General features: G+C 48.2%; 2 protein-coding genes across 2 annotated transcripts; one reads left to right on the top strand and one right to left on the bottom strand.

Moving 5' to 3' along the window:
- Window positions 1–1,510: 1,510 nt before the first annotated feature.
- Window positions 1,511–38,528, bottom strand: LOC138247100 (uncharacterized). The gene is made up of 9 exons (XM_069201844.1): window positions 38,488–38,528; window positions 12,716–13,008; window positions 9,682–9,979; window positions 7,101–7,393; window positions 6,666–6,963; window positions 4,955–5,247; window positions 4,520–4,817; window positions 1,947–2,239; window positions 1,511–1,809 (listed from the first exon to the last, which is right to left on the bottom strand). The coding sequence occupies exons 1-9, from the start codon at window positions 38,526–38,528 to the stop codon at window positions 1,511–1,513; spliced, it is 2,406 nt and encodes an 801-aa protein (XP_069057945.1).
- Window positions 38,529–47,110: 8,582 nt separating this feature from the next.
- ETHE1 (ETHE1 persulfide dioxygenase) lies at window positions 47,111–96,742 on the top strand. The gene is made up of 7 exons (XM_069201322.1): window positions 47,111–47,375; window positions 71,629–71,773; window positions 79,884–80,032; window positions 83,392–83,521; window positions 84,415–84,504; window positions 95,625–95,741; window positions 95,907–96,742. The coding sequence occupies exons 1-7, from the start codon at window positions 47,262–47,264 to the stop codon at window positions 95,951–95,953; spliced, it is 792 nt and encodes a 263-aa protein (XP_069057423.1). The 5' UTR covers window positions 47,111–47,261; the 3' UTR covers window positions 95,954–96,742.
- Window positions 96,743–121,896: the final 25,154 nt, after the last annotated feature.

Here is a 121,896-nt window from a genome sequence, read left to right as displayed (position 1 = left end):
AGCTGAGGGCGAATGGGGGCGGGAGGGGTGCGGGTCCGCAGGGACACAGCGGCAGGAAAGAACGGCTCAGAAGAGCTGAAAACGGGCGGAAAGGGAGCGCAAAGCAAGCAGAAAAAGGGCTAAAAAAGCACAGAAAAGCACAGAAATAGCACAGTTCAAAAAGGATACAAGCAGATACAGAAACACACTTACAGAACTTACGGACCCCACTAGACACCAGGGATGAGGCGCAGGCGGGTGCCTGTGGGTGATGGAGGGCCTCTAACTCGCGGCAGCAGCGAGGGCAGGGTGAAAGGCACTGGCACAGTCTGGTGGAGCTGCGCGGCGTGAGGGGCGAGCTCTGACCCTAAAAGAAGATCAGTGGTCACTCCGAGCACCGTGCAGCGGCCGCCCATTAAGAAGGGGAGGTGGGAGGGAGGAGCAGCTGGGAGATGGGAGCTGAAGGCGAATGGGGGCACGAGGGGTGCGGGGCCGCAGGGACGCAGCGGCAGGAAAGAACGGCTCAGAAGAGCCGAAAACGGGCGGAAAGGGGAGCACAAAGCAAAGCAAGCAGAAAAAGGGCTAACAAAGCACAGAAATGGCACAATTCAAAAAGGATACAAGCAGATACAAAAACACACATACAGAACTTACGGACCCCACTAGACACCAGGGATGAGGCGCAGGCGGGTGCCTGTGGGTGGTGGAGGGCCTCGAACTCGTGGCAGCAGCGAGGGCGGGTGGAAGGCACGGGCACAGTCTGGTGGAGCTGCGCGGCGTGAGGGGCGAGCTCTGACCTTAAAAGCAGGTCAGGGGTCACTCAGAGCACCGCGCAGTGGCCGCCATTGAGAAGGGGAGGTGGGAGGGAGGAGCAGCCGGGAGGCAAGAGCTGAGGGTGAATTGGGGCGCGAGGGGGACGGGGCTGCAGGGACGCAGCAGCAGGGAAGAACGGCTCAGAAGAGCTGAAAACGGGCGTAAAGGGGAGAGCAAAGCAAGCAGAAAAGGGCTAAAAAAGCACAGAAAAGCACAGAAATAGCACGATTCAAAAAGGATACAAGCAGATACAAAAACACACTTACAGAACTTACGGACCCCACTAGACACCAGAGATGAGGCGCAGGCGGGTGCCTGCGAGTGGTGGGAGGCCTCGAACTCGCGGCAGCAGCGAGGGCAGAGTGAAAGGCACTGGCACAGTCTGGTGGAGCTGCGTGGCGTGAGGGGCGAGCTCTGACCCTAAAAGCAGATCAGGGGTCACTCCGAGCACCGCGCTGCGGCCGCAATTAAGAAGGGGAGGTGGGAGGGAGGAGCAGCTGGGAGATGGGAGCTGAGGGCGAATGGGGGCGGGAGGGGTGCGGGTCCGCAGGGACGCAGCGGCACGCAGCGGCAGGAAAGAACGGCTCAGAAGAGCCGAAAACGGGTGGAAAGGGAGCGCAAAGCAAGCAGAAAAAGGGCTAAAAAAGCACAGAAATGGCACAATTCAAAAAGGATACAAGCAGATACAAAAACACTCTTACAGAACTTACGGACCCCACTAGACACCAGGGATGAGGCGCAGGCGGGTGCCTTCGGGTGGTGGAGGGCCTCGAACTCGCAGCAGCAGCGAGGGTGGGGTGGAAGGCACGGGCACAGTCTGGTGGAGCTGCGCGGCCTGAGGGGCGAGCTCTGACCTTAAAAGCAGGTCAGGGGTCACTCCGAGCACCGCGCACCAGCTGCCATTGAGAAGGGGAGGTGGAGGGGAGGAGCAGCCGGGAGGCAAGGGCTGAGGGCGAATGGGGGCACAAGGGGGGGCGGGGCTGCAGGGACGCAGCAGGAAAGAACGGCTCAGAAAAGCTGAAAATAGGCGTAAAGGGGAGAGCAAAGCAAAGCAAGCAGAAAAGGGCTAAAAAAGCACAGAAATAGCACAATTCAAAAAGGATACAAGCAGATACAAAAACACACTTACAGAACTTACAGACCACACTAGACACCAGGGATGAGGCGCAGGCGGGTGCCTGCGGGTGGTGGAGGGCCTCGAACTCGCGGCAGCAGCGAGGGCAGGGTGAAAGGCACTGGCACAGTCTGGTGGAGCTGCGTGGCGTGAAGGGCGAGCTCTGACCCTAAAACCAGATCAGGGGTCACTCCGAGCACCGCGCTGCGGCCACAATTAAGAAGGGGAGGTGGGAGGGAGGAGCAGCTGGGAGATGGGAGCTGAGGACGAATGGGGGCGGGAGGGGTGCGGTTCCGCAGGGACGCAGCGGCAGGAAAGAACGGCTCAGAAGAGCTGAAAACGGGCGGAAAGGGAGCGCAAAGCAAGCAGAAAAAGGGCTAAAAAAGCACAGAAAAGCACAGAAATGTCACAATTCAAAAAGGATACAAGCAGATACAGAAACACACTTACAGAACTTACGGACCCCACTAGACACCAGGGATGAGGCGCAGGCGGGTGCCTGTGGGTGATGCGGGGCCTCTAACTCGCAGCAGCAGCGAGGGCAGGGTGAAAGGCACTGGCACAGTCTGGTGGAGCTGCGCGGCGTGAGGGGCGAGCTCTGACCCTAAAAGAAGATCAGTGGTCACTCCAAGCACTGTGCAGCGGCCGCCCATTAAGAAGGGGAGGTGGGAGGGAGGAGCAGCTGGGAGATGGGAGCTGAAGGCGAATGGGGGCACGAGGGGTGCAGGGCCGCAGGGACGCAGCGGCAGGAAAGAACGGCTCAGAAGAGCCGAAAACGGTCGGAAAGGGGAGCGCAAAGCAAAGCAAGCAGAAAAAGGGCTAAAAAAGCACAGAAATGGCACAATTCAAAAAGGATACAAGCAGATACAAAAACACACATACAGAACTTATGGACCCCACTAGACACCAGGGATGAGGCGCACCCTGTGGGTGGTGGAGGGCCTCGAACTCGTGGCAGCAGTGAGGGCAGGTGGAAGGCACGGGCACAGTCTGGTAGAGCTGGGCGGCGTGAGGGGCGAGCTCTGACCTTAAAAGCAGGTCAGGGGTCACTCAGAGCACCGCTCAGCGGCCGCCATTGAGAAGGGGAGGTGGGAGGGAGGAGCAGCCGGGAGGCAAGAGCTGAGGGTGAATTGGGGCGCGAGGGGGACGGGGCTGCAGGGACGCAGCAGCAGGAAAGAACGGCTCAGAAGAGCTGAAAACGGGCGTAAAGGGGAGAGCAAAGCAAGCAGAAAAGGGCTAAAAAAGCACAGAAAAGCACAGAAATAGCACGATTCAAAAAGGATACAAGCAGATACAAAAACACACTTACAGAACTTACGGACCCCACTAGACACCAGAGATGAGGTGCAGGCGGGTGCCTGCGAGTGGTGGAGGGCCTCGAACTCGCGGCAGCAGCGAGGGCAGGGTAAAAGGCACTGGCACAGTCTGGTGGAGCTGCGTGGCGTGAGGGGCGAGCTCTGACCCTAAAAGCAGATCAGGGGTCACTCCGAGCACCGCGCTGCGGCCGCAATTAAGAAGGGGAGGTGGGAGGGAGGAGCAGCTGGGAGATGGGAGATGAGGGCGAATGGGGGCGGGAGGGGTGCAGGTCCGCAGGGACGCAGCGGCAGGAAAGAACGGCTCAGAAGAGCCGAAAACGGGCGGAAAGGGAGCGCAAAGCAAGCAGAAAAAGGGCTAAAAAAGCACAGAAAAGCACAGAAATGGCACAATTCAAAAAGGATACAAGCAGATACAAAAACACTCTTACAGAACTTACGGACCCCACTAGACACCAGGGATGAGGCGCACCCTGTGGGTGGTGGAGGGCCTCGAACTCGTGGCAGCAGCGAGGGCGGGTGGAAGGCATGGGCACAGTCTGGTGGAGCTGCGCGGCGTGAGGGGCGAGCTCTGACCTTAAAAGCAGGTCAGGGGTCACTCAGAGCACCGCGCAGCGGCGCCATTGAGAAGGGGAGGTGGGAGGGAGGAGCAGCCGGGAGGCAAGAGCTGAGGGTGAATTGGGGCGCGAGGGGGACGGGGCTGCAGGGACGCAGCAGCAGGAAAGAACGGCTCAGAAGAGCTGAAAACGGGCGTAAAGGGGAGAGCAAAGCAAGCAGAAAAGGGCTAAAAAAGCACAGAAAAGCACAGAAATAGCACGATTCAAAAAGGATACAAGCAGATACAAAAACACACTTACAGAACTTACGGACCCCACTAGACACCAGAGATGAGGCGCAGGCGGGTGCCTGCGAGTGGTGGAGGGCCTCGAACTCGCGGCAGCAGCGAGGGCAGGGTGAAAGGCACTGGCACAGTCTGGTGGAGCTGCGTGGCGTGAGGGGCGAGCTCTGACCCTAAAAGCAGATCAGGGGTCACTCCGAGCACCGCGCTGCGGCCGCAATTAAGAAGGGGAGGTGGGAGGGAGGAACAGCTGGGAGATGGGAGCTGAGGGCGAATGGGGGCGGGAGGGGTGCGGGTCCGCAGGGACGCAGCGGCAGGAAAGAACGGCTCAGAAGAGCCGAAAACGGGTGGAAAGGGAGCGCAAAGCAAGCAGAAAAAGGGCTAAAAAAGCACAGAAATGGCACAATTCAAAAAGGATACAAGCAGATACAAAAACACTCTTACAGAACTTACGGACCCCACTAGACACCAGGGATGAGGCGCAGGCGGGTGCCTTCGGGTGGTGGAGGGCCTCGAACTCGCAGCAGCAGCGAGGGTGGGGTGGAAGGCACGGGCACAGTCTGGTGGAGCTGCGCGGCCTGAGGGGCGAGCTCTGACCTTAAAAGCAGGTCAGGGGTCACTCCGAGCACCGCGCACCAGCTGCCATTGAGAAGGGGAGGTGGAGGGGAGGAGCAGCCGGGAGGCAAGGGCTGAGGGCGAATGGGGGCACAAGGGGGGGCGGGGCTGCAGGGACGCAGCAGGAAAGAACGGCTCAGAAGAGCTGAAAATAGGCGTAAAGGGGAGAGCAAAGCAAAGCAAGCAGAAAAGGGCTAAAAAAGCACAGAAATAGCACAATTCAAAAAGGATACAAGCAGATACAAAAACACACTTACAGAACTTACAGACCACACTAGACACCAGGGATGAGGCGCAGGCGGGTGCCTGCGGGTGGTGGAGGGCCTCGAACTCGCGGCAGCAGCGAGGGCAGGGTGAAAGGCACTGGCACAGTCTGGTGGAGCTGCGTGGCGTGAAGGGCGAGCTCTGACCCTAAAACCAGATCAGGGGTCACTCCGAGCACCGCGCTGCGGCCACAATTAAGAAGGGGAGGTGGGAGGGAGGAGCAGCTGGGAGATGGGAGCTGAGGACGAATGGGGGCGGGAGGGGTGCGGTTCCGCAGGGACGCAGCGGCAGGAAAGAACGGCTCAGAAGAGCTGAAAACGGGCGGAAAGGGAGCGCAAAGCAAGCAGAAAAAGGGTTAAAAAAGCACAGAAAAGCACAGAAATGTCACAATTCAAAAAGGATACAAGCAGATACAGAAACACACTTACAGAACTTACGGACCCCACTAGACACCAGGGATGAGGCGCAGGCGGGTGCCTGTGGGTGATGGAGGGCCTCTAACTCGCGGCAGCAGCGAGGGCAGGGTGGAAGGCACTGGCACAGTCTGGTGGAGCTGCGCGGCGTGAGGGGCGAGCTCTGACCCTAAAAGAAGATCAGTGGTCACTCCGAGCACTGTGCAGCGGCCGCCCATTAAGAAGGGGAGGTGGGAGGGAGGAGCAGCTGGGAGATGGGAGCTGAAGGCGAATGGGGGCACGAGGGGTGCGGGCCGCAGGGACGCAGCGGCAGGAAAGAACGGCTCAGAAGAGCCGAAAACGGGCGGAAAGGGGAGCGCAAAGCAAAGCAAGCAGAAAAAGGGCTAAAAAAGCACAGAAATGGCACAATTCAAAAAGGATACAAGCAGATACAAAAACACACATAAAGAACTTACGGACCCCACTAGACACCAGGGATGAGGCGCACCCTGTGGGTGGTGGAGGGCCTCGAACTCGTGGCAGCAGCGAGGGCGGGTGGAAGGCACGGGCACAGTCTGGTGGAGCTGCGCGGCGTGAGGGGCGAGCTCTGACCTTAAAAGCAGGTCAGGGGTCACTCAGAGCACCGCGCAGCGGCCGCCATTGAGAAGGGGAGGTGGGAGGGAGGAGCAGCCGGGAGGCAAGAGCTGAGGGTGAATTGGGGCGCGAGGGGGACGGGGCTGCAGGGACGCAGCAGCAGGAAAGAACGGCTCAGAAGAGCTGAAAACGGGCGTAAAGGGGAGAGCAAAGCAAGCAGAAAAGGGCTAAAAAAGCACAGAAAAGCACAGAAATAGCACGATTCAAAAAGGATACAAGCAGATACAAAAACACACTTCCAGAACTTACGGACCCCACTAGACACCAGAGATGAGGCGCAGGCGGGTGCCTGCGAGTGGTGGAGGGCCTCGAACTCGCGGCAGCAGCGAGGGCAGGGTGAAAGGCACTGGCACAGTCTGGTGGAGCTGCGTGGCGTGAGGGGCGAGCTCTGACCCTAAAAGCAGATCAGGGGTCACTCCGAGCACCGCGCTGCGGCCGCAATTAAGAAGGGGAGGTGGGAGGGAGGAACAGCTGGGAGATGGGAGCTGAGGGCGAATGGGAGCGGGAGGGGTGCGGGTCCGCAGGGACGCAGCGGCAGGAAAGAACGGCTCAGAAGAGCCGAAAACGGGTGGAAAGGGAGCGCAAAGCAAGCAGAAAAAGGGCTAAAAAAGCACAGAAATGGCACAATTCAAAAAGGATACAAGCAGATACAAAAACACTCTTACAGAACTTACGGACCCCACTAGACACCAGGGATGAGGCGCAGGCGGGTGCCTTCGGGTGGTGGAGGGCCTCGAACTCGCAGCAGCAGCGAGGGTGGGGTGGAAGGCACGGGCACAGTCTGGTGGAGCTGCGCGGCCTGAGGGGCGAGCTCTGACCTTAAAAGCAGGTCAGGGGTCACTCCGAGCACCGCGCACCAGCTGCCATTGAGAAGGGGAGGTGGAGGGGAGGAGCAGCCGGGAGGCAAGGGCTGAGGGCGAATGGGGGCACAAGGAGGGGCGGGGCTGCAGGGACGCAGCAGGAAAGAACGGCTCAGAAGAGCTGAAAATAGGCGTAAAGGGGAGAGCAAAGCAAAGCAAGCAGAAAAGGGCTAAAAAAGCACAGAAATAGCACAATTCAAAAAGGATACAAGCAGATACAAAAACACACTTACAGAACTTACAGACCACACTAGACACCAGGGATGAGGCGCAGGCGGGTGCCTGCGGGTGGTGGAGGGCCTCGAACTCGCGGCAGCAGCGAGGGCAGGGTGAAAGGCACTGGCACAGTCTGGTGGAGCTGCGTGGCGTGAAGGGCGAGCTCTGACCCTAAAAGCAGATCAGGGGTCACTCCGAGCACCGCGCTGCGGCCACAATTAAGAAGGGGAGGTGGGAGGGAGGAGCAGCTGGGAGATGGGAGCTGAGGGCGAATGGGGGCGGGAGGGGTGCGGTTCCGCAGGGACGCAGCGGCAGGAAAGAACGGCTCAGAAGAGCTGAAAACGGGCGGAAAGGGAGCGCAAAGCAAGCAGAAAAAGGGCTAAAAAAGCACAGAAAAGCACAGAAATGTCACAATTCAAAAAGGATACAAGCAGATACAGAAACACACTTACAGAACTTACGGACCCCACTAGACACCAGGGATGAGGCGCAGGTGGGTGCCTGTGGGTGATGGAGGGCCTCTAACTCGCGGCAGCAGCGAGGGCAGGGTGAAAGGCACTGGCACAGTCTGGTGGAGCTGCGCGGTGTGAGGGGCGAGCTCTGACCCTAAAAGAAGATCAGTGGTCACTCCGAGCACCGTGCAGCGGCCGCCCATTAAGAAGGGGAGGTGGGCGGGAGGAGCAGCTGGGAGATGGGAGCTGAAGGCGAATGGGGGCACGAGGGGTGCGGGGCCGCAGGGACGCAGCAGCAGGAAAGAACGGCTCAGAAGAGGCGAAAACGGGCGGAAAGGGGAGCGCAAAGCAAAGCAAGCAGAAAAAGGGAAAAAAAAGCACAGAAATGGCACAATTCAAAAAGGATACAAGCAGATACAAAAACACACATACAGAACTTACGGACCCCACTAGACACCAGGGATGAGGCGCAGGCGGGTGCTTGTGGGTGGTGGAGGGCCTCGAACTCGTGGCAGCAGCGAGGGCGGGTGGAAGGCACGGGCACAGTCTGGTGGAGCTGCGCGGCGTGAGGGGCGAGCTCTGACCTTAAAAGCAGGTCAGGGGTCACTCAGAGCACCGCGCAGCGGCCGCCATTGAGAAGGGGAGGTGGGAGGGAGGAGCAGCCAGGAGGCAAGAGCTGAGGGTGAATTGGGGCGCGAGGGGGACGGGGCTGCAGGGACGCAGCAGCAGGAAAGAACGGCTCAGAAGAGCTGAAAACGGGCGTAAAGGGGAGAGCAAAGCAAGCAGAAAAGGGCTAAAAAAGCACAGAAAAGCATAGAAATAGCACGATTCAAAAAGGATACAAGCAGATACAAAAACACACTTACAGAACTTACGGACCCCACTAGACACCAGAGATGAGGCGCAGGCGGGTGCCTGCGAGTGGTGGAGGGCCTCGAACTCGCGGCAGCAGCGAGGGCAGGGTGAAAGGCACTGGCACAGTCTGGTGGAGCTGCGTGGCGTGAGGGGCGAGCTCTGACCCTAAAAGCAGATCAGGGGTCACTCCGAGCACCGCGCTGCGGCCGCAATTAAGAAGGGGAGGTGGGAGGGAGGAGCAGCTGGGAGATGGGAGCTGAGGGTGAATGGGGGTGGGAGGGGTGGGGGTCCGCAGGGACGCAGCGGCAGGAAAGAACGGCTCAGAAGAGCCGAAAACGGGCGGAAAGGGAGCGCAAAGCAAGCAGAAAAAGGGCTAAAAAAGCACAGAAAAGCACAGAAATGGCACAATTCAAAAAGGATACAAGCAGATACAAAAACACTCTTACAGAACTTACGGACCCCACTAGACACCAGGGATGAGGTGCACCCTGTGGGTGGTGGAGGGCCTCGAACTCGTGGCAGCAGCGAGGGCGGGTGGAAGGCATGGGCACAGTCTGGTGGAGCTGCGCGGCGTGAGGGGCGAGCTCTGACCTTAAAAGCAGGTCAGGGGTCACTCAGAGCACCGCGCAGCGGCCGCCATTGAGAAGGGGAGGTGGGAGGGAGGAGCAGCCGGGAGGCAAGAGCTGAGGGTGAATTGGGGCGCGAGGGGGACGGGGCTGCAGGGACGCAGCAGCAGGAAAGAACGGCTCAGAAGAGCTGAAAACGGGCGTAAAGGGGAGAGCAAAGCAAGCAGAAAAGGGCTAAAAAAGCACAGAAAAGCACAGAAATAGCACGATTCAAAAAGGATACAAGCAGATACAAAAACACACTTACAGAACTTACGGACCCCACTAGACACCAGAGATGAGGCGCAGGCGGGTGCCTGCGAGTGGTGGAGGGCCTCGAACTCGCGGCAGCAGCGAGGGCAGGGTGAAAGGCACTGGCACAGTCTGGTGGAGCTGCGTGGCGTGAGGGGCGAGCTCTGACCCTAAAAGCAGATCAGGGGTCACTCCGAGCACCGCGCTGCGGCCGCAATTAAGAAGGGGAGGTGGGAGGGAGGAACAGCTGGGAGATGGGAGCTGAGGGCGAATGGGGGCGGGAGGGGTGCGGGTCCGCAGGGACGCAGCGGCAGGAAAGAACGGCTCAGAAGAGCCGAAAACGGGTGGAAAGGGAGCGCAAAGCAAGCAGAAAAAGGGCTAAAAAAGCACAGAAATGGCACAATTCAAAAAGGATACAAGCAGATACAAAAACACTCTTACAGAACTTACGGACCCCACTAGACACCAGGGATGAGGCGCAGGCGGGTGCCTTCGGGTGGTGGAGGGCCTCGAACTCGCAGCAGCAGCGAGGGTGGGGTGGAAGGCACGGGCACAGTCTGGTGGAGCTGCGCGGCCTGAGGGGCGAGCTCTGACCTTAAAAGCAGGTCAGGGGTCACTCCGAGCACCGCGCACCAGCTGCCATTGAGAAGGGGAGGTGGAGGGGAGGAGCAGCCGGGAGGCAAGGGCTGAGGGCGAATGGGGGCACAAGGGGGGGCGGGGCTGCAGGGACGCAGCAGGAAAGAACGGTTCAGAAGAGCTGAAAATAGGCGTAAAGGGGAGAGCAAAGCAAAGCAAGCAGAAAAGGGCTAAAAAAGCACAGAAATAGCACAATTCAAAAAGGATACAAGCAGATACAAAAACACACTTACAGAACTTACAGACCACACTAGACACCAGGGATGAGGCACAGGCGGGTGCCTGCGGGTGGTGGAGGGCCTCGAACTCGCAGCAGCAGCGAGGGCAGGGTGAAAGGCACTGGCACAGTCTGGTGGAGCTGCGTGGCGTGAGGGGCGAGCTCTGACCCTAAAAGCAGATCAGGGGTCACTCCGAGCACCGCGCTGCGGCCACAATTAAGAAGGGGAGGTGGGAGGGAGGAGCAGCTGGGAGATGGGAGCTGAGGGCGAATGGGGGCGGGAGGGGTGCGGGTCCGCAGGGACACAGCGGCAGGAAAGAACGGCTCAGAAGAGCTGAAAACGGGTGGAAAGGGAGCGCAAAGCAAGCAGAAAAAGGGCTAAAAAAGCACAGAAAAGCACAGAAATAGCACAGTTCAAAAAGGATACAAGCAGATACAGAAACACACTTACAGAACTTACGGACCCCACTAGACACCAGGGATGAGGCGCAGGCGGGTGCCTGTGGGTGATGGAGAGCCTCTAACTCGCGGCAGCAGCCAGGGCAGGGTGAAAGGCACTGGCACAGTCTGGTGGAGCTGCGCGGCGTGAGGGGCGAGCTCTGACCCTAAAAGAAGATCAGTGGTCACTCCGAGCACCGTGCAGCGGCCGCCCATTAAGAAGGGGAGGTGGGAGGGAGGAGCAGCTGGGAGATGGGAGCTGAAGGCGAATGGGGGCACGAGGGGTGCGGGGCCGCAGGGACGCAGCGGCAGGAAAGAACGGCTCAGAAGAGCCGAAAACGGGCAGAAAGGGGAGCGCAAAGCAAAGCAAGCAGAAAAAGGGCTAAAAAAGCACAGAAATGGCACAATTCAAAAAGGATACAAGCAGATACAAAAACACACATACAGAACTTACGGACCCCACTAGACACCAGGGATGAGGCGCAGGCGGGTGCCTGTGGGTGGTGGAGGGCCTCGAACTCGTGGCAGCAGCGAGGGCGGGTGGAAGGCACGGGCACAGTCTGGTGGAGCTGCGCGGCGTGAGGGGCGAGCTCTGACCTTAAAAGCAGGTCAGGGGTCACTCAGAGCACCGCGCAGCGGCCGCCATTGAGAAGGGGTGGTGGGAGGGAGGAGCAGCCGGGAGGCAAGAGCTGAGGGTGAATTGGGGCGCGAGGGGGACGGGGCTGCAGGGACGCAGCAGCAGGAAAGAACGGCTCAGAAGAGCTGAAAACGGGCATAAAGGGGAGAGCAAAGCAAGCAGAAAAGGGCTAAAAAAGCACAGAAAAGCACAGAAATAGCACGATTCAAAAAGGATACAAGCAGATACAAAAACACACTTACAGAACTTACGGACCCCACTAGACACCAGAGATGAGGCGCAGGCGGGTGCCTGCGAATGGTGGAGGGCCTCGAACTCGCGGCAGCAGCGAGGGCAGGGTGAAAGGCACTGGCACAGTCTGGTGGAGCTGCGTGGCGTGAGGGGCGAGCTCTGACCCTAAAAGCAGATCAGGGGTCACTCCGAGCACCGCGCTGCGGCCGCAATTAAGAAGGGGAGGTGGGAGGGAGGAGCAGCTGGGAGATGGGAGCTGAGGGCGAATGGGGGCGGGAGGGGTGCGGGTCCGCAGGGACGCAGCGGCAGGAAAGAACGGCTCAGAAGAGCCGAAAACGGGCAGAAAGGGAGCGCAAAGCAAGCAGAAAAAGGGCTAAAAAAGCACAGAAAAGCACAGAAATGGCACAATTCAAAAAGGATACAAGCAGATACAAAAACACACTTACAGAACTTACGGACCCCACTAGACACCAGGGATGAGGCGCAGGCGGGTGCCTTCGGGTGGTGGAGGGCCTCGAACTCGCAGCAGCAGCGAGGGCGGGGTGGAAGGCACGGGCACAGTCTGGTGGAGCTGCGCGGCCTGAGGGGCGAGCTCTGACCTTAAAAGCAGGTCAGGGGTCACTCCGAGCACCGCGCACCGGCTGCAATTGAGAAGGGGAGGTGGAGGGGAGGAGCAGCCGGGAGGCAAGGGCTGAGGGCAAATGCGGGCACAAGGGGGGGCGGGGCTGCAGGGACGCAGCAGGAAAGAACGGATCAGAAGAGCTGAAAATAGGCGGAAAGGGGAGAGCAAAGCAAAGCAAGCAGAAAAGGGCTAAAAAAGCACAGAAATAGCACAATTCAAAAAGGATACAAGCAGATACAAAAACACACTTACAGAACTTACAGACGACACTAGACACCAGGGATGAGGCGCAGGCGGGTGCCTGCGGGTGGTGGAGGGCCTCGAACTCGCGGCAGCAGCGAGGGCAGGGTGAAAGGCACTGGCACAGTCTGGTGGAGCTGCGCGGAGTGAGGGGCGAGCTCTGACCCTAAAAGCAGATCAGGGGTCACTCCGAGCACCGCGCAGCAGCCGCCATTAAGAAGGGGAGGTGGGAGGGAGGAGCAGCTGGGAGATGGGAGCTGGGGGCGAATGGGGGCGCGAGGGGTGCGGGCCGCAGGGATGCAGTGGCAGGAAAGAATGGCTCAGAAGAGCCGAAAACGGGCGGAAAGGGGAGCGCAAAGCAAGCAGAAAAAGGGCTAAAAAAGCACAGAAAGGCACAGAAATGGCACAATTCAAAAAGGATACAAGCAGATACAAAAACACACTTACAGAACTTACAGACCCCACTACACACCAGGGATGAGGCGCAGGCGGGTGCCTGCGGGTGGTGGAGGGCCTCGAACTCGCGGCAGCAGCGAGGGCGGGGTGGAAGGCACGGTCACAGTCTGGTGGAGCTGTGCGGCCTGAGGGGCGAGCTCTGACCTTAAAAGCAGGTCAGGGGTCACTCCGAGCACCGCGCAGCGGGCGCCATTGAGAAGGGGAGGTGGGGGGGGGGAGCAGCCGGGAGGCAAGAGCTGAGGGCGAATGGGGGTTCGAGGGGGGCGGGGCTGCAGGGACGCAGCGGCAGGAAAGAACGGCTCAGAAGAGCTGAAAACGGGCAGAAAGGGGAGAGCAAAGCAAAGCAAGCAGAAAAGGGCTAAAAAAGCACAGAAAAGAATAGAAATGGTACCATTCAAAAAGGATACAAGCAGATACAAAAACACACTTACGGACCCCACTAGACACCAGGGATGAGGCGCAGGCGGGTGCCTGTGGGTGGTGGAGGGCCTCGAACTCGCGGCAGCAGCGAGGGCAGGGTGAAAGGCACTGGCACAGTCTGCTGGGGCTGCGCGGCGTGAGGGGCGAGCTCTGACCCTCAAAGCAGATCAGGGGTCACTCAGCATCTACATGCCTGCAGTACAGAGAGCACTTCTGTCACTCCAGCATCCACATGCCCCAGTTCAGAGAGAATGCCTTTCACTCCAGCATCCACATGCCTCAGTACAGAGGGCACTTCTGTCACTTCAGCGTCCACATGCCTCCAGTACAGAGGGCACTTCTGTCACTCCAGCATCCACATGCCTCCAGTAGAGAGGGCACTTCTGTCACTCCAGCATCAACATGCCTCCAGTACAGAGAGCATTTCTGTCACTCCAGCGTCCACATCCCTCCAGTACAGAGGGCACTTCTGTCACTCCAGCATCCACATGCCTCCAGTACAGAGAGAATGTCTGTCACTCCAGCATCCACATGCCTCCAGTACAGAGAGCACTTCTGTCACTCCAGCGTCCACATGCCCCAGTGCAGAGAGAATGCCTGTCACTCCAGCATCCTCATGCCTCCAGTACAGGGAGCACTTCTGTCACTCCAGCATCCACATGCCTCCAGTACAGAGAGCACTTCTGTCACTCGAGCGTCCACATGCCCCAGTACAGAGGGCACTTCTGTCACTCCAGCATCCACATGCCTCCAGTACAAAGGGCACTTCTGTCACTCCAGCATCCACATGCCTACAATACAGAGAGCACTTCTGTCACTCCAGCATCCACATGCCCCAGTACAGAGAGAATGTCTGTTACTCCAGCATCCACATGCCTCCAGTACAGAGAGCACTTCTGTCACTCCAGCGTCCACATGCCCCAGAAAAAAGAGAATGCCTGTCACTCCAGCATCCACATGCCTGCAGCATAGAGAGCACTTCTGTCACTCCAGCGTCCACATGCCTCCAGTACAGAGAGCACTTCTGTCACTCCAGCATCCACATTCCCCCAGTAGAGAGAGCACTTCTGTCACTCCAGCATCCACATGCCTCCAGTACAGAGAGCACTTCTGTCACTCCAGCATCCACATGCACCCAGTACAGAGGGCACGTCTGTCACTCCAGCATCCACATACCCCAGTACAGAGGACACTTCTGTCACTCCAGCATCCATATGCCCCCAGTACAGAGAGCACTTCTATCACTCCAGCATCCACATGCCTCCAGTAGAGAGCACTTCTGTCACTCCAGCATCCACATGCCCCAGTACAGAGGACACTTCTGTCACTCCAGCATCCACATGCCTCCAGTACAGAGAGACCTTCTGTCACTCCAGAATCCACATGCCCCAGTACAGAGGGCACTTCTGTCACTCCAGCATCCACATGCCTCCAGTACAAAGGGCACTTCTGTCACTCCAGCATCCACATGCCTACAGTACAGAGAGCACTTCTGTCACTCCAGCATCCACATGCCCCAGTACAGAGAGAATGTCTGTCACTCCAGCATCCACATGCCTCCAGTACAGAGAGCACTTCTGTCACTCCAGCGTCCACATGCCCCAGAACAAAGAGAATGCCTGTCACTCCAGCATCCACATGCCTCCAGCATAGAGAGCACTTCTGTCACTCCAGCGTCCACATGCCTCCAGTACAGAGAGCACTTCTGTCACTCCAGCATCCACATGCACCCAGTACAGAGGGCACGTCTGTCACTCCAGCATCCACATACCCCAGTACAGAGGACACTTCTGTCACTCCAGCATCCATATGCCCCCAGTACAGAGAGCACTTCTATCACTCCAGCATCCACATGCCTCCAGTAGAGAGCACTTCTGTCACTCCAGCATCCACATGCCCCAGTACAGAGGACACTTCTGTCACTCCAGCATCCACATGCCTCCAGTACAGAGAGACCTTCTGTCACTCCAGAATCCACATGCCTCCAGTACAGAGGGCACTTCTGTCACTCCAGCATCCACATGCCCCAGTACAGAGGACACTTCTGTCACTCCAGCGTCCACATGCCTCCAGTACAGAGAGACCTTCTGTCACTCCAGAATCCACATGCCTCCAGTACAGAGGGCACTTCTGTCACTCCAGCGTCCACATCCCTCCAGTACAGAGGGCACTTCTGTCACTCCAGCGTCCACATGCCCCATTACAGAGAGCACTTCTGTCACTCCAGAATCCACATGTCCCAGTACAGAGGACACTTCTGTCACTCCAGCATCCACATGTCCGAGTACAGAGGACACTTCTGTCACTCCAGCATTCACATGTCCCAGTACAGAGAGCACTTCTGTCACTCCAGCATCCACATGTCCCAGTACAGAGGACACTTCTGTCACTCCTGCATCTGTACACTTCTGTCACTCCAGCATCCACATGTCCCAGTACAGAAGACACTTTTGTCACTCCAGCATCCACATGCCTCCAGTAAAGAGAACACTTCTGTCACTCCAGCATCCACATGCCTCCAGTACAGAGGGAACCTCTGTCACTCCAGTACCCACATGCCTCCAGTACAGAGGGCACTTCTGTCACTCCTGAATCCACATGCCTCCAGTACAGAGGGCACTTCTGTCCCTCCAGCGTCCACATGCCCCAGTACAGATGACACTTCTGTCACCCCAGGATCCCCAAGCCCCAGTACAGAGGGCACTTCTGTCACTCCAGCGTGATCTTCTTCCAAAATTAAATCAATATTATCACAACAGTAGCCACATAGCCTCAGTATATAATGCAGCGCTGCCTTGGGAAGCTTCCCAATTCCACCCACCAGCCCAGGAAGACCATTCTCCTCAACAAACCCCTGAATATGCTACATACTGCCCATCGCTAGTTTCTTCTCTGAGCGGTGTCTGTCTTCCTGCCTCTGTACTTTCTACAGTGAAAACACAGCTGGAAAGCAATGGCAGGGCGAGGGCCAAGTGGGTTCATGAAATGACCACAGTAGGCCAGAGGGATGGTGGGGACATGCAGCTAAGATGACATATCTTCAGTGTGTACCTGAATACCAGGCGGGAAGACACAGGTCTATGGCGATGAGGCTGTAGCCCGAGACCCTGGGTCTGTAAGAATACTTGCCTTTTCATCTTTTCATGCCTCTTTTTTCAGGGTTCCAGACTGTCAATGCGCTAAATCCTAGTAGCACTGCCTGCTCATCATGGTTGTCTTCTCATCCAGATATCACGAGTGTTTGTTTCTGAAGATCAGGAGGCCTCATTGCTGGTGCAGGTAGTCTTGGAGGGGGTGCTGGAACAGGTGAAAGAAGCGGAGACCGGCGCGAAGAGGCTGAAAGGCACAGGGCTTGGGTGGCTGGGCCTGCATCTCGGCACTGCCTATTCCTGGAGACGTGGGCCATAGTGGGGAATTTATGTAACAAGAGCCCCAGACAGAAAAAGGGGGAGCCAAAGTATTGGGGTGCAGGGATACAGTTGAGGCTATGGAGTGAGGCCTTGTCCCCTGCTTGGATTTGTTGTTGGTTTGTCCTTCGTCTCTTCCAACTAATCCCAGACCAGGGAGACCTGGCTAACCTTGAAGAGGTGTGTTTACAACCTCCTGTACCTGCTGACCTACCTTGTTTCCAGAGAATGTTCTTCTCTGTAGCTTGCCAGAGGAAACCTTCACCTGTGCTAACCTGCTAGTAGGTAATTACAAGGTACCCTAAAGGTTCACTGTTTATTTTCTGTGACTGACAGAGAGCCAGTGAAGTTCCCCAGAGTCGAGAGTGTTGTGGTCAAATATCCTGAAGCCTTTGATTTGACAAGCTGCAGCTTGTAGTATCCCCTTCTGGATATATTTAGTGCAATTCAGGGGCTGTCGAGCTCGGTTTAGTCTCTTCCCAGGTGGGAGAGAACCGTGCTTGGGCTGTTGATACGAAGTTGCTTTTGAGTACAAAAGGTGTCACTTTTCAGGAGGGAGAGCAGGCACCTGGGTACCTTTCTTGGCATTGTGTTCTTTCAATGTCAGAGATGAATCCAGGTGATATTGAAATGCTGCCAGCACCCAGCTGCTGAGCCCATAACTAGGGTGAAACTGGTCCTTGGTTGCTTGTGTTCCGGTTCAAGGAGGGCCTGGCTTAGCAGTTGGGGCTGGACTGTTCCCACTGGAGCAGGTTCAAGACTGACTTGCCTATAGCTGGGTCTAAACTGAGGTGACATGGTGTATAAAATAACGATGGACTCGTACGCGGCACAAGTACCAGTAGCTGAGATTGATTCAAGCATTACACCTATCACTTTCTATATACTTAAGTATGTCGCCCTAAGTGGGACAGGCATGCCCAGATGTGGGTCCTGTGTACACTGTGTCACTGGAACCAAACTATACCCAGCTGATGAGCACATAACAACCTAGTACTTGGTTTCTCATGTTCCTGTTCAGGGAGGGCCTGGCTTGTAAATTTGGGCTGGACTGTTTCCATTGGAGCAGGTTCAAGACTGATTTGCATATAGCTGGGTCCAAACTGAGGTTGTATGGTGTGCAAAATAATGATGGACTGGGATGCAGCCCGAGTAATTACCAGTGGTTGACATTGTTTCAAGCATTCCATCCATCACTTTTTGTATACTTTAGCTTCTGTGGTGAAGGCGCCAAGGTTTATGCTTGCTAGTCAGCCTTGATTCAAAGGTTGTTTTACATTATTAGAGTATAGGGGGAATTCTGTCCTGGTTGGGCTGAGCTCTAGGTGGTGCTTCAAATCCAGTCTCAATGAAGAATTTAAGACTCTGAGAGCCATCCAGTGAGATGATGCAGTTGTGCATTGGGGGCATATTGATGCCTATTCTTATTAAGGGCTCCCAGTGGTTCATTGTATTTGTTGAGGATGATTAGGGAGAGGTTACTTCTATGGAGAACTCTGTAAGGGTAGAGAGTTTCTGAGCTCTCAAACGTTCCCACCTGGATGAGTTAGTGGTGGTTGGTGACCATGTTCGCAAAACCTAATGCAGGGTGTTGATCAATGTTTGGTGGTTCTCTGTGTCAAAGGCAACCAATACCTGAAGCAAGAGCTTGAGGCCATCTTCATTTTGTCATTGATGAGGATTTAATTGGGAACGACTGGCAGGGCAGCAGTCTCAGTAATGCAGTGTGGTATGAAACCTAATTGGTTGACATGTTAGATGGTGTACTTGTTGGTCTCGTGCTCTCGTCAGATAGCAACTGCTTTCTTAAAGATTTTTACTATGAAAAGAAGGTGGGTGACAGATCAGTAGTTGGGGCTCATGGTCGTCTCGATCCTACCTAGACTTTTTCAGTAGGAGCAAAATCTGTTCTGTCTTGAGGTCATCTTGGTATTTGATTTGCTGAGGGAGGTGTTGACGACTTTGAGGAGGGCTTTGAGGGTATCCCCTCTACTGAACTGTGAGATGTACTGCATGCAGCTAGATGCATACAGCACACATGTGCACATACACATTAGAGGAAGCTTATGATTTCACAGATAGTTTGTTATGACGAGCTACATGGGACCCCATGCTGCTTTCTAGCAGGGATTATGCTTGCGGTCTTCCCCTCACCCCTGCTTGAGCTGAGTGAAGGGATGAAGCAGACTGTAGGAAAGTGTCTCTTTTGGCATGGTTAGCCTCTCACCTTTCGCCTGGAATTTGATGTGGTTTCAAAGTTGTTAGTGCCCCGGGTCACTGCTAATCAGGTTCCGTGGGCCAGATCTCTTTCCCCAAACTGTTGTGATGCATTGGCACAATTGGCAACACCTATAGCTGCCACTATAAGTCCCTAGTAAATGGTACTTAGGTACCAAGGGCATAGGGTATTAAGGGTAGGCCCCTGCGGGCAGCAGCACAGAGTGTGCCACCCTCAGGGACCATGCATCCAAGTGCACCCAGCACTGCCACTGCAGGCTGAGAGTCCTGATGCAATCCTAAAATGAAAAACTGACATGGCACACAACCTGTGTGACCTGTCCACTACACACTGCATGCAATGTAGGTAACTCACCACTCCGGCAAGCCTTTCAGCCCTAAGGCAGGGTGCACTATACTACTTGTGTGTACATGGATGCTTGCGCAATATGCCCCTGCTGTGACCTTGCCCAACCTGCGACATAGTAAGTCAACATAGCAGTCATTTTAAATCCATGTTCTGGACACTGGTCAGTACGAGTTTCATAGCTATATGATGGCCCCTCTGAACCCTGGGTTGTTTGATATCAAATAACTCAGAACAATAAATTCAATCTGGCACCAGTAGTGGATTTATTGCAAAATGTTCCCAGGGGCCACTTTAGAAGTGACCTGCAAAAGATAACTAGCCCTGGCATGGTTGCTGGACGGTCACAACCAGCCTGCCACCGCCAGACAAGATTCTGGAACCCTGGGGTGAGAGCCTTTGCTCTCTAGGTTCAGAAAACAAAGCTATTCCTGGGCAAAGGTGTTACACCTCCTTCCCCAGGAATGTGCACAGACCTGTCTGCAAGCGTCAAAGGGCTTGCAACCCTTGATACTCGACCCCCAGCTCTGCTGCTAGCAGCAGATGGTTGCCCCCATTGCAATCCCACACTTTTGGCGGGAGCAACAGTGGGAAGATGCACAAAGGACAGGAGGAGTGGCCAGCCCCAGGCTGCACTAAGCCTAAGGCGTTGCATGCAAGGTGACCCCCTTCATTTCATTTTCCTCCATATTGCATGGTAGAAAAATAGCCAATCAGGGATAGGGAAGTGACCTCTGCCCACAGGAAGTGGTCACATAGTGGGTGAAGCCACCCTAGGGTATATGACTCATTGGTCACTACTAGGAACCCTCCTAAACACCCACTAAATGCAGTATTTAGTGGGCACCACTAGACCTGCAGATCAGATTCCAAGGACCCAAGAAGACCAGCAACAAAGAAGACCCACGGCTCGGGAACTGCAATCCTGCTGCACAAAGAAAAAGGCGCCAAACCCTACCTGCTGCACCCAGGACTCGACAATCACCACTGAGGGGTTGCATGGACATCAGACGGACTCTACAAAACCCCAGAGGACTTTAACCCTTCTGATAATCGCCAAAGATCTCCCTCCAGAGTGAAGGCATCACTCCCTGCAACAAAGAAGCGAAGTCCAATTCACTGACCGGCGGCTGACCAAGAAACTGGACCGAGCAGCCAGACAAAGTTCCACCCCATGGACCCAGAGGACAAACCCTGCAAGTGTGCCACGTTCGGTGACACTGTGACCTCTTGTGGCTGAACAGTGCAATAGCCAGGGGTACTGGACCCCCAACGTCAGACACCCAGAAGAAAAGTCCACTCCAGACTCTCCAGGGATCAGAAGCAAGCTCCAGTCGAGTGACTACAGGACACATAAGAAGCACTCCCCAGAGAAGCCCTGCTGACCTGCAATCCACCCTCAAATTGACCTGCGTACTGGTTCCAAGGGCACCTTTGCACACAGCTCTCGGCTCACCTATCTGCTCTGCACCCGGTCTCCCTGGGCGCTGCACCGGAGAACCAGCTGTGCTCTAAGGGTCCTGCACCCCTTGCGACATCTACACTCCAAGGGGACCCACCAGACTCAGCTTGAAGTCCGCCTGTGCAGTGCTTTTCCAAGTGGTCCCCACAGTGGTCCTGCACCAGCTCCAAGAACTTTCAGCAGCTGCTCCTGCAGAAACCGGGAGTAGGCCAAACTTCTCCAGCTGGTCCACAGGACAGCTCGATAACCTCAACTTAAAAACGAAAGGAGACATTGGTAAATGTATGCTTGATTCTGAAAGTTTTCTCCCATTGATTCCTATGGTGCGTAATTACGCACAAAAAGACTATTTTTGCTAAACTTTGAAAAATCATAACTTAAAAAATACTTACCTGATTCTGATGATCTTGGTCTTCAAATTTTATAAAAATCTGAAGTATTTTTGTTAATTGGTCTTGAGTTTTTCCTTTACGGGTGTCCCCACTTTTATTGATACTGTGAGTACAACAAATGCTTAGCACTTCTCCAAGATTGGCCTAACTGCTCGACCAAGCTACCATAAAAATTAGAGCATTAGGTGGTCTAGTTTTTACCTCTGTAAACCAAGGGGAGGTTGCTTGGACTTTCTGCATAGTGCACATCATTTTTGTACACTATAGAGAGAGCCAGCCTCTTACACAGACCCCTTGGCAGGTGGTGGGCATGGTTGTGGGCTAAGAGTGACCACTGATCCCTTAAGGCTGCACTCAGGGAGGGGTTGACCATACATCCAGCCATAAAAGCAACTTTCAGTTCTCACAACATCTGGCGTGATTTTCAGTTCCTCCTAGTGTCAGGGGAAGACTGTAGTTAAGATACGTCTAAACTCCCATCTTCACAATCCTATTTTTCCAAGATGTCTAAGAATTATTTTGAACAAGATCAACATTTAATTCCATTGAAGGAGTAAAGAACCCTCACTAGTCATTAAAGTCTGAATGCTGCTGCGTTGATGTACACTGACGACCTGGAATGCATCACTCCACTATGCGCCACTCTCAGGCCAGCAATAGGCATCCTTCGCCACCTGTACCATGTCCTGAGACAGAGAGATCTCAGTGGGATGATTCTGATGGCCAACAAGTGGCACAATGAACAGCATAGCTACAAGCAACAGTTCTGTTCAACACCTCACTGTCCTTGGCATCTCCTACCAGGAGGGGCACTTAACTACACTGGCCAACAAGGCCTTTTATGCTGCTTATCATTCTTTGTTGTAGAGGAGTGGACATTACTTAGCAGCTGTTTTGATTTCTAAGGCCCACCGAGCTGTGTGCCAAGAATCAAACTATGGGAGAAGATGTCAAGCTTTCAAGGAAGAATTTTTATTTCTAGTACTTTTATTGTCATTTTTACAATTTACAAATATTTTGAAAAAACAAATGCATAGATTTCCACTGATGTAATTCTGTAACTTCTACCTAATGAGATGGAATTTGAAAATACTAACCCCTCCCCGGTTCACCATGTACCTAATTTTGTCATATGATTCCAGGGAATTTGTGTTCTTTCCTATTTGACCGTTGCATGTTTTTTTATCCTTCAGTCTAGGAGTTTAGAGTTTGCAGCCTTTGTAGGCATTATTAATCGATTTCCTCTTTCTACAGGTTGTTGGGTGATGGGTATATGTTGGGGATACTGGGTAGTGCATATTTTGGTTCTACCTGCAAGGAGTTACCTCAGATCCTCCTTACTAGTGCTCATATTAAATGGGAATTTTTAGATTTCTTCCAAACATTTGCAGTGTTACATCACACTCTACAGCCTACAGATGTGATAGGTAACAGGGCTAGGAGTTTGTAAGAGGTACATTCACATACAGAGCTTAGAAATTGTATTGTAGTGAAGTAGGAAGCACTATTTTACACATTTGTTATTATTCCTTTATCAGAGGTTTAAACTTGTTTAAATAATCTGATTTACTGAATTTAATACTGAAAGAAGATGCTTTTCCTAACTGTCTCAATTCTTTCATTAGGGTGGTTCATGAAGGTATCATGTCTGCTAAAGACACACTTTCATCATCTGAAAACAAATTCAACACATGGGTATCCTCCCGGAATTTCACCCAACTAAAATTGATGTTCACCATTATCCTCTGTGTCAGTAGTTCTAAAGAGATTGCAAAGAGGAGTGGCGACAGCGGTCATTTCTGTCTGGTTGCTCTGTAGACGTATCTTTGCTGATTATTTGCTTTTTTCAGGGATTTGCAGAAGGCAAATATAAATTTCACGTATTCCTTCGTGATTTAAGATGTGATCAACACCTTGACTGGTTGAATAGCAGCATGTATATAGCCAAAAACACCCCGCAGAGTCTCTTGCTGCAAATCCTAAACCTGCCTAACCCAACACATAGTTCTTCAGGTCTTTCCTGAAGCTTATGGTGTGAATGCAAGCTTACTTTCTTCTGAGAGGACATTCCACAGCTTTGTACCTTGAACAGAGGAAGATCAGCTTCCTTCCTTGTGTGATAAGGTTGAATCTCCGGAATATCAAGTTGTCCTCACTGTTGTTGAGAGATTATGAGCGAGCACCAATGGTTTTCACTCTTCTTAGCAATATAGCTGGCATTTAATTAAGTAGACTTCAGAAAAGAATGTAGAAAATCTTAAATGCCAGTGTGCTATGAGATAGGGAGCCAGTCCAGGACCCCACAGGTGGTAGAAGTGTAATCTTTCTTCTTCAGTCCACAGACGTCCCAAACTGCTGCATTTTGGACCTGCAGAATTCTAGGAGCCACTTAGGGAGGCCAGTATAGAGGACATTACAATAATCCAATTGGGCCTTTGTCAGTGCACCCTAATCAACTCTGTCAAATGCCTTTTAAGCATATAATTAAAGGAAGAGTGCTTGTTCGTTCCTTAGAGTTGCCTTCTCTAGACAATGTGTCATTTGCCTTACACTGGGAAAGATTTGCATATCCATTATGAATGAGGGAACAATCTCTATAGTACAGTGGCAAGTACGAGACTGATTAGTTTGGTGCCAATGTATTTGTTTTTATTGACCTGGGTGAAATGTACTTTCTTGGGACCCTGCTGGGATTTAAAAAAAGGGTGATTAAAACTTCTTCATTGAGCCTTTGACCCTGCCTGTTTGTTTGATGGTGTTCTGAGGGTTGGTGTGTGTGATATTTGGTTCCTAGGGGTCTCAGGGCTGTCAGATGTTACAGGTCTCCAACTGTAACTATTAGAGTGCTTTACTGCAGGAGACCTGGGGCCACAGTACCATTGGACCCCAAGCTGAATTGAGTGCTCAACTCTCAATGATAAAGACACAGAGAAGTCTCGAGGAGAGCTTACCAATATATGTGTGCTCTACAAATATAACACATGAAATAAAGAGAGATGTAGGTTCAGATACTCAGAATACAGTAGGACATAGCAATGTCCCTTATCACCTTATTTGCAGTCAACATTTTACTTTGTAAAAGAAAAAGTACATAAAACAATATTTAGTAGAGAAGAGGACCAGTCTGTAGCATTTTCCTGGCCAGAGATAAGACCATAAACACTATTAAAGCACTTCTGCATCAAGAATTGTAGAAAGATTTCATATGGTGTCCAATTTTCCTTAATAGAAGGCTTGAGATATGATATCCAGAAATCTCAATCTCAAGATAAACGTCAATTCATGTGGGCTTTTTTTGCTAGACCTCTAAGGGGATAGTATCACTGGTGGTGGAATTTTAATGGGCTTCAATGAATTTGCCAAGGATGCTCTGGACCTTAAAAACTGCCCACCACCCCTTACTCAAGGGTTGAAGAACCCACAAGAGCCTCGGCAAACAATAGCAGCATTTCCTGAAGGGGGTACAAGAGGGTATCTGCTGCTTACAGGAATGGGAGCAGTTAACTGGAGCCACACTAGCCACAGGGCTAGTCTGTTAATAATGGCAGCTTCTGTTGCCAGTACACCCAATACCTACTTCATGTGGCATGAAAGTTCAGCGCCCTGTATCTCAAGAATCACAGGTTGTGGAACTAAACTTCCAGTGTAAGGGGCCCCACAGGTACGGGGTCACCAACAATGGCTACCAATTGAGAAAGGGCAAATCTGAAGATAAAGGGGGTCATTCTGACCCTGGCGGTCGGTGACCGCCAGGGTCACCGACCACGGGAGCACCGCCAACAGGCTGGCGGTGCTCCGTCGAGCATTCTGACCGCGGCGGTTCAGCCGCGGTCAGAAACGGAAAGTCAGCGGTCTCCCGCCGACTTTCCGCTGCTCGGGAGAATCCTCCATGGCGGCGGAGCGCGCTCCGCTGCCATGGGGATTCTGACACCCCCTACCGCCATCCTGTTCCTGGCGGGTCTCCCGCCAGAAACAGGATGGCGGTAGGGGGTGCCGCGGGGCCTCCGTAAGAGGGCCCCACAAAGTATTTCAGTGTCTGCAAAGCAGACACTGAAATACGCGACGGGTGCAACTGCACCCGTCGCACCTTCCCACTACGCCGGCTCCATTCGGAGCCGGCGTCCTCGTGGGAAGGTAGATTTGCCCTGGGCTGGCGGGTGGCCTTTTGGCGGCCGCCCGCCAGCCCAGGGCAAATCTCAAAATACCCTCAGCGGTCTTGCGACCGCGGAGCGGTATTTTGTCGGGGCAAGACTGGCGGGCGGCCTCCGCCGCCCGCCAGTCTCAGAATCACCCCCAAAGTGCCTTCTGGGAAGAAACCAGTAGTTCAAATATATATGTCTGGAAATGCTTGTCGTACAAAGTTGTGATTAATGGTTCTGCACGCAGAGCAACCATAACTAGCTCAACCTTTGGAGGCATCTAGGATGGATAGTTGCATGGGTGTCAGGGCTGAAGCAAACTCACTCTCACCATTCTAATAGGGTGGTATCCATTGTTCCCTGCACAAAATCCGTTGTGTATCCCGATATTTCCTGTTGTTGTTGTATTAGTCCCACATAGGGCATGTCATCCGTATGCTATTTGGTCTGGTACATAAGAGGCGTACATAAGAAAAAGTATGAAAACTGTACTTTATGAGTTTCCCAGTGTCTGTTCATCTTCCACCTCCAATTCTTTCACTCTGGACTTTAACAATCTTTTACCTGCTTTGGCAGTGATAGTTTTTACAAACTTTCTTTCAATGTTTAGGTCCTTAAGGTGAAATTGCCTGCTGATATAATGTTCCCCTTAGCAACTTGTTCTATTTTATTCAGTAATGTCAAAATGACTTAATTAAATACTTTTTATCCCTTGACCTCACATTCATCTTGGAATCCCTTTATTCAGGACACCAAATGATACTTGGCTACCTCTTAGTTCTCAAGGTTCTGAGCTACCATTTAATCTAGGCAGCTGGTGTGTGTTTATGTTGCTGAGGCTGCTGTCTTCACACTTTATACTATCTTGTCTCAGCACTGCCATCAAGACCATCCAATTCAAGATAGAGACACTATGCAGGATTGTTGGAAACTGGATCTTTATATGAGATATCAAAATTAGATATATTGTGCAAATAGTCCAGTGGTTCCCTTTCCTGGGGTACAGGGGCTTGCCCTAGCGATCTCAAGCTCCTCTCCTAGGGGGTAGTGTGATTGAGCAGGCTTAGGCTTATCCGAGATGAGTGTTAGACATCTGCAAATACACACACAGTCAATAAATGAGACGCATGACTCAATAAGGAAATCCACACCAATACACAAAAATAACAAGTATCATTATACATGCTTAGGCACCAAAATCAATATCATCAGGTAAGTACATTTAGCAAGAAATATCTTTACAGTTTTAGAAAAATGACACAGTGCAATTTTTTATAAGATTTGATGTTATCCCATGGAGGAAAAGCAAATGTGACAAACAGGTACAGTACAGTGACGTACAGGACCAATCTCCTGGACTTAAGGTAAGTACTGGGCATGGGTCAGGACCACACCAGTAGGTCACACTGGGCAGCACTGGGGCAGCCTGGTGTAGAGGTGGACTACGGTGTTGGGTGCCCAATGTTAGTTAGTCAATGGGGATTGGTCCGGTTGAAAAGAGGCTGCAGGTTTGGACAGTGTCCAGTCGAGGAATCAAGTCTTGAGATGCTCGAGGACGTGGGGACACCTTAGGTCCTCTTCTCCACAGGTCAGGGGTGACATGTGCAGAGGTGTCCTGAGGCATCGAGTTGTCTCCACCGGGAGCACTCACAATTCAGGGGACCTGGCAGTGTCGGGGAGTCAACAGTGGGTAAGTCCAAGGTAGGCTCTATCTCTGTAGGGATGGGGAACTACTTTGGCACCACTGGCCCACTTAAACTCAGGCTAGGTGGCACAGGTGCAGTGGTGCTTTCTGGTGTTGGGTTTTTGCAGTCTGGAGTGCTCTATGGTCCCTTAGGGTGACTGCAAGATGCAGGGAAGCAGTTCTGCTGCTCCACAGGAGTTTCTGGGGCTTTTGGAGGCATAGCAGCTTGCAGGACGAGAGAACTTTGGTGCAAATCGGTGGAACAGCAGGCAGGCCGGCAGGCCTGGGGCCAAGTCAGGTCCTTCTTCTTCAGTCTGTGCTTTCGCGGCTCATGAGTGTCCTTTTTCTTCGTAGGTCAGTAGGAATCTGCTTTCCTGCTGCCAGGTGCTCCCCCAAATACTAAATTTAGCAGCGTTTAGGGGAGTGTAGGGTAGCAGCCAACGGGCTACTTACCCCTGGGGTCACTACACCCCATATATGAGCACTTCCTGTGGTAAGTGGGCATAATTCTGTTCCAGAGTTCCTAATTCTGTCAATACCAAGATAGCAGATTTCTAAATGTTGGGTCCACATCAGGCAGCTCATCTTTGGGGCTGGACTGACCTGAGGGGTGGACACACCTCACTGAATACTAAATTTCCCACCTGCACTGGTGCCAAAGGGGCCCTGGGGTAGAGGTGCGGGGAGGAGGTATCAGCATCTCCCCTTTGAGTGAGTCCAGATCTGCATACCAAAGGCAGCAGGCTTCTTTGAAGCCCCCTGCCTTGGAATCCAGACTTGCAGGTAATCCTGTTGGGTGGGGTGTGTAAACACCTCTCCCAGAGCAGGCTTTGTTTCTGACTGCCCGAGAGCAAAGGCTCATACCCTTTGGGGTCAGAAGCATGTCTGGTGGTGGCAGGCTGGCTAATACTAGTCAGTCCACACACTGGTAGTTTGTAGGTTTTCAGGGGGGCACCTCTAAGGTGCACTCTGGGTGCATGTTTTATTAAATCAATCACTGGCATCTGTGAGGGTTTATTAATATGAGATGTTTGAAACCAAACATCCCTATTTTCAGTGAAGCTATCATGTAGCTGGGGAACCCGTATTGATAAGTGTTCAGCACATGTACTTAAAACTATGTCTAAGAATTGACAGAGTCATAGCAGGAGCTCTTGCAGATATGCTCTCACGTGTAATATAATGCACCCTGCCTTAGGGCTACTAGGCCTGCTGTAGGGGTGACTTACACATACTGCACACAGTCTTGGGGAACAGGGCACACAGGCTGGGTGCCATGGTGTGTTTTCACTTTTAACTGCACCAAGACACGCAGCCTGCGATCGTAGTCTGCATGACCTAGGTGAGGGGTCCCTGAGGGTGGCACAATACATGCTTCAGCCCTTGGGGACCTCTTTGTTACCCTTGCCCTAAGTACCAGGAGTTCCATTTACTGTGGACTTACAGGGGGATCAAAGGTATTGCCAATTGGGGAACAATTGCACATTTTTAGAGAAAAAGATTTGGCACTGGGGACCCAGTTAGCAGGAACCCAGTTCACTTTCAGTCAAAATTGCATCAATTTCCAGGCAAAAAGTGGGTATGACCATGTCAAAAATAGGCACTTTCCTACAAGGATTATCCTATTGATTCCTCAAAATCACTTTCTCATTACACTGGATCTGATAGATGCATATTCCAATTGCCAAGTCTCATCAAAGGTTCTTGAAGGCTGCAATTCAGGATCAGCATTGGCAGTTCAAGGTCCTTCCTTTTGTCCTGAAATCGACTCTAAAGGTGTTCACAAAGGTGATGGCTTCAGTAGCGCCACATGCCCATTTAATGGGGGTTCCTGTCTTTCCATGCTTGGACAACAGGATGATCCATTCTGCGTTGAGATAAGCTTTTGGGCGATTTGGGAACAGATGAAGTTGACTTTAGCCTTACTGGGACTTCTTCTCAATTTCTCCAAATGCCACTTGATCCCAATTCAAGATCTAGTGTTTACAGGAACTTGATTCTGAACAGACCTTGCAAGAGTCCTTCTAACAGTGGAGAACATCAGTCACCTTCAGTATGTTCTGCTGTACTTGGTAACAAAGGGTCAAGCTCCAGCCAGTCTTTGGTTGGAAGTTCAAGGCCGCATGGTGGCATCCATGCATACATTCCAGTGGGCAAGATTGCACCTTCAAACTCTACTATGGCATCTCAACAGTCGCTGGTCTTCAACTTCAGATCTCCTCACCAAGTTGTGTCACATATGTCACATTATCCTAATGAGACTACTGGATTAGGGCGGCAGAATCACCTGTACTGCGGGGGACTGAGTCTGATCACGCACCATGTGACACCTATCGGCCTAATCCGGGTTTGTTCCAGCTAACTAGCAGTGCCTCATCTCCACCCAAGAGCAGGGATGATTAGGGCAACCGTGCGCATGATATAAATGACTCCTCAGGGGAATCATAGTCACTCAGATCTCACCCGTTTCTCTCAGGTACATTAGTCTCACATATGCAAAGACAATCAGAGGCAGAGTATAGTTCAATAAGGTTTTATTTAAATAACTGCATCTTAGATAATAAAGCATGAATTGCAATAACTAGGACGATGAAGCACAACAAGATTAAAATTGTGACAAGGAGAGTAAAACACAAGAATAACGCTACCATGGTGTCACTATATAGTTCCTACCTAAGCTATGTTAGAGCACAGCGTGTTCAGCTCTAGTTCTGCCCTTCAGGTTTCCCCTGGGAAGACATCATCCCTCATACCTGAGCAAGAGGCCTGTAAGCAGCTGTAGCGAAGCAATCAGCAATCACCATACAGTCGTGGTCATCTGGCTGGAATCTCCCTCTAATGTACATGGGTCAAAGTAGTGTTTTTATAATAAAACAGCTGATGGTCCAAGAATGGATCTCCATGTAAGAGGGTGTATGTTTCTGTGAACATTGGAGACAGAGCGTACCACTTTTGCCGGCAACCTATCTTACTGAAGCCTTGAGAAAACATAGAGTGAAAGAAATGTCTTGTTTAAGAACGCAGTGCTGACCTAGGCGAAGAACAGCTAGATAGAGAAAATAAAACAAGAACGCAAATGTGGCTACTGTTTAAAATAATATAACAAGCTAAAATAAAACATATCTAGGTTAAAGTGCACAGCGGCAGGCCTAGTTTGCTAAAATAACATATATAAAACTATAGCTAAAATGGCTACACAACAGATGGTTCGGGGACTCAGGAGGTCGGAGACAATTTTACGCTGGTGGTTGAACACTGGGAACCTTCCCAAGGGCACAAGTATGCATCAAGAGCCTCTTGTATAGATGACAACAGATGCCCTAGAATGGGGTGCAACTCTTCAGGACCAGTCATATCAATTCAGATTGTCCCTTCTAGAAAGTTAGAGACCTTCAAATTGGAGGGAAATCATGGCAATTCTCAGTGCAGTAAAATTCTTCCATCGGAGTGCCGACAGGCCCCCTCTGGCATATGGGGTCACTCAACCATGCACACTGATTATGACCTGATCGGTGCAGCAGCAAGTCTCTTTGCACTTCGCCAAAGGGATTCACTAACCAGGACCTACCACTGAACCTTGCTCCCTCCAGCTCTCCTCTTCCTCACAGAACTCACTGGTCTTGACAAGCAGGCAGACCCTGGTGCTCTAGGCTCCAGGGGCACGTGGTCGTGATATTTCTGGGTGATGTCCCCTCACCTAGCTGAGAGACTGGCAGGCCTTAGCCTCCTGCCCTGGTCAGAGGCAGAGTTTTTGCAGAACTTCACTCCTCGCACAACCCGTCTGGCTGCTTGACAGTTGACAATTTGGGGGGCCTAAAGCCCCCCTTCTTATATATTTCCATCACCACATGTGAGTTAGGGTCTGACTCTTTGAAGTTTGTCTTGGGAGTCTACTTGCTTTTGAAGTGCTCTCTCCTCTGCCCTGTCCTTCCTTGAGAAAGCAGTCTATCACAGAAGAGCAACTACAAATCTGATAGCCTCACAACACTGGCCATGGGAATGACTAGAGGTTTACACCTGGATGTCAGCCAGTGATATGTGTATCAAAGGTTTATCCCTGGGCCTCAGCCCTACTCTTCTTGATTCCCTTAGTAACACCATCTCCTTCCAGAGATGTACCCAGCCGTTTTCCAGTGACCTCTTTCTGAATCAAAGAAGACTTTCTGAATTGTGCTGGAGAGCCTGGCTCTCCTTCCTCCAGCGCGTCTTACCCAGTTCACATGAATGCAGCAATCCTCAAATCTGTCTGGGGGATGCCTCTACCTCCTCAAATTATAACCCAGAATATTCCTTGTATTGTACCATTCACAGGCACACATACATCCAGCACATGCATACAACATACACACAATGCACAGCACATTAGTGAGTCTGTAGGCCTCAGTCCAGTGACAGTGGTAAGGGGGTTATTAAATTCTATTGATCACTACATATTATGCTGGCACCACCGTACTCTTGCTACTTAAATCCTGGCAAAGGCAGTACCCTTTCACCACTATGTGGGTAGCGCTTTGGGTGCCCCGACCATTCCAAAAAGACTTCAATCCGTGAGACGGACCTGTCATGGTGCACACGTATGATCCGAATTTGTGCATGACAACAAAAATCCGCACCAGGGATCCAGACATCCTTGCAGCTGGGTCACTGAGGACAAAGGTACACATGCATCACCATGCTAGGTACCTTTCTGTCCAAACACTATGGATATGAGGGATCCCAGGGTGGAGGATGAAGATGAAGGGGTGAATATAGAGCTCTGTGGTACTCCGGGTGACAGTGAGCCTCTAGGATCTTGTGGTGCCAATCTGTGCCAACTGTTGGCGGTTGGCAAGGCATGAGTTGAACCGCTACAGTCATAGAAGCTGAGTTTTTCTAAGTTGTGGATATATGGTTAAGGCCACAGAGAGGTCGAGCTGGATCAAGATGCAGGCATGGTATCTACCATTGATGATGAGTGTTTTGTCGACCACTTGAACACTAACTGTCTGTGCCTAAGCATGGTCTGATGCTGGATTGGTACTCCTGGAGACTGTTCTTACTGATCGGTTCATGTGGCCAGGTAGACTGTTTATTTCATGATTTTACAGATAAAGGTTAGGCGGGTAATGCGGTGGATATTGGCAAGGTCATCTTGGTCCATTGTTTGTTTCTTCAGCAAGGGAGAGATCTGTTGTGGCCTGAAGGTATCCAGGAATATTCTATGGGAGAGGAAGAAGTTGACAGTCTTGAGGTGAGGTTTGAGGCATACCTTGAAGAGATTTAACCAAGGTGGACTGCATAATTTCGTTTTCATATGAGGTGATCTTGAGTGGGTTAAGGATAGACACTGTTTCAGCGTTTGAGAGCAGATTGAAGGTTGTGCACATGGGGTTCAGAGGTGTGGGGTAGGCAGTTTTGAGGATGTCTGTTTTGTGTTGCGAGTGTGGGATCCAAATTTGTTCTGTCCATGTGAGGTTTCAGACTGCGGAACAGTATGACAACCTGCCTGAAACAGATAAAGAACAGCTATCTTCACATGAAGGGAACAAAAAAGAAATGATGTCAAAGGATAATACTGTGACAAGCAATCTCCTATTTGAATAGCCAAGGAATTTAGGCTGTGCGCCATTCCTAGCTCAATCCTGGGCAATCTCAGTGCTGTACGTGCCAGATCGCAATTGTTGTGAAAACTAGATTCACCCCAAAAAAACACATGGAGAATTAATAATAAGATTTATTCTCCCCCTGCTATAGATTTTTCTAAACCCAGACCTGAGAAACAAACAGAATTTGACATGATGTGCAAGAAATTTGAAAACATGCATCTTTACCAGACAGGATTTCCCTGTCCTGGTACTGTATTGTAATTCTATTAGTACTGCAGTCATACTTGCTACCCTTGAAGAGGTGTTGAAGCACTTTTACGGTGAGTGGCACACCAATCGGAGAAATCCTGGGTTTGTGGTTAATCCATTGTTTGGTTTGTTAGTACTGTCACAAATATTCTTTGACATGAAAACTAATGTCGTACATCAGGTTCGCATTTTTGTGGATGATGCTAATAGCTGTAGTTTTGTGTGCTTAAGATATGCCATTTCTTAAGCTAGTGAAGGTTTCTGTCATAGAGATTACATTAAATTTATATGGGTTAGGTAGTAGTAGTTTTGTGCAGGCATGAAACCGATTAGTGAAGTGAGCAGAGCACCAGGAGGCGATTCTAAAGAGTTATGTTCTAGCGGAAGAGTGCCAATCGGGTTAGAAAAGCATAGGTTTGGGGTTCCTAACCTGTGGTCCGGTGACCACGGGGGATCTGCGAAGCCTCCTCAAGTGGTCCGTGACTGCTTAGAAAATTAACTAATATTAACAGATTAATAAAGTATATGGAAATAAAGTGGCTACATTTACAATTGAAAATTGCAAAAAGTACTGTAAATGTCAAGGGATTTGAAATTGGAGGCTGAAAATTAAAGCTAGTATGCTCAGATTAATTTGTAGGAACAGTGCAGTAGCATCAAACAGAATATAGTGTGGACGATGTGTGGCTTCAATTGAATTTAGAAAAGCTCCAACCTTCCTATTAAAATTAAAATGTTTATTTTTTTACTTTATTTGTTTGCAAATTAAATAAAACGTGTAATCATTTGTGTATGTGCTTGATGGTGTGCTCGCTTCTGTATTTTGTGCATTGTTTTGTTGTTCATATCATCGACAATGTTTGGGCTTTGGTCCCCGGCTTCCAGTAATAACTCAGTGGGGGGTCCCTGGATTCCACTAATGATTCAGTGGGGGTTCCTGTGTTCCAGTAATGATAAAGTGGAGGGGTCACTGAAGTCAAAAGATTGTGAATCACTTGCAAAGGGCATTCGTTTACCATCTGGTGGTCAATAGGACCAGTCCCACACTTTCAGACTAGTTGCAACTGGGATTCTATGTCCAGACCAGAGTCTGCGGCTTATGCTTCTTTGTCTTCACTGTTTAGTTCACAGCAGCAAATCAAATAAAGTTTTTAACAAAGACTACATTTTCCATAACATCATAAACACGTGATCAACCATAGAGCTCCTGCCCTATTAAACCTCTTTACGATCCCCCGTCTTCCTCCTTCTTTGCTGCTGCAGCAGCTGTTAGATATGTGCTCATTCCTTATAAGGTTACAATTTCAATTTTTATACATTGTTTTTTCTTGTTATCGGAGGTCACACTTGTTGAGTGGGAGCAGGACCTCAGGAGCCTCATTGCTCAGTGTTCACTCGAGGATGTTGTCCTCTTTCTATTGCCTCTCGCGCACGTGCGCTGAAGCCGATTCAGATGATATTCTTGTAATTGGCTCAACGTGTGTTGCCTGACTCATGGGAAACAAACTGAGGTCCCGGAACCCCCGACGGGGCAGAATAAAGCGTATTCAGGGCCTGTCCCAGGGGAATATGCATTCCTTCTGCATTGGCATTGGTCAGCAAGTGGCTCCCTCCACAATTCATTTTTGGGCTTACTTTAAGAAGTTTTTTCAGCTTATTATATATATTCACCTTCTCTTGGGTTTTTCCCGCTTGAACCTCTTCCACCTTCGCCAGGTATCTGCCATGGCATACTACGCCAATGATGAGGATAACCAGTACACTGGTGTCAATGAAGGGCCATATGAACCTCATATGGAAGAGATACTTGTGGAAGCACTTGTGGATACCATGTGCAGGACTCCGTGAATTGGGCCTTGACCAAGGCCCTTAAACCATTTACTCAGTCCCTGGTTAATTTTGGCAGGCGGGAATTAATGGGTGCTCCTACCCAGTTAAGCTTAATCCCACAGATGACGCCCTATGTCTCAGATCCCTCCCTGAGACTGTGCTCGGGGGGGATACTCGTCAGCAGAACTTTTGGCGCACATGGCAGCATCTGTGCAACGTGACTATAAATATGGGGATCAGCCCCTCCAAGAACTTCCTGAATCCTTCCCAAAGCTTACAAAGCATTCTCAAGAGGCTGCTTTCAGTCCTTCCTCCTCAGACAGGGAGACGGTCCTTTGTCATCTCTCGTGGACAATTCAGCTCCTACAGGATCTGGGGTTTATCATCAATGATGAGAAGTCCTCCACGTTGCCTTCCCAAAATATAGAATTCTTAGGTTTCCAATTAGATTAAGTCAGGGCGGAACTCCTTTTACCGTTGTCCAAACTATGTTCTATCATAGTGATTTTCGCCCACCTTGTGGGGCTTCTGGCATCCTCCAAAAGGGTTTGAGATACTCAGAACAGATTGTCCTTTTGGAGGAAGCCAGGATGGAGATTTCCTGGTGGTTGACTCACATGGATGCCTAGAACAGGAGAGCAATTTTTGCCTCGGTTCCGGAAGCGATCATAGAGTCAGACGCCAGCCGGTGGGGCTGAGGAGCACGCTGTTAGAGACGTGGAGCTGTTGGCCTCAGGAGGAGCTTCAGTATCATATCAATTTTCTGGAACTCCTGGCGGAGGCTTTTAAGATCAAATCCCTGTCTCCCAAGAAAGCTCAGTGTTGTATTTAAATGGACAACATATCTGCAGTCAGGTACATAAATCGTTTGGGGGGACGCGGTCTTGCCTTCTCGTGGAGATAACAAAGGATTGCTGGCACTTTTGCCTCAATCATCAGATTAGAGGAGTACATCCCGGATCCTCTAGCAGCGGGTCTGGATGCTTTTCTTCATTCGTGGTTGCAAGACCTAATGTATGCTTTCCCCCACTTCTCTATGATTCCCAGAGTTCTTGCCCATCTTCAGAAGCAGGGGGCGGAACTGATATTAATAACCCCATGCTGGAAAGCACAGCCCTGGTTCCCGTCAACGATGGCATGTTCATGCAGTCTCCCGGTGCAGATTCCGTTCTTCCCAGACACTCTAACGGATCCATTAGGTCTTCCTCATCCTCTGGTATCACAGGGTCTTCTGACTCTCATACAGGTGGAGACTTTCCGGAGAAACAGGTAAGTGCAGGGAGTTTCAGTTTCAGCAATGTTTTTCCGATCACAATCCTGGCCTCTCTCTACTCATAAGAAATATGAGCAAGCCTGGCGGCGATGAGTACATTGCTGAGATGAATGGAGTGTGTGTGAATCCCATGGGAGCAGAAATTCATGTCATAGCAAATTTCCTGTCAGACCTTGCCTCCCAGGACCTGGCTTATAGGACTGTTAATAATTTCCGTTCTGACATTTCTGCAGGGCATCCGCATCTTCAGGACAGACCAGGTGGTGAGCACCCCTTGATTTGTAAGCTTCTTAGGGGCATTTGAATGGTGAAGCCCCCTCAGCCCTAGTATTTGGTACTATGGGATGTAAATGTGGTCCTGAAATTCATTAAGTCTTGGCCTTGTAATGAGGGTTTATTGCATAAGCAGATTTCCGCAAAGTTGACAATGCTTTTATGCCTAATATTTTGCAGACGCATTTTGGATGTGAGGGCCCTTGATATAGCAGGTAGAGTATTTACTCCCTCAGGGGTGTCTTTTCCCATTTTGAGGTGTACCAAAACTGCATCCCATTGTATTTCTTATCCTGCTTTTCCCCATGATAGGAAATTGTGTGTTGTGTCATGCATTAAAGTTTATGCAGATTGTACACATCAGTTTAGACGAGATTTGACGGGTGGTAGAAATGAGGTCTCTAGTTGGCAGAGGTATTCACCCTTCTCCAAGTAGGGACCACAAACGTAGTCAGGGTAAGTCACACACAATCCAAATTATACTGTGCACACCCTCGGGTAGCTTGGCACTGAGCAGGCAGGCTTAACTTAGAAGGCAATGTGTAAAGTATTTGGGCACTAAATCATAAAATAACACAGTGAAAATACCACAAAAATACACCACATAGGTTTAGAAAAATAGATAATATTTATCAGAATAAATAAGGTAAAAATGACAAAGATCGAATAAGCACAAGTATCATTTTTAAAAGGTTTAAAATAGTCTGCTGTCTCAATCCTTAGAAATAAGCAGTTGTCTCTTTGTTACACACAGTTCCTGGCATGCATCAAAAATAACGACGCACGGAGACAGCAGAGGAGGAGATGCGTGGAAAAATGAGGTGTTGCATTGGATTTTCCGATGTGGCACAGACAATGCATTGTTTCTTTCCACAGTGCAAGAGTTTGCGTCGTTTTTCAAAATGCAGTCTTGGTTCCTCACTGCGATGTGGGGATATTTTGCCACCCAGGAACAGTGTGTTGAAAATTCTTGATGTGCTGGAGGAAGGCACATCGATACGGTAGGCGATGCGTCTAATTTTCCATCGCAATGTAGGCGCTGCATCGAATTTCTAGTCGGGAAGTCGGGCTGCGTCGTTCCAGTCAGCTGTGCGGCGATTTCTCAGTCGCAATGAAGGCTTTGTGCCGCTTTCAGCAGGCATTTTTTTTGCAGAGGTGAAGTCTTTGTTGGCCCTGAGACTTCAGAAACAGGAGGCAAGCTCAATTCAAGCCCTTGGAGAGCACTTTTGGGGAAGGCACCATTTCTGCATCCCTAAGGGCAGTGCTTAATTTGTAAATAAAAACGTGCCTGTGCCCAAAGCTCCACTCTTGAACAAGTGGCTGCTACAATTGAATGTGCAAACACGGAATACTGAGGCAGCGTAATCCTGAAGCCACCTCGGGCATCTTTAATCCATTTACAGCCACTCCCTGTCCCTTCAGCTCACTCCTGCAGCTTTCTGCTTTTTCCCATTGTGACGCTTTTTCATTTTTCTCTTCTTCCGTCTTTTTCATATGTGTCTTTTGCTCGCAGTAAATGCTTGAGGCAGAAAAATAAGTGCCGGCCCTCAAATATAAGTGGCCGTGCTCTGCACCGGAAACAACAAGCACAAATTATGCACTGCCCCAGGGACACTGTTGTTACCTCTGTTTTTCCCCCAAAACTAACTGAGACCACATACTCCCCCCCCCTTCCTCCTGAGTGCTACACTACCCAACCCAGGTGTCTGCCCTCCAGTGGGGGGCTGTGCCCTCTTTGGACATCTGGAGTCACCCTTAGAGTGACTATACTTAGAGCACTCTATGCATTGGGGTACAAACCTCCCTGTCTTATGGTCAAAGAACCCTTTCTTTTTAGAATAAGTCTGGGGCTGGTTACCACTATTTCCTTGAGAATTATTGTGGGGGTCTTCTAAGAGCTCCTTATTTTTAAGTTTTTCTCCCCCCTCTTTCTTCTGTTGAGGACCCTGACCACCTTTGTGGGTGTCCCCCCAGATACCTTTTTGGACACTCTGGTGCTATTCCAGAGGTCCGCCTCCTCAGCAAGCTTCCTGGGATCAGTCAGCTTACTATCTACCAAGTGCTGGCGCAACTCTGTAAAGTAAATACTGAGCATTTTCTCTCTCAGGATCAAATTGTACAAACCCATGTAATCATTTACTTTACTGCCCTGCACCCAGCCATTCAGTGCCTTACTGGAAAAATAAATAGAGTCTATCCAGGTTTGGTTGGGGAGCTTGTTACTGTCCTGAATCTTTGGCGATACTTCTCAGGGGGTCAGTCCAAATTTGGCAATTAAAATGTCCTTCATAGTGGTATACTTGGTTTGGTCCCCAACCTCTAATGTAAGAAGTGTGTCCCTCTCAAGTGTTGGCATGTGTTTCCACAACCCCGCCCCCATTGCTCTTCAGGAACCCCATGAGCCCTAAGTGCAACTTGCTAAGCAGAAAACCACTTGTCAATGTCATCTCCCACCACATAACTTGGCACCACATCCTTGGGTATACGTACCTTCTTGTCACCAGCAGGTCCTGTATGTGTGCTGCAACCATCATTGCTGGACTCCCTAGACTTGAGCTCCAGGTGAGCCAAGGTCAGTTTATTTTCTGCCAAGGCTCTCTCAGTCTCCGCTCTCCGCTCCTCTATTTTTAATGTTGCCAACTGTAGTTGAAATTCTCTTTCCTCCCTTATTTCCTCTGCGGTTAGGCCATGATGGGAGACACTGCTTCCAGGTTCCGCAGGAAAAACAAAATCAGGGGTGTTACCCCCCACTACTGCTGGTAAATCTTCAGGAGAGCTATCCACTTGCTCTCCCAACTCATCATGCTCTTGTGAGCAGGCTTCTGCCCAGGCCCTCAGCACCTTTTGGTACTCCTCCTTCCACAGTAGGTAACCCCATCCCTTTGCAGAAACCCTTCAGCTGGCTGACGGTATATGTCTCCAGCTTAGCTAGGTCAAACTATCCAGCTCCACTTGTGGACCCAGCCAGAGACATGTTGTATAGGATTAGATTAGAAAATGTCAAGCAGGGAAATTTGTAGCAAAAAAGAAACAAATCAAAAAATTATCTTTGACTGTGGGTGGGTAGTGTACACATAGCTATTGTATGGAACTGCATCTACACAAGCCCTATCCTCACCGCTGATCACCAATGTTAGAAATGGGATCGCTAGTTAGCAGAGGTATACACCCATGTCCAAGTAGGGACCACAATCCTAGTCAGGGTAAGTCACATACAATCCAATTTATCCTGTGCCCACCCTCTGGTAGCTTTGCCCTGAGTAGTCAGGCTTAACTAATAAGGCAATGTGTAAAGTATTTGTAAACTAAATCATACAATAACACAGGGAAAACACCACAAAAATACACCACACAGGTTTAGAAAAATAGATAATATTTATCTGAATAAAATAAGGTCAAAATAACTAAGATCCAATAAGCACAAGTTGAAATATCACAAAAGTTTAAAATAGTCTCAATCCTCAGAAATAAGCAGTTGTCTCTTTGTTACACACAGTACCTGGTATGCGTCAAAAATAACAACGCATGGTGACCGCAGAGGATGAACTGCGCAGAAAAATAAGGTGTTGCGTCGAATTTTCTGACGTGGCACAAATGATGCGTTGTTTCTTAAAACACTGCAAGGGTTTGTGTCATTTTTCCGGCGCGCTGTCTTGGTTCATCACTGCGATGGGATATTTTGATGCCCAGGGACGATGCATTGAAAATCCTTTATGCCCTGGAATAAGGCATAGGCGCTCCGTTGATCTGGTAGGCAATGCGTCAAATTTTCCACCGCAAGGTAGGTGCTGCGTTGAATTTCTAGTGTGGAAGTCAGGCTGCGTCAATCCCGTTGGCTGTGCAGCGATTTCTAGGTCACAATGCAGGCTTCGTGACGATTTCGGCAGGCGTTGCGTCGATTTTTAGACACACAAGGAATTTCTTACAGAGGTGAAGTCTTTGTTGGCCCTGAGACTTCAGAAACAGGAGAAAAGCTCAATCCAAGCCCTTGGAGATCACTTTTGGGGAAAGCAGAGTCCTTCCAGCATCGTCAGAGGCCATCAGGGAAGCGGGGCAACAGCAGGGCAGCAGTTCCTCCCAGCAAAGCAGTCCAGATGAGTCTTTTGGGCAGCCAGGCAGCTCCTCTGACAGAGTTCAGGTGTAGACCCAGACGTGTCTGAGTTGGTGGGGTCAGTCTATACCCAAAAATGCCTTTGAAGTGGGGGGACTTCAAAGAATGGGTCTTCCTGGACTGGAAGGGTGAAGGGCCTGAAACTTAAATTTCAAAGGCCAGTGGCCTGCCTTCACACAATGGACTGATAACCCCCCACTGGGACTCTGGCAGACAGGACTGGGCTGAAAGGGGAACCTGTGCACTTCAAAGAGTGGTTTTAAAGTGCACAAGTTCCCCTCAGGCCACCCAACCTTCCAGCCCAGGAAGACCCATTCAGTATGCAGAAGAATGCAGATGTGACTGAGTGTCCTGTGTTTGTGGTTGTCTGGGTGAAATGCACAAGAGAGCTGTCAACCAGCACAGACCAGACGCTGATTGGAGACAGGCTGTTAGGCACAGGTGGTTTTAAGTGTAGAGAAATGTTAACTTTCTAAAAGTGGCATTTCTAAAATAGTAACATTAAATCCAAGCTAACCAATAAGCAGGATTTTCTATTACGATTCTGGTCATACTAAATATGACCTGGTTACCCCTTTCAGATCAGATTATACCACTCAAAAAGTCTATGAGGGTAGTCCTAATGCTAGTCTATGAAAGGAGCAGGAATCACAGTAGTGGAAAACTAATTTAGGAGTTTTTCACTACCAGGACATATAAAACACATATGTACATGTCCTGCCTTTTACCTACATAGCACCCTGCCCTATGGTTTACCTAGGGCCTACCTTAGGGGTGACTTATATGTAGAAAAAAAGGAGAGTGTAAGGCTTGGCAAGTACTTTTAAATGCCAAGTCGAAGTGGCAGTAACACTTCACACACAGGCCTTGCAATGGCAGGCCTGAGACATGGTTAAGGGGCTACTTATGTGGGTGGCACAATCCGTGCTGCAGGCCCATCAGTAGCATTTAATGTTTAGGCCCTGGGCACATGTAGTGCACTTTACTAAGGACTTATAAGTAAATCAAATATGCCAATTGGGGATGAACCAATGTTACCATGTTTAGGGGAGACAGCATATGCACCTTAGCACTGGTTAGCAGTGGTAAAGTGTGCAGAGTCCTAAAACCATCAAAAACAGTATCAGAAAAGTGGAGGAAGGCAGGCAGAAAGTTGGGGGATGACCACCCTGAGGCTGTCAGGTCTAACAATGGGGCAATTACTTATTTCCCTGCAGAAACCTTTCCGCCCGGTCTCCTCAGCTACTTTGACCCATTGGGTTAAATGGCTGCTAAGTGAGGCTGGTATCGATGTGGCCACTTTTGGTGCTCATTCAGTTCGGGGAGCCATGGCCTCTAAGGCTTTTTCCACTGATTCTCATTGGGAGGATATTAAGGCCGCACCGGATTGGTCTTCTGATTCGACTTTTAAAGTGTTCTATCATAAACCTAATATTGATGTGGCATCGGGTGTGCCTAATCAGTTTTAAACTAGCATAATCCGAAGCCTCTGGTCCTGACATAGAATACAACATTTTCTAGCTATTGTGTCATGAAATTTTGATTCTATTAAGGATACGAAGGTGAGGATTATCCAACCCAGATGAAGATTCATGATTAACATGTTCTTCTTGTAATTTCAATGTGCACCTGTTTCATGTATTGTACCTGAAATTACCCTCCCATAATAATATTAATTAAGGCGGGCTTACAAATTTCTTGTATTCACTAGAATCTAATGCTCCAGCTACATGAGTTCTGTTTTCGGCTTCCCAAGGTGGATGGCTCTGATTCCGTGGTCGACTGCTCAGAAGTGGAGATCTACTGCTACGATTGTTGATGTCAGGTTGGGCTCCCGTTGGAGCTGTGGATGTTCTTGGATTGGGTCCTGTCCTTGCAAGGCTTGGACTGTTCTTGTTATGAGACTGATATTAAATTGAGCAAAGAAAGAGGAAGATGAGGGATCGTAAAGAGATTTTATAGGGCAGGAGCTCTGTGGCTGATCACGTATTTATGATGTTATGGGAAATGTGGTCTTTGTTAAAAACTTTATTTGATTGGCTGCTATGAATTTATTAGTGAAGAAAGAGAAGCATAATCCGAAGCCTCCGTGTCCTTAACAGAATCTAAAACTCATGACGCGATAGCTAGGAAATTGTGTACCCTCCGCCCTCATTATGGAGGGCGGTGTCTCAAGGAGGACAATATATTGCTCTTCCAGACAGCAATGATTGTATGTCAAAGAACTCCTTAAAGCTGTCGACCTTGGCCTTCTGCTGACCTAGGGGCAGCAGTCCTGAAAATGTAAACTTCTGACTTTGGAAAAATCTAGTGCTATAAGTGGGTCTCTTGTCACAATGCAGCACTATGGAAATCTCTGTGTATTATCCCAGACGTATACTCAAAGCTGGCAAGTTTCCAGGCTTTGTCTAGCTGTTCCAGACCAGAGTTTCCTTTGCATTCTGGACTTTTAATCCTGGTTTTACAATGGTGTCCCAGATGCGAAATAAAAACCTAACTAGAAGAGCTGGTCGTGGACCTGGGAAACTTGGCAGAGCTGTGTCACCGTCACTGGCTGTCACATCTGTATAAAAACAGGCTGACACGACAGTATGTCCATTTCCACCCTGGTGGGTTTGGTGAGCCAATGTACCCATAACTGCAGTGCTGTGGGCTGTGACAAGAGTACGGCAGTGGCAGTGAGCGAGTTAAAGTTTCCTCGATGGTTGCACCTCCCACAGCCAGGCCTAGCAGGCCCTTCCTGCGCCTGGGGAAGGGACAGTCCATGCAGGGCTCCGCAGCAGGCACGTACTGCACGAACTTGAGGGAACTGCTGAGTCACAGCACACAGGCAGAAAGAGATCGGGGGAGGCTGTGAGTACTCCCATACCCTGCATGGAAAGCGCGTCTACTTCTTGCCACACAGTTCGTGCTGAGGAGTCCAGGAAGTTACTTACAGTATTTCCTGACTTAGAAACGGGGTGTCAAAACGCCCTGCGGTGCTCACTGCATCATAGCCCCACAGTCACTACACATTATTTACCCACTGTCACAGCTCAGCAGAGAGGCACCGTCCTTGCATAGCCCTGGGGTGCAGTGTCTCACTGAGTATGTATTGACTCGAGTCTTCACTGCCACAGCTCAGCAGAGAGGCACCGTCCTTGCATAGCCCTGGGATGCAGTGTCTCACTGAGTATGCACTGACTCGAGTCTTCACTGCCACAGCTCAGCAGAGAGGACTGTCCTTGCATAGCCCAGGGGTGCAGTGTCTCACTGAGTATGCACTGACTCGAGTCTTCACAGCCACAGCTCAGCAGAGAGGCACCGTCCTTGCATAGCCCAGGGGTGCAGTGTCTCACTGAGTATGTATTGACTCGAGTCTTCACTGTCACAGCTCAGCAGAGAGGCACCGTCCTTGCATAGCCCAGGGGTGCAGTGTCTCACTGAGTATGCACTGACTCGAGTCTTCACTGCCACAGCTCAGCAGAGAGGCACCGTCCTTGCATAGCCCAGGGGTGAAGTGTCTCACTGAGTATGCACTGACTCGAGTCTTCACTGCCACAGCTCAGCAGAGAGGCACCGTCCTTGCATAGCCCTGGGATGCAGTGTCTCACTGAGTATGTATTGACTCGAGTCTTCACTGTCACAGCTCAGCAGAGAGGCACCGTCCTTGCATAGCCCCTGGGTGCAGTGTCTCACTGAGTATGCACTGACTCGAGTCTTCACTTTCACAGCTCAGCAGAGAGGACTGTCCTTGCATAGCCCATGGGTGCAGTGTCTCACTGAGTATGCATTGACTCGAGTCTTCACTGTCACAGCTCAGCAGAGAGGCACCGTCCTTGCATAGCCCAGGGGTGCAGTGTCTCACTGAGTATGTATTGACTCGAGTCTTCACTGTCACAGCTCAGCAGAGAGGACTGTCTTTGCATAGCCCATGGGTGCAGTGTCTCACTGAGTATGCATTGACTCGAGTCTTCACTGTCACAGCTCAGCAGAGAGGCACCGTCCTTGCATAGCCCAGGGGTGCAGTGTCTCACTGAGTATGTATTGACTCGAGTCTTCACTGCCACAGCTCAGCAGAGAGGACTGTCCTTGCATAGCCCAGGGGTGCAGTGTCTCACTGAGTATGTATTGACTTGAGTCTTCACTGTCACAGCTCAGCAGAGAGGACTGTCCTTGCATAGCCCATGGGTGCAGTGTCTCACTGAGTATGCATTGACTCGAGTCTTCACTGTCACAGCTCAGCAGAGAGGCACCGTCCTTGCATAGCCCTGGGATGCAGTGTCTCACTGAGTATGCACTGACTCGAGTCTTCACTGCCACAGCTCAGCAGAGAGGCACCGTCCTTGCATAGCCCTGGGATGCAGTGTCTCACTGAGTATGCACTGACTCGAGTCTTCACTGCCACAGCTCAGCAGAGAGGCACCGTCCTTGCATAGCCCTGGGATGCAGTGTCTCACTGAGTATGCACTGACTCGAGTCTTCACTGCCACAGCTCAGCAGAGAGGACTGTCCTTGCATAGCCCAGGGGTGCAGTGTCTCACTGAGTATGCACTGACTCGAGTCTTCACAGTCACAGCTCAGCAGAGAGGCACCGTCCTTGCATAGCCCCTGGGTGCAGTGTCTCACTGAGTATGCACTGACTCGAGTCTTCACTTTCACAGCTCAGCAGAGAGGCACCGTCCTTGCATAGCCCCTGGGTGCAGTGTCTCACTGAGTATGCATTGACTCGAGTCTTCACTGCCACAGCTCAGCAGAGAGGCACCGTCCTTGCATAGCCCTGGGATGCAGTGTCTCACTGAGTATGCACTGACTCGAGTCTTCACTGCCACAGCTCAGCAGAGAGGCACCGTCCTTGCATAGCCCTGGGATGCAGTGTCTCACTGAGTATGCACTGACTCGAGTCTTCACTGCCACAGCTCAGCAGAGAGGACTGTCCTTGCATAGCCCAGGGGTGCAGTGTCTCACTGAGTATGCACTGACTCGAGTCTTCACAGTCACAGCTCAGCAGAGAGGCACCGTCCTTGCATAGCCCCTGGGTGCAGTGTCTCACTGAGTATGCACTGACTCGAGTCTTCACTTTCACAGCTCAGCAGAGAGGCACCGTCCTTGCATAGCCCATGGGTGCAGTGTATCAGACTCTGCAGTGCTCACTGCCTCACAGTACCCACAGAGTATGTATTGACTCGAGTCTTCACTGTCACAGCTCAGCAGAGAGGCACCGTCCTTGCATAGCCCTGGGATGCAGTGTCTCACTGAGTATGCACTGACTCGAGTCTTCACAGTCACAGCTCAGCAGAGAGGCACCGTCCTTGCATAGCCCTGGGATGCAGTGTCTCACTGAGTATGCACTGACTCGAGTCTTCACAGTCACAGCTCAGCAGAGAGGCACCGTCCTTGCATGGCCCATGGGTGCAGTGTCTCAGACCCTGCAGTGTTCACTGCCTCACAGTCCCACAGAGTATGTATTGACTCGAGTCTTCACTGTCACTGTTCAGTGGAGGCATCGTCCTTGCATAGCCCTGGGATGCAGTGTCTCAGACTCTGCAGTGCTCACTGACTCACAGTCTCACAGAGTATGTATTGACTCGAGTCTTCACTGTCACTGTTCAGTGGAGGCACCGTCCTTGCATAGCCCATGGGTGCAGTGTCTTAGACTCTGCAGTGCTCACTGCCTCACAGTACCCACAGAGTATGTATTGACTCAAGTCTTTACACAGTATTTACCCAGTGTCAAGAGTTAAAAAGAGAAGCTCGGCCCTTGCATAGCCCAGGGATCCAGTGTCTGACAGTCCCTGCAGTGCTCACTGCTTGACAGTTTCCAATGAATAGTAATAATGTCTCAAGACTCGAGAGAGTAGTTACTCACTGTCAGAGTTTAGCAGGGCATAGTCCGAGGGGAGGTCAGGCATCTATTGTCTGACAGTCCCTCCGGAGTCTCTTCACTTCGCCCATGAACTCACTGCCCCTTCGGAATGCTTTAGAGCCTGACAGTCCCTAGAGATCACTCACTGGCTGTCACACAGTGTGTTAGAATACATACTGGTGCACTGCCCCTGAAGATACTAAATGTCTCGCAGTCCCTAGGGGGTATTACTCACACCAGTCCCTGCACAGTATTCATGTCTTCAGTCCCTGCGGATACTACACGTCTCACAGTGCCTAGGGGGCATTACTCCCACCCAGTCCCTGCATAGTACTCATGTCTTCAGTCCCTGCAGATACTGAATGTGTTGCAGTCCCTATGAGGCATTACTCACACCCTGTCCCTGCACAGTACTCATATATTCAGTCCCTGCAGATACTGAATGTCTTGCCGTCCCTGGGGGTCATTACTCAAACCCAGTCCCTGCACAACACTTATATCTCAGTCCCTGCAGATACTAGATGCCTCGCAGTCCCAAGGGATATTATTCATACCCAGTCCCTGCAGAGTACTCATGTCTTCAGTCGCTGCAGATACATGTCTCGCAGTCTCTAGGGGGCATTACTGACACCCAGTGTCTGCACAGTATTCACGTCTTCAGTCCCTGCAGATACTGCATGCCTTGCAGTCCTCAAGGGCATTACTCACACCCACCCCATGCACAGTACTCATTTCTTCAGTTCCTGCACAGTACTCATGTCTTCAGTCCCTGCAGATATTAAAAGTCTTGCAGTCCCTAGGGGGCATTACTCACCCCCAGTCCCTGCACAGTACTCATGCCTTCACAACCCATGCAGAGTCCTCCCAGTGGCTAGAGTTCTTGCTGACAGCCACATTGCTTCTCTGCAGAAGCCTTGGTGTTTCACGGTCCCTGCAGAGCATGAATGGTACTTTTAACTGCGGTGTAGGTCACAGTCATTCCTCGGGAAGCTCCTACTCGGGCTGCAGCGGCACCTCCCCTCTGCCTGGCTGGGGAAGTCCTCTGTCTGCCCGGCCCTCCCCGCGTGTCCACTGCCCCTCCCCTGTCCACAAGCCCCTCCCGGCCTGCTGGGGTCCTCCCAGGCTCCTTCCCTGGGACCCTCCCCTTCTTTCCACCAGTGCTGCCTCTGCTACCTGGCGGGGGTCCAGGTCCTACCTTACCTTCTCGGGGCCCTGCCCTGTCGGTACTGCCCCCTCCCCTGCCCGCCCTCTGCTGTCACCCCCCGCCCCAGCCCTGCCTGCACCCACTTGTCTCCGGCTGCGCTGAGGATGCTGGGCTCCCTCCCGAAGGCTGGCCTGCGGGCCCTGGGGCACCCCCTGTCCGGGGGGGTCAGGGGCTACTGTGCCCGGGCAGGGCAGCTGCAGGGGCTCATCTTCCGGCAGGTGAGGCTGGTGGGGGCCCGGGGGCTGGGCCAGGGAGGGGTCTGGAGGAGGGCAGGGGTCATTGGGCATGGGGCTGCAGCAGGTGGAGCAGGGCAGTGACCCCTGGGATGAGGGAGGGGTGGGCCAGGGGGTGGGGAGGGAGGGGGTGCTATGATTTTGGGAAGTCTGGGCTGGGGCTAGAGGGCACAGTCAGCATTGAAAAGGGCCACCTGGGGGAGAGCCGGGGGAGATAAAGGCTAAGGTAGCGAGAATGGGGCTGTAGAGAGCTGAGGCAGCGCCTAGACCCACCTGTCAACGTATTGGCACTTTAGTAAGGGTGATGTCGTGTTTTCAAGGGTGATCCCTCTAGAGTCACTGACATAAACTTTCAAAAGGTGGTGTAGAGTTAAAAGGGGGGGCTACCAAAGCCTATGATGTGTTTTCATTTTTAGAGAGTGAATAACACTGAGAGGAGGGTGATACCCTTCAAAACGTAAGAGTGAGTTGGGACGGGTCAAGGAGGCGGCACAAGAAGAGTATAATATGGGTTGGAATATTGTGATATTGGCATCGGAGGAATGGCAAGAAACATGTATTGCCAAGGAGTCCCATGTCGTATTTTATCACAACGAGCCAATCGTGCATTGTTAGTCACAGGCGCACTGCTTTCTGGGACTTATAGTTTAACACGGGCTGAAACATCACAGTGCGAAAAGTGGTGTTGGGTGAAAAGGTAAGATGTCTTAAGGTGTCACATGGGGTCACTTGTTAGATAAGTGGCCTGAGATGAGGAGCCATGGATGAGCAAATAGATGATCAGTGACTGGTAGATTTGATCTAGATAAATATGCACATGTGGCATGGGGTCACTTGTTAGTTAGGGGCCTGGGGTGAGGAGGAATGGATGGGCCAATAGATGATCAGTGACTGTTGGATTTGATCTAGATAAATATGCACATGTGGCATGGGATCACTTGTTAGTTAGGGGCATGGGTGAGGAGCCATGGATGGGCAAATAGATGATCAGTGACTGGTAGATGTGATCTAGATAAATATGAACATGTGGCGTGGGGGTCACTTGTTAGTTAGGGGCATGGGGTGAGGAGGCGTGGATGGGCAAATAGGTGAACAGTGTCTGGTGGATTTGATCTAGATAAATGTGCACATGTGGCGTGGGGGTCACTTGTTAGTTATGGGCCTGGGGTGAGGAGCCATGGATGGGCCAATAGGTGAACAGTGTCTGGTGGATTTGATCTAGATAAATGTGCACATGTGGCATGGGGGTCACTTGTTAGTTAGGGGCCTGTAAGGAGGCATGGATGGGCCAATGGGTGAACAGTGTCTGGTGGATTTGATGTAGATAAATATGCACGTGGCATGGGGGTCACTTTTTAGTTAGGGGCTTGGGGTGAGGAGGCATGGATGGGCCAATAGGTGAACAGTGTCTGGTGGATTTGATATAGATAAATATGCACGTGGCATGGGGGTCACTTTTTAGTTAGGGGCCTGGGGTGAGGAGGCATGGATGGGCCAATAGGTGAGCAGTGACTTGTGGATTTGATGTAAATATGCACATGTGGCATGGGGGTCACTTGTTAGTTAGGGGCCTGGGGTGAGGAGGCATGGATGGGCCAATAGATGATCAGTGACTGTTGGTGCACATGTGGCATGGGATCACTTGTTAGTTAGGGGAATGGGTGAGGAGCCATGGGTGGGCAAATAGATGATCAGTGACTGGTGGATTTGATGTAGATAAATATGCACATGTGGCATGGGGGTGACTTGATGGTTATGGGCCTGGGGTGAGGAGCCATGGATGGGCCAATAGGTGAGCAGTGTCAGGTGGATTTGATCTAGATACATACGCAGGAACATGGGACACTTGGGGGTAGGCAGTGGCCCAGTATTGCAGGTGGGAGGGTGTTGCAGTTATAGTTTGTGGTCCTCATGGACCCGGACGTGTGCGAGGTGGAAAGGTAGGGTTCTACAGCGCCCCCATCATCTGTGACCTGGCACTGTTTATTCCTGGGAGTCACTTCTATCCGGACGCACTTTTACTACTAGGATTTAACCTACTGTTTGTGCCCCCCCCATCAGTGAACGTTCCGTGACCCCCTCACACCCTCTGAAACTTTAAAGTTGACTTTAGGACAGTCTGCCGCCCACCCTCTCTTCCTGCCGCCCACCCTCTCTTCCTGTCCCAGTTTGGAGCGAACGTCCCCGTTTGCGAAATGCCCTATTAACTTTGGCACGAGCTTTTCCATAAATTCACACGCGAACTACAGTTAGTGACCGCCCCACGTAACCGCAACATTTTTAACTTCGTTCGTTGAACGTCCTCCCCCTGCAGCCACCTGTCACGCGTCTGACAGGCAGCGCGTGACACAAGAGGCAGCGGAAATGACGGTGCCTGGGGGGCGGGACCAGAATTTCAAAATAGAAACCGAAATAGATCACTGACATCGAAGTAGGACCGCAAAGTAACTGAGACCAGAGATCCGAGGAAGCAGCGCCGTCACAGGATGCAACAACATAGACGAAGGACTTGAACTTGGCAGTGGACAGAGCCAGGCATTTTCCCTCAGGGCAGCAGTTTTAATAAGATCTGGGTGTAGGAAAGTACTATCTTGCCTGGCATGTTACCCCCATTTTCACTGTATGTATGTTTTAGCCCCTGTGTCACTGGGATCCTGCCAGCCAGGGCCCCAGTGCTCATAGGTATGTGCCCTGTATGTGTTCCCTGTGTGAGGTCTAACTGTCTCACTGAGGCTCTGCTAACCAGAACCTCAGTGGCTATGCTCTCTCTGCTTTCCAAACTGTCACTAACAGGCTATTGACTAAATTTACCAATTCTCATTGGCACACTGGTAAACCCTTATAAGTCCCTAGTATATGGCACTGAGGTACCCTGGGTATTGGGGTTCCAGGAGATCCCTATGCGCTGCAGCATTTCTTTTGCCACCCATAGGGAGCTCAGACAATTCTTACACAGGCCTGCCACTGCAGCCTGAGTGAAATAACGTCCACGTTATTTCACAGCCATTTTTTACTGCACTTAAGTAACTTATAAGTCACCTATATATCTAACCTTCACCTGGTGAAGGTTGGGTGCCAAGTTACTTAGTGTGTGGGCACCCTGGCACTAGCCAAGGTGTCCCCACATCGTTCAGGGCAAATTCCCCGGACTTTGTGAGTGCAGGGACACCATTACACACGTGCACTATACATAGGTCACTACCTATGTATAGCATCATAATGGTAACTCCGAACATGGCCATGTAACATGTCTAAGATCATCAAATTGTCACCCCAATACCATTCTGGTATTGGGGGGGACAGTTCCATGATCCCCCGGGTCTCTAGCACAGAACCCAGGTACTGCCAAACTGCCTTTCCGGGGTCTCCACTGCAGCTGCTGCTGCTGCCAACCCCTCAGACAGAATTCTGCCCTCCTGGGGTTCAGGCAGCCCTGGCCCAGGAAGGCAGAACAAAGGATTTCCTCTGAGAGAGGGTGTTACACCCTCTCCCTTTGGAAATAGGTGTGAAGGGCTGGGGAGGAGTAGCCTCCCCCAGCCTCTGGAAATGCTTTGATGGGCACAGATGGTGCCCATCTCTGCATAAGCCAGTCTACCCCCGTTCAGGGATCCCCAAGCCCTGCTCTGGCGTGAAACTGGACAAAGGAAAGGGGAGTGATCACTCCCCTGACCAGTACCTCCCAGGGGAGGTGCCCAGAGCTCCTCCAGTGTGTCCCAGACCTCTGCCATCTTGGAAACAGAGGTGTTGGGGGCACACTGGACTGCTCTGAGTGGCCAGTGCCAGCAGGTGAAGTCAGAGACCCCCTCTGATAGGCTCTTACCTTTCTTGGTAGCCAATCCTCCTTTCTTGGTAGCCAAACCTCCTTTTCTGGCTAGTGGGGAATTCTTCAGATAATGAATGCAAGAGCTCACCAGAGTTCCTCTGCACTTCCCTCTTTGACTTCTGCCAAAGATCGACCGCTGACTGCTCCAGGACGCCTGAAAAACCGCAACAAAGTAGCAAGACTACCATCAACATTGTAGCGCCTAATTCTGCTGGCTTTCTCAACTGTTTCCTGGTGGTGCATGCTCTGGGGGTCATCTGCCTTCACCCTGCACAGGAAGCCAAGAATAAATCTCCTGTGGGTCAACGGAATCTTCCCCCTGCTAACGCAGGCGCCAAAAAGACTGTATCACCGGCCCTCTGGGTCCCCTCTCATCCTGACGAGCATGGTCCCTGGAACACAGGAACTCTATCCAAGTGACTCCCACAGTCCAGTGATCCTCCAGTCCAAGTTTGGTGGAGGTAAGTCCTTGCCTCCCCACGCTAGACCGCAAACCTGTGTACTGCGTGATTTGCAGCTGCTCCGGCTCCTGTGCACTCCTCCAGGATTTCCTTCGTGCACAGCCTAGCCTGGGTCCCCAGCACTCCGTCCTGCAGTGCTCAACCCTCTGAGTTGGCCTCCGACGTCGTGGGACCCTCCTTTGTGACTCTGAGACAGCTCCGGTTCACAAATCTTCTAAGTGCCTGTTCGGGTACTTCTGCGGGTGCTGCCTGCTTCTGTGGGGGCTCTCTGAGTTGCTGAGCTCCCCCTCTGTCTCCTCCTCCAATGGGCGACATCCTGGTCCTTCCTGGCCCCCAGCAGCACCCAAAAACCTCTACAGCGACCCTTGCAGCTAGCAAGGCTTGTTTGCTGTATTTCTGCGTGGGAACACTTCTGCAACGTTCAGCATCTTCCATCCAAAGGAGAAGTTCCTAGCTCTCTTTGTTGTTGCAGAATCCTAAGCTTCTTCCATCCGGAGGCAGCTTCCTTGCACCTTCATCCGGGGTTTTCTGGGCTCTTGCCCCCCTTGGACACTATCGACTCTTGGACTTGGTCCCCTTGCCTTGCAGGTCCTCAGGTCCAGGAATCCGTCTTCAGTGCTTTGCTGGTGTTTGTGGTTCTTGCAGAATCCCCCTATCACGACTATTGTGTCCTTTTGGGGCAATAGGGGTACTTTACTCCTACTTTTCAGGGTCTTGGGGTGGGGTATCTTGGACACCCTGACTGTTTTCTTACAGTCCCAGCGACCCTCTACAAGCTCCCATAGGTCTGGGGTCCATTCGTGATTCGCATTCCACTTTTGGAGTATATGGTTTGTGTTGCCCCTAGACCTATGTTCACCTGTTGCATCCTATTGTAATTCTACGTGGTTTGCATTACTTTTCTTACTCTTACTTACCTGTTTTGGGTTTGTGTACATATATCTTGTGTATATTACTTACCTTCTTACTGAGGGTACTCACTGAGATACTTGTGGCATATTGTCATAAAAATAAAGTACCTTTATTTTTAGTAACTCTGTGTATTGTGTTTTCTTATGATATTGTGCTATATGATATAAGTGGTATAGTAGGAGCTTTGCATGTCTGCTAGTTCAGCCTAAGCTTTGCCATAGCTACCTTCTATCAGCCTAAGCTGCTAGAAACACCTCTATTCTACTAATAAGGGATAACTGGACCTGGCACAGGGTGTAAGTACCACAAGGTACCCACTATAAGCCAGGCCAGCCTTATGCAAAATAAAAACAATTCTAGCGTTCGCGACAACAATTTTCAACTATTAAGGACACACAGGTGATGATTATGCTTCTCTTTCTTCACTCTTTATTTTCAGCAGCCAATCAAATACACCTTACTAACTATTCTATTAACACACCATAGTCACATGCCCAACCATAGAGCCCATACCCCTATATAACCACCATACTTCAATACAGCTTCCTCTTTTTGTTTGCTTTTTCTTTGCTCCATAATACAAAACAGTTAAACAATCTGGGATCCTGAAACTGTAGACTCCTCCACTCTCTGGAAAAAACAACTATTATTCCAATGGGAACCTTTCTTGAAGATCGGATTCATGAATCAAAGTCTTGCCCTCAACGTAGGGATGTTGATCCTCTCATAAGGCGCCAAGGCATGTACGTTGGCGCCTCTCATAAACTCGTAACGATGGCGTGAGCCAACTCATTTCTCGTTGTTTCCTGAAAATAAGTAACGTATCAAAGCCGTAAACACTTGTCTAATATAGTTAAACATCATAAACAGTTTCTTCTCAGCGTGGGAAAAAAATCACATAACATATACAAATCTTTATCAGCTAGCAACTGTATGAAATTTAGTATAGATATGGGTGAGATAATCCTTACCTCCGCAATGTTAATAGAATTGAAAATTATTCTCTGTCAGGACTGGAGGCTCCGATTATGCCTGTTTAAAGGTGAGCCTCCACCACAGAAGCAACGTCTACAATGGGTTTGTAATAAAAAGCCTAAAACATGGACTCAGATTACCAGTCTGCTGCTTTTAAAATATCATCTAAGCGAGACCCCAAAGCAAACAATTTTGAAGCCATCGCACCTGTTGCGGAATGAGCGCCAAAAGCAGTAATGTCAATACCTGCTTTCGCTTAGAGACAGCACATCAATTTCGCTAAAGTAGCAAATGTTACAGGAAGAAATGGTTTCTTTAGCACAAATAACAATTGGCCTCGTATATTTGTACCAAATTCAGCGGATCTCTCCTCATACGCTTTCAGACATTGCACTATCCAAAGTTTAGGGTTATCTTGAAAGACTGGGTAAGACACTAACCTGGAATGACATTTAGCCCGTCTGGTAATAGTAAATGAAACTCCTTCAGGAGAGAAAGTTCACTCCCAGTTCTAATGCTCTCACATCTGACACTCTTTTACAGGAAATAAGGTATAAAAGAATGGTCAGTTTGGCCTATAACTGTTTTCTAGAAAGATATCTATTGTCCGGCCAAGAATTTAGGAATCGCAAATCTATATTAACATCCCATAAAACTGAATATTTCGGCTGAGTGGGTTTTACCATCCAAAAACCTCTTAATAGGTTACACACAACAGGTCTGCCATCTATTGGAGAATGACCCGCTAAAATAGCTGACCTAAAGTTGTCCACTAACCGATATGCCAAGCCTGAAGCGGCCAGCGAGGATAACAAATTTATAACTACACTGCATTCCACTCCAAAGGGATCTGCACTCCTTTCACTGCACCAATTACACTAGCGTCTCTATGCCGAAGCATATCTCTTGTGTGTTCCTGAGGACCAGTCTTGACTAATGTAGTCATTAGCTTCTCACAAAAGGTCAAGGAGACTCCATCTTTCCTTGAAACCCTCCATGCCACAAGATAGAGATGACCTGCGTGGATCAGCATCTGTGGAAGACCCCCCCGGGTCCAAAAGGAGGTTCCATCGCCACACATGTAGAATTGGGTAAGCACATACTAGTTCCAGAAGCACTGGAAACCACGTTTGCGCTCTCCACAGTGGAGTCACTAAGACAATTTCTGCCCTCTGGCATCTCAACTGTGCCAACACCCTGAAAATCATCAAAAAAAGGAGGCAAGGAATAACCCAGACAGGGGGTCCAATCCTGGAGTAGCACATCTTTGGCTCGTGCACCCGGATCTGGACGCTAGCTCAAATATATCAGAATTTGACGATTGAGGCGAGATGCAAATAAGTATATCTCGCATGGCCTTCAAAGTTGGTGAAGCTCAGAGAAGACTTTTGGGTGAAGTCTCCAGTTGCCGAAGATGTCATGAATTCCAATCCCCAATTATGTTGCGTTGGCCTGGGATATATTCTGCTGTTACTGATATATGATTCTGAAGGCAAAATTGGCCAAAATCTTTGGCTATCTTCGCCAGTAGTGATGATTTGGTCCTGCCTAACTTGTTCACATAGCGGACTGCGAAAATGTTGTCCATGCGAAGAAGTATGCAACAATTCGCCTTCTCGGAGAAAAGCTCTGAATTGCAAAGGACCCTGCCAGGAGTTCCAGGCAATTGATGTGGAGACTCAGCTCTGCATTGAACCAGCGACCCCTGTGAAGAACGGACTGCAGCGGGCTCCCCAACCCCAAAGGCTGTCATCGGACTTTATTATCATCTCTGGGGTTGAGCCAAATTCCAACTCTGCCATTCCAAGCCTCCATGCGGTCCAACCACCAAGAGATCTCTGTCTTGGCTTCGTCCATAGGAGAGACCCTTGTGGAGATGCTGGATATTTTGGCATTGAAGAACGAAATAATGAAGGGGCCCTGGGAAAATTGCTTGTATCAATGAGGCCAACAGCCCCACTGCACGAGCTATGAACCTCAATGAAACTGTCTGCTTAAAACTGATCTTCTTGATGATCCTGAATTTTTGTGGTGAAAGGATCAATTGGGCCTACCGTGATCCACCTGAAAGCCTAGGAACTCCAGGCATTGAGATGGGCTCAAGATTGATTTCTGAGCATTGATTATGAACCCAAGGTCTTGAAGGAGGAGCGCTTGTATCTCTGAGGTATCTCTGAGGAAACAAGCTTCTGTTCTAGTTGGGAAAAATACATTGTGTGAGGGGGGAAGTCTTGTACAGAAGGGTCATAAAATTCTAGTTTGTAACCTTGTACAGATTCAAGAACTCACAGATGTTGTGTTAACAATTGGCAGTTGTGTAAAAACTGACTCGTTCTGACCCCCAGTGAAACCTCAGACAATGGAATAATTCTCACCTGTGGAGCCAGAGTCCTGAAAATACCCTAGTGATCCCCTAAAGCGTCTCTTCTGGAAGCGACCTCTGTTGGCTCAGAAAGTGGGGTTGTAGGAGGAATCCTGATTACCTTCTCTACCTCTTTGATAGTATTCTCTTTGTGTGCCTTGGTGGTATCCACGGCTGAACGCTCACCCCCTGAAGTGTCTGACTCTGCCAAAAAGTGGTCCGAAAACCTTTTTAATCTATCATTGGGCCTTGTCCAAATTGGTGTATGTTGCCTCAAAGTTTGATAACTCCTTTAGAAAGGGAGCTTCACTAAGGAGGCTTTAAACGATCGGTCCAGATTTAGAGGAAGCTAGCTCTGTGAGCTTTAGATTTCATTTCAAGTGTATGGATCTGCGGTGTTTGCTAGAGAGAGCGCAGTTTGCGTTGCCTAGTTGGCATATCGCTCTTTGGGCCCAGCCGACTAATACATCAGCATCAATAGGTATTGCTGATTCCTTGGCCTGATAACCCATTTCCAATATTTTTTTTAACTTCCCTGAAACATCCAGTGACTTGTAGTGGCAAGATCTCCAAGCGAGATCAAGACCCTTCTTTGGGTCTTTGTCATATTTCTTTAGGTAGGTCACCATGGTGGGGTCCACCTCTAGTGTGTTGGTGACCTTGTCAGGCAGGTCCGGTCTGGAGCATTGTGATCTCAGACGAGTCCTGACCTCCTTGTCAAAACGTTGGCAGATATGTGAATGTGCATACTCCACTACTTCTTGTGGAGGAACCCATATCATTGACCTTGGGTGTATATCCCCTGGCTCAAATATAAGTACCCTTGGTTGTTTACAGCTTTCACTGTGGTGTGTTTTGCGCTTCAGTTTGCTCAGGCCAAGGTCGTCTCCTTGCTCAGAGCTCTTATAGGAGAAAGAATCTGCCTCATCTGACCTGTGAGTTGGTGAGGGGTCAGTTGGGACGCTGTAAGCATGTTCTTTGGTCATGGACGTAGGTAATTTATCGAAAGCCTCCGCATGGGGGCCCTTGGTCGACTTAGAGCTGGGCTTGTCCGGTGGTATCGCATAATAGCCCCCAATTGTCAGTGGTGTGGAGGATATCCAACCTTGTTGTTGTGCGAAACCACATTAGTGGCATTTCAAGGGCCTAATGGCTCACGCTAGGGCCTCATTAGCTGTATGCCGCACTCCAGCGTCCAGTGCTTCCACCAGTTTTTGTTCTAAAGATCCTGTGGGAACATCATAAAAATAGCCCACTCTGTCTTCCTCAGGTTCTTCATACATCGTGCCTGCTATGCAGTGTTAATTGCCACAGGAGGGATAGAGTATCAGTGTGCCCAGTCAGAAATAGCAATACTGTCCCCCATCTGGAGTAATCAGGGGGAGTAACAGACCAATAGACCCCTTAGCAAGGTCAAATTACCGTCAAGGTGGAGTTATAATTATTCAAGCATGGAGGTAGGACCTGCTCCCCACTGTAGGCAGAGCCTATGCACACTTTTCCAACCCTTTGGGGGGGAAGGAGAGAGAGAGAGAGAGAGAGAGAAAAAAAAAAGAAAGACTCTGACTCCCTGCTGCTAGAGTCTCATGCTGAATTGATGGAGCAAGACCACTTCAAATTAAGAGATCAGCAACTGCAATAAAAAGTAAACAACATGGGAGTGTGATATAGGTGACTCCATTAAAGTCTGTGGATGCATTTTGTGTGTCATACAAGCGAATAGAAGTTAAAAGCGGGTGACACGCGGACTATGGATGAGTTGTCAGGTATGTAATATACTCTGGTTGTGAATGCACACTGAAATCCTCTTGAACAGTGGACTCGTAAGTGTAACCTGTGTATCACTACCTTAAAATTAGTGTCCTTACTGGCAGACTCTTTAATATTGCATTCTTCTTTGACTTGTTGGCCTTTAGTTGATTCCTTTGAAGAATTCGCTCAAACATCTGACCGAACGTTTGGAGGTGTATGGTAAGCAGACCATTAAGACCTAAAATCCACCACATCTTTGGCAATCAATGTGTTATCTTCTCATAAAAACTGATCAGAGCTTTTTTCGAAAAAATAACCTTTGGTAGTTTGTTTAAGGTCATCTAAGAGCTACTGTTCAGTTTATCAGAGGTTTTCACAATTCTAACAACCTTGCAAGTCTTTGAACATTTCGAAATTCCCTTTTAGCAGAAAACAGCAGTCAAATTTCCACACTATCACCGATGGTCAATTTAAAGTTAGTCTCTAAAGTAGAAGAGGAACACTCTTTCCCATATTTGTATTCCACAGTTCTTTTGGCATTCTGATATAATGATTTCAAATTAAAAAGTGATCATTTGTTCTTAATCATTATTGGATCATTTCAGTACGTGGCACCCTGCCTTTCAGTAACTGAAATGGTGGCTAACAGGTGAATGAGTATCCAAGAACACTGATAGACCTAAATCGTATCATCTTCAAAGCTCTGAACATTACATTTGTCCACCGCACCTTCTTGGACAGCTTCAACAACAATTTTGTTGAACCTATCAATCAACAAGAGCATTCATATGTGGAGAATACAATATTGTTTTTGTGTAATATAAGGGTGCTTTTTAAAACTTCCTGAAGCTTAATAGAAGTGAATTGTACATCATTATCTGTAATAATGCATTTTAGATTACCTTGTTTTAGAAATCCTCTTTTACAAACACGGTAACTGAGTCAGTATAAGTTGATAGATCCACTTGATTCCTGCCTCATTAGAAAAACGATCACCCAAACCCAGGGCATATATCGCTGTCTGATTCTTTTATTAGTCGGTATCCTCCAAATGATCTGTTTGTGCTAAGGATAAAATACAAGAGTGCATCTTCTGTGGAAGAATAATGCAACCTTCTTTAAACGCAACTTATGAAATGACAGATATATACTTTTTAACCTTCTAACAAATATGCATTTCACTAGGCAAGAGCTTCTTCCTAAGCAAGCTCTTGACACAATTTTTTACATCCTTTATAATAACACATTCTGCTTCAAACCAGCTCTCCTTGGTGATTTTGCAATCAAACAAGTGTCCTTGACTGGAGCTACTACACATTTTTCCAACAACTCAATGCGTATACTGTTACTAGCACAACTATCAGGTAATCTAGGTTGACAATCTGCAACCAAGTTGCCTGACCCTGCAATGAAAATTGACATTAAAATTGTATTCATGATCAGTCCTGATTTATTTCCCCTATAATTACGTTTTGAAGTGTTCTATAACTCATGAACATGCCAGTTCTTCTCTATTAATGGTAGAAGACCTTTTGTCTGCAAACGATAAGGCCCTCAAAGCAAAAGCAATCATTTTCTCAATCCCTTCGACCTTTTGCACTAAAAGGTCCTTTACGCCTTCACAACTGGCATTGATAAAACAATCTATACAGCAATATGATGAAAAGGTGACATTAGAAGCAATCCAGGTGTAGACTTTTTCACTTTTAAAAATCCCAAAGGGCATTCCTCAAACCAATACAATTTCTCATATTTTTTAAGACCTCTCAAAGGTGCTGCAATAGTTAGTGGTAAACTTGTCAACAATAACCCCACACAAGAAGGAACAAAGTTGGTCCTTGTTGGATGAAGTACACATGTTCTCAATTGCCTATAATATATTTTGTTTAGGCAGAATACACTCTTGGGTGATGACACGACCAAACTATTCTACTCCATTAGACAGAAATGTGGATTTTTACATCTGCAGGGTCGTACTCCTATCTTGCAGGATCTTTAGAACTTGTAATAACCTAAAATTGTGCAATCCAAACAAATTGATCATCAGCTTTTGAAACAATGATGCCACTGACACAAGCTCTAAAATCATTCTTATATGATAATGGGCACCATCAGGGATAATAAATATGATTTAATGTCTGCAACTTTGATCTAACTTTACTTGGTAGTATTTTAGTTGTAGTTCTAATAAATTGAAATATTTTGCTGCCCCAACAACACCAACAGGCCCTGTGTTTTTGGAAGAGGATGACGTTTTTAATTTGTTTACTAAAAGACCTGAGACACACAACATTAAGAACCCTGCTTTTTTTGCAAACAAATTCAACTTAAGCCCCCATTCGGATGAATCAATGGTTTAATGGCCTCTTTCTTCTTTCCCTCTTTGAGCATAGAAATCAATTTGTTTCTTGCACAGAGAGGAATATCCCTTACCATGTGCTTATTGGGGACACAATTTGATTTTAACTTGATTCAGTATGGGAACCCCTTAACTTTACCCAGCTCTTTACGAAATAAATCTTTGCATAGAGAAATAATGCATGTAATACCTACCTCAATGATCCTGCAATAAATAGGCAAGTCTGCTGCTGGAATCATGATCTTGGCGAAATCACCATGTATGACTCCATCATACAGTGTGATTCTCAACTTTAGCCACATATGCTTTTCAAGACTAGTACCTGACTAGAAAGCTATAGAAGCTGTAAAATAGCCAACCAAATTAATTGAGTTTCCCCGTAACCATAGACCTTAATTACCATCATTTGATTCGATAGACCTTTCTTTTCACTTTAATTCTAAAAGCACTTCTGAAATCAGAGTGAATGGGAATCCAGAATCCAGCAGTTCTAAGTACAGGGGTCTACAGGGGTTACTGTCAACCATCAAGCTTTTGATCTTATTCATTGAACAAACCGGTTCTTCATCTGAACTTTCTTTGGCCAACAGAACAATATTTTCCTTAGTTGCATCACGTTTTTGACAGTCATTACTAAAATTTTAACAGAATTCATATTTCGCAAAAACCAGCGAACACTTGAAAAGTGACCAACTTTGCCATACTGCACGCCTTGTGCAAAGCTGGATAAACTGCCTTGTCATTGTGAGATTTCCCACCACACTTTATGCATTGTCCTCTAAAAGAAGTTTGATCTTTCATTATATTAAATTTCATTCTGTACTTGTTTCTCACTAGAGGTATTTCTTCCTCTGCATCTTTGTCTCTGTTCAAAACTTTAAATAATCTGGTAGATGTTTCAGTTCTTTGAGTTCTTTCAGCAAAGGTGGGATTGTTATGTCTCAGAAGTTGCTTATGTTTTGTTTTTTGTGCTACAAGAGTAATTTGATCATGAATATCCTGACCAATAATGAACCAAATAAGCAATTGGCAGGTAGTATGGATTTAGCAATCAATGGGTTTCCAAGAAAATTGATGTCTGGAGTAAAAGTTTCATCGCTTCATAACCATTTATGGTTCATCGGTGAACTGTGACTCAAGTATATCCTGTACCTCAGCATACCCAACGTAGGCTGCCGGTTGCACGACTTAAGGGGGCTTCAAGGAAGGGAGTTGATCAAACATTTCCTGGGCCTCTGCATCAAACAAATTCAATAAAATGTGTTTTTCCCTGGCTGGTGTAAGTGTAAAAATTTAAAATAATTACTGTGGTGAACGTCGCCATAGGTAGGAGCACACACTCGAGATGCTTAGTGAAACTATTGTATTGCTTTGTTACTCATACTTGTAATCAGCAATATTGCTAAATGATTTAACAATGAAATCACTTTGCCTTTAAATCACAACAATGGTTCGCAACCATCTCCTAATGAGTTTCGGGACTGGGCATTTCTTCTTCAGGGGAATAAACAATATAGCCAAACACTAGAATCAAGCAGTGATTGGAATTAGCCATTGTATATGCAGTACACACCCCACATTGTATAATACAGTTATATTCTGCACTATAGATACCCGCTTACAGTTCCACATCCAAACCTCCAGCACTTCCGCTGCTCAGCCCTCTCCGTGATGCGACTAGAAGACTGGTTAGCCAAGATGGTCGCACACATATATGTTACGTTGATGCGCATCATAGTCACCAGATTGATCTATCTCGAGCAAGATGTATCATTCATTTTTACTTATGCAGTACCTCATCATGGTGTTTAAAATACCACTTTTACAAAATACAGCTTCCAGTAAACAGAGCGAACCATATACATTATACAAGAAGTAACATGTTTTTTCTATTCGTTATGTAACTAGTCAAGTAGTCTGTCTATGTTTTCCATTGTAGTCCGTTCCAAAGCTTGACAACAATGTCCTCAGTGTCTGTTCCTATAATTTACTATTGTAAGTTTCTGAAGGAACATCTTATAGTAGAGTGTCCAAAGATCCCTCACAGGGATTTACAAAAAACAATTATATGAGACCATCTCATTCACACCTCTTGGTTAAAATGTCCCCCAAAAGTTCTAGCCAACACATCTCTTTGTGCAGTGTTTTTTCTGTGTCCCCTCTTCTTTTGGATTAAACAACATGTTCACAAATTTCGTATTTCAAATGGTTGATATCATGTCTTATGCTTATAGCGCATGTCGCCACTGATGACTGTTCATGTTTATTTCTGATATCGGATTTGTGTTCACAGATCTGTGTTTTAATCATCCTCGTTGTTGGGACCACGTAGGCAATCGCGTATTGACATTTCAACAAGTAGATCACACCCTTTGTTAAACATGTTGCGTAATGTTTGACTTTAATTTTATCATCAGTTATCAGGTGTTGTGCTTCTCCTCCCTTGATAACATTGCAACATTGTGCACAATGTAGACATGAGAACTTTCCTTTTGATTGTGATATAAAATACGCAAAGTTTTTTGTAACATCATCTTTGACAACCAACTACTGGACACGTTTCTTTCTTGTAAACCCAAACATCACCCTAGATTGACATAGTTCGTTTACGGTGTTATTACTTTCCAGAATGTTCCATTTTTGTGCACTCTTTTTTGGCCCTTTCGTCAATGCCGTTGTTCTATCAATGTTCTTTAGTTTTCGCTTTGCTTCTTTAACCACTGGTTGCAAGTAGTTTTTTTGTCAAATTTAATGCACATTTTATGTTCGATTATCTGGTATCATTCCTTGTATGTATTCATTCATTTAGGTCTTAAATAGATGGCTGAAGGGTAAATTTGCGGGTAAAGATATCGAGTGGAAACATCTTGCATCAAGTGTGCCGTTTTTGTCTGTTGGCTTTACACACAAGCCTTTAATTCATTTATCTTGTCAAACATTATTTCTTAAATATAGAAAAGTCCTATCTGGTTGTCCTGTAATTAGCGTAAACTTAATCAAATTGAGGCTTGTATTCAAATACTTTTCAAATTCTCTTAATTCACCATGTGTACCTTTCCATAGACCCAAAACATCATCAACATAGCACCATCATTTTTTACTATGGCCTTTCCATTGTTGGTTGGACAGTATCATTTTTGTTCATTGAGATGCAGAAGGATAGTCACGTATAGGTTGGGGCCATATTGCTGCCCATCGCGATATCTGCCATGTCTGTAGGTAAAGTAAATCTGTAAATCTGAAATATGAATGATCTAGGATGATATGGAGTAAATTTATCAAGAAGGTCACCTTTCACACAAATTCAGGATGTTCTAGAATCAACAATTTTACATGAATAATTTTTCTTCACAAGTGTTTGTAGACAAGTGTGGTAGCCATCTAGAGGGAAAAGCATTGGCAAAGTCAATAGGTGTCACCAGATTATTGCGCTCTTGTTCTGCAGCCGTGTTCCTCATTGGATTTCCTGTACACGCCGAGCTCTTTCCCGTCCCTGGCATGCAGTACTGTTGATGCCTCGATTCTGAAGTCCTGTACCATTCACAGTCTCTACTAATAGCAGTTTTTCTGCTCTTTGTGGCTTTTTCTTCCTAACTGGGACCCTCTCAAGGAGACGCCTGACACCTTTTGCAGGTGTAGTAAAGGCACGGTGGCACAGTAACAACTGGGAGATGCCACCCTTTCCTCAAGAAGGAAACGAAAGACCATGAGAGCATCCTGGTGTACGACACCCTGTCAGTGGCATAAAGTATACTTGTGAAGCTTCACCAAAATAACACAACATGGGGTTTCACTGTCTCGCAGTGGTACAGGGCTAAGCTGACTACTACACACACACATCCTTGTTAAAGAACAGAATGTGCATGTTCAGAAAAGTGCAATGGATTAGTAAGTACCTCCATTGTGTTGGTGGCCAGGTGCTATGCAAGTGAGAAGCGGAAATGTCATATGTTCCTCGTTTAGTGGATATAGATAACACGTAGCCAATCAAATGAATGCTTCCCACAGCATTTCATTTGGTTGTAAGAATTCTATCTGATTAGAGAAGGAACCGTGTACACACAAAGGGGGTTATTCTAACTTTGGAGGAGGTGTTAATCCGTCCCAAAAGTGACGGAAAAGTGACGGATTTACCACCAGCCGTATTACGAGTCCATTATATCCTAGGGAACTCGTAATACGGCTGGTGGTATATCCGTCACTTTACCGTCACTTTTGGGACGGATTAACACTCCTCCAAAGTTAGAATAACCCCCAAAGTGTGTTTTCAGTCTTAGAGAGTATACTAAGCAAACTTCCTCAGTAAAGTCTCTTTACAGATATTAATCCACCTGTACACAAAGTGTTCAACTTGACATGGAGTTTCCCTTTTGCGTCCCTTTGCTGTCATTACTGGAACACATCAAAGGTGTTGTACATGTACTTTTGCAACTTGCTTTTGTCAGGAAATCGCAGAATATTTAAGAGATAAGAAACATGTGTTTAAATGCACTGATTTACCCGGTAGGCTGTCTTAAAGATGACTACCAATTCAGTAGTCAGTGTCACAGACCATAATCACTTCTACAACCACAGTGATAAAAGATGATTATGAAATGTAGTTATTGCCCTCTCTTATAACAGTATATCAAATAATGGGTTCACTCGAAGAACAAATCAAAGTAGAATCCATTAGGATGAAATAGGGTAAGCCCTGATATAGTGACTTTGACTTACTGAATTTAAGTAAATGCACACAAACGAGATTTACAATATAATTTGGTGAGCCTGGCAGAATTTTGATTCTTCTCTTTTTATTTATTTTTTATTTGCACACTTTTCGTGGTTTGTGTCTTTCTTTTCTTATTTCTTTATAGATTGGTTTCTCTTAAATGTCATGTTGGCAATCAGTCCTTATGATGACCCTGGTCAAGTTAACCATATTGTAGTTGAAACGTTTAACTTAATATTTTAATAAGGACTGTCTACGTTGATTGTATCACTGTCCTCCAGATTTGAAAAGTTTCAGCGATGTGATTTTCTCTTATACGCTATGTTTTTCAATTGCAGCCTCTTATCTCATTCACAATAGCTTAACCTATTTTATTCTGCTTTGTTTTTTTTTCAATCTCCCCCCCGGCCCCCCTCCGAGTGAACGCAGTATTTGTTATATCTACAGTACCCTGGTTCTGAGGGTTATACAGTTGACCCAGGCTATTGTTACATACTCTTTCATAACAAGTCAGTTGAATTCACAATATTTTGTGAGTGTTTACCAAACCCGTTTGGCCCACCTTTATAAAATGTTTAGACCTTCAGCATTGACAGCCCTCACATTCTGAAAACATTTACATATGCAGCCCGAGTTGATGTCTATTACTGTTATAAACACAAAACACTATGGGGGTCATTCCGACCCCGACCGGGGTCGGCGGGAGCACCGCCAACAGGCTGGTGGTGCCCTGCAGGGCATTCTGACCGCGGCGGTTTGGCCGCGGTCAGAAGAGGAAAACCTGCGGTCTCTCGCCGGTTTTCCGCTGCCCGACGGAATCCTCCATGGCGGCGCAGCTTGGGGATTCCGACACCCCATACCGCCATCCTGTTCCTGGCGGTATGGGGTGTTGTGGGGCCCCTGGGGGCCAGTGGCATGGGCCCTGCAGGGGCCAATGGCATGGGCACTGCAGGGGCCCCCGTAAGAGGGCCCCACTTTGAATTTCAGTGTCTGCTGTGCAGACACTGAAATTCGCGACGGGTGCAACTGCACCCGTCGCACCTTCCCACTCCGCCGGCTCCATTCGGAGCCGGCTTCCTCGTGGGAAGGGGTTTCGGCGGTTCCCGCCAGGCGGGCGGCTCCCGCCGCCCGCCGGGGTCTGAATGACCCCCTATGTGTAGGTCTAATTAGAAAATATAAACAATCTGGAATTGGAGTCCTTCTACTTTCAGTGTGTTCATAAATCTGTAAAATGCCCACCAACATTATGTGTGATAATCTTTATCGAGGATAACAGTCTGCTTTGTGTCCTTTCCTATTGAGACCTCACTCCTCCGTTGGGCAGAAGTGACTGAGCGCACTGACACCTCTTTCTGTCCCTATACTGTGGTACTGCGAGTGACTCAACAGAAGCACTGGTAGCTGTGATCACAGTGTCTATCTCTCACCTCATAGCGCTATGCTAAAAGTAGGGTAGTGGTTCGTTTGGATTCCGGTCAAAATTCTGTAATCTGGGACCTCTCTCATGATCTTACGTGAGAACCACCCCAAGTTAGGGTTTTTAATGAGAAACTCTGTCCTGTGACCGCCTCCATAGAGGACTCATTAAGAGAACTGGTGTACAGCTCCTTCCCAGGCTTCTGCGTGATTCAGGTAACTCAACATCTGCCTCACTCAAGGCTTTCATTCCATGGTGTCCTCAGACACACTGCAGGTGCTGATTGTCCAGTACTGGTCCCCTGAGTGAAAGCACAAAGAACCCCTACTGAAAATGTACACACCTGAGCCCACTAATCAGAAGCCGGTTCTGAAAAAATGCCTTGCCTGACGCAAAATTAGATGACAGCCCAACAAGCAGAAACATTCTACTCCTGCGATGCCCAGATAACCTGACTGTGCTTTCTAGGTGTGGTGTGTAGTTCAAATTACATTTCTCTCACCTAGAAGAATCACTTGTGTTGGAAAACACAGTGTTCTCTTTGGTCCACAGATTTAAGGCAATCTGCCAATACCCACTAGTCAAGTTATTGGTGCTGCATCTGATCCAGAATTGATTTCCCTTTAACTTGTGAAGGAGCAGGTGGTCTCTTTGCAATGGGATGGACATCTGTCCTTTTGACCCTCTTCTTTAGATTCTCGGTGCCCCCTTTTCTCCATCCTGATCCTCTTGTATAGGAGCTCTGTGCACTTTCTTCTCTGTCCTGATTATCTTTGTGCAGGTGCACTGTGCTGCTTCTTCTTTGTCCTGATGGTCTTTCTATAGGTGCACTGTGCGGCTTCTTCTCTGTCCTGATGGTCTTTCTATAGGTGCTCTGTGCTGCTTCTTCTCTGGCCTGATGGTCTTTCTATAGGTGCTCTGTGCCCTTTTTTCTCTGTCCTGATTATCTTTGTACAGGTGAACTGTGCTGCCTCTTCTCTCTCCTGATGGTCTTTCTATTGGTGCTCGGTGCTCTTTCTTCTCTGTCCTGATGATCTTTCTATAGGTGCACTGTGCGGCTTCTTCTCTGTCCTGATGGTCTTTCTATAGGTGCTCTGTGCCCTTTTTTCTCTGTCCTGATTATCTTTGTACAGGTGAACTGTGCTGCCTCTTCTCTCTCCTGATGGTCTTTCTATTGGTGCTCGGTGCTCTTTCTTCTCTGTCCTGATGATCTTTCTATAGGTGCACTGTGCTGCTTCTTCTCTGTCCTAATCCTCTTTGATAGGTGCTCCGTGCTAATACTCTTATGTAGGGTCTCTGTGTCCCATCTTCTCCGTCCTGATCCTCCTCTATAGAGTCTCTGTGCCCCTTTTCTCCGCCCTGAACCTCATCTATAAGTACTATGTTCTCTCTCTTCTCTGTCCTTATGGTCTTTCTATAGGTGCTCTGTGCCCTTTTTTCTCTGTCCTGATTATCTTTGTACAGGTGAACTGTGCTGCTTCTTCTCTCTCCTGATGATCTTTCTATAGGTGCACTGTGCTGCTTCTTTTCTGTCCTAATCCTCTTCGATAGGTGTTCTGTGCTAAAACTCTTATGTAGGGTCTCTGTGTCCCATCTTCTCCGTTCTGATCCTCCTCTATAGAGTCTCTGTGCCCCCTTTTCTCCGCCCGGAACCTCATCTATAGGTATTATTTTCTCTCTCTTATCTGTCCTTATGGTCTTTCTATAGGTGCTTTTTGCTCCTTCTATGTCCTGATCATCTTCTATAGATGCTCTGTGCCCCCTCTTCTTTGTCCTGACCCCTTCTATACATGCTCTTTAGCCCCTGTTTCTCTGTCTGGAGCCTGTTCTTTAGGTGGTCTGTGCCCCTCTTCCCTGTCCTGATTATCTTTGTTTTCTATAAGTGCTGTAAGGAAATGCCTTCCTTGGCATGGTTACCACCTAAGGTTTTGCCTTTTGTTGATGCCAGTTATGATTGAAAGTGTGCTGGGACCCTGCTAACCAGGCCCCAGCACCAGTGTTCTTTCCCTAAACTGTACCTTTGGTCCCACAATTGGCACAGCCCTGGCACACAGATAAGTCCCTTGTAAATGGTACCCCTGGTACCAAGGGCCCTGATGCCAGGGAAGGTCTCTAAGGGCTGCAGCATGTCTTATGCCACCCTGCGGACCCCTCACTCAGCACATGCACACTTCCTCACAGCTTGTGTGTGCTGGATGGGAGAAAATGACAAAGTCAACATGGTACTCCCCTCAGAGTGCCATGCCTACCTCACACTGCCTATGGCATAGGTAAGTCACCCTTCTAGCAGGCCTTACAGCCCTAAGGCAGGGTGAGGGTGAGGGCATATGTGCATGAGTACTATGCCCCTACAGTGTCTAATCAAAACCTTAGACATTGTAAGTGCAGGGTAGCCATAAAGAGTATATGGTCTGGGAGTTTGTCAAACACAAACTCCACAGTTCCATAATGGTTACACTGAAATCTGGGAAGTTTGGTATCAAACTTCTCAGCACAATAAATGCACAATGATGCCAGTGTGGGATTTATTGTAAAATGCACCCAGAGGGCATCTTAGAGATGCCCCCTGAATACCAGTCTGACTCCTAGTGCTAGGCTGACCAGTTTCTGCCAGCCTGCCACAACCAGACGAGTTTCAGGCCACATGGGGTGAGTGCCTTTGTCACTCTGTGGCCAGGAACAAAGCCTGTACTGGGTGGAGGTGCTTCTCACCTCCCCCTGCAGGAACTGTAACACCTGGCTGTGAGCCTCAAAGGCTCATGCCTTTTGTTACAGCACCCCAGGGCATCCCAGCTAGTGGAGATGCCCGCCCCTCCGGCCACTGCCCCCACTTTTGGCGACAAGGCTGGAGGAGGTAATGAGAAAATACAAGGAGGAGTCACCAGCCAATCAGGACAGCCCCTAAGGTGCCCTGAGCTGAGGTGACCCCTGCCTTTAGAAATCCTCCATCTTGAGTTTGGAGGGTTCCCCCAGTAGGGATAGGGATGTGCCCCCCACCCCAGGGAGGAGGCACAAAGAGGGTGTAACCTCCCTAAAGGACAGTAGCCATTGGCTAATGCCCCCTAGACCTAAACACACCCCTAAATTTAGTATTTAGGGGCAATCCAGAACCCAGGAAATCAGATTCCTGCAACCTACACAAAGAAGAAGGACTGCTGACCTGAAAGCCCTGCAGAGACGACAACTGACTTGGCCCCAGCCCTACCGGCCTGTCTCCAGACTCAAAGAATCTGCACAGCGACGCATCTGACAGGGACCAGAGACCTCAGAGGACTGCCCTGAAACCGAAGGACCAAGAAACTACAGAGAACAGCCAGCGGCACTATTCACCAACAGCAACATCTTTGCAACAAAGAAGCAACTTTTAAAGAACTCACTCTTCCCACCGGAAGCGTGAGACTTCACACTCTGCACCCGACGCCCCCGGCTCGAGCTTCAGAGAACCAACACTGCAGAGAGGACTCCCAGGCGACTGCGACCTTGTGAGTAACCTGAGACGACCCCCCTGCACCTCCACAGCGACGCCTGCAAAGAGGATCCAGAGGCTCCCCCGACCGCAACTGCCTGGTAACAAAGAACACGATGCCTGAACCAAGCACTGCACCCACAGCCCCCAGGACCGAAAGGAACCAACCTCCAGTGCAGGTGTGACCAGCAGGCGGCCCTCTTCCTAGCCCAGTCGGTGGCTGGCCTGAGAAGCACCTCCGTGCCCTGCCTGCATCACCTAAGTGACCCCCGGGTCCCTCCATTGCTATTAATAGCAAATCCAACGCCAACTTTGAACACTGCACCCGGCCGCCCCTGTGCCGCTGAGGGTGTGTTTTGTGTGCCTGTTTGTGTCCCCCCCAGTGCTCTACAAAACCCCCCGGTCTGCTCCCCGAGGACACGGATACTTACCTGCCAGCAGACCGGAACCAGAGCACCCCTGTTCTCCATAGGCGCCTATGTGTTTTGGACCTCCTTTGACCTCTGCACCTGACCGGCCCTGGGTTGCTGGTGCAGTGACTTTGAGGTTGCCTTGAACACCCAAGGGTGGGCTGCCTATGCCCAGGAGACTGAACTTGTAAGTGCTTTACTTACCTCAGAAACTTAACCATACTTACCTCCCCCAGGAACTGTTGATTTTTGCACTGTGTCCACTTTTAAAATAGCTTATCGTCATTTTAACCTATACTTTGTGTACTACTACTTTAATTCAAAGTTCCTTACTTACCTGTGTGGAGTACCTTGCATTTTATGTATTTACTTTAAATCTTGAATCTTGTGGTTCTAAAATAAATTAAGAACATATATTTTTCTATATAAAAACTATTGGCCTGGAGTTAAGTCTTTGAGTGTGTGTTCCTCATTTATTGCCTGTGTGTGTACAACAAATGCTTAACACTACCCTCTGATAAGCCTACTGCTCGACCACACTACCACAAAATAGAGCATTAGAATTATCTAATTTTGCCACTATCAACCTCCAATGGGAACCCTTGGACTCTGTGCACACTATCTCTCACTTTGAGATAGTATATAAAGAGCCAACTTCCTTCAGGTGCTCTCTTTTCTCTGCCCTGATCCTCTTCTATAGGAGTTCTGTGCTCCCTCTTCTCTGTTCTGATCCTCTTCTATAGGTGCTCTGTGCACCCTCTTGTCTGGCCTGATCCTCTTCTATAGGTGCTCTGCACTCCCTTCCTCAGTCTTGCTCCTCTTCTGTAGGTGCTCAGCGCTCCCTCTTCTCTGCCCTGCTCCTCTTCAATATGTGCGCTGAACTCCCTCTTCTTAGTTGTGATCATCTTCTGTAGATGCTCTGTGCTCCTTCCCCTCTATCCTGGTCCTCTTATATAGGTGCACTCGCTCCCTCTTCTCTGCCCTGATTCTCTTCTATAGCTTCTCTTTGCTCTCTCTCTTCTCTGTCCGGATCTTCTATAGGTGCTCCGTGCTCCCTATTCTCTGTTCTGATCCTCTTCCATATGTGCCCTCTCCTCTCTCTTCTCTGTCCTGATCCTCTTCTATAGGTGCTCTGCTCCCTCTTCTTTATCATGAGACCCCGTTATAGGTGCTCTCTGGTCTGTCTCCTCTATCATGTTTCTCCTCCCACAGGCACTCGGTGCTCCCTCTTTACTATACTGTGACCCCCTTCTATAGGTGCTCCCTGCCCCCGTTCTCTGCCGTGATGTACTTTCATAGGTGCCCTGTGCTCTCTCCGTTCTGTCCTGATCCTCTTTAATTGGTGCTCTGTGCTCCCTCTCCTCTATCCTGAGACCACTTCTATAGGCACTCTGTGTTCCCTTTCCTTTATCCTTTTTCTCCTCCTATAGGTGCTCTGTGCTCTCTCTTTACTAACCTGAGACCACTTCTATAGGCATTCTGTGCTCCTGCTGCTGTGCCTTGTTTTCCTTTTCTTTAGCCTTGAACCTCTATAGGTTCTCTGTCCTTCCACTGCTCTCCCATGATCCCTCTCTCTCTTTGTACCCGCAGCTCTTTGAGCCGGTGAGTGCCACCTATACATACCTGCTGGCTGACCAGGCGACGAGAGAGGCCGTCCTGATTGACCCAGTGCTGGAGAAAGCGCCGCGAGACGCCAAGCTGGTGCAGGACCTCGGACTCAATCTTTTGTATGCTGGTGAGTACTAGAGCCTGACTGTGGGTTGCTCTGCTCCCTAGCAGCATATTTACTTCTGTAGGTGCCCAATGTCCCACATCTACTACCCATAGTGTTACAGGGGAGTACCAACTATGGCCTGATTTAGATTTCGGATGTGTTTACTCTGTCACAACGGCGACGGATAGCCCGTCTGCCGAAATCTAATTCCCATTATATCCTATAGGATTTAGATTTCGGTTGACTGGGTATCCGTCACCGCTGTGACGTAGTAACTCGTCCACCAATATCTAACTCAGGCCCTTAGTCTCCTACCTAGACGGCTGCTTGTGAGTACCAGGTACGTTTCTTTCCTGTTGACTGTCCAGCCGCGGCCCGTCCCTTGGGGCTGAGGGCCACCTCCCTTCCCCGCCTTTTGCCACGCAAGAAGAGTGTCTGTCAGGCTGAGCAAAGGTCAGCCTGACAGACACTCTTCATTTTGAGGTCAGGCAGCCAGGAGCTGGGCATGCATTTAAATGTGGAGATTCCCGGCTGCCTGAGCTGAACTTTGCTGGGTTGAAGAAGTCACAGCCCTGTGGGCGTGACCTCTTCAGCCTGGCAAAGGTGCCTCGAGGCCCTCCCCCGCATAACGAGGGGGAACATCACCAATTGCTTCTGACCTGGGTGCTTTAGTTTTAAGCCCTGACGCTCCCAGGGCTGTGTCAATCAGTTACATTTAATCACAGAGTGGGGTGGGGTCAGCAGGGTCAGTGGTGGGGTGGGGTCAGCAGTCTCACTGACTCCATCTCACTCTGTGACGAGTTGGGACTGCTGCCTTCCCTCATTGACTGACCTTAGGTTAGCCAGTGAGGGAAGGCAACAGTCCCAACCCTCCTCGGACTTCTGAGGCAGAGCTGAAGATAAGTGTGTTTTTTTTAAATGAATGTTTGGCGCATGCGTGTATGTTTGAATATTTGATAATGAGTGTTGTGAATGGATGTGTGTGTGCGTGCGTGAATGAATGAGTGTGAGTGTGCATGTGTGCCTGTTGTCCCGCCCCCCCTCCTAAAATTACCGGCCACCACTGTGGCTGTCACAGTAGAGTGCTTCTCTGTCTCAGTCCTAAGCTAAGGCATGTCACAGGTGAGTACTTGGTACATCTCCATCCAGCGGAATGTTGATGGTCTGTTATGTGTTATATTTACTGTTTGTGTAATACACATGAGTCTGTGTAGCACGTATGATGTACACCTTTATGTGGACATGGCATTTCCTCCTTTCTGTGCTGTGTTCCTCCAGTTCTGGTGCCTGTGTCATTTGCGTGTTTTTTCCTTTGTTTATGTCTATGGAAGTTTTGTTGCATGTGTTTTCTGGAGGATGTTTTTCTGGTTCTGTATTTCCTGGAATCTAGAGGAAGAATGCAACCATAGGAGGAAAGTAATTGAGTCAGAACTGGACCAGATAATCTACCAGCTGTAATGACAACATTTATTGTAGATTGGTGGAGTGCGATTCTGGTAATACTGTTTAGAGCAATAACCATGACAGGTTCAGTGCCAGAAAGCTGGAAGAGGCAATCCTTAAAGCTGTACATAAAAAGGGCCTGTTCACAAGCCAAAGTCTCATGTATGTAGGGGAGAAGTTTTTTTGTAAATTCATTTTAAATAGATTGAATGACTGGACCGATGAGGAGAGATTGATGGCTGTGAAACAGGAGGGCTTTAAAGCTGAGCATTCAGCTATTGCAATCAGAAAGCAAATCTCTACTGCTGCTTGGTAGACTTTTTGGCGGCCTTCCACTTAGTGACTCGTGAGATTCCATGGGCTAACTTAGATAGGATAGGGATGCCTAGGGGCTGTTGAGTATACTAAAGGAACAGCATCAGAGCAAATTGGGCGCAGGTAGAATTAGATAAGGATGGAATTTTACCTAAGATTGAGATACCACATGGTTCGCGGGGCGGTGTGCTGGCCTCGACCTTGTTCGCACTGTGTTTAAGGGATCTCGCAGAAACCCTATTGGGGTCCGCCTCCTTTTCCCCAAAGATGGGTGGATACCATATACCCTGTCTGTCTTAGTCATTATGGCTATGACACAAATTGGGCAGGAATTAGATGCCTTTGTAAGGTTCTGTAAGACCAAGGAACACATGATTAATATGGAAAAAAAATATTAGTATTTGGTCAGAAGGAAAAAAAGAGTTTAAATGGTAGTTAGAGAGGGCACGTATAAAAGAGGTAGAAACGTACCAATATGTGGGCTTGCATTTAACATTTAACTTAAGATGGAAAAAACACTTTGAAGTGGTTAAAATAAATGCTATGCACACATAATGGGGATAAATAAATTCAGGAAGGTGGATGACTGGCCCAATCTGGACTCACTTTTAAAGCTACGATTCAGACAAAATGGTTGTATGGCGCCAACATTTTATTTTTGAGTGGGATGCATTGTTGGCAAGGAATTGAAGGTCAGTGCTTGAAAAGGGTTCTGAATATGCCCAAATCAGTTAAGGTCCAGGCGCTAGGGCTGGACTTGGGAATGACCTCCTGGTCCTGCCTCTCAGAGAAGGCTACTTTGAGATTATGGAACAAGCTGTTGGACCCGAGTAGGCTGAAGACAACCCAACTGTGTAGAGATGAGATCTTACAGAAGTGAAATGAACTGGGCTGCGAGCTATGGAAGAGTTTGCTATCAGTAAAAGAGCAATACTCATCTGGCTGTCCCAGATGTGATGTCCCTCTCCAAATTCTGAAAAAAGGTCCACGGGTAAGGATGAAAGAAATCTCAAGAAGGCGAGATTTTAGGCATATCCCTTCGAAGAAGTCCACCTTACGCTCTTGGGACTCATGGCAGAGTCATACGGTATTCCCTTGTCTGTCAGCATTGGCAAAGCCCGTTATGAGGCAAGAACTCTTAAGGCTTTCAATCGTGGTCAACCCTGTGTATTTGGGTGCTGACATGGCAAGAAGGCGAAAAATAAACAGGGGTTTAGGAGGATGTGGGATGCAATTGAAATCCAATAATGAGCACATGTTATTACATTGTCTGTTTTTTGGATTTTTAGAGCCGAGTGATGGACATTTTTAAGCTAGTTTTCAATCAATCAATCAATCACTGCATTTGTAAAGCGCGCTACATACCCGCGAGGGTCTCAAGGCGCTGGGGAGAGGGGGGTGTTACTGGTCGAAGAGCCAGGTCTTGAGGAGTCTTCTGAAGGCCAGCAGGTCCTGGGTCTGTCGTAGGATGGTGGGGAGAGTGTTCCAGGTCTTGGCGGCGAGGTAGGAGAAGGATCTGCCGCCGGCAGTGGTTTTTCAGATGCGGGGGACTGTGGCGAGGGCGAGGTTGGCTGAGCGGAGGCTTCGTGTGGGGGTGTAGAAGCTGAGTCGGTTGTTGAGGTAGGTGGGTCCGGTGTTGTGCAGTGCTTTGTGTGCGTGGATCAGGAGCTTGAAGGTGATCCTTTTTTTAAGAAAATATGAAAAATCTAACCGTTGGAAGTTTCGAAATTCCTATTTCATATGCAGTTCTTAAATATGATCTGTGCAATATGTGTGTTTTTAATAATAGGAACATTCGGGATAAATTTTAATGGGGAGGGATGTATGTGGGTGTTGGAAATACAGTGGCCTGGTACAGTTGGGTTTGTGAGCATTAAGGAGACCAGTTATGGTGCATCTTAACCTGCTTCCATTTTAATAATTAAATGGCATCTCATCAATGGAAATGGAAATGAAAAATTAAGTTATACATTTTTGTTGGATTTTATTCTGTATAGATTTTTATAGTTGTGTATTTTGTGGGCTGTTTTATGGACTATGATGCAAAATAAATGTATTTATTGCTGACTGAGGTTGAGATTTTTCTATCATATATCAAATATCAGTATGTTGCAAGAAACACTGTTCTGAAAATGTGTTTGCAATCCAAAAAGAAAAAGGTAGGCAGAGGCCTAATATGGGACAGTCTCAAAGACATCATCTTGGCATGTCCAGATCCCCCATGTCAGATGTGATTGCTTGACACAGTCATTTCTTTTCCATTGCAGTTTGGTGCCAGTCCCTTTTTGTGTTTTCATTATAAACAGACAACTACATATCCCTGAATGCACATCACATTTGGGATTGATAATCTCCAGATTGCAACAAGGTTCTTTTAATAAAGTATATATCTAAAGGTCACACATATCACATACAGATATCACTTGTAGACATACAGAACATGGACGTCATTTAGGGGTCGCGGGTGCGACTCATGGTTTGCCCTTTGCGACCCCTGGCTCTGCCTTTGCGTCTCCTGGTCCTAGAGATGGCAAATTCAGTGCCAGGAACACAGGGGCAGCTAGTCCTTATGGACATCAGTTGGGGCTCCACTCTCTTTGTTTTCAGTCAATTTTGTATCGCATTAATAGTGAATAATGACATATCATTCACTATTAGTGTAATAAAAAAAATACAAATTACCTTGAATATGCTCTTCCATGGCAGTCATGGTAAGTAAAAAATGCTTTTAAATGTATGTTGTGTGCGTGCTTGCGAGTGAGAGTGTGTGTGTGTTAGAAATGGGATTTCTGGTTGGCTAGGGTATGCACCTAAGCCAGGGAGAACCCACCCACTCTAGTCAGGGTGAGGGAGTTACACACCCAAGATAACCCTGCTCACTCCCTTGGTAGCTTGGCACAAGCAGTCAGGCCTAACCCAGAGGCAATGTGTAAACCGACTGCACAACACACCCAATTCACGTGACGCAATAAATACACCACAAACAAAACCCAACACTAAGTTATAGAAAAATAAACTGTATACCACAAAACATCATTAGACCAAACATAATGTCAGTAATACCCTGCTACACAAGCAGCTGTCAGAACATTACTCAGTTACTATTACTCTGCAAAAGCCAGCAGTAGTCACATAAAATACATAGGTTACTGGTTATCCTGCAACATAAGCGGTAGTCAGGTCAGCATTATTACTGAAAATGCACTTATCATGGTAAGTCACATAGCATAAGTGTCACAACAACATCATGAATGCCTATAAATAGGAAATATCTCAGAAAAACATTGCACCATTGTGATTGCACAGAAAACCAACTTTCCTATGGTGCATAGGTCAGCCCAATCAGATTATCAGTGCTACGATGCCCTTGGGCAAACGAGGATGTTCGTGTCCTAATCCTGGAGCTCCTACGCTCCTATTTTGTGCAAAAATGGCCCTCAGCGGGACATGGCCTCCGTTGAGGCCGCCATCCTTCCTGCGTAGCACTGCTCCCAAGAATCAAGCCCCCACGATCCCCAATATCTGCTCGGGGAGGGGGAAAGAACAGCAGGACAAGCGGGCACCTAGGCAGGAGACGGCCCCACTCCGTACATGGGGGCCGTCTTCAACAAAGAAAGTTTCCTGACAAGGCTTGGAGGCCACCTCACCTGCCCAGCCGGCAGGGCTCCGCTCACTTGTGCCGGCCTCTTCACCTCCAGGCGACCAGCGGCAGACAGGGGCACTGCTCCTGAGTGCACCTCGGCCACGGCCACTCCTTTTGGCCTCACGCAGCCCTTGGCAGTGTAGGTGCTCCTCCTGAGCCCGTTGCGCCCCTCGTCTGCGAATCTCCCACACGGGTAGAGACCCGCTTATACAACACTTGGGCTGTGGCGGTGAGGCCCCCAAAGTAGGTGCCTGCCTGTGCCCCAGGGGCACTCGTCTCGGCTCTCCTCGCACCGGGGGCACTAATCAAGACGTGCGTTGTTCGCACTGGTTCCTTACGACCTGCCCTGGTTGCGGCAGTGATCCCTCACCAGGGGACAACGGAGAAGTGATCTTTCACGTGCTTAAGATAAATAACAAGGGAAAGCTCTCTTCCTGCGCTACATGCACTAGCAGGAGCAGGTAAACACCGTGCTTCCCTCACGCTGGGGAAGCAGAGAATACAGTGCTTTTCTAGTGCTGTGATGCAGGGAACAGGGGCCTCAGCACCCAGCCTCTGGAGACAGTCAAAGGGAGCACAGAGCGCTAGGGCCCACACAAGCCGGCCTGCACAAAGGGTTGCAGTCTTTGGCAGTCCCTCCTAGTGACCCAACAGGTCACAGGTCAGCAGAACAGCAGCAGTCCAAGGCGGTTCCTGTTGAGTCCCTCCAGAAGCATTGTGTGTCCAGTTCAGTAGTCCACTAGTGTCTCTCTAACATGGGGGAAAACCCCTGTACTAATACTCAGTTTTGCACAGGCTTTACAAAAGGGGGGGAGAAGAGGTTCCAACCAGTCCTAACTGGTTCTAGGAGTGTTTCCGCTCTCCTCCAGCACAGGCTCCAGACATCAGTGGGGGGTAAACGAGCCCTTTGTGTGACGCAAGGGCACAGCCTTTACAAATGCAGGTGTGCCCCACCTCTCCCAGCCCAGGAACACCTCCAAACCTCCCTGTGTACTGTCTGTCTGAAAAGTATGTACAAAGCCCAACTGTCACTCTGCCTCAGGCATGGATTGAAGTCAAGCTGCAAAACACCAGAGCCATAAGCACAGAGAAATGCTTACTTTCTAGAAGGGGCATTTCTATAATGGTCATAAAAAATCCACACACACCAGTAAACAGCATTTATCACTACCATTACAACCATACCAAACATGCCTACGCTACCCCTTCACAGATCAGACAATACCCCCTAGACATAAGGCAGGGCATTTCCAATGCAATCCTATGAGAAGGCAGCACTCACAGCAGTCAGAAACCAAATAGGCTGTTTGTCACTACCAGGACAGGCCATACAACCAGGCACATATCCTGCCTCTTACATACATAGCACCCTGCCCATAGGGCTAGCTAGGGCGTACCTTAGGGGTGACTTACATGTACTAAAAGTGGAGTTCCAGGCCTGGTAAGTAAATCTAGATGCCAGGTCCCTGTGGCAGTAAATTGCGCATGCAGGCCCTGCACTAGCGGGCTTGAGACAAGTTTGAAAGGCTACTTCTGTGGGTGGCGCAAGCAGCGCTGCAGGCCCACTAGCAGCATTTAATTTACAGGCCCTGGGGATAGAGGTACCAATGTACAAGGGACTTACAGGTAACCTAAATATGCCAATTAGGTATAAGCCAATCATACCAACTTTAGAAGGGAGAGCACCTGCACTTTAGCACTGATCAGCAGTGATAACGTGCTCAGAGTCCCAGAGCCAACAACAAGAGGTCATAAAAAATGGGAAGAGGAAGGGAAAAAGTTTGGGGATGACCCTGTAAAAAGGGCCCGGTCCAACAGTGTGTAAGTGTGAAGTTGTATGTGTAAGTATGTGTGTGTGAGTGAAAGTGGAGGTCTAAAGGCATGTGATGTCACTTCCACTACCCCTGGCATTTAAGTGCATTGACGTCCATGATATAGAAATGCCATCCATCTGTCCGAGGAGCATCTGTGGCCACTTAGGTGCCAGAAGTGTGAATGCCAGGCCCACCGAACACACTGGAGCAGGGATTCCCAATCTGTGTTCCGGGCACCCATGGGGGTCCGTAAAGCCTACTCAGGGGTCCGCCATTGCTTAGAAAAATAAATATTATTAACTGATTAATAAAGTGTGTATGAATAAAGAAGCTAAATGTACAATTTCAGAGTTTAAAATGTTCTGTGAATGTGAAGAAATTTTAAATTGGAGGCTAAAACTTAAGTTAGTGTTCTCATATTGATTTGTAAGAGCAGTGAGGGTGCTTCATACAGAACAGAGTAAGGATGATGAGGGGCTTCAATTGAATTTAACAACGCTCCAACCCTCCTATTAAAATTTCAATTTTGATTTCTGTTAGATTTGTGAATTAAATAAAATATTTGATAATTTGTTTATTTGTTTGATGAAAGCTTGTTCTGTATTGTTTGTGTATCGTTTAGCGGTTCAATCATTGAAAATGCCTAGGCCAGGTTCCCCGGCTTCCAGTAATGACTCAGTTGGGGTCCTCAATTTTAAAGATAATTCATTGTGGGGGTCCCTGGTTTCCAGTAATGATTAAGTGGGGGTCCTCAGAAGTCAAAAGGTTGAGAACCACTGCACTGGAGCTTGCAGGGAGTTCAGGCGGCTTCCCCTGAAGGGCAGCAGATGCCAGGGGTGATCCTAGAGCGACAGACCCAAGGGGGGGAGTAGCACATGTTGGTCTCAGGCCTCACCCTCCCCTCTCTCCTCTGCAGCCAACACCCACTGCCACGCGGATCACATCACAGGCACCGGCCTTCTGAAGCGCATGCTGCCCGGGTGCAAGAGCGTTATATCCAAGGACAGCGGGGCCCGCGCCGACATCCTCATCCAGGAGGGCCATGTCATCAAGTTCGGCAAGTTTGTAAGTGTCTGCAAACGGAAAGACGGACAGATGTCTTGAAAGTATGGACCCTGCTCTGAATAAAAGGAACACACTTTTTTTATCACAGATTTAAAATCTGCTGATTTCAAAATTGAATATCATTTGTGATGTCTCCAAGTAGCAGTTTAGTGTTCTGTCACAAAGTCCCACGAAATGTAGTATACCATTGAGGCTTGATGATAGAAGGTGTTTGAAGAGACATTCTGTTAATGTGCATCAAGTATGCCTGAAAGTTGTTTCACGGTGCCTGTGAGCCCTCTTGTGTTTTTTTGGGTGAATAACCACAACTACATTTTCAAACTAGCCTTTAAGTCAAGTTACATCCTAAGAGCATAAGGCTGTCCTTAACTTTTGTGTGATCGGTTTAGCCAGCTTTAGGGCGGTGTGACTGGTGCTGCAGCACTGGGCATTGACCTGGAAGGGGGGCACTGACATCAGGAGGGTCGGGGTGATGTGTTGAGCAATAACTTACGATTTAAAATCCCTTGCTGAAGAGTTAATTGTGCTTCCAGCTTTCAGGCAGCAATAAAAATGTCAAGATAACTCTTGTCATCAATGTTCCTGCTAGAGACAGAGAGACTGGAGTTTTGTCTGGTGGTAGTTTTTGACTCACCATAAAGTAGCACAGAGGGTTAATATGTCTGCTGCAAAGAACAGATCTGTGTTTTATGTGGCTAGCTGAGGATTAGTAAAGCCAGCCCTTACCAGTGCTTTAAAACAAATGAGAGGGGCTATGGGGTGATGAGGGGCAATTTTGCTGGGTGTCAGTGAGGGAATACGAGGAGGTAGTCACGGCGGGAGGGGTCACCAAAAAAGATTGTTTTACCGGGCGCTACCAGAGTTAAAGCCAGCCCCTCTTGTTTTGCTTACTAATTCAAAAAGTAGTCCGTTTTACCTCCATGGTATTTTGATTTTCAGTTTTACCTAGTAACTTTGGATTGATTTATTTTGTGCATCCTGCAGCATTTGATATGCATTCATTTGTGTTGTGCACCCTGCACTGTCCGATAGGGTGTATTTTAAATCCGACATTTATACGCTACCAAACACTGCATTTTGATTGGCACCTACTCGCCCGATATCTGCCCAGTTGAGTCAGTACCTGAGAGAAGTCTCATTGCAGTATTAGCTCACATCCAACAAGACCTTCTTCCTCTAACATCTGCCTGCAAAGGATCAGAGTTTTGCGAAAGCACTAGACCACTCTCCTAGCTCACAGAATGTCCCTGCACTAGCTGACATGTTGCTTGAAAGCTTTCAAGTCATTAATCCTTCAATGCTCATTCACTTCAGCCTGCGCACATGTAAGGCTTTAAACTGCTCTTATTCTGGCAATACTGTGTCCAAGAGTGCCTAACCTTTATCATGGATATAGAACACATATAGCATGTCAGTAAGTCATTGGCACAGTCTGGTGAAGCTACAGTAGAAGACCTCTGTGGTGAATCTAGAATAGAGCCCAAGGGATTCAGCTGACAAACCACTGTCTCACTCAGCATGCCAGACTTTTTTTTTCTCACGTGGATAAGAAAGATATTTGAGCATTTATGGCAAGCATTAGGATTTCTGGAGTACTCGCCGTAATTGCCATGTCAAAATTGAACTCCGTTTGTTCATTTATCGCAGTCTTCTCCCTAGGAAATGATTTCAGTCCTATGGTGTCTGTTCCAGCAACATGGCATTCTGTTGTGTCTCAGATTTGTCATTGCAATAGATTGTTAGCGTTCTAGTTATTTACCACAACTCTGTGGTGGAGCTTGATGTAGAACACTGGGGAAGGATCCAATAGGCTGCTGCTGCTGTTGGAATCCATTCTGCTACTCAGCATCTCAGACTTTTTTCTCATATAGATGAGGAACATATTTTAGCTTTTGAACCACTAACCATAATTTCCATGAGAAAATCATGAGCGGGGACAATTTTCTCTCAAACATGGTTCATCAAATCCCAGAAGAGAATCAGCATTTTACACTCAACACAATTCCTCCAATTAGTATTTCACTGCCAATACATGATTGACACAGTGAGAAAATCTGTTATCACCCTTTCTGCATGCTTCTTTTTGTGATTTTCAATAGAAGGGATTCACAACAGTGATTTTCAATAGGGCAAAATTGACCGAGCCTTATCAGCAAAAAAGTCCTACCTGTATGCTTTATGTAAACTTCCACCTAAGTGCTAGTGTAGAAAAAAAAACACCATCTACCAAATAAATTGTGAGCCTTATTCCAAATTTTGACAGTCTGATTTTCAATAGCAGTATTTTCAAAGGGGAGGGCTCTGCGTCGGAATACCTCACTCCACCCCAGTCAATAATTACCTGGGAATGTCTTCCCTCTAGCATTATTGCTTAAATATTAGCTCTGTGCCCAAAACACATTCACAAAATCATGTGTTGTGCCTTGGAAATTTCAAATTCAACACCACTTTCTTGCAGCCCTTTTTTGATGGATTTACCTCCAAAATCAAGGTCTAAGCAGGGTATGCGGATATGCAAATAACCAATTAAAGAGGATCCATCATTTTAGCTCATTATTCTCGAGTACAGTCTTCCAACAGTGCTATGATCTTTAGTTGACAGAATCTTAAAGGGGAGTGTCAGTAAACCTCACATTGCTGCAAACAGGCTTTTAATGGTAGAACGTCTTTGAGATGTGCCTGGCTGTTGCTGACTTTAAAATATATTATTACGTTTTCTTGGTTATATTGAAGGCAGAAGGAGTGTATTTCTTTGTGCAAATGTGCATCCCTCCGCTTATGGCTGAGATTGGTTTTCGGGGTGGATTTCTTTGGCATAAGGGATTTGAGGGCTCTGTGCTTCATGGCCATAAGGGTTGTGTCTTTGTCCTTGCCTCAGCATTAAAGTTATATTAATGTTTGCAATGTATGTACATTACATGAGCTTTTCCCTAGGAGTCTGTGAGGGGTGCAGAAGAATCAGTAACATTCTAGGCACACCTGTGAAAGGCTGCAGAGCTGGTCCAGAGCCAGTCTTATCCCAAAGCGGTGCGTTTTAGAGGGGGGGGCTGGTGAAGAGCCCCTCACCTATCAGACCAGACAAGTCTCCAAGGTCCATGCGTGCTGCTCAAGCCCGGGTTTTTTATTTGAATTCTGGGACTTGTAGTTCTTCTCTATACTGGAATAAACAAGACTCCAAGCCCCAGAATTCAAAGAAGAACCTGGACTGGAGCATCACATCACACATTGAGCTGGGAAACGTGGCAGGGCTGGGCCAGTGCATCCGCTAGCTCAGACCGCCTTTGTCTTTTCAGTGCACACACAAATATCACAATTGAAAATGTATTATGTTTTTCTTTTCTCAACCATTCCCTTTCCAGGCTCTGGAGACCCGCTCCACACCTGGCCACACGGACGGCTGCCTGACCTATGTCCTGCAGGACCACAGCATGGCCTTCACCGGGGATGCGCTGCTGATCCGGGGCTGCGGGCGCACGGACTTCCAGCAGGGTAGGTTAGAGGGGCCACAACTTCTGCTTATGTAGAGTCAAGTCCTGTCATAAAAATATTCAACAACACTCAGAAGAAAGTCAGTGTGACTGATTATGTCACGTCAGGTGTACCTCTGATAGGGACAAGCAGCTGCCTGTGGGAGCCCACTGGGGCTGGGGCAAAGCCAGTCAGATGTGAGTGTGAGAAGGAACACTCCTAGGAGAGACAGTCATGACTAGAAAAAGGGGCAGGTAGGGGGTGAGAAGAGGCACTAAAGAGAGATTCTGCAAGATTATTTACCCTTCAGGTGAGGCAGCTGTTAGCCTAGGGGCTCCTTTCAGACAGGACCTATCTCTGTATTGTATAGATGTCCTAAACTTACAGAAAGGGAAGAGCAGCAAAGGGGGAAGAGAGTCTTGGGTAAGAAATGAAATGAAAACTAAATTTATAAAGCGCGCTACTGCCCGGAGGTGCCTAGGCGCTAGCCCACTGAAAGGAGCTGGTCTGGTGTGTGGAATAAAGAAGCCTGTTGGTAGAAGGGCCATGTTTTCAGAGCTTTTCTAGAAGGAAGCAGTACTGTCATGTTCTTGAGGTCAGGAGGGAGTGATCCAAAGCTTAGAGATGCATGTGACCAACCTTCTGCCACCCCGGTTGGATCTCCTAACTGATGGGCTGAGGACGAGCGCAGGCACCTAGGAGGGATGGACCATCGGAAGCTTTGTTTCAGGTAGTCGGGACCAGAATCATGCAGAGCTTTAAATGCAGTGCGGAGGGCCTTAAAATCAATGCGCTTCCTCATGGGGAGCCAATGAAGGTATGAAAGAAGGGACCTCACTGGTATAAGGAGGGGCACTGATGGTGCAAGGGTGCAATTCGTGAGAAAATCCTGATGTCTCTCTGGCTCGTTGCAGGAAGCCCACGAACCCTCTATCACTCTGTCCACAGCAAAATCTTCACCCTGCCGGACCACTGTCTGCTGTACCCGGCGCACGATTACACCGGTGAGTACGTCAAAGCGCATTGTTATATGTTAGCGCAACAATAGTTTGTTGCGCGCACAGCTCCTTCCTGCTGCAAGGATATCTCCTTGGAGTGACAAGGTGAGATGAGGCGGCGCTAATGCTTATCTAAAAAGTTTGGAAATCAGTGTTTCTGCCTTTCAGTCAGCTATTACTTTGAGCACACCCAGCGGCCTAGGTTGTCATTTATCACTACTGGTTCTGCTTGTGGGACTTGGAATGGAGGTGGCAGGTCACCCAGTGCAAGCCTGCAGGTTGCAGAGGAGCACACACTGCTGCAATATAAACAGCTTCTGAGCAGTCACAGAGCTCACCAGACTGTAATACTCAGTGTGGATGAGGCAGTCTGGTGTGAGATACAGGTAAACGCAACACGGCACAATGTCGAACAGATGTTACGATGACCAGGCGCACCAGCTTTGCCTGACTCTCCCGGCTTTTCACCATCTGTTCCAGCAAATTTAGCACATGTCCCACTTCTCAGAGAGGTTTGAATGGACACACGTTTTTCTTGTGCTCCATTGCAGGAGTAGTTAGCTGATCCTAGCAGGAAACAACTTAGTTAACACAGATGGTAAAGATGAAAAGATTGCATTTCATTCCCCTTAGTGCTTCAGTGTCTGTGTTTTCTGTGTTGGTGAGCTCCATCAATTAAGTCATTCTGTACCTCTCAGTCGATGCAAAATTGCAGCCCTACTTCTATGTTTGCTGAATATGTCGATTTTTATTGTCAAAATCTGGTCACAGTAACAAAGGAACAGTTCCAGGATTGCAATTAATTGTAACTAACACTGACAAAGACAGTCGTTTTTGATGTTACTAGTTCGTTAAGGCCACACAGAGCAGGAGCACATGTCCATGGGCGTGTACGGCTTCCGCAGACATATACAGATTTGTTAAGGTCAGCCGCAGGGCATACCTGCATTAACACACAGAGCAGGAGCACATGTCCATGGGCGATGCAAGCCTACTGCAGACGCATACAGGTTTGTTAAGGTCAGCCGCAGGGCATGCTTGCATTAACACACTGAGCAGGTGCACATGTCTGGGCGATGCAGGCCTACCGCAGTACATACAGGTTTGTTAAGGTCAGCCGCAGGGCATGCTTGCATTAACACACACAGCAGGAGCACATGTGCATGGGCGATGCAGGCCTTCCGCAGACACACAGGTTCTTTAAGGTCAGCTGCACGGTATGCTTACATTAACACACACAGCAGGAGCACATGTCCATGGGCGGTGCAGGCCTTCCGCAGACACACACAGGTTCTTTAAGGTCAGCTGCACGGTATGCTTACATTAACAAACACAGCAGGAGCACATGTGCATGGGCGATGCAGGCCTACCGCAGTACATACAGGTTTGTTAAGGTCAGCCGCAGGGCATGCTTGGATTAACACACACAGCAGGAGCACATGTCCATGGGCGGTGCAGGCCTTCCGCAGACACACACAGGTTCTTTAAGGTCAGCTGCACGGTATGCTTACATTAACAAACACAGCAGGAGCACATGTGCATGGGCGATGCAGGCCTACCGCAGTACATACAGGTTTGTTAAGGTCAGCCGCAGGGCATGCTTGGATTAACACACACAGCAGGAGCACATGTGCATGGGCGATGCAGGCCTACCGCAGTACATACAGGTTTGTTAAGGTCAGCCGCAGGGCATGCTTGGATTAACACACACAGCAGGAGCACATGTGCGTGGGCGATGCAGGCCTACCGCAGTACATACAGGTTTGTTAAGGTCAGCCGCAGGGCATGCTTGCATTAACACACACAGCAGGAGCACATGTCCATGGGCGGTGCAGGCCTTCCGCAGACACACACAGGTTCTTTAAGGTCAGCTGCACGGTATGCTTACATTAACAAACACAGCAGGAGCACATGTGCATGGGCGATGCAGGCCTACCGCAGTACATACAGGTTTGTTAAGGTCAGCTGCAGGGCATGCTTGGATTAACACACACAGCAGGAGCACATGTGCATGGGCGATGCAGGCCTACCGCAGTACATACAGGTTTGTTAAGGTCAGCCGCAGGGCATGCTTGGATTAACACACACAGCAGGAGCACATGTGCATGGGCGATGCAGGCCTACCGCAGTACATACAGGTTTGTTAAGGTCAGCCGCAGGGCATGCTTGGATTAACACACACAGCAGGAGCACATGTGCATGGGCGATGCAGGCCTACCGCAGTACATACAGGTTTGTTAAGGTCAGCCGCAGGGCATGCTTGGATTAACACACACAGCAGGAGCACATGTGCATGGGCGATGCAGGCCTACCGCAGTACATACAGGTTTGTTAAGGTCAGCTGCACGGTATGCTTACATTAACACACACAGCAGGAGCACATGTCCATGGGCGGTGCAGGCCTTCCGCAGTACATACAGGTTTGTTAAGGTCAGCCGCAGGGCATGCTTGGATTAACACACACAGCAGGAGCACATGTCCATGGGCGGTGCAGGCCTTCCGCAGACACACACAGGTTCTTTAAGGTCAGCTGCACGGTATGCTTACATTAACAAACACAGCAGGAGCACATGTGCATGGGCGATGCAGGCCTACCGCAGTACATACAGGTTTGTTAAGGTCAGCCGCAGGGCATGCTTGGATTAACACACACAGCAGGAGCACATGTGCATGGGCGATGCAGGCCTACCGCAGTACATACAGGTTTGTTAAGGTCAGCCGCAGGGCATGCTTGGATTAACACACACAGCAGGAGCACATGTGCATGGGCGATGCAGGCCTACCGCAGTACATACAGGTTTGTTAAGGTCAGCTGCACGGTATGCTTACATTAACACACACAGCAGGAGCACATGTCCATGGGCGGTGCAGGCCTTCCGCAGTACATACAGGTTTGTTAAGGTCAGCCCCAGGGCATGCTTGGATTAACACACACAGCAGGAGCACATGTGCATGGGCGGTGCAGGCCTTCCGCAGACACACACAGGTTCTTTAAGGTCAGCTGCACGGTATGCTTACATTAACACACACAGCAGGAGCACATGTGCATGGGCGGTGCAGGCCTTCCGCAGTACATACAGGTTTGTTAAGGTCAGCCGCAGGGCATGCTTGGATTAACACACACAGCAGGAGCACATGTGCATGGGCGATGCAGGCCTACCGCAGTACATACAGGTTTGTTAAGGTCAGCCGCAGGGCATGCTTGGATTAACACACACAGCAGGAGCACATGTGCATGGGCGATGCAGGCCTACCGCAGTACATACAGGTTTGTTAAGGTCAGCCGCAGGGCATGCTTGGATTAACACACACAGCAGGAGCACATGTGCATGGGCGATGCAGGCCTACCGCAGTACATACAGGTTTGTTAAGGTCAGCTGCACGGTATGCTTACATTAACACACACAGCAGGAGCACATGTCCATGGGCGGTGCAGGCCTTCCGCAGTACATACAGGTTTGTTAAGGTCAGCCGCAGGGCATGCTTGGATTAACACACACAGCAGGAGCACATGTCCATGGGCGGTGCAGGCCTTCCGCAGACACACACAGGTTCTTTAAGGTCAGCTGCACGGTATGCTTACATTAACAAACACAGCAGGAGCACATGTGCATGGGCGATGCAGGCCTACCGCAGTACATACAGGTTTGTTAAGGTCAGCCGCAGGGCATGCTTGGATTAACACACACAGCAGGAGCACATGTGCATGGGCGATGCAGGCCTACCGCAGTACATACAGGTTTGTTAAGGTCAGCCGCAGGGCATGCTTGGATTAACACACACAGCAGGAGCACATGTGCATGGGCGATGCAGGCCTACCGCAGTACATACAGGTTTGTTAAGGTCAGCTGCACGGTATGCTTACATTAACACACACAGCAGGAGCACATGTCCATGGGCGGTGCAGGCCTTCCGCAGTACATACAGGTTTGTTAAGGTCAGCCGCAGGGCATGCTTGGATTAACACACACAGCAGGAGCACATGTGCATGGGCGGTGCAGGCCTTCCGCAGACACACACAGGTTCTTTAAGGTCAGCTGCACGGTATGCTTACATTAACACACACAGCAGGAGCACATGTGCATGGGCGGTGCAGGCCTTCCGCAGTACATACAGGTTTGTTAAGGTCAGCCGCAGGGCATGCTTGGATTAACACACACAGCAGGAGCACATGTGCATGGGCGATGCAGGCCTACCGCAGTACATACAGGTTTGTTAAGGTCAGCCGCAGGGCATGCTTGGATTAACACACACAGCAGGAGCACATGTGCATGGGCGATGCAGGCCTACCGCAGTACATACAGGTTTGTTAAGGTCAGCCGCAGGGCATGCTTGGATTAACACACACAGCAGGAGCACATGTGCATGGGCGATGCAGGCCTACCGCAGTACATACAGGTTTGTTAAGGTCAGCTGCACGGTATGCTTACATTAACACACACAGCAGGAGCACATGTCCATGGGCGGTGCAGGCCTTCCGCAGTACATACAGGTTTGTTAAGGTCAGCCGCAGGGCATGCTTGGATTAACACACACAGCAGGAGCACATGTCCATGGGCGGTGCAGGCCTTCCGCAGACACACACAGGTTCTTTAAGGTCAGCTGCACGGTATGCTTACATTAACAAACACAGCAGGAGCACATGTGCATGGGCGATGCAGGCCTACCGCAGTACATACAGGTTTGTTAAGGTCAGCCGCAGGGCATGCTTGGATTAACACACACAGCAGGAGCACATGTGCATGGGCGATGCAGGCCTACCGCAGTACATACAGGTTTGTTAAGGTCAGCCGCAGGGCATGCTTGGATTAACACACACAGCAGGAGCACATGTGCATGGGCGATGCAGGCCTACCGCAGTACATACAGGTTTGTTAAGGTCAGCTGCACGGTATGCTTACATTAACACACACAGCAGGAGCACATGTCCATGGGCGGTGCAGGCCTTCCGCAGTACATACAGGTTTGTTAAGGTCAGCCGCAGGGCATGCTTGGATTAACACACACAGCAGGAGCACATGTGCATGGGCGGTGCAGGCCTTCCGCAGACACACACAGGTTCTTTAAGGTCAGCTGCACGGTATGCTTACATTAACACACACAGCAGGAGCACATGTGCATGGGCGGTGCAGGCCTTCCGCAGTACATACAGGTTTGTTAAGGTCAGCCGCAGGGCATGCTTGGATTAACACACACAGCAGGAGCACATGTGCATGGGCGATGCAGGCCTACCGCAGTACATACAGGTTTGTTAAGGTCAGCCGCAGGGCATGCTTGGATTAACACACACAGCAGGAGCACATGTGCATGGGCGATGCAGGCCTACCGCAGTACATACAGGTTTGTTAAGGTCAGCCGCAGGGCATGCTTGGATTAACACACACAGCAGGAGCACATGTGCATGGGCGATGCAGGCCTACCGCAGTACATACAGGTTTGTTAAGGTCAGCTGCACGGTATGCTTACATTAACACACACAGCAGGAGCACATGTCCATGGGCGGTGCAGGCCTTCCGCAGTACATACAGGTTTGTTAAGGTCAGCCGCAGGGCATGCTTGGATTAACACACACAGCAGGAGCACATGTCCATGGGCGGTGCAGGCCTTCCGCAGACACACACAGGTTCTTTAAGGTCAGCTGCACGGTATGCTTACATTAACAAACACAGCAGGAGCACATGTGCATGGGCGATGCAGGCCTACCGCAGTACATACAGGTTTGTTAAGGTCAGCCGCAGGGCATGCTTGGATTAACACACACAGCAGGAGCACATGTGCATGGGCGATGCAGGCCTACCGCAGTACATACAGGTTTGTTAAGGTCAGCCGCAGGGCATGCTTGGATTAACACACACAGCAGGAGCACATGTGCATGGGCGATGCAGGCCTACCGCAGTACATACAGGTTTGTTAAGGTCAGCTGCACGGTATGCTTACATTAACACACACAGCAGGAGCACATGTCCATGGGCGGTGCAGGCCTTCCGCAGTACATACAGGTTTGTTAAGGTCAGCCGCAGGGCATGCTTGGATTAACACACACAGCAGGAGCACATGTGCATGGGCGGTGCAGGCCTTCCGCAGACACACACAGGTTCTTTAAGGTCAGCTGCACGGTATGCTTACATTAACACACACAGCAGGAGCACATGTGCATGGGCGGTGCAGGCCTTCCGCAGTACATACAGGTTTGTTAAGGTCAGCCGCAGGGCATGCTTGGATTAACACACACAGCAGGAGCACATGTGCATGGGCGATGCAGGCCTACCGCAGTACATACAGGTTTGTTAAGGTCAGCCGCAGGGCATGCTTGGATTAACACACACAGCAGGAGCACATGTGCATGGGCGATGCAGGCCTACCGCAGTACATACAGGTTTGTTAAGGTCAGCCGCAGGGCATGCTTGGATTAACACACACAGCAGGAGCACATGTGCATGGGCGATGCAGGCCTACCGCAGTACATACAGGTTTGTTAAGGTCAGCTGCACGGTATGCTTACATTAACACACACAGCAGGAGCACATGTCCATGGGCGGTGCAGGCCTTCCGCAGTACATACAGGTTTGTTAAGGTCAGCCGCAGGGCATGCTTGGATTAACACACACAGCAGGAGCACATGTCCATGGGCGGTGCAGGCCTTCCGCAGACACACACAGGTTCTTTAAGGTCAGCTGCACGGTATGCTTACATTAACAAACACAGCAGGAGCACATGTGCATGGGCGATGCAGGCCTACCGCAGTACATACAGGTTTGTTAAGGTCAGCCGCAGGGCATGCTTGGATTAACACACACAGCAGGAGCACATGTGCATGGGCGATGCAGGCCTACCGCAGTACATACAGGTTTGTTAAGGTCAGCCGCAGGGCATGCTTGGATTAACACACACAGCAGGAGCACATGTGCATGGGCGATGCAGGCCTACCGCAGTACATACAGGTTTGTTAAGGTCAGCTGCACGGTATGCTTACATTAACACACACAGCAGGAGCACATGTCCATGGGCGGTGCAGGCCTTCCGCAGTACATACAGGTTTGTTAAGGTCAGCCGCAGGGCATGCTTGGATTAACACACACAGCAGGAGCACATGTGCATGGGCGGTGCAGGCCTTCCGCAGACACACACAGGTTCTTTAAGGTCAGCTGCACGGTATGCTTACATTAACACACACAGCAGGAGCACATGTGCATGGGCGGTGCAGGCCTTCCGCAGTACATACAGGTTTGTTAAGGTCAGCCGCAGGGCATGCTTGGATTAACACACACAGCAGGAGCACATGTGCATGGGCGATGCAGGCCTACCGCAGTACATACAGGTTTGTTAAGGTCAGCCGCAGGGCATGCTTGGATTAACACACACAGCAGGAGCACATGTGCATGGGCGATGCAGGCCTACCGCAGTACATACAGGTTTGTTAAGGTCAGCCGCAGGGCATGCTTGGATTAACACACACAGCAGGAGCACATGTGCATGGGCGATGCAGGCCTACCGCAGTACATACAGGTTTGTTAAGGTCAGCTGCACGGTATGCTTACATTAACACACACAGCAGGAGCACATGTCCATGGGCGGTGCAGGCCTTCCGCAGTACATACAGGTTTGTTAAGGTCAGCCGCAGGGCATGCTTGGATTAACACACACAGCAGGAGCACATGTCCATGGGCGGTGCAGGCCTTCCGCAGACACACACAGGTTCTTTAAGGTCAGCTGCACGGTATGCTTACATTAACAAACACAGCAGGAGCACATGTGCATGGGCGATGCAGGCCTACCGCAGTACATACAGGTTTGTTAAGGTCAGCCGCAGGGCATGCTTGGATTAACACACACAGCAGGAGCACATGTGCATGGGCGATGCAGGCCTACCGCAGTACATACAGGTTTGTTAAGGTCAGCCGCAGGGCATGCTTGGATTAACACACACAGCAGGAGCACATGTGCATGGGCGATGCAGGCCTACCGCAGTACATACAGGTTTGTTAAGGTCAGCTGCACGGTATGCTTACATTAACACACACAGCAGGAGCACATGTCCATGGGCGGTGCAGGCCTTCCGCAGTACATACAGGTTTGTTAAGGTCAGCCGCAGGGCATGCTTGGATTAACACACACAGCAGGAGCACATGTGCATGGGCGGTGCAGGCCTTCCGCAGACACACACAGGTTCTTTAAGGTCAGCTGCACGGTATGCTTACATTAACACACACAGCAGGAGCACATGTGCATGGGCGGTGCAGGCCTTCCGCAGTACATACAGGTTTGTTAAGGTCAGCCGCAGGGCATGCTTGGATTAACACACACAGCAGGAGCACATGTGCATGGGCGATGCAGGCCTACCGCAGTACATACAGGTTTGTTAAGGTCAGCCGCAGGGCATGCTTGGATTAACACACACAGCAGGAGCACATGTGCATGGGCGATGCAGGCCTACCGCAGTACATACAGGTTTGTTCAGGTCAGCCGCAGGGCATGCTTGGATTAACACACACAGCAGGAGCACATGTGCATGGGCGATGCAGGCCTACCGCAGTACATACAGGTTTGTTAAGGTCAGCTGCACGGTATGCTTACATTAACACACACAGCAGGAGCACATGTCCATGGGCGGTGCAGGCCTTCCGCAGTACATACAGGTTTGTTAAGGTCAGCCGCAGGGCATGCTTGGATTAACACACACAGCAGGAGCACATGTCCATGGGCGGTGCAGGCCTTCCGCAGACACACACAGGTTCTTTAAGGTCAGCTGCACGGTATGCTTACATTAACAAACACAGCAGGAGCACATGTGCATGGGCGATGCAGGCCTACCGCAGTACATACAGGTTTGTTAAGGTCAGCCGCAGGGCATGCTTGGATTAACACACACAGCAGGAGCACATGTGCATGGGCGATGCAGGCCTACCGCAGTACATACAGGTTTGTTAAGGTCAGCCGCAGGGCATGCTTGGATTAACACACACAGCAGGAGCACATGTGCATGGGCGATGCAGGCCTACCGCAGTACATACAGGTTTGTTAAGGTCAGCTGCACGGTATGCTTACATTAACACACACAGCAGGAGCACATGTCCATGGGCGGTGCAGGCCTTCCGCAGTACATACAGGTTTGTTAAGGTCAGCCGCAGGGCATGCTTGGATTAACACACACAGCAGGAGCACATGTGCATGGGCGGTGCAGGCCTTCCGCAGACACACACAGGTTCTTTAAGGTCAGCTGCACGGTATGCTTACATTAACACACACAGCAGGAGCACATGTGCATGGGCGGTGCAGGCCTTCCGCAGTACATACAGGTTTGTTAAGGTCAGCCGCAGGGCATGCTTGGATTAACACACACAGCAGGAGCACATGTGCATGGGCGATGCAGGCCTACCGCAGTACATACAGGTTTGTTAAGGTCAGCCGCAGGGCATGCTTGGATTAACACACACAGCAGGAGCACATGTGCATGGGCGATGCAGGCCTACCGCAGTACATACAGGTTTGTTAAGGTCAGCCGCAGGGCATGCTTGGATTAACACACACAGCAGGAGCACATGTCCATGGGCGGTGCAGGCCTTCCGCAGTACATACAGGTTTGTTAAGGTCAGCCGCAGGGCATGCTTGGATTAACACACACAGCAGGAGCACATGTCCATGGGCGGTGCAGGCCTTCCGCAGACACACACAGGTTCTTTAAGGTCAGCTGCACGGTATGCTTACATTAACAAACACAGCAGGAGCACATGTGCATGGGCGATGCAGGCCTACCGCAGTACATACAGGTTTGTTAAGGTCAGCCGCAGGGCATGCTTGGATTAACACACACAGCAGGAGCACATGTGCATGGGCGATGCAGGCCTACCGCAGTACATACAGGTTTGTTAAGGTCAGCCGCAGGGCATGCTTGGATTAACACACACAGCAGGAGCACATGTGCATGGGCGATGCAGGCCTACCGCAGTACATACAGGTTTGTTAAGGTCAGCTGCACGGTATGCTTACATTAACACACACAGCAGGAGCACATGTCCATGGGCGGTGCAGGCCTTCCGCAGTACATACAGGTTTGTTAAGGTCAGCCGCAGGGCATGCTTGGATTAACACACACAGCAGGAGCACATGTGCATGGGCGGTGCAGGCCTTCCGCAGACACACACAGGTTCTTTAAGGTCAGCTGCACGGTATGCTTACATTAACACACACAGCAGGAGCACATGTGCATGGGCGGTGCAGGCCTTCCGCAGTACATACAGGTTTGTTAAGGTCAGCCGCAGGGCATGCTTGGATTAACACACACAGCAGGAGCACATGTGCATGGGCGATGCAGGCCTACCGCAGACACATACAGGTTTGTTAAGGTCAGCCGCAGGGCATGCTTGCATTAACACACACAGCAGGAGCACATGTGCATGGGTGATGCAGGCCTTTTGCAGACACATAGCATGTGCAGCACAACTAAGAGCAAACAACGCAACCTGTTGACCCAGGGTCTGACTTTTAGTTGTTTGTCTCAGATAATAAGTAGTGCACATGCAGTTACTATGTTACTTTCCTGCCCTTCGAGGTTCTTGGGGCACGTTCAGTGGCAAGTATAATTGAAGCGCAATCAAGAGTACGTATCACAGACTCCAAGGCCGCAGAGGAGGCGTCCTCGAAGGAGAACAGGGCAGCAAAGCGCATGGGAGAGATTCTGAGCCGCGGACAGGAAATCTCCCCTTACGCAGCGTACACTGAATGGAAGAAGAGCTTCCTGCATCGTAGGGATTGGTCGTGCTTGAAAGGAGCCATTCTCAGCCAATGCTGTAGGCGAGGTCAGCCTGGAATACACAATGCTGTTGAAAAGGAAGCAAAGGCATAGGCTTGTCTGGCACCTGCCACACATAGTGCCCTCATCCGAGTTTACAAGTGAAGCCATAGGTGCCACACAGCCTAATCCACGTAGAGGGTTCGGGGGGGGGGGGGGGGGGGGCGTGTTAGGGTAGTGTTTGTGGCCACTCTCCGCTGCCTTGTCAGGAGTATGAAGTGCTATAGAAACTCTACCATACAATGCAGGACCTCCTGCCCCACCCTCCCACTGCCAGTAGATGTTTCACAAGGGCCTCTGCTCTGGTATCTTCTAGTTCTGCCTTTCTCCCCCTCAGGTCAGAGTGTGACCTCGGTTAAGGAGGAGAAGGAGCTGAACCCGCGACTTACGAAGACCCTGGAGGAGTTTGTGAAAATCATGGACGGCCTGAACCTGCCGAAGCCGGCACAGATCGGTAAGGGCCACCAAGGACACCATGTTGGGGATGGGAACTGATTTTATTTTTATTTAAGACCAGTTGGCCATTCCCAGCCTCCACCAAATTCATCCCAAATAAGCGTCCTGTATTTTTTACTTCATTTTTAATTCTTAGATTCATTTGATTCCTTTCTCTCCTCAGATGTTGCTGTGCCAGCCAACCTGAAATGTGGCATTCAGGACCCTTGATCCAAGGTGCCCGGGGGCGGCTGATGGACCCCTTTGACAGCTGGTTATGACCGACAATACCTCACCGAAAATTCTTTGGTTCAGAGGAACGGTTGCAAACATGATCTCCAGATGTACTCCGTTTTATCTAGACATGCCACTCTGCAGGCGTTTTACATCAGGGATGAAATCATATTTTTGTATTTAAGAGATTTAATAAATGACGTTTCTTTATCCGTTGATTTGCAAGTACATCTTTTGGGGGTTACAGAAAATACGTAACCTGCTCCCAATCTGGACTTTGGTGCATTATCTTTAATGCTGCAAACTTTGAATTATGGGTACAGGATCAAGGAAGAACGAATAATTTTGCTGAGGAAATTTTTATTGCATCAATGCCCCTGTAGATGCAGTAATATGCACATATTTGTTGGGATCACAATGCAGAACTTTCAACATCTGGACCAATTCTTGGAGCGCATTATAGGGTCTCAGATGTCACCATCCAACTGAACGACCTTGCCAGTGATGCCTCCTGTGTCGACCCCAGCTCTCGTATGGTACGGCGCGTCCTTGACTCCTCCCCTCGCTCTGTCCTACCCAGCGACACTCTTCTTCTTATCATTTTATTGTCATTCCTCCTGTCCTACACCCCCCATGCTGATGTGTATCCCATTCATTCGCAGATTACCATCTACTGATCTTCTGTACCTCCGTGCATCTGCTATTTGTTAATATGTTGATATTTTATTGACTGTTTGTGTTTCAGAGTAAATAAAAAGACCAGGTCCTGGGGTCTAGAGTAAGTAACTTTCTTGAGCGTGTGTAAATTATTTCTGTTTTCAAGTTAGACAGCCCTGAGAGGGATCAATCTTTTGTTTGTCTCCAAAGATTATATTTTTTGGTAAATTGTCCTTGGATGTGTGGTAGCGACGTTTTGTGCGACTCATCCATCTAGGCACTAATTTATGTTGATCGCTTGGCTGCGACTTCTTTCTGTTGTTTGATTGTGAGCTACCCTGCCTTTCCAGAAGAAGCAAAATCCCACACTGCATGGCTTGGGATCACTTCTTCAGCCTTTTTTTCATTATTATTTTTCAATTACAGCCTTTTACCTCTATTATTTGGGCCAATGAAAATCATGCTGAGCTGGTCATGGATTACAATATGCAGCAGAAAAGGAAGAAGTTGTGGCTCCAGGTCTGCGAGCGGGTTTGCGGATCACACTCCCCCTAAGATCCATTTGCCATTGGCTCCGGACCGCTGCAAATCGTCTGATTTCACAGCACTGGGATCATTATTGGAATCAGAAACACCTTCAGGATTTCTTCTATCTAATCCGATTAAAACGCTTCAAAAGAGAGTGTACTTTGAATACTATTGGTCTTTGTCCCATATTGGCAAGATCCAAAATAAAAAAAACACGTTAGCCTCTTGGATAACGCACCCTTCCACTGCGCCCAGCCGATGAACAAAAAGTGTCCAAGAATGGTCTTAGCTTTTCAATTTATTTCTCCATCCGATATAAAAGTATATATAAATAATTGTTGGTGAATAGTTTTTAAATGCTGAACTTATAATGCAGATGTTCTTTTATGGCTGTTGAAAGTTCATAAGCAGTTTGTGCCAATGTTCTTTAAGCAGCAAAGATACGCCTGATTTAGAGTTTGATGGAACTGTTACTACATCTCAAATGCGAAGAATATCCCTGCTAGGGTATAATGCACTTGTGATAAGGAGGACTGCGCGGCCATCATGTTTGTGATGGAGTAACCCATCTGCCAAACTCTAAATCAGAGCCTTAGTTTCTGAAAGATCGAGTGGATGCAAAATAATTCAAACCTCCTCTAACACAGCTTGAAGTGAGTTTCCAACTCCTCATTGACAAAATCAAATTGTTCATAGTCTACACTTGAAAAGTGTATCAAGATTCCATGCCTGGTCTAAATTTTTCATACACGATTTTCAATGTTTTTGTCCAGACTCTCAACTGATGATTCAAAATGCTCAACATTCGCTTTCAGGGTCGGTGATAAAGCTCCAAACAGACAACTTGTGTTTTGGGGAAGCAACCTTCCCCTTCTTTAGGGTTTCACAGGAGAGTTGGTGAAGCTTTTCTTTGTTGATTGGTATTGTCCTTCAGATGCTCTCAATTTGTTTTACAGCTAATTAACTCAGCCAATACATTCTTCATTTCGGCTGTAAGCCACAAAAGCAACATACATACAATAAAACCGTAACGTATTATCCTAAAAACATATTTACAGCTCATAAAATTAATTAATTAAGTAAAAATTCTTTACAGCTGTGGAATACATTTGTTTAGTTAAAATTCTCGACTACAGTGTTCTCTCTAACATTTCATTGTTTGATTTTAGAGTTTGCATCAGTGGAGGCCCTTCTATCACAAGAGGGTGTACTTGACTGCGGGCCTGGCTACAATACTCAGACTCCCACTGTAGAGTTAAAAGGCAATTGGTCTTTAGAGGTAGTGAATGGTGAACCCTTTTCGAATCTCTAACCTTTCAGCTACCAAGGTGTAACAAATTACAATCAACAGGAAGAGAAATCGCTTTCATACTCACAGTCCAGGCCCATTGTAAATTCCGGGTAATTGTGAACACTACCTTTTCGCTTGTGTCACTTGTTAAGATCCGAAGCGTCTCCTGGAAGTTCTGGGTGCCAAGAAGTCTACACAGCGGAATAATCCACTTCCTCCTTGGCCTTAGATATTTTGGGCGAAAGAAAACAAAGTCTGCCATGGGCTCTCTTTCCAAGGGGCAATAAGGCCAAGTACTGCTATCGCAGCCACCATTTTTCCATTTGGATGTAACAGATTTCAACGGCAAAAAATCAAATCTGAAAATGCTGTCCAAATAATGCTCAAACTTGGGAGAGCACTTGTGATTTAAAAATTGTTCAGTTCTACTACCTGCTGTATGGGAACTCCAAATATGGGATAGTACTGCTTCCCAATAAAGTTGCTTTATACAGTTATGGTTATTTTCTGGGGAAAGTCCCATACATCTTCCATTTGAATCCATTGGCAGAGATTCTTAGCGTGCTTGAGCCAGGGAGTTGATGCAGCTTTATCTAGCGTGAGTTATTCTGACAAAGCAACGCTATAGGAACTCATATCCACGGAGGCCCATAAATGTAGCCAGTATAATAGCGGCTTTAGGGAACTTACACCATGGATTTGATTGAGGGCCAAATCAAATCGCAGGGGAATAAGAGGCGTACTAATGAGCACATTTAGCAGGGATCGGATGAATTTATTTTCAGTTATGATTAACCAATGAGAATTATAATATCCCCAAAGCTCGTCACCATATGTTGCGGCCGTCACTACTGCAGCCTTGTACACCGCAAGGGTAGGAGAGAGAGACCCTCCCACAGAGACTTATATTTTCTCCCAGTTGCCACTGACCGTTGCTGGAGGATGATGGTACTTTTCTCAATTTGGGGGGGCCCAGAATTGGTTGTCTCCCAGCCTTACCCCCAGATAATCAAACTGTCTAACTTGTTCAATAAGGACTCCCCCATGGCCATTTAGCCCCTGAAAGATTTATGAGGATTTGGTGCCATGAACGTAGATTTCCCTGGGTTTATTTCTAGACCCCTACTCGCACAAAATGCTGCAAATGAGTCTAATTCCTTTTGTAGGTCCATCAGGGTTCGTGAAATAGAAGAGTGTCAACAAACATTAAGATAGAGACAGGGACTCCCGCTATCTTGGAAGCGTCATGGTTGCACTGGGCTAGCTGGTCCGCCAGCCATTAATATAGAGGCGAAACAGGGTGGGGGCCAAAACACACCCTTGTCTAACTCCTCTTGCAGTTGAGGCACTGAGGTCGCCCCCTTGGGTCTATCTAACCCTGGCCTAGTTGTCCTCATGAAGGAATCTTATTAGCCTTAATAGGTCACTGTCTAAAACATAGGATTCTAGGACTCTCCAGAAATGTTTCCTTGGGACCAGGTCAAATGCAGCCCTCAGATCAGTAAAGGTGACGTAAAGATGGTCTTGTTTTAGAGGTATGTACTTCCAGCACAGTATTTTAAACCTGAGTACTTGGTCGACTGTACTAACCCCTTCTTGAATTCCGCCTGCCAGTCTACAAGAATCTGATGCTCAGTGATACAAGAATGCAACCTGGCCAGGACTTGTCTGCAGAACACCTTTTGACTGATGTTGATTCAGCTTTTCTGTCTGTAATTCTCTGGTATATCTCTGTCGCCTTTTTTTGTATATTGGAACTATTATTGCTCCCCACCACGAGGGGGGATACCATCTCCCCTCACAGTTACGTTACTCCGAGTGTTTAGGTATGGTACCCAAACCTCAGGGTGAGACAAGTGCAGATCTCCCGGGATACCATCAATGCCTGGGGCCTTCCCCTTATGCAATGAGTTTATAGCCTTGATAGTTTCCGCCATAGTGAAGCTGGTCAGCTCTGTTCCATGAGGATCTAACTTCTTTATCCTTGAGATATGGGGCAACACTTCTACCCTTGGGTTCTAGTGGCTGGGTCTCGTCGCTGGGCCATTCCCTATAGAGCTCCTCAAAGTGTTTAACTCATCTCCCAGGCTGAATTAGCCTATCCGCTGCGGCGAAACATTCTGTCACAATTCACAGCCAACGGTGCTATTGTTTACTTATTTTTAAATAAACTGGTTAATTATACATGTTTTTCCGTTCACTCCAAAGTAGAAAGGCACTGATCTTCCGTACAATCTAACTTCACCTACTGGAAACTGTTCAGAAATATCCAAATACAACAGTTCACAAGGAAGAACAACCCAGAAGTGAAAAGAAAAACAAATATCAGGTTATCATTCGTTTTTAATGGACTCACTTATCACACTTCAAATAAAATTAAAGTATAGCTCTCGTAGTGTTAAAGAAAGATTGGCAAACTCAGTTCTTTATTTAATCCATACGGTTCCATGCTCTGTCGCGACAAGATATATCATTCTTTTTGTCTCAATATTTTTTCTCTATCACAACAGGCCTCCTGTCGAATCTGTCCCAATGCAAGAAACTTTAAACCTGTTACATTATCATTATGTTTTTCTTGAATATGTGCTTCCACCGCATATTTTGAGTATTTATTCTCAATGGCCCAAAAATGTTCAGCAATCTTGAATTTTAATTGATTGATCATGCTGCCCGCATACAGTTTGCTGTAGAAAGAGATTAAGTAGGTCTACCCATAAACCAGTCAATGCAGATTCCTTTATTGGTTCTTTGGACTGTACATTGTATTTACAGTGGATAATTTCATGTTTTTCCAATGTGAATTGTTCCGAATAATGCAGATTATTTAGAAATCCTTGTCTGTTAGCAGCCGACACGTGTTTTGCCACTTGTGTGGCTCGACAGCATGGGGCTTTCTCAAGGCTTTGTTCTAGTAAATTACAGCATTTAATTTTCCCATTGATAATTCATGTAGCTTCTATTAGTTCCCGGTATAGGTCAGATCAATTGCAAACAATCAGATCAATAACAGTATCTTTTCCTTGTTGGAGTCATCTATTCCAAAGTCAATCCCTAAGCAGCAAATCCATCGGTATGCATGCCGGTGGATTGACGATATTTTGATTGACCCGACTGTTTGAAATTAATTTGACGAAACACGTGTCGGTTGTTAACAGACAAGGACGTCTAAATAACGTGTATTATTTGGAACAGTTCACATTGGAAAGACATGAACATATCCACTGTAAATAAAATGTAAATTACAAAGGACCAATAAAGGAATCTGCATTGACTTATTGGTAGACATCCTTAATCTCTTTCTACAAGAATATTGACATTAAGGTACAGCAGGTCCAAACCTCTTCCATGGATTATGGGTATTGCCCAATAGAGAGGGAGTGCTGGACCTTGGAGCGTACCACATACAGTTTAGAGCATGAGCATTGTCAATCGAGTTATGACAATTTATAAAAAAGTTGATATATATTTTTCTTACGCTGGTCATCATTGTCAAAATAGTTCACTGTTTTTTAACCATATTTACAATACTTGCAGTGGCAGCAAGTAAATGGCACTTGGTGACAGTGGCAACCAAGATGTTCCTGTTTTACCACTATTGGCTATCACAAAGTGTGATTTCATAAATTGTCAATTAGATTGTCAACAGATTGGTTTATTCCTACATTCATGTCAACTCTACTATGGCCATGACGCTTTCTACCACTGCCCCCAAGGAAGTTGGCTAGCTAACATTTGCTTGGCAGCCACCTGGTCTGTCTTGCATACTTTTGCCAAGCACTACTGCCTCATAGCTCAAGAATGCAGCAACAGGTACTTAGCCTGGGATATGAGGCATGATTTTCTTGGATAATGCACATAACTCCCTTCTTTGAGAGTACTGCTTAGGGACCGATTCATAAGGTGAGGAATATATGGAAAGATATATTCATCAGAGGAAGCTTGTCAACCTTCAGTAACGATATTTCTGATGGATACACCTACCTGTGGATTCCTCACCAAAAGAATTCTCCCCTCGCGCCAGCCTTCGACGGAAATTTTTTCTAGCTCTGCACGTCGACGATGATGTCACAATCGCCCAACTCCACGCGACGCCACATGACGTCATCTAGGCAATAAGAAGCCAACGTCGACGTGCAGACGTCAGTTGCCTTTTTTCCGTGCCCGAATAACGGTTGTTTCTTCGAGGCTCACAGGGAGCTACTGTTACCAACTGACAGTTACGATGTCGCAGCCTAGAAAATCCGGCTTTAAACCTTGTAACCAATGCGGGGGTCGGATGTCGGTTACCGACCCCCAAGATAACTGCCTCTGGTGCCTTAGTTCAGATCATGAGGTCGAGGCGTGCGGTTCGTGCCAGCGCATGAACCCTAAGGCGCTCAAAGAAAGAGAGGCGAAGTTATTCTTGGCTCGGTCCAAGAAGAAGAAAGAGAGGCGTCATAGGAGGGAATCTTCGTCGAGATCCTCGAGGTCTCGCCACCATCATAGTGGCTCTCGGCGCCATCATGGATTTCGGCGCCGATCGAGCAAGGGTCGGTCCAGGTCTAGATCGGCCTCTCCGTCGGCTCGGCGTCGTCCGACGTGGGAGATAAGCCCGACCGTCACCCCTCCTCCTCCGACGACCCCGACGTCACCCGGGTCGGTCTTTGAGGTCGAGCCTCTCCAGAGGCCTGAAGGTTCTCCTGGCCAGGAGTTACCCGGACCCTCTTCAGCAGCTTTGCCGGCGCCGGTGCAGCAACAACAGTACCCGGCTTTCCCGACTCCGGGATCGGATCCTGCAGTGTTTTTGAACGCTATGTTTAACATCTTTGCTTCCATGACGCCGGGTGGAAGTCACGCAGGTCCGTCTGGTCCTTTGGCCTACGATTTGGGTGTTCCGGCGTCTTTCAAGTCGGCGCCGTTCACCCCGTTTATGTCTACTGCGTCTGAAGCGGCGCCGATGCCTACAACGTCGGCCAGGATGGCTACACCTGTTACGGCGCCGGTGGATTCGACTCGGACCCCATCGACGTCTAGGATCGCTGTGGAGCCGGAGCCTCCGGCTTCGGACGGATCCGAGGCCCGGCGCCGACGGAGGTCTTCGGCGTCGGCTGACGCCTTGTCGACTCCAGGCTTGGAGTCCAGACTTAGATCAAGGCGTCTGGCCCTCCGTCTCTTGGAAGAAGAAGAGTATGCAAGACAACATCTGGAGGAAGAAGTTGTTGAGCCCTCAGGTGACTTCCAGGGTCTAGACTCAGCTAGCGACCTGGACACTACCCCGGAGTGGGATCTAGCTTCTCCTGGAGAGATCACAGAGGAGGCAGCTACATTCCATAAGGTCATTCGTAAAGCTGCTGACTCTTTGGATATTACTCTTCCCACTGAGGAGGTTAAGAGAAATTTGTTGACTGAGGTCCTCCATCCAACATCTGCTTCTGCTGAGCCTCTTCTTCCATTCAATGAGGCTCTGCTGGACCCTATAAAAGATATTTGGATGAAGCCTGTATCCACCGCTGCAGTCAACAGGGCGGTGGCTCGGCATTACAGGACGGTGCCTGGGGATCCGGTGCTTCTCTCCAGGCAACCAACTCCAGAGAGCCTTGTGGTCCAAGCATCATGTTCCTCCAGATCCTCTCCTGGCTCGTTTCCTGGGGTTCCTGCTGATAGAGAGTCGAAAAAGATGGACCATACTGCTAAAAAGACTTTTTCATCGTGCAGTATGGCCCTGAAATCTAACGCCACATGTATACTGGGACGTTACATACATGCCCTTATGGAAGAGGCAAAGGGCCATCCTAATGTATCACAGGAGGTGCTGCAACTCTTTTCGGATACTCAAGCGGCTGCGACGCAAGTCATCCAGTCTGGTTTGGACACTTCAGACTCGGTTGCTAGGGCTATGGGCACGACCATAGTCTCTAGGAGGCAGTCTTGGCTTAGATCATCAGGCTTCTCGACGGACGTGCAGGCTACGCTCCTTGATCTTCCGTTTGATGGGGAAAAGCTCTTCGGTTCTAAGGCTAGAACGTTTTAAAGAGAGCAGAGCGACAGCTAGATCCTTGGGACTCCAGTCGTCGGCCTCATCCACCTTTAGAGGTTTTCGGAGATTTAAAGGATTTGGTCGTGTTTCCTTTCGAGGAAGACTGCAAGGACCACAACAAACTGTTTCTACCCTGCCTTACAGATCCTTCAGGGGCAGGGGCAGAGTCCGTACGAGAGGAGCCACCTTGCAGCACTCTGCCTCTTCCTCTTCCTCGGAAGGGGTGCAGCAAGGAAAGCAGCCGTAGTCCTCCACCATTCCCTGTCCATTCGTCTCCAGTAGGGGGGAGACTTACCCTTTTTCTTCCAATGTGGGAGGTCATAACATCAGACTCCTGGGTCATCAACATTGTGAAGAGGGGGTTTCCTCCCACCCTCCCTCCCCACCCATCCTTCTGTTCGGAAGACCATTTTCTCCTGTTACAGCAGGAGGTATTATCCCTATTACAAAAAGGTGCAATAGAGTTGGTTCCCGAGCAAGAGAGGGGTCAGGGGTGCTATTCAAGATACTTTCTGACTCCCAAAAAGGATGGTCGACTGAGACCGATTTTGGACTTGAGGATTTTGAATTGGTTCCTCAAACAGGAAAAGTTCAAAATGCTGTCCCTCTCACAGGTTATTTTGGCGTTGAACAAAGGAGACTGGATGGTGTCGGTCGAGTTGCAGGACGCGTATTTTCATATTCCGATCCTCAGATCACGCAGGATGTATCTCTGTTTTGTGGTGGGATCACAACATTATCAGTTTGCGGTCCTCCCGTTTGGTCTTACTTCAACACCTCGAGTCTTCACGAAGGTGATGGCGGTGGTAGCGGCAGAGCTCAGAAGAAAAGGGATCGCTGTGTTTCCCTATCTGGACGATTGGTTGATCAAAGCCAGTACTCCAGAGCTTGTGCTGTGTCATCTCCAGTCGATGACTCAATTGTTGTACGACCTGGGGTTTTCAGTCAATGAACCCAAGTCTCACCTGGAGCCCTTTCAACGCCTCCTGTTCATAGGGGCAGTATTGGACACGACATTGAATCGGGCCTTTCCTCCGCCACAGGGGGTTCAGGACATACAGGTTTTGGTTCCGATATTTCGAAATGGAGCGGTAGTTCCAATCCTCAAAGTCCTTCGTCTGCTCGGTCTGTTTGCTTCTTGCATACTGTTGGTCACTCATGCACGCTGGCACATGAGGGCTCTCAAGTGGTGCGTCCGCAGGCAGTGATTTCACCACAAAGGGGATCTCGAGGACTCGATAAAGATCTCCAGAGACACTGCAGTGGATCTTCAATGGTGGGCAGCGGTCGACAACCTGTCTCAAGGAAGGCCGTTCTCGCTACCCCCACCAGTGGCCTCAGTGGTAACAGATGCTTCCACTCTAGGGTGGGGAGCTCATCTGGGGGACCTGGAGATCAAAGGCCTTTGGTCTCCAGTAGAACAGAAATTACACATCAATCTGTTAGAATTGCGGGCAGTACGGCTGGCACTCAAGGCCTTCCTCCCTTCCATTCGTGGTCAGTCAGTCCAGGTTCTAACGGACAACACGACTGTGATGTGGTATATGAACAAACAGGGAGGAGTGGGGTCGTATCTTCTCTGCAGAGAAGCTCTTCGACTCTGGTCCTGGCTTCAGGACCACAAGATCTGCTTCATTGCACATCATTTGGCTGGAGTCCTGAATGTGCGTGCAGACATTCTCAGTCGACGCATCTCGGTCTACCACGAGTGGCGTCTTCATCCAGATCTAGTTCTGTATATCTTCCGGATGTGGGGATATCCACAAATAGATCTGTTTGCAACTCGAGAGAATGCGCAATGCCCGCTGTTTTGCAGCCTCCAGTATCCAGTGCAAGGAGCTCTGGGGGACGCGTTTCAGATGTCCTGGAAGGGTCACTTGCTTTACGCGTTTCCCCCCATACCCTTGATTCCTCAAGTTCTCAGGAAAATCCGCCAGGACCGAGCTCAAGTCATCTTAATAGCTCCGGATTGGCCGAGAAGGGTGTGGTATTCGGACCTACTCCAACTCTCTCAGTGCCCTCCGCTCCGTCTCCCTTGCAGGGTGGACCTCCTCTCGCAGTCGCAGGGGCAGATTCTACACCCCCACCTCCAGAGCCTGCATCTTCATGCCTAGAGATTGAACGGGGCAATCTGAGTTCCTTTTCTCTCCATCCAGATGTGGTGGAAGTTATTCTATCGGCCAGGCGACACTCCACCAAGTCAATCTATGCGAATCGTTGGGCTAAATTTACAAGCTGGTGTGGAGAGAATAGTTTAGATCCTTTAAGAGCTGGTTTATCTGACATTTTGTCATTTGCACTCTATTTGGCACAGAAAGGTTTTTCAGTTGCCACTGTTAAGGGTTATCTGTCTGCACTATCTGCTTTTCTGTGCCTTCCTGATCAACCATCCTTCTTTAAATCACCAATTGTTTTAAAGTTTCTAAAGGGACTCACTAATAAGTATCCGCCCAAGCCATTCGTTATGCCTCAGTGGGACCTTAACTTAGTTTTAACTTTTCTTATGGGTGCCCCGTTTGAACCCATGCACTCTTGTTCTTTACTGTTCCTAGTATTTAAAACTGTTTTCCTGGAGGCCATAACATCTGCCAGAAGGGTTAGTGAGCTTCAGGCTCTAACTGTAGAAACCCCATTCCTTTCCTTCTTCAAGGACAAAGTGGTGTTGAGGACCAAGGCGGCTTTCCTACCGAAGGTTGTTACACCCTTTCACTTGGGGCAGTTGATTACTCTCTCTTCCTTTTACCCTCCACCTCACCCATCCAAGGAGGAAGAGAGGCTCCACCGGCTGGATCCGCGAAGAGCACTGAGCTTCTACGTCACCAGGACGAAAGAGTTCAGACAGGATGAACAGCTCTTCGTTGGATACGTGGGGAAGAGGAAAGGTAGAGCGGTCCACAAGAGAACGCTATCCAGGTGGGTCATTCTATGTATTAAGGTCTGCTATTCTTTGGCGAAGAGAGATCCACCTGTGGGGCTTCGTGCCCATTCCACCAGGGCCAAAGCAGCTTAATCGGCTTTGGCTAGAGGTGTTCCTGTGGCTGACATCTGCAGGGCAGCGACCTGGGCATCCCTCCATACTTTTGCCAAGCATTACTGTTTGGACTCCGAGGTCAGGAGGGATGTCCATTTTGCTCGCTCGGTGCTGCAAGATTTCTTGGTTTGACCATTCGGGCACCCACTACCGGAGGTTATACTGCTTGGGGACTCTATTCTTTTGGTGAGGAATCCACAGGTAGGTGTATCCATCAGAAGAATAAGTTACTTACCTTCGGTAACGCTTTTTCTGGTGGATACAGTTACTACCTGTGGATTCCTCACGGTCCCACCCACCTCCCCGTTGCCTGACTGGTCAAACCAGGATCTCTTTGGGTGCGCATCCTTGGACTTGTATATATATGTATATAGCTTTCACATGCATATGGTTGTATTCATTGTATATACTTTTCCTTTGCAATCTAAGATAGTGAAAAGGACATTTTGGACTGGAATTGTACATATATATATATATTTATTTATTTATATCTCGAATTGAGCATTCATAACTGTGATATATATTTTATTATATTAAATGTTTTATTTTAGTCTATTCTGGATTAGTGTGTGCTCTTTAGGTTTAACCTGTTCGCCTCTATGGCACGTAAAAAAATGGTGCTAACTGACGTCTGCACGTCGACGTTGGCTTCTTATTGCCTAGATGACGTCATGTGGCGTCGCGTGGAGTCGGGCGATTGTGACGTCATCGTCGACGTGCAGAGCTAGAAGAAATTTGCATTGAAGGCTGGCGCGAGGGGAGAATTCTTTTGGTGAGGAATCCACAGGTAGTAACTGTATCCACCAGAAAAAGCGTTACTGAAGGTAAGTAACTTATTCGTTTGTAGCATGGGCTGCTGTAAATATACATCTCTGTATGCTCCTGCCATCTAGTGTTGAGCTCGTATATTTGCAGGTTGTATTTTTCAAAGAAGTGTTTCGAGCCATGGGGTATGTGATTGTCACTCCTCCCTCAGTTGGCAATGAGCATGGGAACCTGAGGTATCCTCATACGTATTGCGCAGAGAGAAGAATCCAGGCCAAATAAAATTGTGCAGTAGAAGTTTACTTCAAGTAAAAAATGAGAAAGCCACAGCATAGAACAGGCCACTTGTCAGGCTCCTCCAGCAACTGTCTCTACATCATAACGTAACCTTCTATACAGAACCTTCGAAATAGGAAAGCTACTTAAAGGAAGCATAACACCTAAAAGTACATCACATACCACACATCTTCCCTCCAACAAAACAAACTCCACATACAACAGGACAATTGACACCAAAACATGCCACGCAACAAAACACAACATCTATAGAACATCTGAACAAAAAATATAGAAATCAAATAAAGAACGGGAGCAAATGCAGTAGCACGTCTTGTATAGTTATACTTAACACAACAACAATATGAAAACGTAGCAAGTGCCACTCAGGTTATTTGACCACTACAATGTTGTTGACATTCTAAATTCTCTCATCTTCTAACTGCACAGAACCCTCATTAACTTTAACAACGTTTTTAGGATCACTATATTTACTGTCTCTCTTCCTTCCTCTTGGTAACCTCACATGTACCATGTAACCCACCTTTTCAAACAGGTTTGTTACATTATTTTTTCTTTTGCAATGCTCTTTGCACTTTAATTGTTCCCTCACCTCCTTTTCCTTTGCCCTTTCAACAACAAATCTTCCAGAAACCCCAGACGAATTCAACCCACCCCTCTTCAGCCCACGGGGGACACATCAAAGTACATGGAAACCTTTTGTGAAACAGTTTAAATGCTGTAACGCCTGTCGTTGAATGCAGAGTAAATCTGTACTGCACCACATGGTCCCCTATAGCACCTTTCCAACTTTTCCACGATTTTTGCTATTTGTTCAGTCTCTCTAAGATTTACATCGAACCTCTCAATTATTCCATTGGTTTGTGGATGATATTATGCACATTTCTTATTGACAATGCCTCTCTCATTTGAAAATCCAGACATGGCTGTCAGAGTCATCTGAAGACTGTTATCTGTTAGCAAAAACATGGGATTACTTTATCTTGCAAAAATCTCCATTAGGAACCTAATCTCAGTTGAAATGTCATGAACAACTTTCACTTCTGGCCATGTGGAATTCAAATCCATAAGATCAAAAAGATACTCCAAACCCCATTTGGAATGCAATGGTCCTACGATATCAACAGCAACTTGTTCCCATGCACCAATGGGAAGCTCTCTAAATATCATATGAGCAGTCCTCGTTTTTCATCATGTGCAAGGATCAACAATCATACATGTAGTCCCTCTGAAGCCACTAAATGTGAGCTTTTGAACAATAAACTGTCACTAACAGATAGTTCAATGAAAATCTTATTACTCCACTCACACGCCTTGCCATACTTCACATCATAAACACCAGACAGTACCATCTCAACAGCTCCTTGCAACACAGAGTTTTTGTTAAACTCAGCCATCCACTCCTCTTGTGAAACACACCCTGACATTACAGCACACTCTTTAAACTTGAGTTGATGTGCTATTCGCCTGGCAAGGGAGAAGGTATAGGAGGTGGAAAACTGCCTGCTCCATCCACTGGAGTATAGACAGCTGCATAAAACTCAACATAGACCAGATGGAAGTGCTGATCTTCAGGAACAACACATCCCCGTGGAATGACGCTTGGTGGCCCCCGAACTAGGACCCTCACCCACTCCGTCCGACCACGCCTGCAACCTTGGTATCATCCTAGACGGTAACCTCACCATGAAAAGACAAATCAACTCAGTTTCATCCGCCTGCTTCCTCACCCTTCGCATGCTCTTCAAATAGCTCCCCATTGACACCAGACGGACTGGCACACAAGCCCTTGTTACCAGTCGACTGCACTACGGCAACACACTCTATGTAGGCATTAGTAAGGATTTGTAAAGCGTGGCAAATCACCTGTGAGGCTCTTAAGGCGTTGAATTGTAGGCACAGAGAGATTAAGAGGTTTGCCAAGAATCACAGGATGTTGAGCTGATGCCGAGACTCGAACCTGGTTCCCCCAGCTCTGAAGTCGGTAGCTCAGGCAGTTACATCACATCTTCTCCGATATCACCTTGCTCCTCTTCAAGAGACTGCAAACTATGCAGAACTCAACAGCCAGACTCGTCCTTGACCTCCCTAAATGGGCCCACATTACCCCCCACCTCAAGAAGTTCCACTGGCTCCCCATTCACAAGAGATGCCCGCTCAAGATGCTGATCCACACCTACAGAGTCCTCCACAACCAGGGACCAGCTTACATCAATCACCGACTGAACTGCCACTTTCCCTTCAGACCCCTGCATCTCCCTCTGCCTCGCCCACACCCCCGCATCCGCCGCAGCAATAGTGGAGGACACTCCTCCTACTTCGCTGCAAAGTCTTGCAATGACCGCTTAGCTAACCTATGAACCTCATCCGCTCTGCTGGAATTCAGAAGAGGACTCAAGACCTGGCTGTTCAACTGAGTTCCCCTGCAGCAGCACTCTCAGTGCCTTAATACCCTCATGGGTGATTAGCCACGCTATACAAATCCAGATTGATTGACAAAATCACACTGCATCCTTGGCAAACAGTCTGCAGCCTTATTAGAGACCCCTGGTACGTACTGAACCTCAAAATGAAAATCTTGCAGTGCAATAATCCATTTGCAGATACAAGACGATATACCATTTAAGCACTTTTTGGCAAAAACCTCTCTCAGAGGCTTGTGATCAGAATGAACAACAAATCTGGTTCCGCAAAGAAATTGTTTAAATTTGTTATTCAACCAAAACACAGCCAATGCCTTTTACTCAATAGTGGAGTACCTACCTTCTGCATCCTTTGGGAACCTAGAGGCAAATACAATAACCACTTCTTGTCCATCTTGCAATTGCTTGAACACAGCCCGAGACCTTTAAGACTGGCATTCATAGTTAAAGATCAAGGCAAACCTGGTACAAAACTACATAGTGATTGAGCCTTGACCAAACACTCCTTTATGCTAAAAAATTCTCTTTCACACTCCATTCCAAGCAAACACTTCCCCTTTCCTCAAGAGTTTCCCAATGGCATGGGTTTTGCTAGCAAAAACTTGAATAAATTTGGAGTAAAACTCCACTATCCCCGAAAACATTTGCACATCTTCTCTTTTTGTGGGCGCTTTCAAACTCCGAATGTTGTTAACTAACTTCTCCTTGGGATGAACACCATCATTTGAAATTACATGCCCAAATATGTTATCTCCTCATAGACAGATTTACTCTTCTCCACCCACATAGTACTTTCTTTGTCTCTGAAAATTTCTAATACTTGTCTAATGACATTCATGTGGGTATCAAGTGAATGTCACCCTGAAAGTGCTGTGGGTTTCTCGAAGCGACCTATCCTATCCTCGTTGCAAAAATATGTGGTATCCTCATATATATTCCACAGAGAGAAGAATAAAGGCCAAAGAAATTGTGTAGGAGAGGTTTATTTCTAGTAGAAAATGAGAAACCCACAGCACAGAACATGCCCCTTGGGAAACTTCTCCAGCAACTGCCTCTACATCATAACTAAATATTCTATACAGAACTTTCAAAATAGGAAATCTACTTAAAGGAAACATAACACCCAAAAGAACACTACATACTACACAACCAACTTCATATTAGATTGTTTTTTCTACCATCAGGTTCGAGCATGGCCCCATGGATTTTCCACCCCAACAGCCATCTCCTAGCCCAGAGACAACCTTTTCCTCCAACTCCAATCCAGAGGAAAGGGTTCAGGCAGCCTCCCTCACCTCCATGGCCTCTGGTCTCAGACAAAGACTGCAGCACAGACTTCAAGTCTAGTCTAAAACACACCAGCCCCCCCCAAAAAGTCCCCAAGTTATGGCAGAGAACCTTCCCAAGGGGATTGGGCATCAACCCTCCATCTAAGACACAGCTTTCCGAACGTTCACCATCTTCCGGCTCTGGTCTGCACTGGCTAAAGGCCTTAGACGCTGCCATCCATGAGCATCGACTCCTTGTGGTCGTTAAGCTTGAGGATACTCCACAGGCCTCCAACCTCTTTGAGGCCAAAGATGCTTCGATACCGGTGCTGAAACCGGCCCCCAAGCTGCCATCAGTGCCTAAACCACCATTGCCGTCGACACCTCCTTCAGGTTTGAAGACCTCATCAGCATCGAAGACTCCATCGTCGTAGAACACCCCTTCAATGGCAGGCTCCCATGACTTGGAGCAACCCATCCTTTAGCAGCTCCAGGGAAAGCGTGATGCAAGCCAGAAAAGACTGCTCATACACCCGAAGCAGGGAAATTCCCAACAAAGCTGCCTCTGCTCTTCAGAAGAGGTAACTAACTTTCGAGGAAGAGCTTGCTTTGGCCCCCCTCCGAGCTCCCAAGCATAAAAGGTGAAAAGACAGGAGCACCAGCCCTCCCAATCCTTACTCCTGCATCTCCTCCAAAAAACCCCACCCACCACTATCTCCATCATTGCCATCTCCTATACCACCACCTCCCCATTCACCACAGGGTTCCACACACTCTTCTTAAGGGAAAGACAGCCCTATATGTCCCACCAACCTTTATGATGTACCGCTTGCTCTTGTACTCAATGATGACCTGTTGGACAACTATGATGTCATCCTGTAGAAGATCCAGACCTGGATCACTATCTGGTAAGGGAATCCCCCCACCAGGTGACACTACCTCTTACCAAGAGGTGATCCAGCAGACGGCCACCTTCCACAAGGTGGATATGCACGTCCTCCAGGACAAAGATGATTTCTTATTGGAGACATTGTCTAGGTCTGAGAGAACGGTACAGTTCCTCCCTATGCTTAAGTGAATGTTAAAAGTTGCCGAAAACACCTTCAAAGAGCCCATCAAGGTGAGGGTAGTAACATCACTGGTAGAGAACAAATATAATCCCTCCCTCAATGACCATCCCTACATCAGGAATCACATCCATCTTGACCCCTGGTAGTTCAGGCTGTACAAAAACAGTCTTCCGCTCAGGCCACAGGTGACGCTCTCTCCGCATGACAAGGAGAACAAAAAGCTTGAACAGCAAAATCTGATGCAGGGCTGGAGTTTCCTAAACCCCATTCTGCAAGCTAATATTACCATGGATGCCTCTCAAGCCGAGCGGGGGGTGGGGATGTTCACATTAACCATACCACTGTGCAAGGAGTGTCGGTCCCTCATCAACACTGGTGCCACATCAACTATCTCAAGAGCCTCATCATACATATCACCCTTAAACCCTTCCTTACTCCCATTCAAGGCAAAGTAGTCCTTATCAGGAAGGACATGATTGTCATGTACTACCTACAGTAGCAGGATAGCACTCACTCTCTGCAACACCTGGTAATGGGAACTTTACTACCACATCCACTGAAAGGGGGCGTACCTTCCAGGGGTGGACAATGACCTCACGTACCTGCTCAGCAGGATGCATCAACAATTCCATTTGTCGACACTCCATGTACAAGTCTTAACTCAGTACTTTCAATGCTGATGACTCCACAAATAGACCTATTTGCCACCCCTGAAAATGTGAAATGCCCGAGCTTCAGCTCCAAGTACCCACTATGGATCATCTGGTCAGGGATCTTTGCTTACTCTTTTCTGCCTTTCTCACTCTTTTCATTAGTTGTGCAGATGTGGCAGATATCACAGACATCCATTCTGATAGCCTCCACCTAGGCCAGGCAACCCTAGTACTCTTTGATATGTCAATCAGTCCCCACGAGAAGCTCCTCAACAGGCTGGACCTTCTCATGAGGAACCAGAATCAGATGCGACACCCAGACCCGAAATAGCCCAGTCTACCAGCATCTTTCGCAAGAATGCATGGACATCTTAAAACAATCCTGCAAACCTATCACACAAACCTGCCATGTACCAAACTGTTCACTGCACTGTGCACTCACAAACACCTGGACCCCCAAAAACCAGTCCAGGATATCATCTGTGTATGCTCCATCTCCAAAAATCAGGCCTAGCCTACACCTCCATATGGCTCGTTTTTTGTAGCCATAGCAGCTTACAAGCAAAACAGATAATTTTCCTCCCTCTTTGGCATACCCATTGTTAAAACCTTTGTGGAAGGCCTCAAAAGGATCATTCCTCCTAAAGTTCCACCCGCTCTGGCGTGCAATCTTAATACAGTCCTTACCAAATGGGTCCAACTTTGAGCCCTTGCACTATTTTCTTGTCCAGTACCTCTTCTGGAAAGTAGCCTTCCTTGTGACCATACCATCTCTCAGAAATACTAGTGAGTTACAAGCCCTCACACTACATGAACACTTCATTTAGGTTTATAAGATAGGTTGATACTCAGAACTAACGCTACGTTCCTCCCTAAGTTTGTCTACTATTTTCATCTGAACCATACCATAGTGCTCCCAATCTTTTTCCCCTAACCAGACTCAGTAGCAGAGAGATGTCAAGTGCACACTCATGTACTCCATTGAAAGGACCAAGCCCTTTCTCGAGGCAGGCCAACTGTTTGTAGACTTTGCTAAAACTTTACAAGGGTTAACCCATATCAAAAGCAGGCATTGCCAGATGGATAGTCAAGTGCATCCACATTAGCTACCACAAAACTAAAAGAGCTATTCTAGTCGTACCTATAAGAAAGAAAGCTGCAACCATGGCTGTCCTTGGAAATATTCTCCTAGCTGATGGTCTTGGATCCTTTCTGACTCGATGGGGAATGGAAAAAGTACAAGAAAGTGACTTCACTGCACCAGTTGGTGCTCAATGTATTCCAATGTCATCACATTCACAAAGGGCCAGATGTACCTACGTTAGGAGTTGCAATTTCATAATTGCAATTCCATGTGAATCGCAATTAGAAAATCCCAATTTCCAATGTACAAAACTCTATTGAGGTTGATTTTCTATTCCCAGTGGGTCGCAAATAGACCTACCTCATTAATATTCATGAGGTAGGTCGCAATTTGTGCCCTATTGGGTATCGCAAAAAACACAGGGATGGTGGCCTGTCCATGTTGCTCTTAAATAAAGCAACTTTTTTTAATGCAGCCTGTTTATCTTAAAGGAAAACGGAATGCGTTTCAAAAACAAAAATGAAACATTTCTGTTTCATTTCTTAAGAGTAATGTTTTACTGCACCAACACCACACAAAAACACACAAAAGCGTTTTGCATGCATTCACAAAGGGGAAGGAGTCCCATGGGGACCCCTTCACGTTTGCGAATGAGTTAACACCAAATTGAATTTGGTGGTAAAAAGCAAATGTTTTGCAACTGCATTTTGGTCACAAAATATTGATGCACACCACTGCGAGTCGCTATTAGGAAGGGCCGTCCTTGACACGGCCCTTCCTAAAACCAAATTTTGAAATTTGGTCATAGATTACTGAATTGCAAAATACGGTTTGGTACATCCAAAAATGATTTTTTCTTGTTGCAAATGGCCCCATTTTTTTAATTGGGCCGTTTGCGACCAGAAAAAAGCTTCGTACATGTGGCCTTTAGCGGAGTTTTGCAGAGGCTGCATGGCATAACCTGGTGACGCTAGAGCTGTTGTTAGGGAAAAAACATTCGGATTGAGTTTGGCACCTGAGGGTATTCATAAGGAGAGGAATTATTACCACGTCACTTGCACTCATTAAACGCAACCCAACTTCACTGAAAAGCTGCATTCAGTGTCATCAGCTTTATATGGATCACGCCTCCGTTGCTTCCTATTTGTTTATTTATTACACCAGACTTTTTCCGCGTGCCACCTGCATACCGAGCATAATATTGAGCTTGAAACAAAATGGATTTGAATTGAATTTTTGGATCAAAAGAGTTGGTTAAAACTTTTCTTTAACAGGATCTTGATTTTTTACTCTTATTTTTATCTGTGGCTATCCATCTTCAGGTTGGTCTTGATCCTTCTCTCATGAAGAATTGTGTTTTTTTCAAATTGAATATTATGATTCTTTTGAGGCACAGATTGCTATATCTCTTTGGTGGAACTTTCAACGAGCCATTGACTAAGAGTGGATCTTTGATTATGTTCACCTGCTGTTCTCAAAACTTCAGTCTCATTTTCTGTCATTTGGACAATGCATATCTACGCATAGTTTGGTTATGTTCATAACTTTCCTTTGTTCCTTCACTTTTTTTCTTCCAGGATGATTATTTTATTATTCTCGGTCCTTTTTGATTCCTCTGACATTGGCTTGGGGCTACACTGTTGTAATATGCAAAAACCATTCAAATTTATAGTTTTTTTTATTTTGTGATTCAGCTTCACTGTTAGTATTACTGCTAATGAAATCGCAAACACGGTAGAGCAAAGCAACAGTATTTCATAATTAAGGATCCCTTCGCGCATTAGTTCCACCAGACATTCCATGTTCCCTACTGCAGTAGGCAGTTCTTCTTCTACAGAAAAATCTATTCCTGAACTAAATAGTAAACTGGAAAAGAAAATATATACACAAAGACACTGGGGGCAGATTTATACTTTTTCACCAAAACTGCCTACAGGTCCCCTTACGCCTGCCCATACCCAGGCATTAAATAATGGCGGTAAGCAAGCTTAGCGCCATTATTTAAGGCCCCCATCCGCCTGTGCTGGATTTTATCATGGGGGAGATAAATATGGCGCAGACCATATCGTCCTTTTCTGGACGGGAACACCTACCTTGGATCTCATTGACGCAAGGTAGGTTTTCCTCTCCAGAAAACAACGTTAACTCCATAACTTTGTCGCTAGACGTGTTTAGCACCAAAGTATAAATATGGAGTTAGGTCTGCGCTGAATTAGCGTAAAAAAATGACGCTAATTCAGCGCAATCCGAGTATAAATATGGGCCTTAATTTTACACCCAGGAACTGCATGAGTCCCTATGGTGCTTAGAGCCCACGTCTGGAAATTCCTTTTCTTGCTCTACAACCTAGTTAAAAGTGGCGTGCCTTGAGCATGTGCTGAATGGCGGCTCTCTTCTGAGCTCCATCGAGCCTCCATCCCACTGAGCCATAGAGGAACGAGATGCCTCCTCAGAAACGATGCAGATGGATGGAGAAATGACTGGAGACCCTGCTGATGGTGCCACTTTGAGCTGGGGGCCTGGAATTTATTTTAAATCTCCGATTGCGGATCTTTGCTTCAAGCAGGGGCAGCTTCCAAGATGACATCGCCTGCAATCTTCTTTTGTTCGGCAATGCTTCTAAGTGGGCCATGCCCCTCGGGAGGACACTGCACGCTGCCTAGCACTCTCCTTCACTCCGGGTGTGTCACGCCCTCCATAATTCCACCCAGTGCTTAATTTGTAAATAAAAATGTGCTGGTGCTCAAAGCCCTCCTCTTAAACATGTGGCTGCTGAAATTAAATATGGGAACATAGATTACTGAGGCAGCGTAATCCTGAATCCATCTCAGGCCTATTCAATCTATTTACAGCCACTCCCTGCCCCTTCAGCTCACTCTGGTTTCTCCCTATGTGAAGCTTTTTAATTTTTCTCTTCCTCCGTCTTTCCCATATGTGTCTTTTGCTCGCAGCAAATGCTTGGGGCAGAAGAATAAGCGCCGGCCCTCAAAAATAAGTGCCGGTGCTCAGCACTGGAAACAACAAGCACAAATTACGCACTGATTCCACCCAGCTGTCCCAAGGCCTTTGGCTTTTAGCATTCTGCAGCGAGGAAACACCCCATGCCTGCTGCATGCAAAAAAATTAAATACAGGGCCTTTGCTGCGTCTTAGCTGTTTTTCGTGATCCACACAAACCTTAAATCTTCTGTGTAATGTGACACATTCAAATGTTTGGAGCCTTTGCTGAACTCTTTTTATACCCTCTTCTCCAAAGGCTTTAAAGGTTACATCCACATTCATGTTGGGGTATTTTCTGAAGACAATACATCTATAAGGCCTGTATTTCCCCCAATAAATCAACAACGTGGCGCTACTTTCTCCAGATATGGGCTTAATTTGTAATTGAGTAGCTATACATGTCCAATTGCCTCTGCCCAACATGCTTCTTCTTATTAATATTGTTGGATATTGACTCTTGATATCAGCAACATTGTGCCGTATTGATAATGTGTTCTGCGAAAGTGATCCTTTGGGCAGATGTTGTTCGGTGTGTTAGAGGATACATTTTTCTTCAGATCACTCATAGTTTGAAGGGGTTTAACTAAGTGAAGCCGGTGACCATCAGATGATATATCTAGCAATTGCTTCAATGTACTCCATATATGGCCAACATTGCAGTTTCTCCTTCTACAACGCTGTTCTCTTTACACACTTGTCACCGTACTTCTGTTCTGCATCATGACTGAACTTAGAGACTCTAAGGAAAGACGCTAAAGGGAAATTGCAATGATCCTCCACTATCTGACTCCCCTATCAAGGGCAAATCTGGACATTCTGTAACAATGGTGGCTATACTATCCATACTTAATGATGTACATGATATTGCTCAGAGTACTAAAACTAACACAGATCTTCTACAAGTGGAGGTTGCTGCCGTCAGGAAGGACATGAAAGACCTGACCCTTAGGATTAACCATGCTGACGGTAGAATTAGTAATATAGAAGATTGTGCAATGGCTCAAAGGAAACAACTTTGAAGGGTTGATCAGGATGTCTATTCTCTCAAGCTAGACGTCACTGACATGGAAGACCTTAGCAGACATGGTACTCCTAGAATTTTTGATCTTCTCAAAGAAGTGGAGGACAAATCTTCTTCTATGGTTGATTTCTTGGAGTCTTGGATCCCTGCAAATATCCTTTCATAGAGACTTTGTAATAGAACGTGCTTATCGGATACCACCCTTTCAGCATAACCAATCCTCCATCCCATGTCCTGCAATTTTTAAACCTTTATGTCTCCAGCATGCAGAGGTCATTCTTGCACTGGTGAGGAAATCTAAAGGGGTTTATTGGCAAGGAACTAAGACTTCCATTTCTCAACACTGTACGAAAGATACTGTGTTAAGAAGGAAAGGCTTTCTAGCCTTACAAAACAAACTTTCTGAAAGGATTATCCCTTCCTCATTTGCTGGCCAATCCCATTGCAGGATTGTCTTTAAGGGCAAACCTCAAACCTTCGAAGAACCATTAGAACCTGCTACCTTTTTTAGACAATACATCTGGGATTTGGATGGATGAAGATGGTGCTTCTGGCTCCTTGTATTTCCCTCCACCTTGACGTTAACTGAATTATATTGGTGCATCCTTTTTTAATTGTGAATATTCTTTTATTTTCGCTCTTATAATTGCTGCTATTTCTTCTCCCCCTGAAATACAATAGTCTTCAATTTGTTACTGGTAGAGATGTTACAGATTGATGGTCCTTTTTGAGATAGTTATGCTTTGTTTCATATGCAGTTTATTGAGTTATTGTATGATATACGTCATGCCTTTATCTCTTATCTGCAGGGAGGAGGGAGGGGAGGAGATTTTATTTCCTCTTCTTTTCTTCTTTTCTTCCTTCCTTTCTCTCTCCTATGATGGTTGTTAGTCATCTATTTTATACTATTGTAATAGAGAATGTTCATTCAGATATTTATACATATTTATAGACGTCATTTTTCTTTTCCATACCTAAGATCTGTGTGTAGGAGACCTTAGCTTAGTTCTTGTTTTTAATTATTAATATTTCTCTTCAGCAGTTTTATGATGTACCTGATGTCTATTATATTTGCTTTTATGATGTGTTACTATAAAAACCCTCTATATTCCCTCATCTATTCCCGAATTGGATTTTTCTTTTTGTGCCTTTAATAGACTTTCACCATGGTAGATTGCTTGATGTTCCATCCGCTGCGTGGATGCTCCCACAGTCTCCTAGGCTTATACTTTCCTTGGACCTCTCATCTTGATTGTCAGAGATGACTTCTGGTTGTGTATTTTTGTTTGTGTTCTCTTGTTTGCTTCTGCTACCTATTCACTTTTTTCTTTCTCATTTCTTTTCTCTATCCCTTACACCATGGGATTTTTCCTTTTTGGCATGGAGGCTTCCTTCATTTGGCCCTCCGATGGGGCGACTATGACCAAATGTTTGCTTGGATCCATTATAATTTTTTAATATGCCTGACTTGAAGATTGTATCTCTCAACGTTAAAGGCTTAAATCACCTAGTAAAACGTACAAATATACTAGATTATTTTATTGGTCTTAAAGTAAACATAGGCCCACATTTTGAGACTGGAGGTAAATGCAGCATACCGCGATGGCGACAGCCACCAAAAGACCGTCGCCGCGGCTAACATCCGTCCACCAAATTATGACCCCAGAAGGATTTCCGCCACGAGAAGGGCAGAAATCCAGGTGTGGCCATGCTGGCGGATGGTGTTAAGGTGGCGCTGCTACCACCACCAGCGCCGCAGCAGTAGACTGCCGCCACCCTTTTTATGACAAATAATACAGCCTGGCGGTGTTCTGCTGGCGGCGCTGCTGGCGGTAGCAGCGCCCCATCCCGTTCCCTGCCGGAAGACCCCCTGGATGCAGGTAAGTTGGGTTTCCGACAGAGGAGAGGGGTGGGGCGTGTTGTGTGTGTATGTGTGCATGAATGTGTGAATGTGTGCATGAATGCGAGTGTGTGTGTAATGGTGTTTGCATGGGTGTATGCATGTGTGAGAATGCGTGTATGAATGGAAATGTGAATGTGTGTCTGCATGTCAGTGTGAATGTGTGTACGGATGTGTGCAAGGATGAATGAATGCATGTATGCCTGTGTGAGTGAGTGTGTGAATGCGCGTGTGTGCCTGCGAGTGTGCATGTATGGGGAGGGGATGGAAAGGGGGGAGTGTGGATGGAGAGGGGTGGGGGGCGTTTGGGGAGTGTCGGGGGGGCTCCTACCAGTGACAGGGAAGGAATTTTCTGTCACTAGTAGGGCCTACGGCCATGGTTTTCATGGCATGGGGAACGCCACGAAAACCATGGCCGTAGGCAGGGCCAAAATACTGCCGGCGGTACAGTAGCGGCCGCCGGGTTGGAGATTGTTGTCTCTGGCCTGGCGGCTGCTACCACCATAGCGGTAGGAACGGTAAATTGGCGGGTTGACTGAAGCCAACCCGCCAATGTCATAATGTGGTGGTATGTACTGCCAGCCTGATGGTGGTACTACCAGCACATTATCACCGACCGCCAGGGTCATAATGACCCCCATAATCTTTCTGCAAAAAAACAAAGGCCCAGATTTAAGAGCTCCTAGGCCACCTTGCGCTACATTAGTGTCATTTTTTTTTTTTAACGCTTATGTAGCCCCACGAGGCCAAAATTGCAGTGCCAAATTCACAAAGTGGCGCAATGCATGCATTGCGCTACTCTGTAACCCTTTGCGCTACAATATGTCTGCGCCAGGCATAATGTATGCAAAGGGGGCGTTCCCCCATTAGGGGGCCTGAAAAAATGTCGCAAAGAAATCTAAGAGTTTTTTTGCGTAATTTGTTTTCAGCACTTTGA

The sequence above is a fragment of the Pleurodeles waltl genome, chromosome 7, assembly GCF_031143425.1.
Source record: "Pleurodeles waltl isolate 20211129_DDA chromosome 7, aPleWal1.hap1.20221129, whole genome shotgun sequence".
Classification (NCBI taxonomy): Eukaryota; Metazoa; Chordata; class Amphibia; order Caudata; family Salamandridae; genus Pleurodeles; species Pleurodeles waltl.
Note: the sequence above shows the minus strand (reverse complement) of the source record. Positions and strands in the feature narration are given on the sequence as shown.

Coding starts and splice junctions, on each gene's coding strand:
- ETHE1 (XM_069201322.1), top strand. CDS start 47,262: ATGCTGGGCTCCCTCCCGAAGGCTGGCCTGCGGGCCCTGGGGCACCCC. Junction 80,033..83,391: donor TCATCAAGTTCGGCAAGTTT/GTAAGTGTCTGC, acceptor TTCCCTTTCCAG/GCTCTGGAGACCCGCTCCAC. Junction 83,522..84,414: donor GCGCACGGACTTCCAGCAGG/GTAGGTTAGAGG, acceptor GGCTCGTTGCAG/GAAGCCCACGAACCCTCTAT.
- LOC138247100 (XM_069201844.1), bottom strand. CDS start 38,528: ATGGTTGCAGCACACATACAGGACCTGCTGGTGACAAGAAG. Junction 13,009..38,487: donor GACCTGCTGGTGACAAGAAG/GTACGTATACCC, acceptor GCCCGTTTTCAG/CTCTTCTGAGCCGTTCTTTC. Junction 7,394..9,681: donor CGCCTCATCCCTGGTGTCTA/GTGGGGTCCGTA, acceptor GCCCGTTTTCAG/CTCTTCTGAGCCGTTCTTTC.